At 49.1% G+C, this 140,535-nt stretch overlaps 4 protein-coding genes across 4 annotated transcripts; 2 read left to right on the top strand and 2 right to left on the bottom strand.

The window, feature by feature from the left end:
* Positions 1-44,274: 44,274 nt before the first annotated feature.
* On the bottom strand, positions 44,275-54,898 carry HIF1AN (hypoxia inducible factor 1 subunit alpha inhibitor). Its single transcript, XM_074154769.1, has 8 exons — positions 54,614-54,898; positions 53,267-53,517; positions 51,476-51,624; positions 50,103-50,248; positions 48,797-48,903; positions 48,330-48,393; positions 47,981-48,091; positions 44,275-46,749 (listed from the first exon to the last, which is right to left on the bottom strand). The coding sequence occupies exons 1-8, from the start codon at positions 54,896-54,898 to the stop codon at positions 46,705-46,707; spliced, it is 1,158 nt and encodes a 385-aa protein (XP_074010870.1). The 3' UTR covers positions 44,275-46,704.
* A 6,125-nt stretch (positions 54,899-61,023) lies between these two features.
* NDUFB8 (NADH:ubiquinone oxidoreductase subunit B8) lies at positions 61,024-66,175 on the top strand. Its single transcript, XM_074154856.1, has 5 exons — positions 61,024-61,151; positions 61,301-61,427; positions 62,012-62,111; positions 63,683-63,838; positions 64,538-66,175. The coding sequence occupies exons 1-5, from the start codon at positions 61,052-61,054 to the stop codon at positions 64,628-64,630; spliced, it is 576 nt and encodes a 191-aa protein (XP_074010957.1). The 5' UTR covers positions 61,024-61,051; the 3' UTR covers positions 64,631-66,175.
* A 5,516-nt stretch (positions 66,176-71,691) lies between these two features.
* Positions 71,692-104,084, top strand: SEC31B (SEC31 homolog B, COPII coat complex component). Its single transcript, XM_074155045.1, has 26 exons — positions 71,692-71,770; positions 73,328-73,451; positions 74,250-74,445; positions 75,578-75,673; positions 77,237-77,377; positions 77,871-78,013; positions 78,243-78,342; positions 80,879-81,040; positions 82,929-83,081; positions 83,830-84,060; positions 85,772-85,846; positions 86,449-86,532; positions 87,385-87,493; positions 87,891-88,069; positions 88,722-88,848; positions 90,186-90,331; positions 91,608-91,781; positions 92,393-92,581; positions 93,240-93,453; positions 94,091-94,417; positions 95,477-95,515; positions 98,316-98,371; positions 99,558-99,704; positions 100,123-100,239; positions 101,398-101,469; positions 102,212-104,084. Exons 1-26 carry the CDS (start codon positions 71,692-71,694, stop codon positions 102,389-102,391), a joined length of 3,660 nt encoding a protein of 1,219 aa, XP_074011146.1. The 3' UTR covers positions 102,392-104,084.
* Positions 104,085-109,487: 5,403 nt separating this feature from the next.
* On the bottom strand, positions 109,488-122,165 carry WNT8B (Wnt family member 8B). Its single transcript, XM_074154663.1, has 6 exons — positions 122,107-122,165; positions 115,644-115,677; positions 114,210-114,348; positions 112,615-112,740; positions 110,448-110,590; positions 109,488-110,045 (listed from the first exon to the last, which is right to left on the bottom strand). Exons 1-6 carry the CDS (start codon positions 122,163-122,165, stop codon positions 109,488-109,490), a joined length of 1,059 nt encoding a protein of 352 aa, XP_074010764.1.
* Positions 122,166-140,535: the final 18,370 nt, after the last annotated feature.

Raw genomic sequence — 140,535 nt, 5'->3', positions numbered from 1 at the left:
GGAAGCCGACAGCCAGTAAGTTAGGCAGAACTTTGGTTAATATGGCCCAATAGCACATGAGCTTTTCGCTCACTAAGTACCATTTAGTTGCACATGAGGTTCCCCACCCTGCCCCGAAGCCTGGGAAGCTCTGGCTGGTTGCAAGTCCATCTACTAAAGGCTGAGCCTTCACATCTCCCACTGCCACCACCTTGGGAAGCCAGTGCTCCTCGGGCACCACTGCTTTGCTTGCACCCCACACTGGAGCACTGTCATATAGCATCCATGGGAGCATGGCATCGCCTGCCTATAGCTCTGCAAGTGGTGGGTCCAGTCCCCAGGCCCACCCTGTGGCCAGCAGGTTCAGGGAGATGATTCTGCCCCTCTACTCTGCTCTTGTGAGACCCCAACTTGAATACTGCATCCAGTTCTGGAGTCCTCAGCGCAAGAAGGACGTGGACCTGTTGGAACGGGTCCACAGGAGGGCCACAAAGATGATCAGAGGGCTGGAGCACCTCTGCTGTGAGGGCAGGCTGAGAGAGTTGGGGGTGTTCAGTCTGGAGAAGAGAAGGTTCCAGGGAGACCTTAGAGCCCCTTCCAGTCCCTAAAGGGGCTACAGGAGAGATGGGGAGGGACTCTTGATCAGGAAGTGAAGCCATAGGATGAGGGGGAACAGTTTTCAACTGAAAGACGGGAGATTTAGATGAGATATTGAGGGTTGTGAGACATTGGAACAGGTTGCCCAGAGAACCCCATCCCTGGAGGTGTTCAAGACCAGGCTGGATGGGACTTTGAGCAACCTGGTCTAGTGGGAGGTGTCCCTGCCCATGACAGGGGGGTTGGAACTCGATTATCTTTAAGGTCCCTTCCAACCCAAACCATTCTATGATTCTCTGGTTCTCGGCATGGCCAGCACCAAGATGGTCTCCTCCAGCTCTCTGGGCACCTGCAGGGGAGCCATCCTCCTTGCAGAGTCACGCTCTGAGGCTCTGACATGGATCGATCCACAAGCCGCCCCTGATGTTCTCCACTTCTGATTGCTACATTTTTTGTGACAAATTGATAAACTGCATCTCCACTCAGTTAAAGATTTGATCTCGCTCTCTTAATCCGCTATCAATAAGATATTAATCGTGCACCCGACCCGTTCTGTTCCCCGTCTGCCTGCAAATCCAATAATCATTTCAGAATTCACAGCCGAGTGGGGCACTCCCTTCAAACAATTAATTTCAGGGGAGTCTCATTTATTTTCCCTGTAACCCTCTCCCCCCTCTGCTTGCCTGTCTGTCCTCTTCTCCCCCCCTCCAATCTACACGCTTCCCAGCTGAAACTCCTGCTCAGCAGAGACAGGAGGTGGGAGTGCAACTTACACTGGGAGCTGGAGAGGTCCCGCTGAACTCCCTTCCATTTGATGCTCCACACAATTGATTAACAGCTCCCCCCTCCCCCCGCCTTGCCCAGCCCCTAGACTTCTCTAAAGTTGGAGGCCAAATTCACCAAATTCTGCATGGAAAGGTGGTGAGTCTGTGCTCAACTACCCAGCCTGGGGCTAAGGCTTCGGGTGTAAACTGTGTGCTCAGTAGCCAGAACCCCGCCAGCAGGACACAGGCTTGAACCTCCAAACTCCCTGGTGGGCTCAGTCTTCAAGTGTCTCTGGTAAAGAAGCCACAGGAGAACTTGCTCCCTCTCAGGTCACGGCAATGTACCCACCACAAGGACAGGAGGGAGAGCTCCCATGGCATAGTTCTTGCTCCCTGAGTGTTGCTACCCATGCAAGAAATTGTTGGTGCTCACTCATTGGTGCTTGAGGGTGATGAGGCACTGGAACAGGTTGCCCAGAGAAGGTGTGGAGATCCCTGGAGGTGTTCAAGGCCAGGCTGGATGGGACTTTGAGCAACCTGGTCTAGTGGGAGGTGTCCCTGCCCAGGGCAGGGGGATTAAAACTCAATGATCTTTAAGGTCCCTTCCAACCCAAACCATTCTATGATTCTATGATTCTATGACTCACCAATCCCACAGAGATGGGAGGAAAAACAGCCCGTAAAATGGGATAATCCCCAGAGCTGCATAACCCCTTTACCATCTCCTCAGGCTTTGTCCTGCCAGTATCTCCAGGTTTTCGAGCGCTTCTTGATTTGGACTTTAGAGCTTTCACCTTCTCCCCATGGTCCAGGGGAGAACTAGGCTTCTTGGCCAGCTGTCCTCTCAGGCAAGGTCTCCCTGCACCATTCCTTCCCTGCCCAGCCTCTTCTAGCCTTGCATCTCAACAGCCAGCACATTTCAGGTGATGCTGGTAGGCAAAGTGGTCTGTGCAATAATTTCTAGCCCCAATATTTGTATGATGGCCAGATACACAAATTGGAGTACTTTGTGCCCCAAACTTGCTACCACAAGTGCTGGAGACCCAGCACAGAGCCCATGGGGAGGTAAAAGTTTGCAGAGAGAACCACAGAACATGCAAAGTCCTTCATTGTCCATGCAAGAAAATACTAGGCGAAAAGCCCAAGTCAGAGTGTCCCTCACTGTCAAAGGACTCTCTCTTGATGTGCTTCTTTTTGTGTCATCCTCTTTGGATGAATCATGGATGAAGGATGATCCCCCTTTACCTCAAAGCTCACAGGAGACAGAATCGCTATGACCAGAGATGGGAAGGGCTGGGAGAGCCAAGCCGTCTCTAGCAATAGCTGCTGTTGGCATCAGCAAGAAGGCCAGAGGAAAGAGCCTCTCTGCTCCTGTGCGGGGACAAGAGCAGGGCTCTGACAAGCTCTTTAAGCTCCCCAGGCTCCAGAAAATGCTGCGCAAAGTGTTTTAGCAACAAAAGTCTTGAGAAGAACAAACACTCTAATCCCTTAATGAGCCGGCTGATCCCCCATCTTGGCTCTGGCTTCTCTAAAGAGCCACACGCTCCCCTCCTCCCCGGTCCCCCCGGCCCCCTCCGGAGCAACCCGCCGCGGCCGCCTCAGAACCGATTCAAGGTGCTCTTCGGGATCCAATCCAATTACCCTGCGTCCTGCTGAGCGGCCCCACAGACCGACGGCTCTTTCAGGGCTGAGTCTTATGGCCTGTTAATCCTCCCCTCATTAAAAGACCTTGTTCCTCCCTCCTCAGAGACGAAAAAAAAAAAAAAAAAAAGAAAAAGAAAAAGAAACAAACCCACCAAAAAAAACCCCAACCCCACACCGGGAAAAGTTTATGCAAGAGAGCCCCAAAGCGGAGCACAAAAGCTGTGGGCTCTCCCCGCTCTCAGGGGTCACCTCTGCCTAATTCGGGGGTGTCTCTGCCTCCTGTTGCCCCCAGACCTGGCTCGCACTTGAAGAAGACGGGCAGGCAGCCGTCCCTCGCGCTGTTCTTGTGCTGTGGCTTTATTGGCTTCTCTTTAATGGGCCTGTCATTAAGCCAGGAGGAAGCCGGGTGGGAGGGTTCCCATAAAACTAAGGCCTCACAGCTAATGAACGCAGCACCCGGGGGGGAAAGGACACAGGAGCGGCAGTTGTAGTTCGTCACGCAGGGCTGAGCTGGCCTTCCACAGCCTCACAAGGACAGGGTCCCCTCCTCACTGGGAGAGGAAATGTCGGAGCAGCCCCTTGGCTGTCCACCCCTTTGGTCCCACACACGCAGGAGGGACTGAGGTCTCCAGCCCAGAGGGTGGCCGTTCCCACACCCCCGGGGACTTCCCAACACTCAGCTGGAGGGATGAGCCACAAGATCAGTCAGCTGGAACCACCTCCCAGCAAACATGCAATGCTGCCTCCCTTGGGGTGATTCTGCTCCTCTCCCTTCTTCTTCCTCCTGTCCTGAAGATGCAGTCGCAAACCCCAGCGTTTTTCCTCCATGGTAGCTAAAGTCTGACCAGCTCAGATTCAAATACACCAGTAGCTACTGGGGCTGGTACTCCTCAGCCCACTGATAGTGTGTGATGAAGAGCAGGACCGCTCCTCTTCTGAGGGAAAATCTGCACAAGCCAGTCCCTCCCTGGTGTCTTCAGCTCACAGGGCAATTAGGAAATATGGTAAAGCCGAGAAAATGCTTCATAGTCAGCATTTTCCAAAACAAATCATAATTCTGATGGCCACTGTCTGGTAAACTGGATTAACATCCCCACCAGCACATCACAGAGCAGGATTTCAGTCCCAGGTCCCAGGAGCGTTTAAAACTTTGCTAAAGAGGGAGACAAACCTGGGAAGTTTAGGTAGAAGATAATAACAAAACCAGGGTTAGGTACAATGGTAGGATAACAGCAGGGACTTCTCTCTAAAGATAAGGATTTAAAAATGAAGCAGAATAAAATTAAGGGAGAAACTTCCTGGCAGTGAAACCCACCGGGAATCTTTGCTATTTCAAGCTTTTGCAGATTGTACTGATGAAAAAGGTGACAGGGAATATTTTGGTGCCAGAAGAGCCTGAGCGGATGCTGTGGTACAACAGGTAGCACAGGGCCTGGGGAATCACAGTTTTGTTTGTGGCCCTGATACCAGCCTCATGGCAGATTAAATTCGGCACATGATCAGATGCTGCTCCCATCCCTCCTACTGTCTACATAGACTGGTCTTTTGCCAAATTTAGACCCGCCAATCAGGCTCTCAGTTAGAGGTAACCTAAGCATCATGACTTCTGGACCCAGGAGAGAGATAATAATTCCCCAAAGTCTCCTCAGAATTGCAGCAAGCTCACTAGAAAGCAACTACAGAGTTGGTCAGCCTCCCCCCAGAGCTGAAAGAGTTCCTGGCAGTCAGAACGTGTATGAAAAGAAGCCATGAGAATGAGACAACTCATTTTTGTGGGGCGACTGGCTTGTCCCAGCTTGGGCTAACCCAGGCAGGGGTGGGTCAGGCTCTGCTCTGGCCCTGGTCTCTCAGGAACATCTCTAAAAACACACCTGCGATGCTCGGATACAATAGGGCTCAGGATTACAGGTGACTGAGAACGATTTCAGAGATAACAGGAGGCACAACTCCTTCCCAAAATTTTGTCATAGCAGGAAATCGGAACATTGACTTACTGGGAATTTTCACAGTCGGTATCCGGATTATTTTTCTTGTGAGATAGTCAGCAAGGAGTGAACATATTAAGTTGAAAATGACATTTTTCAGTGGGGGTATTGTTTTGAGTGAAGTTTTTTGGGGAGAAGGAAAATAAAAAAAGTTTTTTCGAATTTCTGACAACTTCCTTTGTCCCTCCCCAGCAGAAAAATTCCTTACCAGCCTGTCACAGGCCCCAGGGAGGTGAACTGCATGATCTAATTGGGCATTATCTCAGTCTTCTCCAATTTCTCTCTTGTCACACAGTCTGCTTTTTGACCTATGCCAAGAGAAACAACGTTGGCATGCGTTCTTTTTGGCTTTGACAGAGCCTGCTTCTGCTCAGCTCTCTTCCACACATTCTTTCTGGTTATGCCATCTCATCCCTTCACTTTGCGCCCGCACATTTAACGCTGCAATTACAACACACAAGATTAGAAATCGGACTCACCTTTTCCCACCTAGGGCTGTTTGTTTCTTGTTCTTTGTACTCCCTCCAGTAGGACCAGTGAAACTCAGTCCGCTTAGCTTTTTGTTAATGATCAGGTTCATTTTTTTTTTATCCTTTCTTCTTGAACCCAGCCAGCTGCAGGGAACTACTTTTGCTCAAGAACTTGGTCTCTTTCTCTGCTCACTGGTTGTCTACCATCAGCTGGTAATTCCTCCCCATCTGTTGTTTGAAATTATTCTCTAGATCATTTCTGTGAATGATTCAAAGTACCTTGGTCAGCTTTGACTGGATGGAGTGGTCACGCACTCCATGTCTTTCCCTGCGGGTCCTCCGTTACTTTTAAAGTCAGGTCTCGGGTGGAATTTTTCAAACAAAGTAATTTTCCATTAGCTCCCCCTAAATTTTACTGACAAGTGCCTTGTTTCACAAATACTCTGGCTAGTAAACCTGTCTGCTAGAACACCATCAGAAAACACACATCTAAGAGAGAAATCCCAAGGAAATTTGTTTAAGTTGGTTTTTTTTTCGTTGGATAGTACGTTAATGGAAAATGCTTTCTGTGCGATGATTGAAATCATTATAGGCTGAGTTCAGCAACGCTGCTGCAAACGCAGACCTGGTCCTTTGACACCGCACAGAACGCCGAGAGCTCTGGACTCGATCCAGCAAAATATTTAAGCACATGAGCGGCTTAAGAAATGAAGTGCGTGGTTAAATATCTAGCTAGATCAGGGCCAAAACATTTGGCATCTCACAGGATAGCGCCATAAAAATGCTCTTAATTTAAAAAAAAAGGTCAATTTTTCATCAAAAAATATATTAGGAATGACCAGCTTCCTTTTTAGATGCAATTTAACGTGGTTATCTAACAATATCATGCCTTTAACCCTTCTCTCTGCAGGCAGTTATTTAGAAGATGAGTTCTTCTTATATGTTGTACCTTCATTACACCACAGAGCTCATTTCTTGCCAAAGTGTCAGCCTGGGAAGACCCCCCGCGGTTGTGACCAGTCTCAGCAGGTTCCAGCAGAGAAGGGAAGGTGGTCTGAAGGACCCAAATATGTGAAGACTCATAATTTGTCAGGTGTATGTTCCGAAACTGTGTTTGTAGCAGGACGTCAAGGGGCTGGCCCAGATGTGGAGGTCAGATACACATGCATAAGCCAGACTTTCTCTTTGTCAAGCAATTACTTGCCCTGTGGTTAGCACAGGAGACTGTGAGATAGAGATCAGAGCCCTCTGTGCTACCAGCGTGAACGCAGAGTTACCGTCCCACAGACCTTCTGGCGAAATAACCACAGCAAAGACTGGGAAGCGAAACCAAGCCTTTCCAACAGGCAGAGCCAAGAGCTTTCCCATCTCCCTGCCCAGAAGCAGTTACTGCAGCCTAGCGGTGGAGAAGACAATGAGACATTGGCAAGATGTCTCTTTCTTCCCGCTGAAAATACCACCTCACGGGTTAAATGGAGCTGGCACATGGCCCACCATGTTCTCCTCTGCCCACCACCACCTTCACCAGCTTATCCCTGTACCCAGCCACTGGGGAGACTGGAAGCCTGTGGAGGCAGGGAGGTACACCAGTTATCTCCCAGAAGGGACAGGTCAAGAGGAAGTCAAGTCAAGCTAGATGGCCTTTTACTGAATCCTCTCTCTTGGGGCCATAAATAGCTCTTTCCTCTGTGACCCTCGGCCTCCTGCAGCCCGTCCCCACCTCCGCCCCCACCCAGCACAGGCTGCTCCTTGCCCTCTGCAGATCATTGTCTCCCTGCTAATTGCCCTGTCTGGGAGGAACAGGTCAGCAGCTTCAGGTGAGAGCCAGAGCGAGCTGTTAATAAGTAAATGATAAAAAAAAAAAAGAAGTTACAGAATGAACTTGTTGCTTGCCAGGACTTGCCTTGCGATTTGGCAACCATGACTGTCCTGTTGCAAAAGGGCTCAGGCTCTTTTTCTCCCCTTGACCCAAAACTCTGACTATAATATGAAGCTCAGCTGTGGGGCCCCAACTCCAAAAAGCGTGTGTGTGTGTCTGTGCGTGCGGGTCTTGGCAGCTCAGAGGCTGCCCTGGTAGCCCCACTGCATGGTCATGTCTATGTCCCTGAAAGAAAGAAAAAGAAAAAGAAAAGGAAAAAAAAGAAGAAGAAAAAAAGGAAAAAAAAAAAAAAAGAAGGAAAAGAAGAAGAAAAAGAAAGCCTGGAAGAAATGTTCCTCCAGATCATCTGTACTGTTTATTTAGCTGTGGGCTCCCTGGCTGGGAAATGGCTCAGTCTCTCAGGCAGTGCTTGCCCATGGTATGTGCTACCAACCAGCCCCACTAGACAGCATGGACAAGACATCCAGGACCATGCCAGTGTGCCTTGGAACCTTGGACACCCTTGCATGCTGCACCTCAGGGCCCCATCACGCTCTGGAGTGGATGTTTCCTGAGATGTAGTGAGGAAGGGTGGCGCTTTGCCGTGGTGGCCTCCCTCGGCGTGAGCCAGGTGCCACGCAGGGGCCATGGTGCTGCAGAACCAGCCGTCACAGCCATCCGCTGCGGCCTTTCAGTGCTACAAAACATGGTGAGCTCATGGGAAGTCTCCTCTCAGAACCAAGCACAACATGAAAGAGAGACAAAACGTTTGGACTGCTTCCTAGCCAGAGGCCCCATCTCAGAGGAGACATTGCAGGAGACCTCAGAGAAGACCTGTTCCCAGCCCCAGAACCAAGCATGGGCCAGAGAGCCCAAATTTCCCCTGAAAACACCACCCTGGGCTCTCCGTGCCCTCTGGCTCATAGGAGATGCTGTGGCTCCTGTCCCTCTCCGGGGCACAGTCACCCCTGTAGCTGCCCCTTCCCAGGAGGAGGTGGTGCAGGGTGGTGGCCCGACTCCTCCGCTCCCTGCCTTTGTGAGCCTAACCCTGTGGGGTCTCCTATTCCTTTGAAACCCGAGTTGTGTTGATGGATATATTTGCTGGGTGCCTCCCGTCTCTCCTGGGCTCGGGCTGCCCTGTCTGGAGGTTCTGTGAGGGAGAGGGGTCTGGAGTTTAAGAGCGTTATTGTTACCGGAGGAAGGAATTTTTGGTCCTATAAATCAGAGGCAGGCAGCAGTAGGGCCAGCATACTTGGGCTGTGTGAACAAACTTCATTTCCTGGGAGACTGGCCTTCAATCACCCTCTGTCATACTCCACTGATCAGAGGTGGACATGAGAGGAGTTCATTAAGGTGGAAGAAAAATAATATAATAGGTCCTCCCCATGCATGCACTATTCCCGACCCCTGGGGGTGGCAAGACACCCCTTCCCTTGTGCTGAGATCCAAAACACACACACACAGAGTCACTCACCCTGAGTATGCTGGTATTCCTCTGCCTAAGCAAATTTCCTTCTAAAAATGGACACCTCGAACATAGCCCGAGGTTTTTTTTTTTTCTGGCTACTTTTCAGATGAACTCAGTTCCACTGTCTGTTGACTCGCTTTGTAATTCTTGGCTGCACTCTGCCGGAGAAGAATCAGGCCCAGCACTTGGTGCAAAAGGAATTGACAATTTTTCCGAGCAAAACAGAAAGCTCAAAGCTCTCCTTGTTGATTTTTGTTGATTTTTATTTCCTGGCTTTCTGAATGGATTTTTTTTTTTTTTTTTTTTTTTTTCCTGGGCGGGGGGAATAATCTCTCCAGTTTCTCTCTACCGTCCTTCAGCACCACTGATTTTGGATGTGATTGGAATTAGGGAAAGGGGAAAGAATAACAAATAGTCAAAAATTAGATACAGTGAATGAGAAAATATTTTGAGTAAAGGATATGGAAAAATATTCCAAAGGGGACAATTGTTTACAAAAAAAGTTTTGCGTTTTCAAGAACAAATCGTGAGCTGACTTGCTATATGGAAACACAGGAAAGAGCTCTGAGAAGGTCCAAGAGACTGAGCTGTTGTCTGCCATGGGCTGGTGCAGTGATGGTACCAAGGGGAATAAAAGCTCTTCAGACTTCTGAGCTCACTTGGGCTGGTGACATCCATTTGTTTGCTTTTCACAGAAAGCAGAAATGAAATAAAGACATAATTGATTGTTTTGACCACTTTGAAAACACTTTTCTTACCAGTTCTTATGTTTATAAGACACAAATACAAACCAGAGGGTTTGGACCCACAAGTTTCAGGCAACAGATACAAAACAAATTATGTTATTTTTGAGGTGCGAGGTTCTTGCAGGCAGTTTGAATTGATGCCTAATTATGCTGCTGGATGCAGTTCCTAGAGAAATTTGTGGTTCTGGCCAGGCAGGCAAGGGAGGACAGGAACTGCCACCCTTGGATCCAGTGTCTTCACCCTCCATCTGTGATGTCTAGAAACCTCAAATCCACCCAGGAGGAAGCAAGAGAAGGATTTTGCTTGAACTGATCCTGGGAGCAGACAATTCTGGAGCCTGGAGAGTGCACTGTGAAGCAGGAGCCTCTGATTTCACGTGGAAGGACCTCACCTTCCTCAGCTTTGCACAATTCAGCTGTTGATGTTTGTGCACACCTGCAGCAGAAGCATTCCTTCAGCCTCTGCTGGGCAAGGGAAAGCCCAGAGACCCACGTTTGGGGAAAAAAGCAGAAAGTTGGTGAACTGAAGGGGGCTGAGGGATACACTGATCCAGCGCATCCTTTGTAAAGATCGTACCAAGGAAATTCCTTTACTTATGATCTCTTTAGAGAGACATGGTCTCCAAGGAAGGCAGCAAGGTACCTCCACAAGCAGGTTAGTTATCCTAAGGAGCAGCAGACTGCTGTTGGTTTGAGAAGCAGCTTTTACATTGGTGGGCATAAAATGAGTTGTTTGTGCTTAATATCAAGAGGCTGAAGCCGGATGGCGAGGCAAAACAGAGTAGTATTTAATCATCCCAGAAAACATTGGAGGATATTCTCAGAAGGCTTCTTGTCGGGACACTTGCTGCATAGAAAACATAGAACTGTCTGGCACCAACATCTTCTCTAGAGAGCTTGATCAGACATTTCGGTGGCACTTGATGAATAGTCGGTGAAGGATTTCGCAGGCCTCCCAGATGAAAGAGGTTGTTGGAAAACAGGACTATGGGGTGACTTTTCCACCCTGGCTGTTCATCACCAGAAAGGCTGTTTGCAAACCTGCCTTTTTATTTACTGCGTGAAATCTTTCTGAACGGGCTTTTTACAGTAATATCTGAAAGGACAGCTGTGCTGTTGTTAATGGATATACATCTCTGTTGGCTTCAATGCCATTTAGCATATCTGCATTAAGGAAAAGTTCGCTGGGTTTGTTGAGAAGTGCTGGAGAATAAGGAGGAATTAAATCCAAGCTCTACTGGACTGAAAAGCAAAGGGAATAGAAAAACTGAGCTAAAAAGCTAAGGCCATCACTGCAGCGGAGGGGAGAGACCGGTGTGGAACACTGGTGATGGACTGGGGCACACTGGTGAGGTGAAGGGACTATGGCTGGAGATATCCAAGGATGCTGTCAGAAGAGAGAAAGTATATGATTGAGGTGTACCCTACACCCAAACACAGCTATGTGCCCCAGCCCACTCCCACTACATCAGAGCTCTGTTTGGGTCATTAGTGCTTGTTTTAATTTATTTAGCCAATTTTATCGCTGGAAACACATGGTGATTTACAACCTTTCCTGACTGCACCGATTAATAAGCCTTCTCCTCACTTCCCCTAGAGACAATTAGCACGTAGCCATGATGGGAAATGACTATGAGGAACACGCAGGCAATATTCTGAGAGCGCTAGAATTCTGCCTACAGATAAGGTCACTTGAAAGCCACCACCCGTGCTCAAATCCTCACTTGGAGAGTAAAACCACCCCCATTACTGGGCAGAAGGCACAACACCATGGGCTGAACAGCTCTGGGGGAACATCTGGCTGCAGGGTAGGGAGTTTGAATGCGGAGTCCTCTGGGGAGCTGGCATCTACTGGAGCTGGCCAGAAAGAGAGAGAGACCTCAGCCTCCTGCCTGTTATGCCACTGATTTTGAGTATGCCCTTGAAGCCCCTTCTCCTGCTTAGACTGCTCCTGCTCCTGGAGAGAAGAGTGACTTCTTACTGCGTCTGATTTGGGGGTTGACCCTGCTTTGGGCAGAGGCCAGTCTAGACACCTCCCAGGATCTCTTCCAACCTCAACTGTTCTGTGACTCTGAGACACTCTGCTCTCAACACAGCAGGACCCCAAGTCGTAAGTCCCTGCAAGTACTCTTCAAGACTTGGACTTTAAAACAAGTACCAAGTATTCAAACTCACTCTTTCAAAATCTAAGGGAAGAGAGATGGCAAAAATGTGCTGACAATTTTCTCACATTTCCACCTGTTCTTTTTTTTAGCTTACTGAAACTTTTTTTTCCTCCAGTTCTGAGAGATCAAAAATACTTTAGTTCTCCAAAACAGAAAAAGATTCAGATTTTGAGAGAGAAAATTTGAGAAAATTTTATCAAAAATTTTAGCAAACTTATGGTTGTTTTTATATCCACAGGTATTTTTAAAATTATCATAGAATCATAGCATGGTTCTGGTTGGAAAAGGCCTTAAAGATCATCTAGTTCCAACCCCCCCTGCCATGGACAGGGACACCTCCCACCAGACCAGGTTGCTCAAAACCCCATCCAGCCTGGCCTTGAAAACCTCCAGGGATGGAGCAGCCACAGCTTCTCTGGGCAACCTGAGCAAGTGTCTCACCACCCTCACAGCAAAGAATTTCTTCCTAATATCTAATCTAAATCTCCCCTCTTTCAGTTTAAAACCATTACTCCTTGTCTTATCACTACACTCCCTGATCAAGAGTCCCTCCCCATCTCTCCTGTAGCCTCCTTTAGGTATTGGAAGCTGCTCTAAGGTCTCCCTGGAGCCTTCTCTTCTCCAGGCTGAACACCTCCCAGGAGACGTGCTCCAGCCCTCTGAACATTTTCGTGGCCCTATGTGGCCCTGTGATTTTGCTCTCCCATTCATGTTCCTGTGTTGTGCTGGCATATTGTCCATGGAGCTCATTGCCATGGCAGGGCCCATAGGGATGTCTTTAAGGACAGTTTCTAGTGCTCACTTCAAGACCTCACTGAGGAATCCAATTTCTCTTCACTTGGGCAGAGCCTGTGCTCTCCCGGGAGGGTCTTGTCTCAACCAACAGCTCTTCCTTCTCATTGCTGGGGTTGCCCAGGCTTGCTTCCACCCCTGGTCTCCACAGATCTTCTCCCTTCCCAGAGCAGCAACGAGGTCGGAGACGGCAGCAGGACTACAGCATGTTTCTCCAACAGACGATGGGTTGGAGAGGTTAAGGGGAGCGGCTTTTCGGGTGTCACCGTGTTGACTGTGTTGCTTTTCCCTCCTCTCCGAAGCCAGCCCCGCTGATAGACATTAGTGGGTGGGAGGCTGGCTCACTCCAGAGAGCCTTTGACATAAAGGGAGTTTTCACCCCACCTCTCCATCAATCAAAACTTAAACTTATTTGTGCTTATGCGCTACTTCTTAAGTAGAGAAAATAAAAACTGGGTTTAGGAGAGTGCAAATATTTAACAATAAAAAAACCACATTAATTTACCCTTTTTCATTTCTACAGAAGAAACCTTAATGGAGTCACATGACTCTTATTCTAAGTGATAAACCACAGGTCATAAAGCACCACTTTATCACTCTGCACAAGCAGTATAAATAACAGCTATTACCCAACCTCACTCCATCTGATAAGCTCGGAGATTTTCTAATATACATTTCTGATTTTTTTAAATAATATTCATGATCATTTCCTCTTGAGCGTTATGAGTCTCTGGCTATGTGGCCCTTGAAACTGGGGCCTGCAAGCCCTTGTACCATCTCCCTGATTTATGGCCACGTTGGTCGGGACTGACGCCCTAATGAAATCTGTGACACTGCATTAATGGGGCTGTTTGTTACCACCGGAGTTCAGCGGCGGGCTGTGGTCTCAGAGCCGTGCTCGCGGAAGGCACACAGGGAGTCTATAAAACCCACCCGGTGGGGCAGCAAACCCACCCGTTACTCACACACACCATCCCGCCACCCCACGTAGAAGCTGCCCAGCGAGGTCTGTGAAGGCCACCGAGGGTGCAAGAGGGCAGGTGAGGGCTCTTGTCCTTGTCTGTGCAAGGAGCAGGTGACAAACTCAGGGTCTTCCCCAGGAACCACGGCTACACACACAGGCACACGTCTCTCAAGCGTGTAATTAATACCCAGCCCCCCTCTCTCCCCCTGCGTGCAGCCATTCAGTTGCACAAGCCCCGGTGAACGTGCACCATCAGATTGCCCGCCAACAAGTGCGTGTGTACGGAGTGTAACCGTCCCCTTCTACCTGCAGGAACCTCAACGCAACGTGGGGGCACACAAAGATCACCCCACACCTCTGGGGCTGGTTTCCCTCTGGCTCCAGATCAAAGCCACAGGACAAGCGCGCAAAAAACCCGCCTGGGCTCCACGTGTGCTGCCACAACATCGTTTCCCGATGGTTTCTACTCCTGTCGGCTGCGACACCCACGTCAAACAGCCAGTTCTCCTCCAAACTAATGGCAGTTTGGGTTTGGAGGACGATTCACTCCCTCAGGACAGAAAAACTGAGCCAGCCTGTGCATAACAAAGATCTCGTGTGCCCACCACACAATAAAACATAGTTATTTTAACACCAACATGCCCTATATAGACACACATTATCGTGAACTCAATCTTGAAGCTACCGTAATAAGCAGAGAGAACTCCAGCCTTCCTTAAGCAGGGTGGGTTGGTACCCCTCCTTGGACTAAGTAATTACCTATTTTAACATACCAACGTGCTTGAGTATCTGGACCCATTACCATAGAATCATAGAATGGTTTGGGTTGGAAGGGACCATAAAGATCACCGAGTTCCAACCCCCCTGCCATGGGCAGGGACACCTCCCACCAGACCAGGTTGCTCAAAGCCCCATCCAGCCTGGCCTTGAACCCCTCCAGGGATGGGGCAGCCACAGCTTCTCTGGGCAACCAGTTATAGGCTAGTTGAAGCTGTTAGTCCCTTTTTTTGCAATTAGCCACCATTACCACGCTCTTTCTCTTCAGTTTTATTTCTTCCTGTTGGTCTTTGTTTCATTTTTCCTTTTTAAAAACAGTTTAGGAAACAAGTGCAAAAATTCAGGCTCATGCAATGCAGACTCCTATTCAGCAGGAAATAAAAATGCCCAAAGTGAATATTTAGCCTTAATTCTGCCCTGGAGCAAAAATCTGCCAGCTGCTATAACCATATATTGCTTATAAAATAATGCAACGCAGTAGACACTTTCTCCCACCTCAGCTACATATAAGGAAGAATCTTCACTCCTGTGTGCTTCATTTTACAACTTTTAATGCAGACCTATTCATTGAACCGAAAGCCTTCTTCAGAAACATTTTGGTGTGAAAAGTGGCAACACCAAAGAACATTTTGTCGTGTCTATAAAAATCAGCGTCTTTTTTCAGGATGGCTTTCGTAGTGTTTTCAGTAGTCAAAATGGCTTACCAAGGAATCAGGGGTTTGACCGATTCACATCTGCTGGAATTATTAAATAATTACAAATAATAAAGCATTGAGCTTAAAAATGACAATTTAAAATCAGTAATATTGATACGGCCAAGTTTCATTTATCCTGGAAAGGAAACAGCTTTGACAAGACCATATTTTTTAATAAAATGAGTGTGGTATTTTTCTATCAGGTCTCTTTAATTCCAGCATCATAAAAATGTGGTATATCTTTATTGATAGACTTTAGCTGGTGAATTCTCTTCTCTACAGCATATGTATGTTAATGATTTTCTCAGCGCTGACATACAATATGTTTAACCAGACGATTTTTCCTTTCGCTCAGAGTTACTTCTCTGAGCAGTAATTTAGTGGGCAGTTCTCAAATGACAACTCTGAGAAATACACACACCACATCTTGTTAAGGGTGTGTTTTAATGACGGCTTGCTTGACCATGTTTCTTTTTTGTAGAATTGTAAATATTTCCTTCTCCTCTTTGTGATCTGTAGCTGGAGGGACATGAGACTGGAGGAGACTCACTGCGTGATCAAGTATTTGCAGTCACAGGTGACTTTGCAGCAGGTGTTTGGTCCAAAAGAGTCTATTTTCAGTGGTGCCCAGTGACAGGACAAGAGGTAATGGGCCCAAACCTGAACATAGGAAGTTCCACCTAAACATGAGGAGGAACTTCTTTATTTTGAGAGTGGCAGAGCCCTGGAACAGGCTGCCCAGGGAGGTGGTGGAGTCTCTGTCTCTGGAGACATTCCAAACCCACCTGGACACATTCCTGTGCATCTCTGGGTGACCCTGCTCTGGCAGGGGTTGGACTAGATGATCTCCAGAGGTCCCTTCCAACCCCATATCATTCTGTGATTCTGTGAAAAGAGTCATAGAATGGTTTGGGTTGGAAGGGACCTTAAAGATCATCGAGTTCCAACCCCCCTGCCATGGGCAGGGACACCTCCCATTAGACCAGGTTGCTCAAAGCCCCATCCAGCCTGGCCTTGAAACCTGAGTATCCCTCCCTATGCCACAAACCACAAATTTCCCCAAAATCCTGAACCAAACCTACTTGTGCTCAAAAGACCAAAAAAAAAAAAAAAAATCAACAAAAAAATCCCAACAAACCACCATAAAAAAAAAAAAAGTAATAACACATGACGGGAAAAGAGCAGAAGATACCTGGAGCCAGAGCATCACCCACTGCTGGAAGCCGCATGGGCGAGGAAGTGTGGCAAGTGAATAGTCACAGCTGATCTCAGCGCATTGCAAATGTAACTCTAGTCAGGCAGGAGATGTGCTCTCTTTAATGATATTACTGAACAGATTACATAAATGAGTGAGAATTTATGTACGGAATTTGCATGTGTTTGCAACTGATCTGAAACTTATAAATACGTTTCTGTATTTACACGCACAAGTAAATTAATATTGATTTCCAACCAGCAGCACCACCAAAATGGCATTCGAGTGCATGTTTGCAGGTGCGAAGTGTTTAGCTGGAGAGGAGAGCAAGTGAATTTGCAATGAGAACAGTGAAAAGTGGGGATGCAGTTCTGGGAAGGAGGATTTGCATCATCTGTGCGGCAGCAGTGCTGGGAGGCTGCGGGCATCGCGCGGGGCTCTCCGGTGGAAAAGAGCTTCTTCCCAGCACGGCATCACAGGTCTCATTCCCGAGAGGGTGCTCATTCCCTGCCCAAAGAGCTTTACTGTGGTGGGTGCACAGCTCAGCGAAATGGGTAGGCCATTAAAGATTTACAAGCCATTGACATCCGCTAGCTCAGGGACATTGTGGCTACTGGAAGCGCCATGCCTGCTCCTGCCTTGCTTCATTTCCAAACCCCTGCACTTCATTACCTCCCTGGATAGCTGCCATCTGCGCACACTCAGCACCCCTGCTCCCCAGCTTCCCACCACCACCCCCCGCAAGCCCTGAAATACCCACACATTCTCCAAAAAGGACTCTCTCCCCACCTACCCACATTCCGGAGCCTGTATCTGCTCCTTCCCTCACCTTCCTACACACCCTCTTACCTTTTCCAGAGCTGGACCACTACCCTGGGCACAGGTGCTGGGGTCCCAAGCCACCATCCCTCGCTGTCCTCCTGCTGCATCCCCAGTCCTGGAGCGTTTTGGGACAGTGCTGGAGAGGGCAGGGGGAAGAGGAACTGTGGGGGCTGTGTTCATCTAAATCTAACCCCCTCTCCTCTTCACTGGAGAAGGCAATTACTTTACCAAGGCTTTGGTTTTTAACCAAGGTTTTACAATCACATCTTTCTGGATTTGCTTTTTTTTTGGTTTTGTTTTTTTTTTTTTTTTTCTGCTCCTCTCCCTGAAACTCCTCCTGATGTTTGGTGCATTTTTCTTGGGTATGCTATGTTGGTTTTGGGTTGTTTTGTTGTTATCCTTGCTTGCAGCCACTGGAGAGTTCCCCTTCCTCTGGTTAATGGCCCATTAACTAGCTCTCTCCATGCAGGGGTAGAGCCTGGGAATTGCTGAGTTCTGGAAAACCCTCACCAGCCAGGATCCTTTCACCAGCAACAAAATCCTCTTTTCAGAGGAGGGCTCTGTAAAATGGGGCAACAAGGGTGGGGGACAGTCCTTGGGATGGGGAGAGAGCCCGCAGGAGCGTGGGGCACCAGCGTCGTTGCTTGTTTCTTGGAAAAAAAAAAAGGCGCTGGCTGTGGGGAAGAGGTGGCGGGGGGGAGAGGAGACAGGAGCCGGATTGTTAAAGGATTCAATGAGCTGTGCCCAATGTATTCGAAAGGTGCTTAAGACAGCCAAAGCTCCTCACCAAACACACACCGCTGCGAAACAGCGTGGAGAGGCTGCAGAGAGTCAGCCCAGCTCCCCCCCCCACCCCGACCCCAGCCCCATCCACATCACCACCCCCCCCGAGAAACCAGCAGCATCTCCTGGCACGGCACGGCCAAGGTGACAATGATCCCACCCAGGCACATACTTGGACCTCTGACCGCCCCAAAACCATCCCTGGTATGTCCAGGTGTGACCCCCACAATGGCACCCCACACCAAGGGCAAAGAGGGACCCAGCTTAGATGATTCCCCTCCCTCTCATCTCCTTCCTCCCAGCTGCCCCTCTCCAGGTAGAAAATGATTTGCAGGTTTATGTTGTCTCATTCAGGCAAACCCCATGGCTGGGCCAGAGAGGAGATGCAGGATTTTCCATAGACCTAAAAAGGAGAAGACAAAGCAAGTCTTGGGATCAGCAGAACTAGTGAAACCTGGTTTCTGGTGGCTTTGTGTCCTGATTCCTTTGCCCTCCTTCCATCACTGCTGCGAAAACTGCAGTGGACAATGTCTCTTCCTGTCCCTCAGCAGGACCCACAGCTTACGTGCTGTCACTGGCTCCAAGCCACGAGCTGGTGGGCCCTGGGAATGGTTTTGTTGGCTGGCCAGTAGAGAAGACAACCAGAATAGTCCCACGTTGGCCCTAATGTGAGCCTCTCTTCTTTACCCCATCATTAATTTTGACACATTTTGTGGGTGTAGAATGGTTTGGTGGACTCTGTCCTTGTGTCAAGTAGGGTTGACATCAACATGTAGGTTAAACATCGTGGTGAGGAAGGGGACAAATGAGAGACAGTGCCATTGCTTAGGCTGGGTTACCTCAGCTTAAATTTACAAAAAAGTGACAGTTTCAGTTTCATCACTGTCAAAATGTATCATAGAATGGTCCGGGTTTGAAGGGACCTTAAAGGTCATCAAGTTCCAACCCCCCTGCCATGGGCAGGGACACCTCCCACCAGACCAGGTTGCTCAAAGCCCCATCCAGCCTGGCCTTAAACACTTCCAGGGATGGGGCAGCCACAGCTTCTCTGGGCAGCCTGGAGAAAAGGAGGCTGAGGGGAGACCTTCTCGCTCTCTACAACTCCCTGAAAGGAGGGTGTAGCCAGGGGGGGCTGGTCTCTTCTCCCAAGGAACAGGCGATAGGACAAGAGGAAACGGCCTCAAGTTGCGCCAGGGGAGGTTCAGATTGGATATTAGGAAAAATTTTTACACTGAAAGGGTTATTAAGCCTTGGAATGGGCTGCCCATGGAAGTGGTGGAGTCACCATCCCTGGAGGTATTTAAAAGACAGGTAGATGTGGTGCTTAGACATATGGTTTAGTGATGGTTTTTTCAGTGTTGGGTTGATGGTTGGACTAGATGATTTGAAAGGTCCCCCAACCTGGGCAATTCTATGATTCCATGACTGATAAAAGCAACAGTTTCTTACCTTGCATTTTTCATACGTCTCAAGGTTCATCACCCAAATGAAGTAATCGTAATTACCCCCATTTGAAAGGCAGGGAAACTGAGGCACTGTGTGATGGGTGACCCAGTGTCTCCCAACAGACTGGTGGCAGGGACCAGAGACACCCAAGGTCCCTAAATTTCAATCCAGTGCACAGGAACTGGATTATCATGTGGAGGGTGTTCACAGTGTGATGCTCATGCTGGTCTCAGTGGTGGCTTATGGGGGGCCGGCTTTAGACCCAGGGTGGTCTAGGACTTGAGGGTGGCAGGGCGGGAAGGAGACATTCCTTGACAAGCTTTTGCCTCAGAGAAAGCCCTAAAAAAACGTGCCGCTCAAGGTCCTGGTGAAAAGGACGCCTGCAGGGCCACCCGTACCGTGCTCTGCTCGCTCCCAAGCGGTGAATTCATCCGGCTGCCGTTCTGGGGAAAGTGAAAAAAAAAAAAACCATATGTGGAGACAGAAACGAGCCCCACCGACCACTCGCGCTGTTTGACATTAAAAAGTGCTGACAGCAGAGAGGGAGGAAAGGGATGGACGAAGGGCCACTTTCATCTCATGACAGTCTCCTGCCAGCCCCAGCCACCGCGTCTCCCTCTCGGCCCCCCCCTCCCGGCCCCCTGCTTTCCTAGGCATTTATTAAATAGGGTCACAGCCCGCGTTACAGTCCCTCCCACGGCCCTGGCAAAATGAAAACACTCACCCATTCCCCGTGACCCCCCACCCTCCCAGATCTCCAGCTCCTTTGCCATTTCCCCCCCGGCCTCAACCCAACTCCAGAACCAAGAGCTCCCACCCCACTGCAACCTTGAAGTTTCACAGCCAAACATCAAGGCAAAGGGCTCCAGGGAGGAGGAAGGTCTCCCCCTTTTTTTTTTTTTTCCCCTCTTACATTAATTATCTCATTTAGTTGAAAGAAAAGTCCAAAAATGGAGCTTTCCCTTGGCAATTTATGATGTTGGAGCAGTAATTTATGGCTTGATACAACTTGGTTTTGCTCCTTCTTTACACACAGAGATACACACACACATACATACGCTTAAGGAGACACTAACCTGAATTTATCACGCTAAGTACCTGCCTGCTAAAAGTAAAGGACTGAACATAATTTACAAGGCAGGATGGGGAGGGATTCGCATGTGGGGGGGAAAACATTTAGAAGAGTTAATGTTTGAAAGTCGGTCTTTGAAGGCAGGAGGCTCCTCTGGACAGAAAGAGAAAACCTCACTAATTAAAACTGATGTATCAGTTTCAGAAGAAGTATGTGCTGGTAATGAAACTGTGCACTGGGCAAAAACAAGAGGCGGCTGGGACAGCTTCGACACTCGCCGGGGGAGAAGGTCCCCATCTCAGCATCAGACCAACGGGGTCTGAGATGTAATTCCCTGGGGCAGTAGGCAAAACCTCCTGCCCGAGTGGCTGGTCTGATTTGGGACACACAACGTGGGTGCAGAAGCAAATGTGGGTCATCGGTAGGGTTTGAATCATGGCCATGGCATGCCAGCAATGCGACCCGCTCCCGCTTGGGCTGGAGGAGGAGGGAGGGGACCTTGTTGCAGCAGATGTGCAGGCTCATCGTTTCAGTAGCAACCAAGCAGTGTGGATGGCTAAAGGAGAGGACTTGCCTGCCCCAAAATGCTGCTCAACAGGGCAGACAACAACAGGGAAGGAAGGAGCAGAGGGCACAGAGAGGGGTAAGTGACTGGTCCGAGGCCACCCCAGCTGCAGAGCCACAGTTACGGCCACCATTCCTGCCCTCCCTCCCGGGAGCCTCCTTGTGTCGTGCTGGGGAAGGGCTCGTGAGCAGAAAAACAGATCTTGACTTGGAATCCCACACATTATCCCACTCCACCAGGGAAACCATCAGCAGAAATAGTTCATCCCATCTCGTGCCATGAGATGCGTGGCTGGGCAAGGCATGGGCAAGGCATGGGCAAGGCATGGGCAAGGCATGGGCAAGTGGCTCAGCACGGCTGAGGCATGTTGGCCATCACAGGTGACATGAAAGAGAGTGTGTGGCGCACCTGTCTTGACGATGCCTGCAGATGTGAATTGAGGGGTGCCCACCTATGAATGAAGGCAGACCTTGCCCAGATCCTGCTCTGTCTGAAACATTCCATGTTGCCACACTCACGTCTTTCCAGGCTGTACCACCTGCAGAGAAAATGGAAAAGGGAGATCAGGTGGGAACATCCTGGCTTCCTCTCTGCATTTTCCAGTGTACCTTCCTGAATTGTCCTCTTCCTGTCTGCGGGGGCTCCCTGAGTGCCTTCCCCAGCCAGCCCTCTTCTCCAAACCTCTGTGACTGATGCCCAAGGGAGATAGATGTCCCTCCTCACTCTGTATCCAGGAACATGAAGGCAGTGAAGTCTGAGTAATTAAGTATACTGAGATGAGAATCATATGAGAAACATATGAAAAAAGTGCCAGTTGCATGTGAACTTCCCCAGCTTCTCAAGGCATTTCTATCTTCCAGCAAGGAACTGAACCATGGGACTCATCTAGGGTCTTGGACCTGGGTCACATAGCAAGAGCAAGGAAATAGCATTAGATCTGTCAGCTGAGTGCCAGGTAAGCCCCCTCTGATGGACCTGTGCTTGATTTGGTTGGGCACCAACTTTAACCCCTATTAGCCACAGCCTCTGTCTTTGTACAGGACCGTGTACATGGTTTCCTCTGTATCACTGAATCCTTTTACCCTTACAACGCCCAAAATCCTTAAAACCGTTAGGATGGGAGGTAAGTATGGGTATGGAGACAGGAGGCAAGGAATGACCTTTTGTTAAAAAATAAATAAAAAGGATTTGAGAAATGCCCTTTACCCTAATGCAAATTTTTCAAAACCGAGCCTTTCTAAAAACTGTGGCCAGAGCATCCCTTTAAAGCAGACGGGGCTCTGCGTCACCCAAAGCACAACAGACAATAGCCCCTGCTTCTCGATCCACCCAGCAAATTTCTCGAGCAAACCCACAAAAGGCCCCAGAAGGTGATTTATACATAAACGTGGAACACCCGCTCCCTTGGGTAGAGAAGCTGTTCTTTTTCTCGCCCCTTTCTCTGTAGACATCAGCTTGTTCACAAACCTTACAGCAACCCACAGCCGTGGCATTAAACAGGTGAGGAGAATAAGGGTGGTGGGTTTTTTTTTTTTTTTTCCTTATTGATTTAGGGACGGTTTCATTTGTAAGCGAAAGGGCAGCTGTCAATAGGCTGCAGGATCTAAGGCACCAATCCAGAGAAATCTTCAGCACGTGAGCGCTCGGGAGCAAGGATGGGATGGATCCGGGGCTGTTGAATCGGGGCCAGCAGCCGAAACCGGGCTTTATTTCACGTTGTATCGTGACGCTCTGGCTCCAAGGAGAGGGAAGCGCTGCTAAATGGGAGGCTGGAAGGGGAAGAAGAAGAAGAAATAAAAAACCATGTCTGTTTCTGATCCAATGATGTTAGTAATATATTTATAAAAAAAAAAAACGAAACAAGACTAATCTTCCTTCCCCTGTTCTTCTCAGGGAGCCCTGTCTACGTTGTCTGTTTTGTTTAGACTGCGCACTCTTCACAAGGGAGATTATCAGTATTTTGTGTCTTGTAAAGCACCGGGCGCTTTTATATAATGGCAATAATCTATAAAATACACAAATAAAAGGATCAGAGCAAGGAGGTGACCTTGCAGGGTTGCTTCCGCCTGAAAAGAGCAGCAAAAAATACAGTTAAAAATAGCAATGTTTGCTTTGATAATAAAATGTGTGTGTGTGCGTGCACATCTAGGTATATATATACATCTGTGCATGCAATAGGGAAAGAGAGTCAAGGAGGGAATAAGTCCATCAAATCTGTAAGTGCGCGGCACCTCGGCATCATGCAAAGTTCCCTGGGTGCAACCAAAGCCTTCCGACGCTCCGAGGGGCTCAGCGGGAGGGCGCAGGATATTAGGAGCAACAAGCCATCAGGGCTGCAGTATCGGACCGGGAGGGAAGGGAAACCGAAGCAGGGTGTCAGCTCCAATTGCCGTTATCCCCATTCAGGGAAAAAAAAACGGCATCGGGCAATGCAAAGCAGTGGCAGGAAGAAAGGAGGTCGGGGACATCTGGGGGCTAATCCCCCATCCCCCAGGGATGCTGCACCCATTCAGGACCTGGGACCCAGCCACCTCCTCGTCGCTGCTGGTCCTGGTTTTGTCATCTTCAACACGGGGGCGACCGTTCACCCCTGCTGCCGGGGCGGAGGAGCGAGGGGACGATGCAGCCCCACGGCCGGGGCAGGGTGTCGGGGCGGTGGGGGGCTTGGTGTGGGGCGGTGGGAGCGCACGGCGCTGGGCAGCACCGGGGGCAGAGGGGAGGAAGGGAGGGTGGGATGGGGAAGGCCTATAATCCCCTTGGTAAATCCACGCCTGAACTATAAAAGGATAATCCATGTGCAACCCTGGCCCCACTTATAGGATTTAGCTCTTAGTGTGGAATACTAATATTTGGCTGTTTGTTTACCCCTGTGAACTAATTTGGCAGATTCTTATGATTCTCACAGGGAGAATTTATTTCGATTTTGATATTACTCAAAGCCCTGGGTCCTGGAGTCATAGGATTATATGCAAAGCTCTGAGCAGACTTTTTTAATCCTTTTTTTCTTAGGAAATAACTATTTGTTGTGGATGCAGCAAAAAGCCTGAAAGCTGGCCTGCTGTTCCACAACACAATGGCATCAGAAAAGAAGCCACTTGCTAATTCTTTTTTTTTTTTCCTTTCTTTCTTTTTTTTTTCTTTTTTTTTTTTTTTTTTTTTAACAGGGTGATTTTTAAGCCAGTTTTGCAACTGTGAAAAAGGTGAATGGGGATCAAGCCCGTGTTTTCTGAAGAGTCGGCACGGTCCAGCCGGGCTCCGCCGGTGGAGTCCCGTTGGCTTGTGAGCTTCGGTGCCCGGTTGCCGGCTCCTACCCCAGTGGCATCGCCTTGGGAGAGCAGTGTCACAGGCGGAAACGAGATCCTCCTCAGCTAAAATAACGCGCGAACTTTGGGGAAGAAAGGAGCAGGGGAAGAAAAAAAAGGCACGTGTTAGGATCAGGAATTCAGCCTTCAATTAAAAAGTAACTTTCTAACCTTGGACAATGCAGGGAATGGCTTGAAAATGCGACACACGCACCCCCCCTTAAAAGAGAAAGCCAGTGCAAGAATCCCAGCTATGTTATTTTTATAATCTTGCTGGTTTGAGGGCTTGCTCTTTGATTTTTGAGCAGTTAAAGTTGTTAACACTAGGGAAGAGGTCTCCTTCTTTTAAATGCAAAAAGCAGCTTTCGTTGCAAAGCGTAAAGAAACGGAAGGGAAACGAAAGTTCTCTCTAAATGCATTTGCAGTTGCTCCTCTCCCAGTGTCCTGAAAGAAATTAAATGTTGTGGACGCAATGACAACCAGGAGAAGGGCAAGTCTGGGTATTGGGTGAAGATGGGACTCTCGATTTAGGAAAATACTTAATTTTAAATCTGTGCCCAAGACTATTTTTTTATCTGAGCGGATTTAAGCACACACCTGAAGTGGAAGAAGAGCTGCAGAAGGGCTGCACCAAATGAGGGCCTTGAGGAGAAAGCTGGCAGTAAAATAACAGAATTTATCATGATAAAAAAATTCTCTCCCTTAGTAAAAAACGGAAGCAATGCCTAAAAAAAAACAACAAACCTTCATAAATCAGGCAAACGAGACAGGCAGATGAGAATCGTATCAGACAGTGGAAATGAGGCAAAAATAATTTAAATTATTCACACATTTTGAAACTTCGCAGGACTTGAGAAGAGAGGGTAAAATTTTGATGAATAAATCAGGGACACGAGCAAAATTTGTGCCTCGGCAGTTTAAGCTGGAAATGCTGGGAACGAATCCTGCGAGTCCAGCAGCAGAAAGTTTTCAGAGGAGGTACCTGCTTTATTTTTCTGGCTCTGGGGCTGCCTCATCCCCTCTGCCGAGGGGAGAACAAACTCCCATCGGACTCGGCACGGCGGAGCGAGGGGGTGGGGGGGACGCTCGGGCACTCCACAACCCGTCCTCTAATTCCCCCCAGCACCCTGAAAAATCTTACGTGTGCTTAAACCCACGGACCTGGCATCATTTTTAGCCCTCACTGGAAATGCTGGCGGCCGGCTCCATCTCCATTACTAGCTGTTAATAATTAATCCGAAATGATGCGGAGATTGGGGAAAATATCTTTTCGGTGAGTGGTGTTTTCCCAATTTTGTTCCAAAGACAATGGGAAGGGAAACAATGTATTCCTAGAGACAAAGGGGAGGGAGGGTTTGGCTGTCTGATTTTCCAGGGATTTGGACTTATTTCTGTTTCCTCCTCTCTCCGTCTCAGCTTGTTTTCTGGTAACAGGATTGAAAAGCCAAATTGGGAGAATTCCCCCCCCCAAAAAAACTGGGGGGAAAACGTACTACACCAAGGATTTGAAGGGAGCCATTTGTTTAGTTTATTAAAAAGATCAAGAGGTGACTTGCTTCCCGCATATCAATTTCTTCTGAGGGAAGAAATATCAGGTACTAAAAAACTCTTTAATCTGCCAGAGAAAACCATAACAAGAGCCACTGGATAAACGCTGAAGCCAGACAAGTCCCAATTAAAAATAAAGCACCGGACCCTTTTTGATTTTGTTTTACTTTGTCCGAGGAAGTCGGGGTGATTAACCATCGGAGCAGGCTGTTACGGGAAGCGCTGGAGTCCTCCTTTCTCAACATCTTTGGATCAAGACTCGTATTCTTTTGGGAAAAAAAAAGTTATTGTATTCAATAAAGGGGTAACAGGGACAATCTCTGGCCCATGTTACACAGGGAATCTAATGAAATCATCTGAAAGTGTTTTGCGAGCTTAAACCTAATAAACAACTTTGCGTCCCTCGGTTTATTTTAAACATGAGCCTTTTTTAAAAAAAAAAAATCAGGAAAGTGAGAATAAAAATCCTCAACAACTGAACAAATATTCTTATTACAGAAAAAAAAAAAAAAAGAAAAAGGTGAAAAAAATTTGTAGCAGCAAGGAAGGGTCTGAAATGATCAAAACCGAGGCCGGGGTGGGGGACAGGGGGCTCGGGGCAGGTCGGGGCTCTCCCCCAGCGCCACCGGCCTTTGGGGAAGGAGCTGCTCAGGCTCCATGGAGAATCCTGCCTGGCTCGGTTTCCAGCTGAGCGGCTTTCCCCGCTCAATGGCCGTCCCCGCTGCTTTCACGCAGGGATGTACTCCAGCTCGGAAGAGAGCGGTTCTGTTTAGATAGCCCCCAATCCTAGCTTTACCTCATCCCTTCCAGCAGAGTCACTGTAATTAAGATTTGTTAAGGTTTGGAAGAAATCTCATTAATCAGATAAGATCTGAACTTTATTTTCTTTTTAAAGACCCAATTTGATCTCTCTTGCTTGTGATAATTGCTCTCCTCTTCTGACATGGAAATTCATTTTCCAGGCACATAAAACACAATAGATTTCCATTGTCAACAGCAGCAAGCCCAGGAGAGTTAAAAATATTCCTCCAAAGGCTAAAAAGAGTGTTGGGAGCAAATCCAGATGCGTGCAGGGAGCGGGCGCACGAGACAGGGTGCTGTCAGAGAGAGGTGGGGTGGGAGAAAGGGGTTTGTAGGGTCCCTGAAAGAGGCAGGGGGTGCACTAGGGGAAGGGAGGGCAGCAGGAGCCCCACTGCGACCCAAACGTGGGGCTGAGCTGGGAGTTCCCACCGAGGGACCCCGCGCAGAGAGGAGAAAAGTTGCTGCCACTCCTGGTCCCTGACCTGGGGGAGGAAAAAGCATCCTTCTCCCGAGTTTATCAGAACCCAGTACTTCAAAGAGCGATCAGAAAAAGCTCCTGGATGGCTGACATTTCACACGAGGCGGCAGCAGGATAAATGACACGGTGTGAAATATACTCCACCACATCAAATCCTATCCATCAGCAGGATTCCTGGTTTCTAAATGTCAGGTGTGGAACAGGAACTCCTCAGGAACATCTGAATCAGAGGGCAGTTCCCTTCCCCACTGCCCGCTACCCAGCTCTGGGGAGATCCCCGGTGGGCTCTGCCTCCCCATCTGACCCACCATCGCGGTACCACGCCGAGCCCTGGCAGCCAAACGTGGATGCCAGGCCAGGAGATGGCCATGGAAAAGCCATGCAGCTCTTGGACACAGCTGGGCATAGATGTAGCACCTCTTTTCCCAGGGACTGCAGCCCTCAGGAGGGACAGGACAGGAACGCATGGCATCCCCCTGCCCATCCTTCAGCCTCAGGCCACCAAGTAAGGCGCTGGGCTCACCATCTTCCCTCTGCCCGGAGCTCTCTGCCCTGCCACCCCGCTGGCACACTGGTCCCTCCGTCCTGTCCTTCCTCCTTACACCACCCGATCCCTGATTTCGGCCTGGACCAGGAGAGCCCAAGCCCCAGCCGCACTCAGAGGCCAGTGGCTACAAGCACCCCCCCCCGCTCTCCTGAGCTGTCACAGGGAGAATAAAGCCGAGCCGTGGTTTTCCAGCGCTTCCAGGGGGACACACAATCATGCGGTGGCGGCGGCAGCCTCTGTCACAGCTCAGCCCGGCCACCTTCCGGAGATGCGGAAACTTTAGGGGAGCAGAGAGAGATGGAAGTCACTGCTGGGCGTTTTGTAGCCGCCCAGAAATGGGCTCTTTGGGGTGGCTGGCCAGCGAGGCTGGCTGTGGGTGACCAGGGTGGCCAAAGCAGGGAGAGTCTCCCGTACCACTAGCCACGGGGAGGCAGAGACTGGCCACGGCTGGGGCACGCAGAAGGTGCTAATAGAGACCTAGGGCGAACGTCCCAGCCCTGCCTGCCTCTCTCCCTCTCTTTGCAGAGAGAATCTGCAAACATATTAATCTCATCTCACACACAAACCCTCCGTCCTGATCCCAGAATCCATATATTAGGAGATTTACATAAATTACCAGCTATCAATAGGGCACATGAGGTGCAGGGGCTGAAAGCCAGCACCCTTGCCAAGAAAACGGTACAAGAGGATTGGAAAGGAGGGGAAGGGAGGGGGTTGCGAGCACAGGTCTGGGATGGCAGTGGCTGGCTGTGGCTTCTGGGTCTCTGAGTCACTCGCCGCAGCCGCTGTACCCTGCTTTGTGGTAGCCAAGGCCTCCTCCTCTGCACGCACCGTGCTTTGCCATCTTCCCTCCACGTCTCCCCCCACGAAAGAAGGGCAAGCAGTCCTGCCTGCCCTCCACAGACCAGGTCCATAGCCTGGATGGGGTGGTGGGTACATAACTAGCGGGGAAAAAAAAAGGTCAGGAATGAGCTCTTCACACTACTTTATTTGGAGCTTTGCGTTTGCAAGTCCAGGTCAGAGCTTACCTTTGCCTCTGGCATCCCCAAGCCCCAGGAGCTCTGGGGTACCAGAACCATGTGGCTCCACCAGAGAGTTCAACAGATCCTTGACTACCTCTTGTTTCTCCTCGAGGAGCTTTGTCTCTGCTGGGGGAGCAGGAAGGTGCCAGCTCAGCCACTGACCCATCACCTGGCCAGAGGCAGGGTCCTCTGCACCTTGGGGGCACTGAAAAGAGCGTTCAAGCCCCTCTGAGCCATGAGGAACACAGGTGATGCTCGGTGAGAGGGTTGTGAGCCATGTAGGGAGGCTTGGTGTGCAGATGCGGAGAAAACTGCCCAAACAGGCACCCTTCCAGCGTGTTTCCCGGGACACTCTGGGAGGGGACTGGTGGCTGAGCATAAGGCAGAGCCAGAAGAGCTCCAACAGGCACCAGGGTGAGGCCACACCAGGGCCATCCCCTTGGCATCAGGGGCTACCTACTTCCCTGAGTCTCAGATGTACAAAATAGACCCTGGGCAAGCCTGGGGCAAGCCCTGGTCCCCAGAGGGGACGGAGATGGGTTCTTCCCGGGGCGGGCAGCGTGCCTGACCTCTCCCGCAGCATCTTCTGCGCCTCCCAGGCAGCAGCCCTGGAACCCCCAACACCCCGGTCTGTGAAGAGCCCCGACTCAGGGTCCCTTTTGTCACCAGCCCGTGGCCACCTCGGCGGAGATGCCGCTTCTCCCGCAGTGTTTTGCTGCCCTCGTGGGTCCAACCCGCACATTGCAGCCCCCGCACCCCGCACCGGGCCCCGCAGCACCCTCTCCCGCACCCTTCCCTGCAGAGACCCGAGGCTCAGGTTGTTCCTTCTCCTGCCGGGAAGGACGGACAAGGGGACAAAGGCAGGCAGCTCGCTGGTTTGGGGCTGGACCAGGGGACGAGGGGCAGAGAGCACTCAGAGGGGTCCCAGGGAGACATCAGGCAGGTCCCAGTCCCAACCCTGCCATGGTGGAAAAGAGGGTGGAGGACAAGAACCATTTTGCACCAGAGAGAGCACTCACAGGGGCTAGAGCATCATCTCCGCTTTGGAAGAGGCATCACAGGTCATCTGTCCTTCCTCCTTTCCTCTGGAGAGGCAGAGGTCACAGCTGAGCCCAGTGTGTCCACGGGCTGCTGGTGCTGCTCTATGGAGAGCTGTGGGTACAGCGAGGTCCTGAAAGCTTCTTCCAAGCCTGAAGTACATCCCAGTGTTATTTCTAGTGCTGGGAAAGACAGACAAGCAGCCAGCAGTGCAAAGAAACAAAGCAATACGAGCCATGGACTTGACATGGCCTGGACTTGATTTACCTGTTAGAGAAGCAGATTAAGCAGGGGATAATTTTTTTTCTTTTGTTTTATGGTGATGGGGAAAAAAAACCCCAACAAAACAACCCACTAAGGGAAATGTGAGTAGCCAACATTAGTACTCACAAGATCTCCTCCCAGTAGTGCAAGTAGAGTACACACAGACCTCAGCAGCACTGTGTTGGTATGAGAAAACGTACATGGCACAATGAAAATATGATTTGCATCATACACCTGTAATTGTACAGCACCTCACAGCAGTCGGCATCCATCCTGCAACACCAACGTCCAGGTGTAGGTACCTGTTCTTATGCACATCCCCAGCGCCTGTATGTATGGTCTGGAAGGGGCAAACCCAGCCCAGGTCTGGCGTCTGGGTTCCAAAGCTGAAGCTGGGTTCAGGTTCATGCCACACACCAGGACTCTGTGCCGGAGGAGAGGGATTTTTCATGGGAAAGCTGCTCCTGCCAGACCTCAGTTCAGCATTAGGTTTTCCACCCTCCCTGATAGCTCAAGCTTGAAACCCCTGCAGTGGCTTGGGCACCTCTGAAAGCCGAGAGCATCCCTTCCCCGGGGCTCTCAGTAGCCCCCAGTCCCCCGTGGGTCGCCCCCGTCCCCCGCGGGCAGCCCCGCCGGTCTCCGCACGGACCGCGGGCTCCACGCTGTGGCCAGAGCGCAGCAGCGCACGGCGGCTGCGGGACGGGGACCGCCACCCCCTGTCACCACCACCCCCTCCTACAGCTGCAGGGACCCCCCATCCCTTCTTTCTTACAAGGGAAGGTGGTGGTTTTGTCTGTCTTTGCCTTCCTCTTCGGAGGGTTTTCTCATTGCTCTCCCCCTCCGCCCTACCTCAGGCATCTTCACCTTCAACCACACTGGTGTCCCCAAACCTGGTCACAGCCCAGACGCCTCAAAACTCAGCCCCTTTGGGTCTCTCATGGACCCACAGGAGGGCTCACCATCTGTTCCCTCACCTTCTGGTTATTCATCTACCTTTAAGCACTTGAAAAGCGATAGCAACGAGCTACCGGATCTTGAGGCTTTCATATCCCCCCCCCCCGCAGCCACCAACTTTCATTGTAACCCTCACACAGGGTCGTACCATGGCCACTTGCCCACCCACCCTCGCTCTTTCGCTGTCTCAGTGTGCCTGAGCACTCGTAGACGCATCCTGTAGCTACGTCTGTCCCAGTGCCTGGAAACTGCTGGGCAGTGAGTGGCTGGCTGTGCCCAGGGTGCAAGACCAGTCTTTGATGGTGCCTTCCCAGGGCAACATCTAATAAACCAGCAACGACAAGACCAGCCTCTTGGATGCAGGAGGTAATACCGGCATCAGGAGGCACCGGCAGCATCTCTGCCCTGCTGGGGAAGGAGCGGGAGATGGTAAATGATGGCAAATCCTGACGTTGGCTGGGTCGGGCTGATCAGCAAGGCCCGGCTGCTCTTCAGCAAGGGTAGTTGCAGGCCAAATAAACCCTAAAAAATCAGCATCAGCACCCAGAGGTCAAAGGCAACTTGAGTTTTGGGGTCCAGGCGAGTGTCCCCATTTCCTGATCCTGACAGAGAAAGGGAAGAGCCTACAGTAAACCCAGACAAATTCCAGTGAAAAAATGAGATCCGGTACTGGGTTTTGTATGAAGTGATGGGAGCCTTTCACCTCTGGAGCAAATTCCTCAGAGCAGCAGTAGATTTTCTGTCCCAGTGCCTTCAAACCCTGACAGGAGGCCCTTTGGGAAGGAGGGGCTTAGACAAAAGAAACCAGGAGAATTCCCTCAGTTACCCACAAGCTTACACTGAGTGACTGAACAGCTGCTTCTTGACTTAAAATCTCTCCCTGGCTGTGCTTGAGCCGTACAGCTCTTTCAGGTGTGACAGGCAGACCTGCCCCCAGCACCACAGCCTCCACGTGGGTTGGGACAAGGGGACAGTGACTCAGGTGGCTTCATAATCTGTCACAGGAACAGCCAGCACATGCGCTCCATCAACCCCACCGTTTCTAGTTTGCCTATCTGAGCATCAAACCACCTGCTACAGCAAGCAAGAGGAGCACTTACCTGTTCTTGACCCGCAGAAAGAGCACCACCAGTTGCCTGTCTCAAAAGAGGACATGAGCCATGGTACCGGCAGAGGTGACTGTACCTACTCAAAGAGAGCCATCTTTTGGTTCACCAGCCATCTACAAAGCCTCTCACACAATTGCTCATGGTCTTTCTCCCCTCCTCTGGTCATAAGCCAGAAGGGAGATCCATACATGACCCTCCAGAGGACCTTCACCAGGGTGACAGCAGATGCAGTGTAACCCCCGAGCATAGAAGCAGCTGCCAATGCAGGTAGAACCTATTTGCACTTCAGGCCCAGGGGCAGATACCAATTGTCCACAGGGAACCATGAAGTCCCCCCTTTATTAGTCCTCCTCGAAGTCCCTCGCCCTCGTGAGGAGCTCAGCAAAGGCTCTCCCAGGTAAGACCACACTTTCCCAACAACTCCCTGAGGAAATTGGTACACAAGTTCACGAGTGCGGGGCCCTGCTTCAGCCCGTTGTTCACTCACTTATGGTGAAGAACACTATCATGACAGAGAGCTCATGTAGAAGCCTTCTATGATGCCAGACACTCCAGACCTCTAGCTAGGCAAACGCATGCCTCAGGCAAACACCCCATAATAAACACCTCCAGGAAAATCCAGCCATTGCATATTTAATTCCATTTTCACTTGAATCCCCTCAACCACAGCTCTGTTCCCTTCAGGCTTCCCACCTGCCAGCGATCCAACTCCAGCTCTAGGGCAGGATGGATGAAGTTACCTCTGACGTGTTTGAAATCCAGGGAACTTGATGCAAACGTGGATCACGGCAGAGAGCCTTGAGTGGTCCACAGGGCCCGAGGGTGAATTTTCCTGTAGCACCATGCACGTAAGGCTCACAAGAGGACTTAGAATCCCTGGAGGTGTTCAAGACCAGGCTGGATGGGGCTTTGAGCAACCTCGTCTGGTGGGAGGTGTCCCTGCCCAGAGCAGGGGGGTTGGAATGAGATGATCTTTAAGGTCTCTTCCAACTCTAACCATTCTACGATTAGGTGATGGACAGAGAGGAGGGCAGGTAATAGCTGAGACTGATGATACCAATGTAGTCAGAAATAGGAAGCCTTACTGTTCTGTAGTCCTGCATTTCCCTGTGGAAGTTGGGCATTACATCTCCACCCAGATGTCCAGCAGACACGATCCTCTCTCTCAGCTGGCAGGAGGTAAGAGCTGGTGTTCTCAGCAAAGAGCTGAGCTAGGAAGGTAAAGACGCTGCTGCTCTGGGCACCATATGACACCGTCTAGGAGACCTCTGCCTCCAGATCTGTGTACAGACTGATGAGATCAAGCAGGCAAAGGGCAAGGATTATTAATTATTAACCCCTTTCTTTCATGTGAGGAAGGGAGGCTCAACTCCCACTCCCCGCGGTTTAGTGCTGCAGCAGCATGGAAATAGCCAGGGAAAAGATGAATCTGGGAATAAGCTACAGTCCCTAAGGAATTGGCAGGGAACTAGTTTCAAGCAAAGGCAGAGCCCTTTGAAAGGGACAAGTCTCAAGGAGAACTTTGCATTTGGATTTGACCACAGCAGAATATTTTGTGGGTTTTTTGGGCGGTCCCTTGAGGGCTGGCTCCTTCTGCTCATAAAGACAGGGGAATTCTGTAGGTAAGCGTATCTGTGCTCGATAGAGGTAGACGTGCCTCTTCAGCTTGATTTGCTATTAGGACAATGGTTTCCCTATGGTACTTATGGATCAGCAAGAGCAAGAATGCTATAGAAGTAAACACCGTGAGTGCCTACACCAGCCCGTGACACAAGGCAAGAAATATAATCTTTCCTTCTAATATACCACGTTTAAGGAGATAAGATTAAAAGCAGGAATTTCTTAAATGGATAAAAACAGGTAATTAAAATAAACATAATTTAATAGCAATTCATTAAAAGCTTCTCCCACCATTATTCTCACAAATTCTCTCCAGAGTTGAATACACAAGCGTGGTGGGTACGTTGTCTTACCCAAGTCCAGCCTTAGGCTGTTTGCCAGATGAAGGCAGAGACATCATTGCCTGTAACCTCACTGAAGTTACACTTTACTAATGATCCAGGCACTTGGGTCTCAGTTTCCAGGATCACATCCAAGAAAAAGCATGTTCCCGTGGTTGTGTGTGAACCAGTGTGAAAATGAAAGGTCTGATGAAGAGAACCTACTGCTCTGCTCACGTCAGCTAAGGGCCCCACTGTGTTCCTTACATTCCTGGAAAGCAATCACTGATAGCCCAGAAACACTGATTTTGTTTATTTATATTTAATTTAGGCAGTTCTTACTGTCAGTGGTTAGTTTGGGAAGATTTCTCCCCAGAGAGGCTTGGAATCAGCCCGGCTTCACTGGTCCAAGCTGCCAATACCCTGGGGTTTCCCATTCGGTGCCCTCTTCTCTCCTTCAGAAGCTGTTCCCTCCTGAGCAAGTTTGGCCACCAGATCCAGGACCTCAGGGCAGTCAGTAGAGCCACCAAAGCTATATTCCTCCCAGTATTCAAGCTGCTTTCCCGACTCCCTGGGGAAAGGGACAGCCAGGTGACGCTGGCAAAGGTGCATTTCTCCTGCCACTCACTGGTAACCTTCTTCATGTTAGAAAAAGGGAAGTCAGTATATGGAAAGAGAAGAAAACCACCTTTCTGGGACTTCTGTCACTCAACAAAAATGACTTTCATACACAGGGCAGACATGCCTTTGTTCCCTGTAAGCAGCGGGATCAAAGCGAGAGGTTTGGAGACGGACAACTGGCTCTGGCAGTGAAGTCCCATGGTGTTAGACATGAAAGACCCAAGCGCAGTTCCAGCAGAGGACGGAGCTCCTTGGCTGGGGGCAAAACAGTTGCCCCCAGGGAGGATCTGGGCTGTGGTGGGCTCTGCAATAGCTGGGAAGGTGCTACCCCGGGCAGCAATAAGCAGATGGAGCTTGGAGGCCCAGGAGGTAAACAGGACCCAGCTCTCCCTTTCTGGGAGGTCAAAGCCAGCCGTTAACCTGCAGTGCCACCACGGCTCCCAACCCGAGCCAGGTCTGATCCACCTTTCCCATCAGTTCTGCCTCATTGACTGCAGGCAACCTCTTCCAAACGCTGCTCTAGACAGCAGGCTCTTGGAGGAGGCTGGAAGGTGGCACCAGTAAGGTTCACAGGCCACCTCCTGGCTCTCTACTCTCCAAGCACGGCCACCTTGCCACGCAAAGGAAGCCTTTGGCAGCTCTCTTGTGCCAGTAGACAGGGCTTGTTGAGCTTGGCTGAGTAATCCCAGCCGCTCCCGTCACTGCAGCCGCATGCATCCTCGTTCTCCCAACCCAAGGATCGCTGCCTCGCTGAATCACCCCATTAAATTGCTAATATCTTATTGTTCTTTAAGATTTCGAAACTTGCTGCGAAACGTTTACAGATAATTTTTTTTTTGCCTGCAGTCACTGTGCCTAATGCCCAGTCATTGAGTGCCATATGTGTTTATATGCACTGCAATTTTCCACTTGATTACATTTTACCACAAACACTTTCATCCACTCCGCAAAGACAGCAGCAACACATCCATAACGTTCAGAGCAGCCCAGACAGACAGAGCCCAGACACGAATGTCTCCGCTGGCCCGGGGCACCTCAAAATGTGAGATGCCTAAGTTCAACCAGGCCAGCCTCCAGTTCTGAAGTCCCCAAGGGCACAAGCACCTCTGTCACCTAAAGGAACATGCAAAGTTAACTTCATGCTCCACCTTTCCCATTAGGCACTGGATGCTTCTCATAAGTTTGGAAGAGCCACACAACATGGAGATGCTTCCAATAACCAAGGATATGTCAGATTTTCCAGGAGACAGGGGATGACCCGGGCCACTGTGAGGATGCTCAGCACCTGGACCTGAAGCTGCAGAAACCCACAGGGACCACAACACCACAGACCAGTTCTGAAGTTAGATCCCACACCCCCGGAAGCAGAGACAAGTTTTTGTCCTGGGCATAGTCCAGCTTGCCCACAGTGGGGATCACAGCTCCCAGTTGCAAGGCCTTCCTATTCACAACCAGGCAAGTCACCTTGTCACATATCACCCTGGCCAGAAGGTCAGCCCCTGCCTGAGGACAGGGCCCCCCATAACTCCAGCTGGCTCAGGGCCACCATGGCTCTGGAGTTTCAACACAGGAAGCACATGGACCTGTTGGAACGGGTCCAAAGGAGGACACAAAGATGATCAGAGGGCTGGAGAACATCTCCTATGAAGACAGGCCGAGAGAGTTGGGGTTATTCAACCTGGAGAAGAGAAGGCTCCGGAGAGACCTTAGAGCCCCTTCCAGTCCCTAAAGGGGCTACAGGAGAGATGGGGAGGGACTCTTGATCAGGGAGTGGAGCGATAGGATGAGGGGTAACGTTTTTAAACTGAAAGAGAGGAGATTTAGATGAGGTATTAGGAAGAAATTTTTCACTGTGAATGTGGTGAGACACTGGAACAGGTTGCCCAGAGAAGCTGTGGCGAACACCTCCAGGGATGGGGCAAAGGCCAGACTGGATGGGGCTTTGAGCAGCCTGGTCTAGTGGGAGGTGTCCCTGCCTGTGGCAGGGGGGTTGGAACTGGATGATCTTTAAGGTCCCTTCCAACCCAAACCATTCTATGATTCTATGGTCACTCATGTAACCAGGCCACAGCCTTCCAGGAGAGAACAGGCAACAGATGCATCCCACTAGACCAGGTTGCTCAAAGCCCCATCCAGCCCGGCCTTGAAGAATATATTCAAGAAAGAAAACTATTACTGGGTGTAAACCGTCCAGGGACAGGCCATTTTCTGCTGCTAATGAACGTATCCCATTCTTGACCAAACACAGGGGAGCAAACATAACTACCTCAAACTGGAGAAGACGCACTGAAGCCATTAGTGATCACCAGCCTGGAACCACAAAGACAGTGCTCCTCACCCTGGACACATGAGCACGAGAAGCCCGCAGAGAGCAAGCCAGACCCGTGAGTCTAGCTGCCAAGAAGGGCCACCACCATTCTGCCAAGCATTTATAGCTTCTCCTTCAACAACAGTGCTTAGCACCACCAGCACAAAATCAATATTTCCTTGAGAGAAATGCTAGCTTAGAGAAACTCAGCAGTGACCTTGGCAGAGGTCACTTCCAAGACATGGGGCAGCACGTCTGTCAGTGGGGGTCCACACTGCCTTTTCATCTGCTGGAAAGTGCCTGTTAACTCCTCTTTAGTTCAAGTCTTCCAGAGATCTCATGCAGAGTCAGCCCATAAGGGACAAAGGTGTTTATTCCAGGCGAGCTCCCTGGAGCTCCTGGACTTAGGCTGTATCAGCTTTTAGGTCTGTACACTCCCACCTGCCCTTCTTGAAGAATTGGGGCAGTCTTACTCTAGGGCCTTTCATCTAGGATGAACCTGTTCACTTTCTTCTAGTCTCAGCTCAGGGCTTATTTACTTGTTTAGTAGGAACAAGAGACTAGAGAGAACCCCTTGGGTCACTATAACCAGTCTCCTGCCTTACGACGCTTGACCACCTTACGCAAGATCATAGAATCATACTATGATTCTATGAATCATACTACTACTATAGAATCATAGAATTGCCTGGGTTGGAAGGGACCTTTCAGATCATGTAGTCCAACCATCAACCCAACACTGATAAAAACCATCACTAAAATATATCTCTAAGCAGCACGTCTACCTGTCTTTTAAATACTGCCAGGGATGGTGACTCCACCACTTCCATGGGCAGCCCATTCCAAGGCTTAATAACCCTTTCAGTGTAAAAATTTTTCCTAATATCCATCCTAAACCTCCCCTGGCGCAACTTGAGGCCGTTTCCTCTTGTCCTATCGCCCGTTCCTTGGGAGAAGAGACTGCCCCCCCCGGCTACACCCTCCTTTCAGGGAGTTGTAGAGAGCGAGAAGGTCTCCCCTCAGCCTCCTCTTCTCCAGGCTGAACACCCCCAGCTCCCTCAGCCACCCTTACATCCCTCATCCAGCTGCTTACATCACATTCCATCTGGCTTCTAGTGCAACATCTTCAACTTCTTTTCCTTCTTCACCATCTCTTCCACTTCAAGTGTTCGTTACAATCCACTCTTCTGCACAAAGGGTCTCTGGACATCCCCACAGGCCCCTGGTAGAACGGTTACGCCTGGGTCTCTCCTTCCCACCACGGAAAATAGTTATTTTCATGCTAAGAGGAGAAAGAATAACTCTAGAGGTATGGCAGCCCTGGGTCCCATGCCAAGGGGAAGGAGAATGCTGTAAAGCCTGATTAGAGCAGATAAAAAATTATCTTGGGATCATCACACACCCTGATCCACCCTGTTTTCATTCTGGTTAGGTGGCAGAGCATTTGCAATAGCACATACCATGGTCCAGGAGCTCTACCACCTGCAGGTCAATGGAAGGCATCCTCATGACAACAGGGCAAGTCCAGGAGAACCATGACCGAGGCTTGGAGGCACCTTCCTTCCTGCCCAAGACAAAGGGGAGTTTCCCAGGAAGGCCACATCCATTTCCCAGGTTCCCACATCCATCTGCAGGATCATCCCTGTTTCTTTTTGCCCTTAATGATCCCAACCTGCTCTTCGTTCTTCTCTGACAGCTTTTCCTCTGTTGGAGGCTGATATTTTTCCGAGCAGCCTGAGTTCTTCCTGGCTGCCTTCGCACCGAAACCAAGGTTTGCAGGGGAGCCTGGGGAGAGGGAAGGAAGGAGGGAGGGAGCAACATATGACACATTCAAGCTAGAGTAAAATGACATATTCATCACGGCTAACGGGGGGCCCACATGGCACCCCAACTGGGTGCTGCCCCACTGCCCGTTTCCCCAGCTGGCTCTGCTGGAGTTTCCCACCCCCCCCCCCTACGTTTCCAGTGGTGTCACTCCAAGCGAAGTGGCTGGTCTGATTGGCGAGAGAACACGAGGGGTGTCAGAGAAGGTGCTCGCAGACATTTCTTGGCCGCCTCAAGGAAATAAAGGCCATCGCCGAGCCTGTCAAAATGATTAATCGCTTACAGGGAACGAGGGGGAGGAGGGAGAGGGAGGGGAAAAGGAAGGGGAGGAAGGAGGAGAGAAAGACAGATGGGATGGGGAGAGCTATAAACAAACAGCAAAAGCAGGAGAGCCAGGATTGCCTCTGTGCTGGGGAGGGGGTGGAAGCGAGGGGCCCCAGGCCATGCTCGGAGTGAACTGGTGGCAAGTGAGTGGGTCCTTTAGAGCCCTGAACCCCACTTGGAGATTCCCCACCCCTGCTCACCCCCCACCACCCCCAAAGGGGGGCTCAGAGAGCACTAAGGTCTGCCCTGCCAGAGCCATGTCAGACCTGACAGCCCAAGTGACACGGCCCTGCGACTCCCCAGCTCCACAAATCTCTGCAGTTCACACGAACTGACAGACCAGAAGCTTATTACCTCAAATGCCAAGGTCTTACCGCCCCATACCCACCAGCTCCACAGCCTGTAGAGGCTGGTGTCTGACCTAAAAACCCACCCGCACCAGTAATTCTTTGCTGCCTGAAGCATTTTACCCCAGTGAAATACAGATGGATAGGAGCAGCTTCTGAGAGACCATCAAAGGTCCTGGGAGAGGAACTTGGAGCAGCCAAGCTCAGGCAGAACCAGTCCATTGCCTGTGGTCCTAAGCTCTCCCATAGAAGCTGTCTCCTTGGATGCTGTTATAACCCCTGTGCCCTCTCTGTGGCCATGGGGACTGTCCTTTTTTAGAAGGAAATGATTTGACCTCACTCCTTTAGCTGCTTTCAGCTCAGGCAGAGTCCTCACACAGCTCATTGCACGATGCCAGCGGTGCTTAAGCAGCTCAGGGAGCACAGGACACGCAGCAGGTCTTGTAACAACCTACCTACGTACAGGATAGCGTACATTCTCCTCCCTTCCTGGCTTCCCAAGGGGTTTCATAGAATCACATGGGGTTGGAAGGGACCTCTGGAGATCATCTACTCCAACCCCCTGCCAAAGCAGGTCCACCCAGAGCAGGTTGCACAGGAACGTGTCCAGGCGGGTTTGGAATGTCTCCAGAGACGGAGACTCCACCACCTCTCTGGGCAGCCTCTTCCAGGGCTCTGCCACCCTCACAGGAAAGAAGTTCCTCCTCATGTTTAGGTGGAACTTCTTACACTCAAGTAAGACTTCAAGTTTCAGATCACATCCAATGGCAAATCCTGACTATTCAGGAAAAAGCACAACTGAAACTCCGAGATGGAAGTCGTACTCGTGGCTCCTGCCACCCCAGCACAGTGACATTTCCCACAGCAAGGGCCATACCCTGCCGCGACAAAGTCTTCCTCAGGGTTTACAGCAATTTTGTGGGGTGAATTCCGACAGCGACCTCCCCATCACCACAGGCTGCTTTACCATCCACAAACTGCATGAGGTGCACTCCTCCAAATATAAACAGGCATTTAAAATAATAAGAATGCGGATAAGAAGCCGCCCTCCCCTCGCATGGTTAAGAGGGGATAAAAATCACTACCTGAGACATCTCCCCACCCCGAGAAATGGGACCAGTGATTCTCCCGACTTCTCTCCTGATGAACACTGGATGAAAAGCCCTGTTAGATCCTGTCCTGATATCCACTGTTTTATCTTTTGTTTTGATTTCCTGTGGTGAATACTGTTAGCCAAAGGAAGGGGCTGAAAATCCAAGGCGACATGGCTTCACTCTCCCCTTTGGAGGTATCTGCTTTGCTTTCCAGTCACAGAAAAAATAATCACACTGAGGGAGACCCCCACCACAAGTGAATGACCCAGTCTTGCAAATACAAGGAGCTGCCACTGAAATCAATGAATACAGTAAGCTCAGGTCTTGAGATGCACCAGCCAACCTTACATGGAATCACAGAATGGTTTGGGTTGGAAGGGACCTTAAAGATCATCCAGTTCCAACCCCCCTGCCCTGGGCAGGGACACCTCCCACTAGACCAGGTTGCTCAAAGCCCCATCCAGCCTGGTCTTGAACACCTCCAGGGATGGGCCATGCCCCACAAATGGTTCATCATCCCTCCTCCCAAGCTGTAACTGTTGATCTCATCGGAAACAGTGTAAACTACACCAAAATGTTTCACCTGAGAAGACTGAGTGACAGCTGGAGGAAAAACAGGTAACACAGATTTCATGTGTACTAGTAATTTCATCAAAAGCCCAACAAATGCCGATACTGGATCGTGCACGGCTGGATGATGAGCTAAAGCCGGCAAACGACAGACACAGAGAGGTCACAACTGCCTTCTTTTATTTACCTGTCACGCAGCCCATCACGTTCCTCTGAGCTCTTGTGGAAAATGACATTATCCGGAAAAGAGCCTGGACCTGCTTTCACATCGCTCCTCCTAATCTTTCTCCACAACAGTCAAGGCCCATGACAGCTCTCCTCCACACCAGAGGCTGCACACAAGGTGTGAGGAAAGGAGACCGCCATAATTTAAGTTGTTTCCGTGTTTTTAAAACAATTTAAGAAGTTGTTTGTGTGGGTTTTTCTTTTTTTTGGCTGGCAGTTTGCAGGCAGGCAGTGAGAAGGAAGGGCAAGGTGTTGATGGGGCAAGGAGAGGGCTCCAAGGTGAACTCTCTCCCTTACCAAGCAGGTCACTGAGGATCCCTGGAGAGGATGGGAAGGACTTTCCACTTTCCAACCACACCAAGACCATCACCCAGGCGGAGGGGACTCTGCAGAGCAACAGTAGCAATGGACCTTGGAGAAGAGAAGGCTCCGGGGAGACCTTAGAGCCCCTTCCAGTCCCTAAAGGGGCTACAGGAGAGATGGGGAGGGACTCTCGATCAGGGAGGGGAGCCACAGGATGAGGGGGAAAGGTTTTAAAGTGAAAGAGGGGAGATTTAGATGAGGTATCAGTAAGAAACTCTTTCCTGTGAGGGTGGTGAGACACTGGAACAGGTTGCCCAGAGAAGCTGTGGCTGCCCCATCCCTGGAGGGGTTCAAGGCCAGGCTGGATGGGCCTTTGAGCAACCTGGTCTGGTGGGAGGTGTCCCTGCCCATGGCAGGGGGTTTGGAACTGGATGATCTTTAAGGTCCCTTCCAACCCAAACTGTTCTATGATTCTATGGACTTGGCGGTGGCTCTAGTGGCTGCCTCCATTGTTTGCGGGATATTCCCCCCCTCCCTTTCCCTCCTTCTAACAAAGATTCTGATTAATGATCGCTCATTCCTAATTGTCAAATTTCTTTTCCTTCATCCTGTGTCTAATCACCAGTGACAGAAGCCATTACGCAAATGAGAGCAGACGACTTCCCACAACTGTTCTCGTTGGTAAAAGCCTTGTAATTTAAAGCTCTGATTTGTAGAGGAAAAGCTGCGTTTCCCCAAGGCGTCCGGGCATCTGTTCCACTTACACTCCAAGAGCCTCCACTTCCGCTCCCTCCCCCCCCCCGCCACAATTAGTCCTCCGCTCGCAACAAATATTTGACTTTGCAAGGCAGTAATTAGAACTTACTTCGCATGTGTTTGTCACGGTAACGGCGGCTCTTTCCCTTCCCTTCTGGGCAGCAGCGAGGCAGAAAAGCACCCAGGGAAGATGGTGACTTCAGGACTTTCCAGGAGACATTGATGGGAGGTGCTGTCTCCGAAAGATGAACGGAAGATGAAGAGCATAGACCAGAGCGCAAGGAAGCTCCCCACACATGTGGGGCAGAAGGGAGGCTTAGAGAAAAGCACTTTGAAAAAACACATCAAAGGCAGGACTCCCTGTTGCCATCGCTGCTCTGCTTCCATGGTTGGGACAGCAGCGTGGGTTGACCATCCATCAACACAGAGGCCTCCCAAGAAATTGTCAAGACCTTGAGTGCACCATCCCCGTTCTAGGACTTTAAAGAGCCATTGGCTGCATTCAAGGTCGGCTCGCTCATTGGGAGGAACTGCTGTAAAGAATCACAGAATGATATGGGGTTGGAAGGGATCTCTGGAGATCATCTAGTCCAACCCCTGGCAGAGCAGGGTCACCCAGAGCAGGTTGCACAGGAACATGTCCAGGTGGGGTCTGAATGCCTCCAGAGACAGAGACTCCACCACCTCTCTGGTCAGTCTGTTCCAGGGCTCTGCCACCCTCACAGGAAAGAAGTTCCTCCTCATGTTTAGATGGAACTTCCTACGTTCAAGTTTGTGCCTGTTCCCTCTAGTCCTGTCACTGGGCACCACTGAAAAAAGACTGGCCCCATCCTCCTGACACCCACCCTTTAAGTATTTATGGGTGTTGATCAGATCCCCCCTCGGTCTTCTCTTCCCCAGACTAAAAAGACCCAAGTCAGTAAGAAAAGCAGCAGCAGGCTCGGCCCAGGCCTGCCCCTCTTTCCCTGAAGAGCTGCCTTGATGCCGAGGGTCTCCTCCTTCACCCCCATCTGCATTGAGACAGCCCCTGCATCGCAGCTGTGTCTTGTATCTCCTCAACCCTGGTCCTCATCCCAACCCACTGGTGTCGCCTTGGACCTGCCTTATTGCTCCAAATTTCCTGAGCAATCACTGAGCCAAGCCTAATCTTGATCACCAAGGGGGTTAAACACCCCCTTTGCAAGTGTTTGTCACATCAGTCTAAAAATCCATGCTCTTCTCTTGCTACGGGAAAGATCCCGCAGCCATGATCTACAAGGATTAAGACAAAGGTCACTTCTTCAAAAAATTTCACTTTTCAAGGAACAGGGAAATGGGGGAAACAGAAGAAAGGTATTATGGAAGCTAAGGTAATAAAAGCAAAGATGAAAAAGACTAGAAGTACGAGTGAAAAATCTTGGGAGTCTGGTCTGGTTTTCAAATGACACAGTTCTCCTGCCTCAGTTTCCTCTGCTTCTCTGCATGACCCAAAATGTTTCTGAGCTTTGTGGTGCCTATCATGCACATTACCCAAAAGGCAACAGAAGGATCAGCCATAACAGACCACTGAGTTCCATAGAACAGAAGAAGTGTGTGTTCAGAGACGATGAGCCCAGCAGGGAAGGGTAAACACCTTTCATTATCCACCTCCTACTCCCTCCACATCCACCCTATCCCCCAAGGGCGTGAGGAGAGAATGCCAACCGTGGTACCCCAGGCTCAGACCACTGTGTCTCTCTCCCCTAACACCCCTAATCTCTATTCAACTCTTCCCCATTTCACTACACATCAGAAATTTGTTCGGATTTAGCCAATATTTCACCGATGGTTAGATGTCAAGAGTTAGTATCACCATAAAATAACCCGTGTCGTTATTAGGTAGAGAGGATTCCACCCCCCAAGCCTGCTAACATACAGCAGAGGAACACAGAGGAAGTCTCCCCCCAAAACCTCCTTGACAAAAGTATGAATCGGGTAAAGGACTAAACGGAAAACAAGATATCTGAAAGGATAATCAACTGTTAGAACTCATTAGACCTCACAGTGTAGTTTGCTCCGTTGTCCCATCGGTGACCAGAGCATGGGTGACAACCATTCAGGTCAGCCTCTGACAAAAGAAAAACCACACAGTTCCATTGTTCAACATTGGTTGTATTTTAAGAACTACACTTCAGAAGGTACCGTGTGTTTGTCACACCCCACCCCCTGCACACACACCCCCAGCAGAGAACACACACAGCTTCCCAATACCATGGCGAGGGGCATTTGAAAGCACAAGGTGAAAAGGGAAAAGGTGGGGGGGGGGGGAGAGGGGGGAGTCAGTCCATCAGTGCATTGTAAATGAGCTTTCACGAAGTCAAGTGCAGCAAAACCTGTTCAGACACTTTAAAAGTTAGACCTTTGGCAAATAAAGAAAAAAAACACAATAGGATCCTAAAGTTCTGCAAGTACCATTCTCTCTCCACACGGGACATGAACTCCCACCCTGAGCTTTCACGAGTTGATGGTATCTAACTGGTAGTACTGGAGACTACCGTGTGCTGAATAAATAGCACAGAGATGGGATTTCATTTGAGCATCTTTCAACCAAGGGCCTGCACCCACGATTCCTGGGAAGGCCTTGCTTTTGACCAGGGCCAGCAGCTCAGCCTTCTTCCCCATCAGCCCAAAGGCTGAGCATCGATAATTATCCAGCTGAGTGACCTTCGTCTGGATCTAACCCCAGCTCAGGAGAGTCTGCAACAAGTAGCACAGCAGCCAGACTATTCAGTGACACAGATTTCTTAAATGAGGACCCTGTGGCTGCCCATTACACTTCATTTGTTCTGACCTGTGAAGCAGCCAGAAGACTCGCCCCTGGGATGTCCCATTTGAGAAGCCTTTCACCTCTCTGCAAGACAAACTCACTGCGAGCGGTGCATCAGCCAACCCAGCAAAGGATGGGACCCGAGGCCAAAGATGGGGCGCTTCTTGAGTGGCACATTCTCAACGCTTTTCTCCAAATCCCACATCAAAACAAGCCCCGAAAAACAAGGAGGGGAAAACCCTGGGAAGCCTCAACAGGACAAATTCCCCACTATTCTCTGGGATGAGATACTTGGTCTATGAAACATTTTTTTTTTTCCACCTCTAGCTCTCGGGACCCTTTACAACTGCATTGAATATACAAGACCTTTGTGCCACCCCCTAAAACCAGGGACATCCGTGCAGCACACCTCAGGGAATCAAAAGCCAACCTCCATATGAGCCTTAATTAAGGCTTTCACGTGGAAGGGGAGGAAAGCAAAATGAATTTTCAGGCTGATCGCTGAGGACCCTTAAACAGAGGCTTGTCTGGTTCCTATGCCCTGGTCTTGTCGCTTCCCAACCTGCCACATCAAGTCCCGGAACACAAAAAAGATCAAGATAAAAACTTAATCACATTTAAACAGAAAGCCCTGACCTCTCTCACGTTGACTGTACAAGGAAAGGAACCACACACTGGCGTGGATTTCACTGATGGACAGGAGCCACACGACGTCACACAACCACGCGCACCGGCCTGCAGCCACACACACACTTGAGTTCTTGCAGTTTCGGTAAAAAGGGCACTTTCCCTGTGTTAGTCTGAAGAACCAGCACCCCTGGTGGGGAGAAGGGAGGCTCTGTACCTATCTGACACTGCGTTTTGACAGTCTAGCTCGGCACCCCTGGGGAATTTAATTTAAAAATGTGGCTTAATGATTGAAGACTTGGTGAGTGCCCTGGTATTTATGTATCTCCCTTCATAACACTACGTCCCCTTTTAACCACGCCGCAGCTTCGGAAGAGCAGGAGAGAAGCCTTCACTCCCTGAAGAAAGCTGTCAGGAAGGAGGTTTATCTAGACTCCTACAACACAGATGTTGTTTGGAGAGCACTGGATTTGGCGCTCACACGCTCGATGAATTCACTCTGATCTCTACCCTGTACTAAGTCCAAAGTGTAGATATTTTAAGTTGAAGAAACTGAATTATTTGTCCAAGTTGCTCATTATACACAGGCCATCTCACGTGTTTGTTTCCACTATATAAAAAGGTGTCAGAGTTGAGCATGGACCGGTCCTCTAACAACAGAGGACTGTAAAACCTATCACTTCCCATCTTATATCCAAGCAGGCACCGACAAATAAACCCAGCCAGGAAATCCAAACTCCATGAGGCTGAGGAAACAAGATTACTCCTGGTTCTCCTCCAAGCTCTTCTTCAAATGCCTGAAAATCCTGAAGCAACAAATCCGAGTGCCAGAAGCCATGCTCCTTGTCGTGGCAAACAGGGCAGAAGGAGAAAAAAACAAGTTAGCGAGCATGAATCCAGCTTCCAGTAAGTGCAGACTCTTTCTTGGGAGGTTCAGTTAGGTGAGAGTGGAGGATGAATGGGGTACTAACGGTTTTTGCAGTTCCAGTAGCCCCCTTTATTGTAGTGGGGCAGGGATGGGCCAGGAAACCCATCAGTCTGTTAAGTGCTGCGTGCAATACTAGCGCTCAGTATCTTCCATTGCTTGTGAACAAAGCAGCTCCAACATCAGTCACCCGGGCAGCCAGGCATTAGTCATACCGTCCCTTAATCATCATATTCAACAAGGGACCCACCTGTTCAAAGCAAAAAACCAGATTGTTAGCAGGGTACAGTGACACAGAAATGGCAGCCGCAGGGCCTGCTCGCTCTGCATCACACCACTTTACGAGCTGAGCAGCCCAGGGCAGAGGATCTCAGCGCAAAAACTGAGCCTAAGGTTACACCGAATCAGTTTTGAGGTATTTTCTAGATAAAACACTGGGGCACCCTTGAGCACATCCTCAAATACCCACCCAAAATTACAGGGTTCTCTGCCAACACCCAACTTTAGCTGTCACCAAATCATTGCAGCCACAGTATCTGTTTGAAACTTCATCACTTCGCACCCTACATTTGTGATTTCTCAGTAGATGCTACTAAAAGGAGCCAACAGTCATCAGAGGTGGCTTCTTGCAGGGCAGAGAAGGAACATTCTTCCTCATTGAATCCTCTCTGGTCCTTGGGGTCACTTGGAAGAAAGGCCAGTGATGATTTTGCTAAGGTTTTATTTTCAGTCAAGACCACCCCATTTCCACTTCAGGGAAGTTCAGCACGCGGTGGCAGTAAGATAATCATAGAATGGTTTGGGTTGGAAAGGACCTTAAAGATCATCTAGTTCCAAACCCAATAATCTCAGGGGAGAGGCACGACCCCACACGAGCGTGCTAAAGAGGAGCTCCTGCACAGCAGTTAAGGGTTACAGACCATGAAAACATTTGTATTCGTGTCCAGTAGTTCCACTTTCAGATCAGCAGGAGATCTCCAAGAGCGTACTCTTAGTGCTTCAATCTTTTTTTGAAATACCAGTTGGTTAAAGTTGCAAAGAATTCAGAAATGACCAAGACATGCATTAAGGGGAAACACATGATGTAATTGAAAAGATTTCTCTTATTTAAGAGATTTGGATTCAACAGGTAGAACAGTTTCATTTTTTTGGCAAATACGGGGTGGTGGTGTAGAGAAGACTAAGGAGAGTTTGGGAGCAATGCTTTCCTGGCAGTGCCCAAAGCCAAAGTACACCATCCTCCCAATTACACCATTGTTTGTAGTGGTCCTCTGCAGAACTGTAATTTAAAAAGCTTGCACTTTTGTAGCCAAAGGACCTCCTGAAGACAGCAGGAAGAACCATTCACAGCAAGAGAACAACCTGCTTTGTCCTACCCTCATTGTGACCTCTGCAGAGCATCACCAGAGAGCTGGCATCTCAAGTGTTGCATTAAGCCATAACGAGTTCAACAGCAGGGACTATATGGTTCTTTTTTGTACCTCTTGTGGATTTCCTAAGGCTTCTCCCAACATCTTCTCAATGTTCCTCATTATTGCGACTTTCTGATGAGCCTTTAATGGATATTCAATCCTCTTTGGGGTTGGGGCACCCTGAAAAATCAAAAATAGCTCATTGCATGCATCCTTAATCAGCAGATTATTCCACCTTCTCCTAGCCACGCAGTTCTTCACGTACCGCTCCAAAGGGAGAAAGCACCTTTCAGCTTTAACACAAAGGATTTAGTGCAATGAAGTTCTCAGATCAACAAGTGCTAATACCCATCTATCTGGAAAAAAATCCTCTGGGATAGAGCTATCCAAGCTGTGCGGGAAAGGTGGTTGTACTCACCTTGTACCAGAAGTTCACAGTGATGGTAATGCCCCCATTCAGGAGAGACTCGATGTGGTGCCACCTGCATGGAAACCACACAAAAAAAAAAAAAAAAAAAAGAAATTATCGCTGTAGCTTATAGCGAAATACCTTGGATGGATGAGTTCAGGCTGCACTAGACAAGCCTTGCTCTACACCTCCATCATCAAGACCTCAGAACTTCTGGAAAGCTCTCCTTATTTAAATACAGATCCTTTTCTCGCACAGGTTAGTGGAGTGCACGCACAATAGTGTAGTGTCTGGGAGAATTACCAATCCCATCCAACTGACAGGAAGCAGAAGAAGATTGGCCCAAGACATTACAGAAAATATCATACTTGCTGGTGAAGTCAAAAGAAATTCTCTGAAGAGCCAACCCAACGCTTTAAGAACACCTTTTAAACCTCTGTTTGCTGGTCAACATGCAGTCCCACCATCCTTCTTACCAGTACATAGGTATGTAGAGCACATCCCCTGGACCCACCACTGTCTCATAGCCAACCACGCTCCGGAAGTTTGGAAACTTCTCATAGTCAGGATTGTCAAAGTCCACCTAATGAAGAAAATATTAAGAAACTCAGAAGAACTTCCTGCAATGAGAGTCCTCATTATTGGCTCTCTGTACCAACTCTTCCTGGTCTTCCCTGTACAGCTTTTACGTTCCCATTCGTGTCTTAACTCCCCTGAGATGTCCTGCAGTGCCCCAAAAGTACCACCAACTTAGACAAGAGTCTTGCAATTTGTCTCTGAGCAAATTTATGTTTGACCAGGTGATCAATGAAACAGGACAGAGAAGGCAGTAACTGCAGCCCAGTTGCCCTATCAGGGAGGAGATGTCTGTAGCCCTAGCACTTGAAAGTCAGGACCAGAGACAAACAAAAACACCACCAGTCCCTAATGCATGGAGAGCAGTCCTGAGGAGAACGACTTAGGGGTGTTGGTGGATGAGAAGCTCAACATGAGCCATCTATGTGCGCTCACAGCCCAGAAAGCCAACCGCATCCTGGGCTGCGTCAAAAGCAGTGTGGCCAGCAGGGCGAGGGAGGGGATTCTGCCCCTCCGCTCCACTCTGGTGAGACCCCACCTGGAGCACTGTGTCCAGCTCTGGAGTCCTCAGCACAGGAAGGACATAGACCTGTTGGAACGGGTCCAGAGGAGGGCCACAAAGATGCTCAGAGGGCTGGAGCACCTCTGCTGTGAGGACAGGCTGAGAGAGTTGGGGTTTTTCAGCCTGGAGAAGAGAAGGCTCCAGGGAGACCTTAGAGCCCCTTCCAGTACCTAAAGGGGCTACAAGAGAGATGGGGAGGGACTCTTGATCAGGGAGTGGAGCCATAGGACAAAGGGTAACAGTTTTAAACTGAAAGAGGGGAGATTTAGATTAGATATTGGGAAGAAATTCTTTGCTGTGAGGGTGGTGAGACACTGGAACAGGCTGCCCAGAGAAGCTGTGGCTGCCCCATGCCTGGAGGTGTTCAAGGCCAGGCTGGATGGGGCTTTGAGCAACCTGGTCTGGTGGGAGGGGTTCCTGCCCAGGGCAGGGGGGTTGGAACTAGATGATCTTTAAGGTCCCTTCCAACCCAAACCATTCTATGATTCCATCTATTCTCAGTGTATTCAGCAGGCGACAGATCTGAACCCAGGTTTTGCAGAAGCTCAGCAAATGGTATGCAGTTAGTGAAGCTTCCTCCCAGCTCCCACCTTCACAAGTGCCCTTTCTTGGCCTGGAGCAGAGAACAGATCTGCTGCACTCACCTGGCTCTGTCTGTCACAGGGATGATGCACAGGGTAAGGGTAGAGGCATTCAAACTGATCGGGAGGGAACAGGATACATCTCTTGTAACCCTTAATCTGAGCAAAGAAGTTCTGCTGCTCATCGTAATGAGCTGGTGTCACATTCCCTACACAGAGAGAAAAAGCGATAATCAAGACATGCTCACGCACAGGTACGAAAGACGGAAGCAAGTTTTTTTCTTTGCTAAAGACAGTAAATACTCTCCCACATAATCAGAAAACTAAACAAGGAAATTGACCACCAGAACGTTACAAACTGATCACTGTATCAGTCAGCCTTTATTGAACAGTTGCTGTCCCACTTAATTTCCATTCTAAATCCATATTCAGCAACTTATGCTCTAAAGGATTAGGATTTCGAGCTTGTTTCCATGAACAGCAGATGGTGAATGCCAACGCAAAGCTTTTTCATAAAACACTGTTTTAGAAGACAAGTTGTGGAATGGACTTTCAAAAATGATTAGCCTGGAGAAAAGGAGTCTAACAGTCCGATTTTGAAAAAAGTCCTAGTTGTTTTTGCTCGAAAACAAGTAAACAAATCTCTTTGTCATTGGTGTTCCCAATAGCATCTCCTCAGTCTGCTTAACAGTAATGAAGCTTGACTGTCACCACTAGATCTTAAATTTAATCAAATATTTAAATAAAGTGGGTCATTTTGTACCCCTCACAACTACGATTTTCAGGCTGTTTGCCGATTCAGATAACACTCTTTTAGCTTGCTTTTTAGATGTATTTTTACTAAAGAGAATTAAGATAACAGTTAACCCCGTAACTTCATTAAATAGATCACATGCTCCTCTAAAGACACTAGCTTTTTCTATACATTGATTATAGGCCATCCCACTTCACAAAAACATGTACGTTCCTCGCCCAGTTACTGAGATTGCTTTCTACTAGAATGTTCTCCTTTTCAACAGCATAGTGGCACCTCTGTCTTCTAAGGCACCTGCCTATGAGTCAGTCTCCAGATGGATTTGGAATTCCACTCTACCCAGATATTTTTCAGATTTATCCATCTTCAGGTTCTCCACTGCCCTCTAACCTTCCAAGAAAAAATTCAGCTTTTAATTGAAAGAGAATTCGGCCCCACAGTGTACCAGCTCAAATAAGAACAAATGCTTCACGTAAGAATCAGCATTTCCTCCTGGGTAGACATTGGACATGGTAAGTAAAGTCCGGAAGACTAACTTTGCTCAACTTGCAAACCCTTTTGCATTTTAAATCTACGGCACCTGAAACATTCAAACGATAAACAGGTCTCAGAATATGATAGGCAATTACTGAAAGCACAGCCCTCCTCTCCCCTTCTCCTCCAGTCAGAGGAAACTACTTACCTTCCATGCCAATAAGAAGCAAGTTAGAAGTCAGTTGACCCCAGCCGCGTTTCCCTTGCTGCTTGTTAATCCAGTTCCAGTTGAAGCCAAGGAAATCCACCACAATCTTCCTTCCAACTGTATCATTCAGGGTTTGCTGCAGATATAGCCTGTATTTTCCCACAGACAAGGAGAAATCAAGTATTAAGCTTTGTTATGAACATGAAGACATGCTTACATTTAGATATAGAGGACCAGAAGAATCACAGAATGATATGGCGTTTGAAGGGACCTCTGGAGATCATCTACTCCAACCCCTGTCAGAGCAGGGTCACCTAGAGCGGGTTGCACAGGAACGTGTCCAAGCGGGTTTTAATGTCTCCAGAGACGGAGACTCCACCACCTCTCTGGGCAGCCTCTTCCAGGGTGCTGCCACCCTCAAAGGAAAGAAGTTCCTCTTCATGTTTAGATGTAGCTTCTTATGTTCAAGTTTGTGCCCATTCCCTCTTGTCCTGTCACTGGGCACCACTGAAAAAAGACTGGCCCCAAACATCTGTATGAATAATTGCAGTATTGCAGACTACTGTCTGCAATGCTGGAAGAAAAATGCATGTTTAAGTCCAAGGATTGCCTTCTCTCTTGGAAAAAGCATACTCAAAGCTTGAAAAAGAAGGAAAATGCACAGATGACAAGTGGACACAGGCACAGAGTTGCTTCCAATTAAGACAGAATTAAGCATCCATAAGTCCTTTTAGAGAGCTGATGACCAATAGAAGTAACTGAGGGGTTTTAAGTACAGTTTCTAATAGTGGTAGTCCATATAAACATGAAGCTCCTCTCAGTAACTTACAGCCCTGCTCGTGGTGCAGGCCATCACCACCAAAGTATATACTGTATGTAGGCAAAATTATCTTTCCAAAAGAGGGTTAGATACCTTGATATTCCGTAAAAAAACCTGAGTGCTACAGCCTGTACTTTTGTGCTTCTTTTGGCTGGGGTAGAGTTAATTTTCTTCACAGTAGCTAACGTGGGGCTATGTTTTGGATCTGTGCTGGAAACAGTGCTGATAATACAGGGATGTTTTAGTTACTGCTTAGCAGTGCTTACACAGCATCAAGACCTTTTCTGCTTCTCCCACCAGTGAGCAGGCTGGGGGTACACAACGAGTTGGGAGGGGACACAGCTGGGACAGCTGACCCCAAAGGGCTATTCCATACCATATGGTGTCACGCTCAGCGATAAGAAACTGGGGGAAGAAGGAAAGGGAAGGGCACGTTCAGAGTTATGGCATTTGTAAGTAACCATTACGCATGAGGGAGCCCTGCTTTCCTGGAGATGGCTGAACACCCGCCCGCCCATGGGAAGCAGTGAATGAATTCCTTGTTTTGCTTTGCTTGTGTGCAAAGCTTTTGCTTTACCTATTAAACTGTCTTTATCTCAACCCACAAGTTTTCTCCTTTTTACTCTTCCCATTCTCTCCAACCAGCTCTGTGGTGCTCACCTGTCAGCTGGTTAAACCACAACTTTTTAATTAGATAACTAAGCTCCTGTAACAATACGACAGTCTACCAAAAGAAAGTGAAGCTTAAGGCTTTCTCTATCCAAACCCTGCCTCAGACAGAGAAGAAAAAAAATGAAAAGTCTCTGCAGACAATATAAACAGTCGGATTAAAAAGTATGACTTTTTTTATCAGGTAACCAGCAGAAAAAGCAGGGCTATAAAAAAAAAAAAGTTTGAGAGAGATTTTAATCATCAACACTCACTGCAGAGAAACTAACCCCCTACTTGGACCTGCTTCTCATATCACTTACCTCTCAGCACTCCCTTTTTGTTGTATTTCTTTGAGTCTGTCTACAAACTCAGCAAACTTCATCTCTTCCCTGCTCGACTTGGGTTTGAAATTCTTAAAATTGGCCATCTTCTTCTCGTCGTAGTACAAAAACTTGTGTGTGCTGGCACTATACACTGAGAAGTCCCCATTGCCAATGTTTTCCTGGAGGTAGTCCAGGTCCCATTTCAGAGCAGGATAAACCAGATTTGTATCTGTCAGCACCACTGGCTCCTGGAGAGAAACAGGAAGTTTATTGATGCAAGGACCTCTTGAACTTGAGAACGAACACATTCATTATTGCAGCCACACAAACTCTCTTTGAAAAATAGGGAATTGGAAAAGGCATTTACAGTAATCAGACACCTTGATCTGTGGAGAAAAACAAGCATAACATGGTAGGAAGTTTTAAAACAGCTCCTCCAGCAAGCTCCTGGTAGCAATTCCACTATCTACTTAGCTAATCTCTAACACGTGAGGTTAGACAAACACTAGCTGGGAACAGTTTTAGGCCTACTTGATTCTGCCACGTAGCAAAGAGACACAGTAGATTCTGTCTGGTCACTTCCAGCCTCAGTTACGAAGGGGTAAATGCTGGCAGAAATATACCTCTGAATCCAGAAAGAAAAACAGCACTCATCTCTTTACTCAGAAGATGCAGATAACCTTCAGCTGCCAAAAAAACCAAGATTACCCCATCTCTTCTATACCAAGAAAAGAACCACTACAAAAAGAAGATAAAAGACATCACTTATCTCCTCGCCTATAAACAGTAAGGAACATAAACAAGAATGACAGCTGTTTTGTTTCCAAGCTGTGCGTGTACAACTTCTCTTCTTGCAGGCTTTCTATAAAAAACCCAAATAACTAGCAATCTTACCAGAACTAGATTGAGCTTGCCCAGAACTAATACAAGAACCGCTATTGCTCTCACTTAGAAAATAACAAACGTGTGCCCATGGCTTCTCACATTTCCACAACAACATTTCCGGACAACAAAGCAGTCAAAGCAAATTTTTCCTGCAAATTTCACAACTTAGCGCTGCGGCAACGTAAAGAACCGGCCACCACAACGGAGAGGAACGGGACAGCGGCAACCACCAAGCCCGCGAGGGGAAGAGGCAGGGCGGGCGCTCCGCGGCAGACAGGGCGGTAGCTTAGAGGGACAGACTCGGGACGGCAGCGGGAGCCGGGAGAGACCCGCACCCTGCGAGCCGCTGGGCTCTGCCCGGCCAGACAGGCAGAGCTGGCAGTCCCCTCGCCACGAAGCACAAGCCCCCCCCAGGGCAGGGCAGGCCGGGCCGGGCCGGGCCACCGCTGCCCACCGCACCTCGTTCTCAATGAGCTCCTCGGCGCGGGGGTCGCTGTGGCTGAGCCGCGGGATGGGCCGCGTCTCGAAAGAGTAACGACGGAACTGAGAGTCGCTCCAGCCGGGCCCTGCTCCTGCCGCTACCGCCGGGCCCTCCCGGCAGCCCGCGGCCGCCGCCGAGGAGGAGGCCGCCGCCATCGCCGCCTCCACCGGAGAACCCGGAACTAGAAAGCCGGAAGCGGAAGTTGCCCGCCCCTGGCAACGCCGGAAGCGAAGGGTGAAGACGAGGGGCGGGGGGAGCACCATCGAGAGGGCAGGAGAGAGCGGCAGCGGCGGCGAGCACCGCCCCCTTGCGGCGGGAGGGTGGAGGCGGCCTGTGCTCCCCTCCGCCTTTTGGCCCTTTCCGACTCTTAGAATCGTGGAACGACAGAATCGTTTTGGTTGGAAGAGACCTTTAAGATCATCGAGTCCAACCATTAACCCAGCACTTCCAAGTCCACCACTGAACCACGTCCCTCAGCACCATGTCTTTTACTCGTCTTTTAAATGCCTCCAGGGATGGTGACTCCACCACTGCCCTGGGCAGCCCGTTCCAAGGCTTAATAACCCTTTCAGTGTAAAAATTTTTCCTAATATCCATCCTAAACCTCCCCTGGGGCAACTTGAGGCCATTTCTTCTTGTCCCATCGCCTGTTCCTTGGGAGAAGAGACCGACCCCCCCTGGCTACACCCTCCTTTCAGGGAGTTGGAGAGAGCGAGAAGGTCTCCCCTCAGCCTCCTCTTCTCCAGGCTGAACACCCCCAGCTCCCTCAGCCGCTCCTCATAATGTCGCGACGGAGGGAAGACAGGGCCACTCAATATGAGTGATCAGCAAGCTTCGTTTATTGATTCACACAGTGCCCTTTTATGTTCTAACATAATTAGCTCATACATATTACAAAAGTTAAGCTCATGATTGGTTAGTTCTTAGAAAGATCAACTCCACCCTTGGTTCCTTCTTTACAGTTACTTTCATCCTCTTTTCCCATGCCTGAGCAGCTGCAACCTCTCTGTTATCTTACAACAATTATAGTCAAGGACGAGGTGTCTTTACCAGCCCAGTAGTTACGGGGGCTGAATCCGATGTTTCTCAAGCTTTTGCTCGGCCAGCTGGATCATGTCTACGTGACCCTTCTCAGCTAGCCATTCTCCCACAATTCCCCCGTTTTTATTTTGAATGACATAGGCTTGGTTAAACATCCGTAACACAAGGGTTTTCATACAAGACAACACACAACTCACACAAAGCAATGCTATTAGTACAATGATTAAGACTAGCAATCCTGTCTGTAAAAGGTTTCTCAGCCATCCGGACAGACCCAACCAGTCTCCAAGAGCACCCCTATAAGGCACGTAGTAAATGGGGAGCGGGGTGTTGCTAGGCTTGCACAAAAGCTGGTCATGTTGAGTGATCGAGCTAAAGTTATCCACACATTTTCTCGTGGGTCAAACATCTCGCTATATGGGATGGCTCTTATGCTTACAACTAAGGCAACTACTATAAAGCTTTCTATACCTAAATTAACCATTTTCTCTGTTTCAACTTCTAAGCAAATAGCATGCACATAATACCTAGGGGTTACAGACCCCACAGACTGTACAATTAATTTCTGTCTTTGCGACCTCGTGGTTCACACTCAGGCGCAGCGGTCTCAGTCCGTTGGTTTACGGTGATTAGTCGGGTCACCTTTAGCGGCGACTTCAGGGTGGTCGATGGTGGGTCTTACCCAACGGCTGGGAACCCAGACGGTACCTTGTCCCCTATGGTCCATCGTAGAAGGGGTGATTTGCGAGCAAGGGTCAATCCTCCTACTCCTGAGACCGTGGCGTTGCTCGCGTAGGTCGGCCATTGAGCCGGCCACTTATGCGTGCTGATTATGGAAATGTCAGCGCCAGTGTCTAGAAGAGCAACAAGTGATATAGTTAGGTTGGCGTATTGCACAGCAACCGGGCGTTGTGGCCTTTGGCGCAAGCCGACAGTTAGTAAGGCCATTTGTCCTGTAGATCCAAAGGCTCCTTGCCCTCGTGGCTGCTCTTGCAGCGGTGGAAGGGCTCCCGCAAGATGTGGTAGGGGAATTAATTGCGCCACCTTGGTGCCTTTAGCGATGAAGAGCGGTGGAAATAACGTGTGGGCCATGATCTGGATCTCACCGTGGTAATCTTTATCAATCAGTCCCACCAACACATTAAGTCCCAGCATGGTGGCCGATGAACGGCCTATAAGTAGTGCTCCGACAGCTTGTCCATTGATACAGATTGGTCCCTGTGTGCCGGTAGCAATGCTGACAGGCTTTGAGTCCAACAGGGTACAATCTACTGCTGTTGCCAGGTCCAAGCCGAGGCTTCCGCTTGTGGCTGGTCTGAGCTGAAGGGATTGAGTGCTGCCGGATATGCAGCCGCTTTTTGTGTCGGCGCGGGGCGGCTCTTCCCGCTGAATCGTCCGTTTCCCGGTTTGGAAGCGCGACATGCAGTCTCATTGTGGTTGTCCGACCGGCAGTTTCTGCACCATACTGAGCCGGCGTCGCAGTTCCGTCTGATGTGTCCAGCAGCGCCGCAACGGTAGCATCGTGGGCGAGGTGATCCAGTAGCATTTAATCGTTGAACGGAGGCTTGCAAAGGAGCAAGGGCTGCAAGAACTTGACTCTGCGTAGCCTGCGCGTGTTCCTTTAAACTATTCCCTAGTTCCTTTACTGCCTCAACTAACATTGCCTGTGGCCCTACCGGTACCTGAGCCATCCTTTCTAGTCCTTCCTCGATAGTCCATGTCCCTGGCAATGTAGCCAAGATGTTGCGTGTGGCCGGATTACTATTTTGTATAGCACACTGCTTTAGTATAGTGCCTCTGAGATAATCGGGCACCCCGGCCGCCTGTATGGCGTCTGCTACTCGATCTATAAATAGGCCAAATGGTTCCTCCCTTCCCTGCTTAATACCCATATATGAAGGCACACCTCCAGGTTCCTTAAGACGATCAAAAGCCTGTCTTGCCAATGTCATTGATTCTTTTACTTTATCCGGTCCCATAAGTGCCTGTGCTTCTGGCCGCAGATACAGTCCCACCCCCAATAGCTCATCAAGGGTGACTCCGTGTAACGGATCTCCCGGTTGCCTTACTGTGGCAACTGATTGCTGACAAGCAGCTTGCCAATGCGCATTAAACAACAGCTGCTGATGTTGTGTCAAAATCAACTTCATAATACTACGTACATCCCCCGGGAGTAATATATTGGTGCCCCAGATAAAGTCTAGCATTTGCCTTGTGGGCTCTCCTTTGATCCCTGAGTCACTCACCGTGGATCGCAACTGAGTTAATAACTTCCAATCTAGGTTCTGAATTGTGGCAGTTATTCGCCCTTGGTCATTTAGCTGGTAAGTTACCGGGAACGCCTCATGTACAATGCTCGAGGCAAATTCTCTATCTCCGGAGGCCATCGCCTCCTCTGCAATTTGCTGCCACATCCTCTGTCTTTCTGTGATAATACTCTGCCCCTCCGTGGAAGGGTTATGGCTCATTCCTTTCCCTGCATAACTTTCTTCTGACTTCTCTCCTTTTTCTGTTTCCATCGGGGGGGCCGATGGGTCCTCACTATCTCCAGGTGACTCGGGAGGAGATGGAACAAAGACCGAGTGCTCCCACGTTCCCGCTACCCCTTCAGGGACGACTATAGTGCGAACCGAGGGAGGCAACGGGCAACCCGAGGGAGGGGGAGCTGGCTTTTGTTGCGAGGCAGTTGCACCCGTCCCAGTTAATCCCCCTAACCTTTCAGACGCAGCAGCAGCAGCTCTCTGCTCTGCTTTATGCATCACCAGAGCGTTCGTAACTGCACGCCAAGGCTTCATCAGTTTCTTGGCTAACTTCTCATCATTTATTACTTCATCAAATATTTTATCCCCATATCTCCGCCACTCCTCTTCCTCAAAAACTGTATCGGGATTGGCAAAGAATCCTCTAGCTGCCCCATAAGCTAATAACTCTGGTAATTCCTTTTTACAATGTAAACCTTCTATGCTCCGCTTTTCTAAAAAGCATTTGAGCAGATCATACGCCGCTTGTCTATTCATACCTTCGTCAGCGCGCTGTTGCAGCCTTCCAGACTTCGGCGGCGCGTAGCCGGCAGGACACTCTCTATAGGTGCTCCAGGGCGCGGGGACCTTTTCCTTTAATCCCTTTCGCTCTCGGGCGCGGGGACCTTTTCCTTTAATCCCTTTCGCCTCCTGCGCTGCTTACAGGACCAGCACTGAGACTCCGTTGACCGTGGCTCGCAGGTTCAGCCCTCTGTAGGGTCCCTGTTCGGGCGCCATTTGTCGCGACGGAGGGAAGACAGGGCCACTCAATATGAGTGATCAGCAAGCTTCGTTTATTGATTCACACAGTGCCCTTTTATGTTCTAACATAATTAGCTCATACATATTACAAAAGTTAAGCTCATGATTGGTTAGTTCTTAGAAAGATCAACTCCACCCTTGGTTCCTTCTTTACAGTTACTTTCATCCTCTTTTCCCATGCCTGAGCAGCTGCAACCTCTCTGTTATCTTACAACAATTATAGTCAAGGACGAGGTGTCTTTACCAGCCCAGTAGTTACGGGGGCTGAATCCGATGTTTCTCAAGCTTTTGCTCGGCCAGCTGGATCATGTCTACGTGACCCTTCTCAGCTAGCCATTCTCCCACATCATAAGACTTACTCTCCAGACCCCTCACCAGCTCCGTTGCCCTTTTCTGGACATGCTCCAGCCCCTCAATGTCCTTCTTTTAGTGAGGGACCCAAAACTGGACACAGCCCTCGAGGTGGGGCCTCACCAGTGCCCAGTACAGGGGGACCATCACTTCCCCAGTCCTGCTGGCCACACTCTTCCTGACCCAGGCCAGGATGCTGTTGGCTTTCTTGGCCACTTGGGCACACTGCTGGCCCATATTCAGCCAGCTGTCGACCAACACCCCCAGGTCCTTCTCCACCAGGCAGCTCTGCAGCCACTCTTCCTCAAGTCTGAGGCGTTGTGTAGTGGCATGTGTGGGAGCTGGGAATCCACATGGGGAAAAACCCACCACAGAAAGCAGACAGGATCATCTGTGAAGGTGGGGACACCACCATCACAGCAAGAAGCATGTTTGCTCTCTCCCAAGAACAAGCACCACTTGAGGCACCAGCTCCAGAGAAAATTTTGGTCTCTGGCATTTAGTGTTTTTCATCCTGCAGTAGATGGATTTGCTGTTCCTCCTGTGTAGAGCTTTGCCTTCATGAGAACAACGCAGTCTATTTTCCCCTGTCCTTCCCAAATTTATTAATGTGCCTGGTTTCTAGGAAAATGAGTGTCCATGGAAAGCGTCAGCAGCCTCGGCGCTGGAGGGTTGAGCTCCAAGTTACTAACCTTATTAAATAACTAATTGACGGACTAATTTCACTGCACATCTGGTTGTAAAGGACTTGGCTGAATTAAGATGTCATCCCTAAAACCACACAACACCTTTCTTTGGGGTAAGTGAAAGGATCCTATTGTAGCCTGCGACAATGCCCCCACCTCAGGCATGCTGTAGCTCAGATATATGGCTGTGGTTCATCGCCATCTTCATTCAATTAGTAGGTTTACAATTAATGTTGTTATTAGAAGGAATGGCTTTAATGACAAATTGTCCCTGATAGTTTTTGAGCTGCAAAGGTTTATAATGTAGATCGTTATAGAGACATTACCCATTATGGCTGATGTGAATAACTGAAGGAAAATGAGTTCAACTACCACAGAGTTTACATAATGAAGTAAACTGCAAAATCCTTTAACGCTCACATCGATTTTATCTACAATAACACACCGCCTACGTTTGAAGAATAGCATCGCTAAATTAACAGGCGCCCTTTCAGCTGTTCGCATTTCCCCTGGCTCCACGGAGATAAGAGGATGGCATTCGGGTATCAGCTTTAATAATATCGATAGTGATACAAAGAAGGCGATTTGCATAAGGCGGCCAAGCCACCGCATCGATCCCACTGAGCATCGACCCGGCTGCTGCCTGGGAGGCTGCCCCGCCTCGCGGGGAAGGGGGGGAAGGGGGTGAGACCTGCCATAAATTCCCATTACCCGCCTTCAGACGGAGCGACATATCGCGTCGATGCCCCTTCTGCCTATTACCTCTTGTGTCAATATTATAATAACGGCGGCTGAATAATTAACGCCCTGCAGGGTGATCTGTAACCCGCGGCGCAGGCGGTGTCTGGGCTGGCCCCGCCCCCTCCATAACCACGCCCCTCCATAACCACGCCCTTAAGTCACGCCCCCAATTAACCACGCCCCCTCAGCAGGCAGCCGCGTTAATCATGTCCCTAAGCCCCGCCCCCCATCCTTGGCCCCGCCCCCGCGTTAGCCCCGCCTCCGAATCATTCTGTCCCTCCCGGCCACCGTCGGTCGCGCCTGCGCGGTGGAGGCGATGGCGGCGGCCGGGATCCGCGGTGTCCTCTGGCAGCGGGCGGCCGCCCGGCTGCGGGCGGTGCGAGCCGCCGCGGCGGTTCCCCCGGGGGCGCGGGCGGGTGAGCGGGGAGGAGGAAGCGGGGGGCTTGCGGGTGTCGGCAGGGCGGGTGTCCTTGTGGCGGTGGGCCGGTGACTGAGGGCGGCGCGACCTCCCAGGCCCGGCTGCGGCGGGGCCCGCGCCCACCCGGCCTTGTTGTTCTCCCGCCAGCCTCGGAGATGTCCAAGGACCTGTTGCCCGGGCCGTACCCCCGAACGCCCGAGGAACGGGCAGCCGCCGCGAAGAAGTACAACATGCGGGTGGAAGACTACGAACCCTACCCCGACGACGGCTTCGGGTGAGCTGGGGCGGTCCCGGCCCCCGTAGGCGGGGAGTAGGCCCGGGCCGGCACCTCCTGGCGTTGTGGGGAGGTGCTGCGGGGTGGGAGTCCCTCTTGAATGCCTGGAGATGCTCTGTTGGGAGCTTAGAGGGCCCTGCATCAGAGCTTTAAAACAGGAATAAGTGGGATGCGTTGGAGGCCTGTGTGAGTAAAATACTATATGAGGGACTTCATGTGGCATTGCAGTGCAAGGCTAAGAGGGATGGACTCAAAGCCGTCTCTGGAATAAAGATTTCAGGTGTTAAAATGTTGAGAAATGATGGTAGGCAACTAGGGTCCTATATCTCATTTAAGCTTGCATTTTCTTCCAGCTAGTGTAGCCCCAAAAGGCCACTTTTTGTTACAATGACTGTTATTAAGGTGATGATTGTTGTGCTATTTGCGTGTGTGCATTTGAAAAATGTATATATGTAGGAGCTATAAAAGCAAAGTAATGTTTAAGTCTTTCATTTACATAATCTTGTCCTATAGCATCTACAAAATGCATTTTAATTAATACAGATTTCTTCTTGTTGGTTTTTTTTTTTGTCTGTTTCTCACAGGTATGGTGACTATCCCAAGCTCCCTAATAAGTCTCTTCATGAGAGAGACCCCTGGTACCAGTGGGACCAGCCGGACATGAGGCATAACTGGGGACAGCCGGTAGGAATGCTTGTAGCTCTTTTCAGTGTGATTACAGTGCTCCTGTTACTAATTACTAACATGCACATCTTGTTAGTGCTTTCTGATTAATTATCTGTGTAATTGCATCCCCGAGTGCAGGTGTGTGTTGCCTGTGCAAGCAGGGGCAGTCAGTTGGAGGGAAACCTAGGCTGTCAGTATTTAGATAGATGTAAATATTTACATCAGGCTAAATATTTTGAAAGTGCTGAGGAATGTTAACATCTTATTACATGTGAGGAGGGAGATTTTTACAGGAACAGGAAAGTCTTACCTATTTTCTTTGCCTGCTCTGACTCGGTGTGAGAGCTTAGTTCAGAATCATTTAGCAAAGAAGCCACCATTTGAGTACAATGGCAGTAGCTGTTGCTGCTTTGTTGCTCCAGGGTTGTTTTGGGATGGAATACAAATAAGGAGGTTTTTCCTCTGGAGAAAGTTTGCAAGATATCCTTAAGAGAAATGGGTGAATAGAGCACCTACGTTAACTTTCAAAACCCAAGTTCCTCAAACTCCTTGTTGGGAGTAACTTTTCAGTTAGTTAATTAGTTTATTCACGTTCTTTCTGTGAATGACTGCAAAGTAACTGTGATTTCTGAGCTTGGTAATTGGCTTGAGCTCTCCTTACTCTCAAAGTAGAGGTTATGTAAATGTGTATGTAATATATCATAGTATAAGCATTCCAGAGCATCATAGCATGCGTAGCACGGTAGATGTATGTTGTAATGACTGTAGAAGCGCTTGAAAAAACCCCTGGAGATTCTGTGTTGTGGTGCTTGGTACAGGAAGGCTTGTATAGGTACCCCCTCAGTGGGGCTGGCAGCGGGGGGCCAAGTGGAATAGACTGGTGAATTCCAGGTGTATTCCAGGCGACTGAATTCTGCTCAGCCTGGCTCTCTGGGTTTGATAGCAAAGGGGAAGGCTGGGGAGCTAGAAGAGTACTTGAGCTGCAAATTAATGAGTTCTCTGCTTTCATTAATGTGAAAGGAGACTATAGGCAGAATGTACTTGAGACTTCCCTATGTGTACTTCAAGGCAGAAGCTTAAATGCCCTTCTGCTTCAATCAGGAAAGGCATTAGCTTGCTACCAGCCCTGCTCTTGTCATGGAGTAATAGCAGGAGGTGTTCTACCTCGTTCTGAGGAACTAGCTTCCAAGTGGCAGGTAGTTGCTGCTTTATTTGAAATAACATTGCTCCTTCTGTGGCTGAACTTCCATAAACGAGGGTACTGATTTGTATCATTCCTTTTCAACGGTGCTGAGGAAAAAAACTAAGGTGGAGTGATTATGTATTTAAATAAAAGCTGCTGCTATCCTGTAATTAAGCATATTGCCTGGTGTAAGCACAGGACGGAATTTGGAGTCCCGAGTTTTACTGTAGGTGACAACTTGCTGTGACTGTAGGTAAGTCACTTCTCTGTGGCTTTATCTCCACTTGCGAGCTGGAGATGAAACAGCTTCTGGCAGTTTTGTGAACGCCATAAAACACTTCTGCCCTTGATAAGAGCAACTTGAGCCCTGTTGGTAAACGTGCTGCGGTTTTCCTTTGTTCTTTAGATGCACTGGGACTTTGACATGTATATTCGGAACCGTGTCGATACGTCCCCCACCGCAGTTCCCTGGCACACCATGCGCAAGCACTTCCTTGTCTTTCTCAGCACCATGCTGATCATGTTTGCCGTTGGACAGATCTATCCCTCCTACAGGCCTGTGGTGAGTGACACCCTGGGGTAAAGAGAGGAAAAATAGCTGTGTGTCTTGTCACTGCTGACGCCCAGGAGAATGGTTTTGCCAAAGCTGAGTGATGGGTGTGAATGGAAAGCCCTGCTGCTGGCAGGGGATGGGCCGAGGGGTGTCCTGTGGCCTGTTCCAGCCTGAGTTGTTCTGTTGACTGGCTTTGCCCATCTCACAGATTGTTTTATAGCGAGCAGTTCCTGTTCACAGGGAGCTAATTTTAAGCTCTGCTTCTTACAGCATCGCTCCTTTGGTCTAGGTATTCATCTGCTCGAGGGAGATGCTTTGTCTCTTCCCTTGCCGTGTGTATTTAGTTATATCTCACGATCTGGATCATTTGGAATGTACTTTTGAAAAATACATCGGAATACACAAACAGCTTTTGCGATGTATTATCCCCGTGCTGTGCGATGAACTGTTCGTTGACATTCAGTGCAAGGCCACCTTGATGTTTCTGTTAAAGGACATGAGCTTATACAAAGAACTCTGTCTCTGAATTTACTTTCCTTGTGCTCTAATATTGCTGCTGAAGAGCTTAAGAAATAGAAATTTAAGTTGTAAATGAGGAGTCTTGATTTGGGCAGGGGTCGGATGGGATGAGACGAGACGTTTTTCCTCTTATCCCTTAATTTTCTTGGTGAATGCGGTGAATTTCCCACTCTTTTTCTCTCTTTGTAGGGACCGAAGCAATATCCCTTCAATGACCTGTATCTGGAGAGAGGAGGAGACCCCAATAAAGAGCCACCGGTGGTGACGCATTATGAAATCTGAAAGCTGTTGAAATGCCGTGTTTTTCCCGTCTCAGCTCTGCTGGAGATGGCACGTTCTCTAGAGTTCACTGTGGCGTATCTTAACGCTTGTTCTTCAACGTCCAACCCCTAACTGCAGTGAAATATATCCATGATACCTACCCTGCTGGGTGTCTTCTGTTGGTTTGAGAAGGCTGAACGGTAGGCAGTGAAACTTAAACGACCTTCGCCGTTTTTCTAAATGGGCTCGTATCTGTGGGGCAAAGTTCTGAGTGCAGGCCCTCGGACTGCTGCTAATTTATCTACCTGGTGCACAAACATCTCTTAGCAAAAGCCTCTTTATGTAGGAGATACTGCCCGTTACTGAGTGGCTTTACTGCAGGTGCTGCCTGGAGTTGACGTTGTGTCGCCATTTAATGGGAAATGACAGGCAGAACCGGACTGGCAAGTGCCAGTGCTCGGGAGGCTCGTGCCCTGAGAAGTAAATGTCCTCCCTTACTGGGGTTTGGCTTTGATCTCTTCCTGGTCTAGATGTCCTCTAAACTGGAGTTTCCACAACCAGTAGGGAGCACTGGTGAGGTGCAGACCTCTGCAGTGTATAGTGTTGACACCGACAGCAGTGGTATGAAAAGGCTAACGAGCGAGTCCAACCCTGGCCAGACCCGTTCTGCTGTGCCTGGGCTTTGGTCGAAGAGGACAGATGCCCGAGGTGCTCCTGGATGGCCCAAGCTCTTTCACCAGGGTTGAAATTGCGTCTGACCCATGGAGTTCTGCCCGTCTTGCTGCAAACCACTGATCTAGGGCCTCCTGTGGCTTCATCAGTGGTTTGCTCCTAGGTTTTTCCAGCTCCGCTCTTCCCTAATCACAAGTTTTTGGGGCTTTTTTTCCACTTGTCACTAGAGGAGATGGTACCCTCAGTCGTGTTGTACAGTGGAAATTGTCTCAGCTATGCCTTAGACCCACTCTTTGGCTGCAGGAGTGGGTGATCGCAGAAGATGAAGGGCTTGGGTTCTTCTGGGTGGTTCCTATAAACTAGTTCCTCTGCTCTCAACACCCTGCCATGACTCATAGTTTTGTGCTTGAAGAGAAGCAGGTATTTGATGGCAGCGATTCATGATTTTTCAACCTGTAAATAGATTTTTTTTTTTTTTTAACCCCGTGTTCTAAAGGACAGCTTGATCTCTGAGTAGGGGTTTCCATAAGGGTGTATGTTCAAGGGAAATGCAGAAATACACGTGTAAATAAAACTAACCTCCTTGGAGGTGCTGAACAATCAACATTCCTCATGGCTTTTGCAAGCTGTCACCTTCTCTTCTAGTTAGAGAAATGCTTACTTTTAAATTACAGATAATGATGTTTTACCCCCAGAAGGGTTTTTAAAGTATTTTTTTTGAGCTGTGGGAACCTTGAAACTGAATTCTTACGAAGTGTTATGAAGGGAAAAAAACCACTCCTCGGGGATACTTGAGTTAGAATTACTGTTCCGCAGCAGTTCTGTGACAACACCGTGAGACTTTTAAGAGTCTCCCAATAAAATAAAAATGATCAGAGCAGTAATAGGAGCCTTATCTTGGTGTGTATAAAATGCTCATGCAGCGGTTGCACGGGGGCAGGTTGGGGCTCATTCTACAGCATTGCCACAGCGGTGTCTGCTGTTGCGCTTCATCCAGGGAAGTTCACACCCAGTCCCCATCTAACCAGTAACTTACTGGTGTTTTTCTTCACGGGGGAAGGCAGAACGGGTTGGGCAGAGAACATCGGGGCTCAGAAATCCTTAAAAATGGGGTTTGTAGTGTAGGCAGATTTTCTCAAAATAGAAGAAGGGTGAGGGAAGAAGGTCTGGGCCCTTCTGCATTTGTTTGGGTGGTGGTTTTTTTTTTTTTCCTGGCAATTAAAATGCTTTTAGGAAAATGCATTCCTACACCGCGGGTGGTGCCCTCTCGGGAAGGCTTAAATCCGCAGCTGAAGCGGGGGAAGGGACACCCCGAAGCGGGTCAGGAGAGGCTGAAAACAGTCCCCCCCCCCCCCCCCCCCCCACTCTCGGGACACCCCCGAAGGGCATCAGCGGCTACACGCACACACACATACCCGGGGCCGGGGTCCCGCACCCCCTCCGGCGGCGACGACCCCCGCTCCCGCGGCGGCGAGCCCTGGGGCAGGCGACTGCGCAGGCGCGGCGGGGGCGGGGTGACGGGGGGGGCGGAGGCGGAGGCCCTTCGCGGGCGGCGGCTTTTCGGCTCCCGGCGGCCACCGTCGGCGGGGCTCAGCTGCGGGAGGCGTTCGGGCTCGGGGACGGCCAGAGAGCCGGTAAGGGCCGCCGCCCGCCTCTTCCTCCTCTCTCCCTCCTTCCCCGGGCCGTTGCGCCCCTCCGCCCCGCCACCGGAGGGGCAGGGGCTTGGGAGACGCCCCCGGGGCCGGCCCAACTCCGCCGCGCCCTGGGGCCGGGCCCCCCCTTCCCAAGGCAGGCCGGCCCCGGTGTGGCTGTGCCAGCTCCGGCCCCAGCTCCCGTGGCTCCGTCCCTTCCCCTCTGCCCCGGAGCTCCCTTCCCCTTGGCCTGGGGCGGGGGGGCGGCTTCTATGCCAGCGGCCGGGGCGGGGGGAGCCGGGCTGTTTGAGCTGGGCCTCCGGGGCGGCCGAGAGCTCGTTTTGTGACACTTGGTGGCCGAGGTCAGTGCTTTCTTCCTAGAGCTTTCCTCTTTTTCAGTGTCGCACAGCATAATGCTGCCGTGGGCAGCGAGGTGACTCGATCCGGGGACATTCAGACCCCGCCTGGACACGTTCCTGTGCGACCTGCTCTGTGTGACCCTGCTCTGGCAGGGGGGTTGGACTGGATGATCTCCAGAGGTCCCTTCCAACCCCATATCATTCTGGGATTCTGTGTGTGTCCCCCCCCCCCCCCACTACCATCTGCTCCCTGCGGTGGCACTTTGGGACGGCTTTTGAAAGTGCTGGGAGCCCGAGAAGTTTCTTTATATATTGGGGGGGGGGAAGCTTCCATGGAGGAATGTGCTGAGCCCTGCCCTGCCACCAGCCCCGCCTTGCCCACACCAAGGATTAGCCCAGATTAGCGTCTCCCTGCCTTCTGTAATCGGGGTTTTATCATAAGCATTTATGAGAACAGCCTGGCTGTAGGGTCGGGGGGGGGGGCTGCAAAAGGAGAGCGTCAGAGGGATGCGAAGCGAAGGGGCAGTACAGAGATTTTTAAATTGATGCTGGGATGTGGAGACTGTAGGACAACTTTTGTCTTAACCATTGTTTCACAGCTCAGAGCCTTTTTTTTTTTTTTTTTTTTTTTTTTTTTTTTGAGTTCTTAGGGTGGCTGCTCGTCGCATGGGTGACCTTGGGCAAGTCTTTTCTGTTCTGCCCAAGCTTCACCTTTAGCTGAGGGGGGGGGGGTCAGGCTATCGGCAACTCGCTGTGCCGTGCTGGGAGTCCAGGAACTGTTCAGAGAGGAATGGTTTGGAGCCCGGTGGCAGGAGGAGGATTGGGAAAGTCAGTAGGAGGGGATTTCTGATTGACACCGTTTGGGTGGCGCAAGAGAGAGAGAGAAAAGGCCTGACTAGAGCAATACCAGGGATCATTATCATTATCAACAACAGCCATGGTTCTTTTATGATGTACTCTAAAGCCAGGGGTATTTTGAGTTAGCGTAGGTGAGTGAGGAATTTGTGCCTCTACCAGCATTGTTCGCCTGGTCCATCAGGATTTGAGAAACGTGTTTGGTTTTTTTTTATTTTACCCTGTTCGGCTGGGTGCTCTCCGGTTCCCAGCGGTGGGGAGGGCTCTGACCCGCTGGGTTTTGCTTTTGTGGATGGTTGTTACCTTTTAAGGACACTTTGTGTGAAACCGCGGCTGGGGAAGGCGGTGGGGAAACGCTGCTTCTGTCCTGGGACTCCCATGGGGGCTGAGGCTCATTAATACATTAGATCTATAATCGGATGTCTACAGGAGGAGGACGAATTGTCATGATTAATTAATTAGAGGTCCTGAGAAATACATGAGCTTTCTCAGAAGTCTTAGGTGCTATTTTGGAAGATGACAGCAGGTGGCAATATCTCTCTAAAAATTCTCATGTGGAAGAGTCTGATGCTTGTGATTTTATTTTTTTTTCCTCAGGCAGCCACGAGAGGTTGCTAAAGAAGGATTTTTCCTGCTTTAAGGATCGCGAGTCCTGTCCTGGATACAGACATGCACAGTGTATAGAAAGACCGCTTTTTTTATATTAAGACTCTAATTAGGCTTTTTTTTTTTTTTTCCAAACTCGGATCCCACTGGAGGAGATGCTGCTGCATCCCTGCAACGCAGCTGGGGTGATAGGAGGTGCTTAAGAGGTGGTGGGATACTGTGATCTTGGCTTCTTACCCATCTCTTCTGGGCCTTCCCGAGTCTGGTGGCACTGCTGCTGCTTTGCCTTGAGGACCAGGGACGCGGTGTACCTGTTCCGTGCCTATGATCCACCACTTCTACAGGTGTTTTTATTGATATTGAGCTACTTTAAATGGTGCCTTTTTCACTTTCCTATGTCTGGGTGAGTTATCATGGGCAAGGCACTTTAACTTCACCTTCTGTCCTGACTTAAGTTTGTGAAAAGAGACCAGTAACGCTGACTTTCTTCTGCAAAATCTCTTCGGAAAGCTGGACGATTGATCAATACTGTTCTGCACTTTTTTTTTTGTGGCTTGTCTTTGTTAGTGTGTTAAATCCCAATTGTGCTGTCAGTCCAGCACGGAGGGGTAAGGAGTGGGGGCTTGTGCCGTTCACCTGGCCAAGTCTGTGATGGTTGTGCTCTTCACTGCTCCCTTACCAGTTAATTTATTAGAGGGAAGAGGTCTCTTGGCTGTTGTCTAATCGTGTTTGCAGGGGAGTTGTCCTCTCAGAAGTCAAGAAGCAGCAAGGTCTGCATGTACAGCCCCCTCCCATGACTGATGGGTTGTAACTGGAGGAGGAAGGGGCAAGAAAGGGACTGGTAAGGGACATACCAGCTCTCCTGTTTCTCCATGTCAGTGGTGCTTTGTACAGTAGGCTGTTGCTGGCAGGTTCATCTGACTCCTCCTGGCGATATTTTCATTGAAGAGAAGATACCCGGATGGTGTTCCCATGCTAGTAAGTGAGACAGATGAGTAGGCACTGGAACTTCTTGGCAGAAAGTGATGGAGCCCTAATGAGTACTCTGCAAAGCATGACCTGGAAGACACCATAGTAAGCTTTAGAGGTCTGTTATGATGATGAGGAGGAGATGACCTTCCCACCTCTCTATTTTCCTGCATGAGGAAATAGTTGCACTTGTCTTATTGAACAAGAGTTCTGGGCCTTGGCTAAGTTGGGGTAAGGTTAATGTGAGAATAGCAATAGGCATTTTGGGAGATATTACTGCAGACTAATGCTAAAAAGCATTAAATAAATGCTAATCAAACAGCATATCCTGATAATGCAGGGGGGAGAGAGAGGACGTCTTCATCTTCTGCCTGATGGTGGAGAAGAAACCCTAAAAAGAGTGTGGAGTTATCAGTCAGGAAGTGGAGGTGGTGGAGTCTCCTTCTCTGGAGATATTCAAAACCCGCCTGGATATGTTCCTGTGCAACCTGCTGTAGGTGGACCTGCTTTGGCAGGGGGGTTGGACTAGATGATCTCCAGAGGTCCCTTCCAACCCCATGTGATTCTGTGAAGTCCAAGCCCAAGAAGCAATTCTGACCAAATTTCCTTTCATGTGGGCCTGAGGAGGCCATAGCTTCGTATAAGCCACAAGATGACGTAAAGCTTTTTCAAAACTGGGTGGATTTGGGGTGGTTTTTTGGGGTGGTTTGGCCATCTGACCCTTGTAGCCCTGCATCTGAAGAGAGAGCCATGTGAGGACTCTGGTTTAACCGTCAGCCCGGTTACACAAACAGTGTTGGGGAACAGGAGAGGTTTAATCACAGTGAGCCGGTAAGATGCAGAGTGTTTTGCTTTATTTTGTGTTTATTTTTATTTTATTTTACTTTACTTTATTCAGCATGGTATTACCTGAGTGCATGGTTAGCAGTTCTGTTTAGCTCAAGTTAAAAGCCAAGCTTGAAAGGTTTAGGAGCCGCTCATGAGAGCGGCCCCGCTGGCCCGTGAACGATCCGTCCACACATCATTTATGTTACTGACACTTCTAGAAGGGCCTGGGCACGGACTGGGATGGAGAACTGCTGAGTGCTTTCTCCTCAGCAAAAACGGGATCCTGCACGGAACAGTAATTTGTATTTATATTAAATTTGGCAACCTCCTGGTCACCTGCTGTTGTTTGACTTTCAATTATCCCGCTACGTTATTGCCCAACTAATCTCTCTCCAGTGACACGGGGAAGTTGTGTTCCCGTTTTGCAGGTGTCGGTTGATCTATCCAGAGTAAATAAAAAGAATTGTTGTCAGAGCTGAGATTGAAACCCCGTAGTTACTTCTGGATCGCTTCTTCTCGCCTTCTACCGTTTACAAACTCAAGCAGAAAGTCAGATGAAATTTTTTCCTTTTGCTTCTCGGAGTAATGAGAACAAAGTACGTTAACTGAATTGGCGTGTGATAGCATTGCACTTTGTTTTTCTGTTGCCACGTCACTTTTCTGCTTGGAATTTAGCCTGTCCTGAGATTCCTTCTGCTCCCTTTTTGCCTATGTATATACCCACATCAGCTTGTTCAGAGAAAGCAACTGGTGCTTTGCAAACACATATTTTTTTTTTTTAAATTAATTTCTGCAGCTGATTTAAACCAGCCTGGACTGAAGAGCTGAGTATGTTGTTTAATTTAGATCCCCTTCTTTTTACTGAAACTCTCCTGTAATAGGAGTATATGAAAAAGAGAGCTATATATGAAAGAAAATCTGGGATCAGACAGATGGGATTGTTTAGGTTTTTATTTTCATGAATTCTAAAATACCCTAATTCATTCCTGTGAAACTACATTCACGGTCTCAGGGAGAAACAAGTAACTTCTGTCTGTGGAGAGCAACTTGTTTGCGTGGTACCTTCGTAAGAGGCATATTTTGCTGCTGGTGTGATTATTTTCATGTTGACTTTATCCCGCTGTTCTAACCGCCGTGTGAAATCTCTTCTAGAGCCTAGAAAATGAAGCTAAAGGAAATTGAGCGAACGGCTGTCCAGGCATGGAGTCCAGCAAACAACCACCCCATTTATCTAGCAACAGGTAAAAGTTCTTGACAATTTGTGAAAATTAAAGTATGAATCACAGAGGGATTTTATGTAGAGTTGTATTGCCTTTAACTTTCAACAATTCCCACCTTAATAATCTCTGGAAAACTTACAAGCAATATGCTGAAAATATTACAGCCCTAATTGTGTTTTAAAGGGAGCTGTAGAGGATTATTTGTATGCCCAGCTTTGACACCTTAAAGGCTGGTGATTTTTTTTCAAAGGGTGAATACATGACTTTTTCATTCTAATTTCTCATTAAGTCTGCATGAAATCCAGCACCTGCTCGCCATACAAATTAAACCAAATAAGATTGGTTACTTGGTATGTCTGGGGAAAAAAAAAAAGTTCATTTTAATCATGTTCATTTAAGTTCACTTTGACGGTGTTGGTCTTCAGACGTTATCACATGGTTTTACAATCAAAGAGTAGAAGTCTCTTCTCCCTAAAGTTATGTATTTTGGTTATTATTCAGTTTTCAATATTTCTGCAAAACCTTAAATTTGCGTTTTGTTGATATTATTCATTATTCACTATGGCTATAAAAATTCTATTTCCTGAAGCACAACTCTTCACTGAGTTGGCGATGGGCGAGTTTGGTGCCTGTGTAGGACTAAGAGCTTGGGTTGTCTTCCCAACATGAGAACAGCTCAGCTCTGTCTCCTGCCCGGGTTGTGCAGCGCTGCCATATTGTTTCATTGGGGTTTTTTGGGGGGGTTGAGTGCCAAAAGAAAGTGACAAAAGTTCAGCTGTTGCCTTAAAAGCAACATTACCATTTTTGGGGGTAGGTAGTCTTTTCTGCGTTTCTCCAATGAGGACAGATTTCTTTGGTTGGACCAAAGGTCTTGGCTTTGGTCTGCTTTAGAGCAGAAACTGCTTAGTTTCATAATTTTTACTGCTTTTTAGGAGTCTCTCGGGCACTTTCCATGCCATAGGCAGTTACAAAGCACCTCTGTGGTAACTGGGTGACTATTTGCCTGGCATTGTCCCATCAGGCAATGTTAAATCTATATTTAGCTTTTATTCTCTGAGCTAGGGAGAAGGAAGAAAGCCACCCCTGTGTGACTGGTAGCTCTCCGTGGGTCATTGGGGAGTGTTCAGTTGGCTAAGGTTGAAGAACTTTTGCTGTAGACCAGGTTTAGGAGGTTTGATTGAGACATGGTCACGGTTGAGGAGCAGCGTATAGAAGTTTGGGATCATATTGTAGCAGGTTTTCATGATGCAACTGCATTTGTAATTTAGATAAGGACTTAATATCACAAGCTGGGGCAGCTTGGAAGAGAGTATATGAATTATATTTATCCCAAGAAATAAAAGTATTTGTGCAACAGTGACCGTAGTGCCCAAAATTTCTTGAAGTTCTAATTTCTTCCAGAGTCTTTGTCATAATTGTTGGTTCCTCTTTCTGAGGTATCCAAACACGTCCTCTCCTTGAACAGTCACAACCAAGGTTGTGTTGACTATGAAGAACAGGTTTCCAGTGCCTTGCTCTTTTTCTATCTTGTGCTCTTGAAAAAAGCACCCACTTGTTTTGCCCTTGTACTTCTGCTAGGAACATCTGCCCAACAGCTGGATGCATCCTTCAGTACAAACGCCACCTTGGAGATATTCGAGGTTGACTTCAGGGATCCCTCCCTGGACATGAAACAGAAAGGAACGCTTCCTGCCTCAAACAGGTACTAGAGACTCATACTGACGTATCCATCAGTGGAACTCACAAGGGCATTTCTGGTACAAGAAAGGAGAGGAGGAGATCATGCTTTTGGGATATGAAACGATCTTTTGGATCAGTTGACCTCTGTCTTCAAGAATTGAATGTTTTTTGTTGACACAAATCATGTTGGATGTAAAAGTACAGCATCTGGACCATTGGAGATGTCTGAAGGAACTTACATGGTGGTCAGTCAGGAGAGTCATTCTGCTTCACGTGAATTTTCTGGGGCTAATGATTTGTAATAAAGAGACTAGAGGCAGAGTGAAACTGGTCTTTTTAAGACAAGGTGATTTTTTGGGCTCATCAGTGCAGGTGAAATTTGCACCCAGTGTAAAACCCAGCCTTGATTGGTAACCAGCAGCTTTTACAGTGGGTAAACATATTTTTCAGATAATAGCTCTAGAAAAGAATGCATATAGTCCTATAATCTAATTTTCTGTATAGTGTGGGTTAGAGGAGTTCACCCACCAAATCCCATATGAGGTCCTAAACGTTTTAAGGGGGTGGGAGGGAGAAAAGAAGAGACAGACTAGCTCTTCCTTTGTAAGTTCCCTGTAAAAGTCTTTGGAAGGAAACTAATTTACTTTTTTTCCATGTAAAAGCCACAGATATCTTCAAAGGGAAATGGTTATTTAAGATGCAGACTGATGGTTGTGTTTGATAGATCAGAACATGGATGTGGTTTTTAGTAATAAAGAGTTGTCTTGACTTCCACCACATACTGTGGCCTATGCCAGCTTTATTTTCTTCTTTTTTCTAGGTTTCATAAGCTGATCTGGGGTAACTTTGGAAACGGGTCCCCAGAGTCCTCCGGGGTGATTGTTGGTGGAGGAGATAATGGTGTACTGACAATGTACAGCGTGCACCATATCTTGACTTCGAAGAGCGAGCCCATAATTGGGCAGACAGAGAAGCACTCGGGTCCTGTTCGAGCTCTTGACTTCAACCCTTTCCAGGTATGCAACATTAAGAAGTGGAAGTTAACCTCCATATTCCAAAAAATATGGTTTTCCTTTCTGTATAGAGATTTATAAACTGAAGGGTCAGTTTTTAACCTGAAAGAGACGTGATAGTTGTGACACAAGACTGGTTGGGGACTCAGATTTGGGTTCTGTTCACAACTTTGCCACTGAATTCCCCTGTGACCTTGATCGTGTCTCTTACCTCTCTGGAAAAACATGTCTTTGAATAGTGTTAGGTGTTAGACCATTACCATTTGAAATCAGAACTATTTTTTAAAATTTTTTCAGTTGGTGTCTAATTTGGTTGGGCTCTGGTCACATTTGAAGGGACTGCAACATAAGCGAGTAGGGAAACAGAACATAAGTTCTCATAGTAGCCCAAAGGCAAATGGCAAGTTGCCTGCAGGCCCTTGTGGGAAGCCTTTATCTTCTCAGAAGCCATGTCCTTAGTGCCAGGATGCGGGGCAAAGGCTCAGCTGGCCAGACATGGCAGCTTCCAGGCCTGTGGTGGAGTTTCACAATGAGTAACACCAGGCACCTGCATGTGTAGCTCACTACATGAATTTTAAGCAGGTCCATACCATGGCACAGCTGAAGATGTAGAGGCCAGAAATGTGCTTGGTTTATAACCCGTTAAATATAGAATCATAGAGTCATAGAATTGCCGAGGTTGGAAGGAACCTTTAAGGTCATCTAGTCCAACCATCAACCTAACTCCTGATAAAAACCATCACTAAACCATGTCACAAGCACTACTCTACCCGTCTTTTAAATACCTCCAGGGATGGTGCCTCAGCCACTTCCCTGGGCAGCCCATTCCAATGTTTAATAACCCTTTCAGGGTAAAAATCTTTCCTAATATCCAGTCTGAACCTCCCCTGGCACAACTTGAGGCCATTTCCTCTTGTCCCATCGCCTGTGACTTGGGAGAAGAGACCGACCCCCCCTGGCTACACCCTCCTTTCAGAGAGTTGTAGAGAGCAATAAAAAGAGGTATCTTTCTGCTTACCAGTGGCAGCTCTCATCTGACTTCAGAAACTTTTGGGTTTTTTTACTTACATTTATTTTGAAAAAATCTGTCCTCTTTCCCTGTGAAACCCACCTAAGCTTTTCTTTTTTTCTACAGAGTAACCTCTTGGCTTCTGGAGCCAATGATTCTGAAATTTTCATCTGGGACTTGAATAACTTCAGCGTGCCTATGACTCCAGGGGCTAAATCACAGGTAAACGAGTTTTCCTCTGGATAACACCCCTGCAGTTTTATATCTCAGGAGGCAAAGCCCCGTGAATTCGTGGAATCATCCTGGTCTAGTCAGTCTATGAAGGTGGGGGGAATGATCTTGACGTCCATCAGGAGAAAGATGAATCAGAACTTACTGATCATCTTCCTTCTGGGGAGGTGGAAAGAGTGTTATCAGGGGAGGGGAGGTGGGCTGGCAAGCTCTGGAAGGATGCACTTTGCATGGATGGATAAGCTCTTTGTGGATTTGAATCCAGTAACTGACCAGCTTATCTTGTGATCCAGCTGGGGCATGTGTCGTGGATTAAAAAGGCTTATTGGACCTTCTCTGAGGAATGACTTTTCTTCAGGCTTCAGCTGAAGCTTTTCATATCTCATGAAAGTAATATCCCTAGCAGAGCCAGTGAGCCATTTAATGCATCTTGGCTATTACTCACGGATAATGTTTCCTGGGTTTGAAGAGGAAGAAGCTTTTGATGCCAATAATGTTATTCAGGGCAATCAACTCCTGAAAGTGAAAAAATCATAGTAAACTTGCCTAAAAGCAGGCCAAGTTTTTCCTCCAATAAGCCTGCCATTTGTCTCCTTGCCTATCTCCTGCATTGCAGTAGATACTGTAATGCCAATTAGCCTTGAAAGCTTCATCATTTTCCATCCCACTGCACTCCTGAGATGTTGCACAAGGTCATCTTTCCATATAAGTTCATCCCAGAAGTCAGGGTAGAAGCCTCGATGTTCTCTCAGCTGCAGTTCTCTCTGCGCTGATTTATGACACATTTGGCCAATGCAGAATCCAATTCCGCTCCCAAAATGCAAATGTGCTTTTCATAGCATAGCATAGACTCATAGAATGGTTTGGGTTGGAAGGGACCTTAAAGATCATGGAATTCAAACCCCCCTGCCCTGGGCAGGGACACTTCCCGCCAGACCAGGGTGCTCAGAGCCCCCTCCAGCCTGGTCTTGAACACCTCCAGGGATGGGGCAGCCACAGCTTCTCTGGGAAACCTGTTCCCATGTCGCACCACCCACACAGCAAAGAATTTCTTCCTAAGATCTAATCTAAATCTCCCCCTTTTCAGTTTAAAACTGTTCCCCCTCATCCTGTGGCTCCCCTCCCTGATCCAGAGTCCCTCCCCGTCTCTCCTGTAGCCCCTTTAGGGACTGGAAGGGGCTCTAAGGTCTCCCTGGAGCCTTCTCTTCTCCAGGCTGAACAACCCCAACTCTCCCGGCCTGTCCTCACAGCAGAGGTGCTCCAGCCCTCTGAGCATCATTTCATCATTTTTCAGGTGATAATACCCCATTACCATTTTCCAGGTGATTCCTAGAAAAATTCCCCACAGAAATTTGACTGTCCACTGTATGTAAAGGACTTTCCATGCTCTGCAGTCTTTCTGGTCAGTGCTGCTATTTCCAGGTAGTTGATCAATGATTGAAGAGAGGCATCTCTATATCCTCAAATCCCTTAGTTAAGCTACTGACGGAATCGCGTGGTTAGTGTTCCCTCAAGGTGGGAACGATGGAAATGTGGCTTTTCCTATCTTGGCAGCCTCATGAAGACATCAGTGCGGTCTCCTGGAATCGGCAGGTGCAGCACATCCTCTCCTCCGCTCACCCCAGCGGCAAGGCTGTGGTTTGGGACCTCAGGAAGAACGAGCCCATCATCAAAGTCAGCGACCACAGCAACAGAGTGAGTGGAGAGGAAAGACTCTGATTCGGACTAGCTCACGACATGCCACGTGGGACTGCAAAGCAGTGGCACAGGCTCTTGGGATCAAGTTTTAGTTTATTATGGGAGCTGTTGGGGCTGGTTCTCTTGAAGCTGTAGCATCAAAACACCTCTCTCTTTTTTTCCCCTAAGGAAATGGAGGCTTGTTCCTAAAAGTAGGACACCCTTGCGTTCAGTTTCTATGTTCACAGCTCATTTATGAGAATCCTCCTGCATTTTAATCCCAGCCATCTTCCTGGATCAACTTTGAACTAGTCCTTCGACTTCTGTATGGTTAGTGAGTTTTTTTGCTGTGTAGGGGAAGGTAGAAATACTTGTTTCCCACAGCAAAACATTGCCAGACTTGCTTTATGTCAAAAATTCCAGGCGAGTTAAGCGCAGAATGTTGTGGCGCTGGGCCATTTGTGCTGTTGCCAGCTTGCTTTGCTGAATTTTTCGCTATTTTTGTCCCTAGATGCATTGCTCAGGAATGGCCTGGCATCCAGAAGTTGCAACCCAGCTAGTCCTTTCCTCCGAGGATGACCGCTTGCCAGTGATCCAAATATGGGACTTACGTTTCGCTACCTCTCCTTTGAGCCAGCTGGAAGGGCACACGAGGTGAGGGCCTGCTCTTTGTGTTGCCTTTTCAAGCATCTCCATCTTTAAAAGGCCCACATCTGGGAGACTGGACTTAGCAAAAAAAATCATAGTTCTCCTAGGCCTGTTTTGTTTCACAGATGAATCTGGTTGAGGGTAGAGATGAGAACTAGCATTTCTGCTGCTTTCTTGGTGACAGGGTAGAAAATATGACTGATTTTTTTGGGTTTTTTTTTCTGATCTATTTTAGGGGAGTTCTTTCTGTCTCCTGGTGCCAGGCTGACCCTGAACTGCTGTTGAGTAGCGCCAAAGACAACAGGATCTTGTGTTGGAACCCAAGCACGGGGGAGGTACATAACCACAGCTATAAGTACACATGCTCTGCTTTATATAGAATTTTGTGCCGGCGTATGTGTCCCTTCTCTGTATCCTTGGGGAGTGCCAATGGGATTTCCTTCAGCATGTCTTCTGCACTCCTCCTTTCTGGAGTGAATGAGAGCGTTGTCCATAACCAGACTGAAAACAACAGAGACAGAGATTTTTTTTCTCTGATACGTCCACGTCTAGAGATCATAGAGGGAAGAAAGCTTTAACTAAGAGTTTCAGCTAATTAGGATTATTCCTGCTATGTTCACATATTTAGTGTTCTCAGTGTCCATTTCTTTCTTCTTCCTTCTCCTGGGGTAGGAAATTTTTAGGGGCGAAACTTGACAGAGAACGAGGAACATTTGTTAAGGTCGTTAAGAGGGGAATAATGTGATTAAATATGTGTGTAACCTTTATTCATAGTACAGTGGTTTCACATGTGTGTGCTTATCTAGTCATTTATCTCAAAATTCCCATCTTTGATATATTTTGGTATCATGTGAATTAAAATACACATTTTAGACTGTAGAAAATAGACTACAGTCATAGACTGTACAAAACCAATTTTTCTACACACCTACTTGTTCAATGCTGAATTTCTGGATAAAACTGAATTTTGAACTTTGAACAACTTTAATGCAGCTGATCTTGATGATAGCATGGGGAAAGTACTCTAACGATACTGAACAAAGTCCAGTACCTGGGAGCCCCAGGCTGGATTCATTTCATGGGACAATTTCACTTGCCTGACCAACTTGGCCTTGGAAATATGGAAAAAAAAATTAATCCATTTTCATAAAATGCCTGAAATGCTGCTATTGTGGGTTCATGGGATTTGATGCTCGCTCTGTACAGATGCCTAGTGGTTAGAAGAGAATTAGGCTTTGAAACATTCCTGAAGTCTAATTTTTACTAAGGTCTTTTCCCTGTGTTTTAGCAGAAAAAAAAAATAAAGAAACAATTTTAGTGCAGCTGGCTCATCTTTGTGCATGATGCTGTAGATTTGCAGAGTCTTTTTTTTTTTCACGTAAAAATTTAAAAATGTTAGAAAAATTGGGAAAGTTTTCAATAGTAAGGACAGTGCAGTTATACAGAATGGCTGATCTGGTGAGTTTGGGGCAAGGCTTGGTTTCTTTGGTTTTGGGGGATGTTTAGGGGTTTTTTTTTGGTCATTTGTGTTGGCTTTTTTGGTTTGGTTTAGGTTTTGCTTTTTTTTTTTTTTTTTTTTTTTTTTTTTTTTAAATTTAGCAATCCAGTTTTTAGTATAAATAAACACAAGGTTTTATACCTGGGAAGAGAAAACGCCCGTCGTGTTCCCACAGAGGAGGAAGCTGTGATTCTCTGTGCTTTGTGCCTGTCAGGCAGAAAGGAAATCTCTTCCTTTTACAAACTGGAGGGTCAAAGTCAAGGTTGTGTTTAGTGAGTTGCCCAACATCAGGCAGGAAGTCTGTGACTGGGCCATGAGCTGAACTTTGGATTTCTGAGTGCTGGACCAGAAACTTGTTGGCTGCGATATCCTTCATAGTTCATCTGCAGCAATTACAGTCCTCTTTTGTTGTTCTGCTTTTTCCTGTAGGCTTTTATTTTCCTCGTCAAATTTGTTATTCCAGACTATCCTTTCTGGTTACGTGTTCTTGCTCATGACACCTTGCCTTTTGGTTTTGTGGCGTTGTTTTGTGGTGTGTTTCCCCCTTGGTTAACTGCAGGTGTGACAGCACTGACTTGTTACTTTTGCATTTTGTTCTAAAATCAGAATCCTGTGGTACAACAGCTTTCTGCTGTTTGGGCTCAATGCGCAATAGCAGAGGGCTTCTACCTCCCTATTCCACTCTGGTGAGAACCCACCTGGAGCACTGTGTCCGGCTTTTTGGAGTCCTCAGCACAGGAAGGACATAGACCTGTTGGAACGGGTCCAGAGGAGGGCCACAAAGATGCTCAGAGGGCTGGAGCACCTCTGCTGTGAGGACAGGCTGAGAGAGTTGGGGTTGTCTAGCCTGGAGAAGAGAAGGCTTCAGGGAGACCTTAGAGGCCCTTCCAGTCCCTAAAGGGGCTACAGGAGAGATGGGGAGGGACTCTTGATCAGGGAGGGGAGCCATAGGATGAGGGGTAATGGTTTTAAACTGAAAGAGGGGAGATTTAGATTAGATACTGGGGAGAAATTCTTTGCTGTGAGGGTGGTGCGACATGGGAACAGGTTTCCCAGAGAAGCTGTGGCTGCCCCATCCCTGGAGGGGTTCAAGGCCAGGCTGGATGGGCCTTTGAGCAACCTGGTCTGGTGGGAGGTGTCCCTGCCCATGGCAGGGGGGTTGGAACTCGATGATCTTTGAGGTCCCTTCCAACCCAAACCATTCTATGATTCTGTAACTCGCTTGCAATGTGTCCTTCAAGAAGCAAAAGTAAGAGACTTGTGTACAATGGTGATAGGTAAATAAAGTGTGACACACTTGCTATGGGCAAGTAATTTGGGGAGAGCGAGGAACTATTCACGTCCTGCTTCTGCCTTCTCTCTTTCTGTGATAGGTCGTTTACGAGTTGCCCATCCGGAGCCAGTGGTGCTTTGATGTCCAGTGGTGTCCGAGGAATCCTTCAGTCTTCTCTGCTGCCACTTTCGATGGGTGGATCAACGTTTATTCTGTGATGGGGGGGAACTTAGAAGCTCAGCAGAAGACACAGGCCGACAAGGTAAAGTCCTGGGAACATGTTACAGCTCGACAGATTGGCAATTACTCACCTGACTTCTGAGAGCATTAGAACACATGTGTAACAGGGTGATTTTTAAGTGATGCAGTCTGTCCCACCCCCCCAGGGTGTTTAGCTGGATGGTGTGGGAACCAGAAGCTACCTGTGTGGGGACTTAATAGCCACCAAGTCCCAGAGGGACTACATTGCCTCTTGACAAAAGTGTCTTAGTATTTCTTGTTAAAAGTCATTAAAATGTGTGAAGAGAACCAACATCGAGTGCAGTTTTGGTGATACATGTATTTTAGGTTAGTACTACTAGACTACAAATAAAGTAGCACACCTGTTAGAGCAACAAGCTTGTCTGGTCATTAAGTTAAAATGAAATACATTGATATTGATTAATGCAACATGTTATTCTTCATTAGTTCAGAAAATAATTTTAAAGTGTTGCTTATAAGCCACTATTAGCAATTTTCCTCAAGTCAGTTGACTATAACTTGGCACATGTTTATGTTTTGATACTGAAACCCATTACTTGGCCAATGAATAGATGGGCAAACTCTGAACAGATTAAATGGCAGTAGTGTCTAAAATTCTAGTTTTAATATGGTGTCTAGTCTTTTAATTCCCTCCCTCTCTCCCAGCCTTACAATACAGGTTTTAAGAGAATACATATGAGCTGGCTTAAGTGTTATTTATATAGTCATTTACAGCTGACTGAGTTCAGTTTCATAGGATTTGCAAGAGAAAGAAAATAACTTTATCGAGCAACAGCTGTAGGAGATTAAGGATTTATTTAACCCAGGGAGAATTTTCTTCATGTGCATTCTTCGTGTGCATGCACCACACTTCCACTCTTCAAAACTGGAGAACGGTGGGGTAGAATGACTCCTAGATAAATAGAAGAAGAAGTAAGAACAAAAATAGGAGGAGATAATGACAATGATGGAGGTAGGGAGTTTGTGACCAAGAGGTCTCTTTCCTGTGGATTCCATGGACAGAAACTGTTGAAGACCTGATGGTTGATGTTACTGGTATCCTCGTAGCATGTGTTTATTTTTTTTGAAGGTTTAGGGTGATGGATCTGTTTTCCCCCAGGAAAGACTGGAAAGACAAAACATGTAGGTCTTGCCTGTGATTCTTTATTTGGCAACTTTAGCTTGATGAGCCTCGTGTTGCTTCTTTTCAGGTATGCTGTATTTTGGAGCTCTGCCCTATGGTCCAGTCAAACTTGAACAGGGTTATCTCTAAGCAGACAACACATCTATGCCAACGATGTTAAAAATTAAGAATGCTTGTGAACAGCACTGTGCGTGTGCCCGCACTGACTTCCTAAATGTCAGAAATCCAGATCAGGGGCCGCTTTTGACACACTCTTGTCTAAGCAAGAAAGTCTGGAGAGATTATTTCACCAGCCTTCTCTAAGCTATAAAAACTCGAGACAGCCCTTAAAACTGACCCCTTTGAAAGACTCCAGCGACAGAAAGGGAGTCAGCATTCCTTTGTGAGCACAACAAGGATTAAGTTGTACAACTTTCCACCATATGTTGTCACTGTCTTGCATAAAACGAGTTGTTTTGTAACTCTTGTGTTTATGAGCTGGGTGCTAGGCCAGGCAGTGTTTGTTGGGGAGTTTGCATCTTGCTAAGAGAAAATTACTTGAAAAAACTCTCAAGGTGAAGCTTTCTTGAGAAATAATTTCTGGAACTGTTTGGAAATGCCGTTTCTCTCGCATAGAGGCTTGGTGGTAGTCCAGGAAGAGGTGCTGTCATAGCCTTTTTCTTCATCAGCAGGAAAAGTAACTAATTAGTAAGCAATAGGGTTTTGTGCTTACTCTCTACAGAAAGCAATTGAATTATATCTTACTCGTTTCTCGGTCGGATTCTAGATCTCTTCCTCCTTCAACAACCTGGATCCCTTTGGCACCGGACAGATCCTTCCTCCTCTGCAGGTGCCAGAACAAGTAGCTCAGACCACCTTGATTCCACCATTGAAGAAGCCACCCAAGTGGATTCGCAGACCTGTGGGGGTTTCCTTTGCAGTAAGTGAATGGAGCTTCCTTAGCTTAAAATGCAACAGATGTGGCGTCTTGTGACACAGTCCTTTTCTTTGGCTAGAGAAACCTTTTTATCTCCCTGTTGGTAGTTGTTTTAATGCCTGTTTAAGGTGCGGTGTGATGTCCCATGGAGCGAAGCTCTTTTGCTCAACATTCAGATACATTTCCAACAGGAAAGTCTGTAGCAGAGGAGGGGAGGTTATAAGTAAGAGTTAACAAAGCTAAGGAAGACTCATAAAAGCTGTCCCTGTAGGCTGTGACACGCATTCCCATCCTCCTCTGTCTCTCCTTCCTATCCAGGTATTTAATTTTCTTCACCTCCATGCTTCTAAATCGAAAGGCTGAATTTTCTTTTAGCCTGTGGCTTGATTTGTTCTCTGTCTGTCTAGTGCCTGCCATTCATGTGATAGTTTTTATCACGGCAGCCTGCCTCTCCGTGTCTGAAAAGAACAGGGAGTTCCAAATGGTGCTTTTTCCTCTGTTCCTCTCTGGCATTTGCAGTCGGCGAGGCCTGGTAACTGTGACACTTATGTGCTATTAGCCTTCAGCTGAAGGACTTGTGACGTGAAGTCCCTCGTTGTCCCTACTATCCATACACATTAAACTGTTTGGGTTCCTCGTGACCACACCTGGAACTTGAGTCCACCTTACTGAATGAAGAGTGAAGTGAGTTGCTGTTACTTTGGTTTACAAGAGTGCTTACTGTCTTAATGTCTCCCTCTCTCTTTCTCAGTTTGGAGGAAAACTTATTTCCTTCGGTCTTACCAAAGCTCCTGGACAGCAAATGCAGCAGACTTACCCGCACCAGGTCTTCATCAGTCAAGTCACCACAGAAACTGAATTCCTGCTCCGATCCAGAGAACTGCAGATGGCCTTGCAGTCAGGGAACCTCCTGGATTACTGCCAGGGCAAGATCCAGACAGCCAAGTTGCCATTTGATGAGAACCTTTGGAACTTCTTGAAGGTAGGATGGCTGTGGTGAAACACAGAGGTCAGTTCTTTTATGGTCCTGGGGTGGAATGTGTTCATTATGGTCCTCCGTAGCCCTTCATATTCCTGTTCTTTAAGATATAAATTGGAACTGAATGGGCCAGTTAGTTATTTGCCTGAAGAAGAGGTTTTGCAGTTGAGGTCTTGGAGGTTGACTCATTTTTCAGTAGGGATGGCCTTTTCAGCGGACTCATTTGGACTTCCTATCAAGGAATTTCTCATCTCAACCCACTGCCAAGCTACCTGTGGAGCTCTACTGTTACTATTTCTCAAAGCAAAGTCCGAATGCGCGATGAGATTCCCCAGTAAAGTGGTGGTATGAGGACTGACTGCAGCACTACATGGGAAGGTGGTTTTGTTGACAGTTTGGTAGTATGAAGGAGTTGGGTAATGAGGAGTGGCCACCTTTCTGAAGGGCCAGGCTTAGCCTTGGTGGTGTTTCACAGATACTCACAGGCAGACTCTTTGTGTTTGGGATCTTGTTTGTATTATTAGAAAGTCCAGTGACAGGACAAGGGGCAACAGGCACAAACTCGAATATAGGAAGTTCCACCTAAACATGAGGAGGAACTTCTTTCCTTTGAGGGTGGCAGAGCCCTGGAACAGGCTGCCCGAAGTGGTGGTGCAGTCTCCGTCTCTAGAGACGTTCAAAACCCACCTGGACACGTTCCTGTGCAACCTGCTCCGGGTGACCCTGCTCTGGCAGGGGGTTGGAGTGGATGATCTCCAGAGGTCCCTTCCAACCCCATGTCATTCTGTGATTGGATTTGCATGGGGAATCATCTCTCTTGAACAGGATGCCCAGGTCTTGTCTAGGTGATGACAGGTCTCCATTGCAAGAGTCATTGCAGCAGTGTCTTCCGCTGCGTTGGATGAGTTATGCCAAACTGTCCTTCTAGTGAGTTTTCATAATCCAGCTGGCCCATGGTCCTGTGAGACCACTCCAGTGCATACAAGATCTGTTACTATTGATTATCTTGAACTACAAACCAAGCTTCTGTACAAAAGACAGTCCTGCACAACCACTTCTGCATCTGCAAGAGCAGTTTCTAATGACTGTTTACAAGTATCTTATCCACGTACAGTTTGATCAGTTCTGTCATAAGAACAGCCTGGGACTTCCTGAGACAGACAGATCCTCCTCGCAGAACGTTAATCATGATTAAAGCATACAAATAGCATCTGTCAATTAGGCAGTGTGGGAACCTCTGGGACTGTCTGAAATCCCCACCCAGGGAGTTTCTGTAGCAATTAGTTAACTAATTTTTGCGAAGCCAGCTAGGAGTTCAGGCAAACACCTCGTCTCCGTTTTGTCCGGACTCAAATCAGTTCATCTCTCTATGCAGAGATTAACTTGGCAATTCATAGACCATCCAGGAAATTAATGACCGAGTACACCAAGTATGTGTAGTCATAGCCCTGATACGCAGTTGTACCTCAGCTGTAACTATGTGACAGACTTGAATTTCACCCTTTTATCATGACTTTTATCACGACTTTAATCATGACTTAAATTCCATAGATTTTCCCACAGTAGTCACTAGGTGGAATTGTCATAGTTGAGCTCCTTATCTATAAACTGAGCTCTGAACTAAGCTTTGCAGAACCAGCCAACCGTTGGCAGAGTGTAGATGTCTAGGATTTTACATGTTTTCTTGTCTTTTTCAATATCCTTTGGGACTCAGGTGAATCTGGAGCAGGAGTCCAGGACTAAACTCCTCAAGCTGCTGGGCTACAATAAAGAGGATCTGCAAAAGAAGGTAAGGGGTCTTTCCGATAGACAGAAACCTTTACAGGACTAAAGCTCCTGTGGGAGAGTTGTAGGGTCCCTGCTGGAAACGAGTGAGTGATCTCACAGCACACAAAAGACCAAACTATGACATTTCAGCGAAGAGGCACCTCAAGTATCCCCCATTAAAAAGCAAATGCGGGCATTTTTTAAGGGTATAACTGTAGCTGTACTGCATGAAACCCAAAAGCTGGGTCTTGAGCCCAGTTATCTCGTTTCCAGTTGTTGGTGCTCTGGGAAGCGTATAACAACAGTGCAGTTGTGAGAGCTTCTTCCTAGCATCCAGCTCTCTGCATCTCAGGGGATTCCTCAGCCAGGAAGAAGGTAACAGATGAAGACAGTCTGGCCATAGCAGTGATGGAGCTGCAGGGGAGGAAACTCTTGCAGCAGCATGGACAATCCTCTGAGAAGGATAAATAACCTCTGATAGGCAGCCAACCAGGAATAGGGAGAGGTGTGGAACTTTTCCAAACAGGTGAAAGAGCTGGGGGAATTGTGTCTGGGGTTTGCCAGTCATTTGGTGGCTTGTAACTTTGAGAGAGGCTTCACTCTGAATGTCTGTTACTTTCCTAGATTGCTTCATGTCTGAGTAATGGAATACCAGATACACAGCCCCTTCCCGAGGCAGATGAGACAAATGCTGCGCAGACAGATCAGGTATGTCCTGAACATCCTGCCAATCTGGGAGAGCGGGGAGTGAACGGGAAGGTTTCATTCAGACCACAAGTCGTTGGGCTCAATGCAGGCATCGCAGAGGGCAGTTCACAGGCCTGTCAGACCCTGGCAGGGTCAGACTAAACGATCATACTGGTCCTTTCTGGCTTTAAAACAAATCAGCGAGTGACGAAGACGGACTCCTGGCTGTTAACACTGCGAGAAGGCTTGCTTCACCAGCGCTGATTTCTTCAGCAGTAGAATTAGCCTCACCCCAGCTTAACTTCATGCTACAGTTCTGGATTTGCTCTGTGAAGCTTCTGCTGTGGTATTTCTTTTGCATTTCTTTCCCTTTCACTTCTATCCTTTGAAATGTATTCTCACGTAATTTGGGGATGTCCCTCTTCGGATGCCTCCCAAGGACTGGTTCACCACGTGCTGTAAATTTTGCTCCTCTAAGGTATCTAAAACTGCTACACTCAAATTACTAATCTTCTTCACAAACCTTAAACACTCGCTGAGATATTCTAGGGATAGAAATTATGTCCTGCATTTCAGTAGAGCACTGAGAATGGCTGTGATCCCACCTGTTAATTCCAGATATCGCTTGTTGGGCTTGTCTCTGTTCCATCCATAATTGTTCAGCTTTGCTCAAGGGCTGGCAGTTGAGTTGATGAGTGCTGGCCACCGACGCTCTGGGCATTGCATGATGGATTTCCAAGTTGAAATCAGATTTATATAAGCATGCTCAACCCGATGGAGAGGAGCCCCATCCCACACTCTAGTCCATTAAACCGTTTTGAGCAGGATCTGTGTGTTCAATGAATTAATTGACTTCTTGCACTCTTTGCACAGCTTTTGGTAAATTCCAGTGATGATGTAGCTGCTGTTTCCTCCTCTTCAGCCTTTTTCGACAACCTCGTCCCACAGAACATGAGCACGTTGGAGATTCCTGTCACAGAAGGTATGTTGCATGAAATATGTTTCTGCCCTCTTAGGAGGAGAGAGAAGGGAAAAACAGAAAATCAGAGAGACTGGGAAGAATCTGGTCCACTCCAGCAGATAGATACTTCTAAAAGACGTGACCTCTTCCAGTGTCACACAGCATTTCTCAGCATCGTGCAAAGAAATACTCTTTGCAGATAAGACACCTGTTAAAAATATAGATGCGTTTTCTAGATGATGGAAGACTTCATGTCAAGTCAGAGGATTTTTTTAAAGTGCAAAACCTGATTTGACTTTCTAAATCTTCTTTTAGGTGGGCTTCCGTGGTTTTTTTTACTGCCTAGTTTTTAAAACGAGCAGGCTCCGTGCACCTGGGTGATGCCCCTGTGTGTTGACTCTGCTTCTCACCTCTGTAGATACGGATGGACTCATCAGCCAAGCCCTGTTGTTGGGGAATTTTGAGAGCGCGGTGGAGCTGTGCATGCGGGCAGAGCGCTTTGCCGATGCCATCATCTTAGCTATAGCTGGTGGGGAGAACCTCCTGAAGGAGACCCAGAAGCGCTACTTTGCCAAGCGTAAGACAAAGCTCTCCCTGGTAAGTGACAGTTTTGCGTACCCTCTGAGGAGGGGAAGGTGTGCAATATCTTGGCAGGTGTTTGTCTGAATGTGTGTGGAAATACTTCGGCAGGAAGTAGAGTGTTAGCAGAGTCTGTGCATCTCCTCTTGGCTAGACGTTTACTCTCATTTCTTGGTATTTTTATGACAACTTTGTATTGCCCACCTAGGATGCCTGTGTTTTCTATTCCTTTCTTTTAATCTTCTGCTTCAGCTCCCGATGCTTGTAACCTTTGATGCGTATTACCCTTTTACAGCTCAGCTCAGAAGGTCTTACCTTATTAATTAACAAATGAGGAAGTGTAACAGGGGTTGGGGTATCAACACTATATTCCCACTATATTAGCTGCTCTGAAGCAGGGTATGTGTTAGATCTTTAGTCTTGCCTAGTGTGGCTGTTCCCATATTCTTTTAAGTGCTTTGTTGGGCTTTTTTACTTTCTTTAGTGGAGTTTAGTTCCAATTACTGTTAATATTGGGATGCTGAGATTAAGGGACCTCGATGTACAGTGAGGTAATTGCTGCAGAGGGGGAAGTGTGCCTGAAAGTGAGCTCTCCCTATGGGTGCCCTTGCTTAAACACTCGGCTTATTTTTGTCTTCAGTGACCGACAGGCCTTCTCCTTCCCTTACAGCTGCTTTCCTCCATCGTGCAGCAGAACTGGCAAGACATTGTTTGTACGTGTGATCTACAGAGTTGGAAGGAGGCGCTGGCCATCTTGTTAACATACTCCAAGCACGAGGACTACACTCAGCTCTGTGGTATGCAGCCTACTACGTTCTGATACGTATGATTTGAGGGTAGATTTAGACTGGATATAAGGAAGAATTTTTTTACAATGAGGGTGATGAAACAGTGGAACAGGTTGCCCAGAGAGGTGGTAGATGCCCCATCCATGGAAACATTCAAGGTCAGGTTGGACGGGTGTCTGAGCAACCTGATCTAGTTGAAGACATCCCTGCTCATTGCAGGGACTTTTAAAGGTCCTTTTCAACTCAAACTATTCTATGATTGATATAGTTTCCCTTGGGGGAGGGCAACTTACAGACAGAAGTGGATGCTGTTGAGGAAGCAAAGCACTCCTTACTTGTTACAGCTAGCTGGAACTTAATTAATAAGTGTGATCTGTTGAGTTAGGAGAATGATACGTGCACACGCATCATGTAAAGTTATATATGCTGATATTTCCTGTGACCTCTATCAATAGCATAGAAAAAAACAGGATAGACACTAGACTTACACACTAAGAAGGGGATATTTATTATTTTACTCTGGGGAGAAAGGAATTTCCTTGGTAGTAAAAGGTCAGGTGGCTTCAGTCCATCTGAAAGAGTTTTACCATTTTGGCACATTCCCCTCCCTTTTAAGCTCAGAAACGGGGGTTAATGAATGTTTGATGGCTTCAGTAGTTTCCTCAGTCCTGTTAATAGTCCAGCGTGATTGTTATGAGAGTCAGAGTTAGCCAACAATCTAGTGACTGAATCTGCTGAAGTTACTCACATTCCTTAGCTGGGAACTAGTTCCTGGCTGATGGGAACAGCTACATGCTGTTGGAGAAATGTCAGCACTTTATACAAGTAAGGTGACACAACTTGAAATGCAAGAAAACATGACATCTTTCACAGACCACGTTGTAAGGGTGGAAAGTGGCAGTGGCAGCGGTGATAGTGAGACAGCTCCACCTCACCTTTATCTCCAAGCATTTGCTAAACATTGACAACTACCAGATTAATAGCTGCTCCTCATACTGGACACTACTGTTGCCTGGAGATTCCCACACCTCTTTGGGGAACAAAAGCGTGTTGGATGTTTATAATCTGTCACTTTTAAGGGGTTTTCTTTCTTTTATATGCCTGGGCAGACATAAAAAAAATTGTCAGGTATATATAAAAATTACTTCTTTTTTTCAACCAAGTTGGCTTTGGGATTCCTTAATGATGCCCATTTCTCTGTGTTATCCAAGAATTAGGTGCAGATCCAAAGCTGTCAACACCTTTTCATGCCAAGCCAGAGTAGGATTGCTAAGAGATGAGCACTGGGGTTAATGAGCTCCTCAAAATGAGTGTGTTAAATGTTGGCTGTATTTCTTCTTCTCTAGACATGCTGGGTGCCCGCCTGGAGTCGGAGGGAGATGCAGCCCTGTCCGATGATGCCTGCCTCTGCTATATCTCATCAGGCAACGTGGAGAGGTTGGTGGAGTGCTGGGTGAAAAACCACGAGACCTCGTCGCCCCTTGCCCTGCAGGTACATATGCTATAATGTTGGTTTGAACTTCTCTTTAGGCCAGGTTGGTAGCCCTGATCTGTTTGCATTATCCCATCAAACACAGTATCTGGCTTTCAGCAGACAGTGGAGACCTGTTTGTAGTCAGCAAACTGTCTCCTTCTAGCCTAGATTAGGGGCTAAAGGAGACTTGCACTCTTAAATGTTAAGGGTTTGTGTGTTTAGAGAGTACTTATTACATTGCACAGCCATGGACAGGAGTTACAGCCTACCTGCTTGTCGTTGTACACTTATGTCATCTCTGAGCTTCCTTTTAGTCACAGAAGTTTAGGCTTTACCTGTTTTCTTACTGGGAGTTGCCTGGGAGTGGATTTGCTGCTGTGCTTCTCATGTCTAACTGTAATGCTCTGGTTATCTGGCTGTACCTTATAGAGTAAGAATCTTCAGAACCGCCTCTGGCAAAATAAAATGAAGTCTAGACTGTATTATTGCCCCTGCAAGTAGAATGATTTCATATGGAAGCCACAGCTTGCAGGTAAATCAGGGCTTCTAAGTCAGTGTTGTTACCTTCCTGTTACGCTCAAACCAGTCCTGGCTAAGTCGCTAACCCCTGTTGATTTCTCCAGTCTCTAGAATGAACCAGACAGGTCTTCCACTTAGGTATCTGTAGATAGTGCCCTCTACTACAGAGTTCCCTGGTTTTGCAGCCCCACTAATGAGTAACAGCAGCAAAAAGGCATCTTCAGCATTCCTGGTTATGTTTGAAACTGGCTTCCTCCCAGATATCAGTTACCAGCCAAAGATGCATAAATCATTCTACAGATACAAGCATTGCTTTGATTTCTAGGAGTTGAAGGAGCTTTGAATAACTAAAAACCTTCTGGTCTGTTTGTCAGCAGTAGTAGTTTTTCCCTAGTGAATTTCTCCTGGTATAATTTTAATCCTTCCTCTTTCAAGCTGATATCTTAGAACTCCTGGAGTTAGTAACTTCCTAGTAAAAAGATCACAGTTGATTGGAATGTCCTTGTGGCTTCTTATTTTCTTTTTTTCCCTTACCGTAAAAGTAGCAGCATCAGGATTTGCTTCCTGGTTCCTGGTTTTTCTCCACAAAATGACCTAAGGAAATGGTAACCAGTGGTAGGATCTGTCGCAGAGTGGAGTAACTTCTCTTTGTACTGGACCTGATGTCAGTTGAAAGTGGGAAAAGCTGCCTGGTGTTGTCTCAGGGTGAGATGGACCAGCAAAGCAATTCAGATTCCGAAAGGTCTAATTTCTTCCCTCCTCCTGGTTTATTCAGGATCTCATAGAGAAGGTGATGGTGCTGAGCAGGTCCATCGAGATGCTCCGAGGCACAGCAGGACCGGCACCGGGCCCTGTCTTGGCAGAACGAATCACCCAATATGCCAGTCTCCTGGCGTCACAAGGATGCTTGGCAGCTGCCATGAATTACCTGCCCAGTAGCTCTAAAGAGGTGAGTGAGAAACGGGTGGTTGTGGGAAAGAGTAATGTATGGGGGAAAAAATGATACTTTGTACGAGAGAGCGCTTGGGTTTTGACATGCATCAGGACTTAAGGTTTCACCTTAATTATGGTGACTTGAGAGCAGAGGTGTGGGTGGGGTTTTTTTTCTAGGACACAGCTTTTATCTTCATTTGGTTTTTCTTTGTGTTGCATTTGATTCAGGGAAAAGGAAGGGAGCTATAGAACCGTGAAATGGTTCCTGGAGAATGACGCTGGGAAACTGCTTCTATTCCTAAAACTATCTGGTAGAGGAGGGGAACAGGGAGGTCACCTTGTAGTTTGAAACAATCTAGTGCCCAAATGTGGTCAGAGGCTGGGCAGGGGAAAGCCTAAAGATTGGGGGAAGGATCAGTGCAACTTCATTTGCCTGGGAGTGTGGCAGGTGACATCCCAGATTGTCACTAACAGTTATTTTGTTTTTTTCCTGGTGGCTGTTGGGGAATTGGTTAGTTTTAGAGGTTGATGCTCAGTGCTTTGGGTCAGGTTCTGCTTTGAGTGTCTCCCCGGCACCTTCTGTCTGAGGCTCTCAGGGCACTTCTCCTAAAGCCTGGTTTGTTTCAGCTCCTGATCGAACAGCTTCGAGACCGCCTTTTCCATGCTCAAGGAGAGAGTGTGGGTGATCAGCAGCCACCCCCTTTTCCCTACACTCGTGTCAACGTAGGTGTTGTTAAACACGCTTCTTCAGCAGCCAAGGGTGGTTCCACCCCTGAAGGAGCAGCCCACAAAACAGGTCCCAGACACCCAGAGAAGGTAGGTCTTAAACTCGGGTATTCATGGCTTGGGGAGGAAGGGTGCTGGGTTGTGGAAGGCATATGAAGTAACGTGAGATGATGCAGGTTGCAGGCATTGAGGAACCCTCAGTGATGTCCTTCACTGGAGCCAACACAAGCTCCGTGATAATCCAAAAGTAGGTTGTCTGGCATCTTTTCACAAAGCCCTGTCCCACCTGCAGTCACTGGAGGAGTCACTGTTACAAGTGATCCACTGAGATCTCACATACTGAGGAAAAAGCGGGGTATGGTTCACTCTCCTGTGCTCATCTCACCCTCGTATCTCAGTAAAATTAGTGTAGTGTGGCTTAATCTCTCAGTTCTTGCACAAGAAAACTCTTTAGGAAGTTTTGCTTCCACCCTATATTGTTCCTTTGTTATTTCCTCAGGAGTCACTGGCTCCTGAGGACTAATCCTCGTGAGAGCTGGAGAATATCCTGAAGAGTGTGGTGCCCAGCTTGTTGAGCAAGTGATGTGGTGGGAAAGGCCTTTAACCCGGTCCATCCAGGGCACTGAGAGCAGCAGCGTCTTTTCTTGCCTGAGAAGTGACAGGGATAGAAACAGCCTCTCCTTGTATGTGCGTGGACATGACTGTGTCAGCCATTTGCAAGTTCTTTTGGTTTCTTTTTTAATTGCAGCCCAACTATCAGTCATCATTCGCCCCTTCAGCACCTTCTCAGCCTTCAGTGCCTTCCTTCTTCCCACCTCAGCCAGTGCCAGCGATGTCCATGACCCCTCACCACGTTACCCCTCCCCAGGCCAGCACGGGTCCACAAACAAGCGTCTATTCCAGGGGGCCACCGTACCCGCCGTACAACCTGGGCTTGGTTCCAGCAACCATCTCAGGGCCAGGTGAGCATCGTCTGATGATCGTATCTGTTCTCCAGGTTTTCTTAGGCTAAAGCCTTCAGCATGGATAGCTGCTCTACTTTCTTCCTCACAGGCCTGTTGTACTTGCAAAGAGCAACTCAGCTGCCTGAAGGGCTTCTCAGTTTTTCTGGCACGTCTTGTTCTAGCAATTCTTGCTGTGCATTCACTGACATTAAGCTTATATAGGGGTAGAGAAGCCACAGCTAACTTTGTGGCAGAGTTTGACTCATGTAGCCGGGGTTACAGAAACACAAAATGATATGGGGTTGGAAGATCCTGGACCTCTGGAGATCATCTAGTCCAACCCCCTGCCAGAGCAGGGTCACCCAGAGCAGGTCGCACAGGAACATGTCCAGGGGGGTTTGGAATGTGGAATGTCTCCAGAGACAGAGACTCCACCACCTCTCTGGGCAGCCTGTTCCAGGGTTCTGCCACCCTCAAAGGAAAGAAGTTCCTCCTCATGTTTAGATGAAACTTCTTATGTTATGGAGGATACGCCTGGCATGGATATTCTAGGGTATGGCTTGGAGAAGGGCAGACTTACAAGCATGAAGGAGAGCATCAGGAGTAGTTTGCACAGAAACAAGTGATGCTGATGTGCTCTTTTTCTCATTTGTAGCTATGCCACAGCCTCAGCCATTTGGACCAGCGGGAATCAGACCTGTTGGTCCTGCTCCCTTTCCCAGCCAGCCTTCTCTGCCAGGACAGTCCATGCCCATGACATCTCCTGCTGTTCCACCACCCGGACCTTCCCTCTTCACTCCAGCCTCGGTCCCATCATCTCAGCTTCCTGCAGCTTGTCCTCTCCCTGTGGCAAGCCAGTCTCCTCTAGGTTTCTCATCAGCACCTTTCAACTCTCCCATGAACATGGGTTACCCTCAGGGAGGTCCTGGAGCTCCATCTACTAAGCCCCTGCCAGCAGTGAGCATTCCTCCTCCTCCCACAGGTGAGTACTGCGTGTGTGGCTTGTGTCTCCAGGACACTCCTGGATGGGGTTTGCAGTATGTGATGGACATGGACCTTCTGAGGTCTGGTCTGTCCCCATAAAGGCTGGATGTGGTGCTGAGGAACATTGTGCTGAGCCTTGCTGTAGTGGTGAAACACAGCAACGATGACAGTTTCATTCAGCCTGTCCAGCTGCTCTGTCCCCCAGGTTGTGGTTACAAGGTGCTGCATCTCTTCAGGTCCCCAGCACACCCTGAGAAGTCACCCACTCCAGAAGCATCTGCTCTGGGTCATCTGGTGGTGGTTCCCAGGGAATGCGTGGTGGAATCCTTGCTGATCTCGCCCCTGCTTATTGTAACTTAGACAAGAAATGTATTTGAAATGCTGGGAGAGCAGGATCCTGCTTCTCTGTCCATGAGATACCCCTTGCTTAGCTTCAGGATAAAATTCCTGTCTGCTGTGCTCTAGCTCTCCCCCTTTTTTCCTGTTGCCATAAAGTGCCTGCCAGGGAATCGCTTCTGGATTCCCTGTGTGCAGTGATCCGGACCTGGAGCCTTTCCCCTCTGGGTCTGTAGCTTGAATCCAGCCCAGCCTGTGAGTACTGTGGAGTCCTTAATAGCGTGATGAAGAAAAAGAGTGTTGTTGGACCTAGTTCCCAACAGATGGACATTCCTTCTTTCTATTTCCCATAACATCACCACATCTGGAGCTTGTTAATTCTTTATTTGCCAACTCAGGGGATGGGTTTAGCCAGGCTGTGGAGATCCCTAACAACAAGGCTGACAATCCTTAGATTTTTTTTTTTTTGAGCAGAAGCTTCTCCAGGCATATTCTGAGGGTGAAGGAACTGAGGCTTTGAGGTTTGCTTCCACCTGGAATCCTTTGCTGAGCTGTGTTTAACCAAGAATAGCAAATCCCACTGTGTGAAACCTGTGGGGACTACACGTACAAGCTCTAAGATAAGGCTGGACAAATTCCTTCTGAAAAGCTATGAGGGACGTTACTCACTGTGTAAAAGCTGTTGGTGATGATGACTCTCCCACCTTGCCTTGATTTTCAGGTTTCTTCCCTTGGCTAGATCCCCACGTGGATCATGCAGGTAGTACCCAGAGAAGCTTCCAGACCTGTGGGGCAGGCAATGTTGCTGCTTCCAGTGAAATGTGGGGTGTGTGTGCACGTTTTGCTGTGTGTGCATGTGTGCATGCTCATCGCTCTCTGTTGTTTCCTTGCACGCCTGGGGAGCTATATAGCTGGGGTAGGGGACATACTTGTCCTGAGAGGATGTTGGAAGTGAAATGAAAGCACTGATAACTTTTGGGTACAGAAATGCAGGGGATCCAGCTTCTTCCTTCTCTACTTTCTTCCAGTCCTGGAGGAATTAGAGCATTCTCAGTCTCTGTGTCCCTTCAGGCAGTTGCTGGGCCAACAGGGACAGGGAAGCAGCGCCTTTTCCTTTCTTGGTTCTCTAGGCAAGGAACAGGCCTGTGGTTGAAATTCATCTCTTATTTTCTCCCTGTTACACTCCCAGCCTTAAGCACGGCTTTACTTGTGATTTTGCTTTCCCCAGGTGGTTTGGAAGAGGTGGATCCCAGCATGGGAAGTGGTGAAGTAGAGCTTCCCGAGCAGACTTTGGGGAACTGGAAAGCCCTTTTGGCTTTAGTTAGAGGGCAAGGTTGGGCTTGGAATCCCAGTCCATCTCCTGGGGAGAACTCGGACTGTAGAGCTTTTCTGACTGATGCTTTGTACTGGTTTCTCCCCTTGGGATTCACTGATGATGGAGAGAAGGCTACGTTGTCAGTGGGGTGAGGCTCAATATCTTGAGGGCTGTCCCTGCATGGTGACTGCTGTTTGCACCAACGACCATCTCCCCAGGCACAAAACATTATCTAGGGAGTCTCACCTTTATTTAGAAAATCTGAGTACTCGGGAGCCACTTACACCACCAAGTAAACCTTGCTGTGTGGAGTGGGACTTTGGAAAGGGGCTTGTCCCTTCAGCAGAGAAACAAAAGATCCTGATGTTTCCCTGTTGAAAGATCCCTTGGAAGTTCCCTTCTCCTGGCAGCATTTACCCCAGTTTTAACGGCAGCGTAAGGCATGCCCAGGTCAGTGGTGCAAACTGGCTTCCTGGAGAGGACTTTCTTGCCTGCTATTATTGTTCTGGTTTTGCTGGGTGCTTTTCTTTAGCCTGGAAAGGGACTGTATAAGATCACTCAGTCTGGCCAAACTTGCTCACTTTGGAAATTCCCGACCATGATCCGAACAGCCCATGAACACATTTTCACTAGAGCAATGAAGAGAGACCTCCACTTGTAGAAGTCCCATGCTCCTGAGGAGTGTCAGGGACAGCGTGAAGGACAGCAACCTGTCCTGATCTCCTTTCTGGCTGGGATAATCCCTGGCTCCAGCCTGTGATGGTCTTAGTTTTTTCTAGGACAGGCATTGCTGGAGACTGCTGTCGTGGGGCACTCCTTTCAGGGGTGGTGAGAAATTCTCTTTCACGAGTAGCATAGGAAAAGAAAAATTCCAAGTTTCATCCCAGCAAAACGCAGCAGGGTCCTCTTGTCTCATGTCTGGTGATGAAGCGCCCGCCTTACAGACTAGCTGTTTCCTGCGAGGATTCCAAGTGCCACTGGGTTGGAAAAGTGCCAGGGACTGCTAGGCCACAGGCTCGGTGGGGGCCAGCGGAGTTCTAGGGCACAGAATCCCCAAGCTAGAAATAAGTGCCAACTTAATTAAACTGCTGATCCAAACTCATCAGAGAGCGAGTCTCAAAATCATGGGAAAAGGGAGGGCAAAAAGACGCTGCCAGAATTTTAATAATAAAGGTAATTAAAGTAATGAAGCACCTTTTGCGTCTTTCCCCTGTGATTTTTAAAGCTCAGTTCAGGATCAGTGGCTCATTAAGGGTGTCACTGAGCTCCAGCAATTCTGATATTGCTGCTTAGAATTATGCCACTTTCTCACAGATTATTCCTGTCTCACGGGTGCGAGGTTATTAATACTGGGGTGACAAAAGAAGCACAGTCTGAAGATGCAGGTACCCTACGGGACAGCAGCAGACAAGGTAGTTGGAATTTGACCTTTGTGGAATGAAGTGTGGTCGCAAGTCTTTTGATGTCATGTTGCCTGATGGATTTTTAATTACCTGGGGTGAGGTTAGAGGCCAGGTACCACAGAAGTGTCTACTGAGACACCCCTGTGCTCCCAAGGCATTTACTGGTTAAGTCTATTCCCTTCTAGTTGGGAAGCCAGCAAATTTTGCTAAGTTCTGGTTCTGAACGTGATTTTAAAAGGGGAAAATTTCAACCAACCCCTAAATTTCTGCCCCCCCCGCCCTTTATCACGGCAGCCTCCATTGCTGTGGCTGCCACCGTGAGGCACTCCTGCGAGCGCTGATGGGAAGCCCTTTCTCACCCGTAACAGAGCCCTCGCTGCGGTGCCCCAGCGCCAAATTCTCCATTTGGGGAACCCCAGGAGCTCCCTGAACCCTTCTGTGCACGCACACAAGCAGGTCCCAACCAAGGCTCATGCCTGACGCTGATTTCTGCAGCTTCTGCAGAATGTGAAAAGATTTGGGTAGTTGCAAAAAAGCTTTCTGCGTGGGAGTGGCTGTGCGGCAGCTCCAGCTGATCAGACATCACCTCGTGAAGGCTGTGCACGTACTGGGATGCTAAGAATGTAATTAAGAAACAGAAAGGGAAGCAAGAGCAGTTCTTGGGCCCTTGAGCCGGGCCTGAAATTCCTTGGTTGAAATGGTCTGAAGGTGCAACGATGGGGGAATTGGAGCCACGAGCCATTTCATTGAGGGAAGTTCCAAACCGTGCACGCAACCATGAATTGTTGCTGTGGCCACCTTCTCAGTGCCTGACATTTGTGTCTTGTTCTCTCTCCTGGCAGCTCAGGAATCCTGGACCGATCCCTCTGCTGTAAGAGGAGGCCATCAAAAGAAAAAGGTAAGCTTTCAGCCGCAGTGTGTGTTGGTTGTTTTTTAGTCAGGGAGCTCCATGCAACAGATATGTTCTTATAAATGCTCCCTGTCACACTCAGCAGGTCTCGGTCTGTCTACTTCGGCATTCCATATCTAACTAGGGCTGGAGTTTAAGTCATCTTGGCCCTTTGCCATCCAAACTCGCGTGCCGTTCTCCAGGGTGGCCGTTGCGTGACGCGTTTATCATCTGTGATGCTGCTTCCCAGGCTGACTGCAGTTCACTCATTGCTAGAAATAGGGATTTCATCTTATCCCCTTGCCCGCATGGTTTGTTTTTTTTTTTTTGGATAGAGGCTGGGGAGATCCTGCTCATCCACGCCTGACAGTTGGGGGCAGCATTTCCCCTCACCAGATGTTCACACCAGCTGATAAGGCACTTCTGCTGAAAGAAGCTGGGAAAGGTGTAGCTGTGAGCTGCCTGCCACGCAGAGGTTGCACTGGAGGACCTGCGAGCTGAGCATTTTTGCAACAAATGCTCTCAGTACCCCATTTCTATCACCGCTGCCCCCTGGCAGGTGTGACGAGAAGCTTCTTTGGCACCATTCCCACCCCCCTGCTCCTCTTCTTTTAGCTTGGAACAGACTTCTCGCCCTTTTTCTGGCAGCGTAGCTGGGAACCTGCTTCAGGCTGTGCTCACTACAACAGGATTAGCCTCTTGTTAAAGCCATCTCCTTTTGATCTAGCCCCGTCGGAGCGAATCTATCCTGACTCCCTGGCTTAGCAGGGGCACGGTGAAGTGTTTGCAAGAGGATTCTCCCCCCATGTCGTGGGATTTTCCCCAACACTTGCTCTGTTGGACACTTTACTGCTGCTAATCTCTACATTCAGGACTCGTGCCGTCGCAGAGCCAAGGCGGCTTTCTGAGGACCGGTGCTTTCAGGGGCAACGGATCTGTTTGATTGAACAATTCCCGAGGAGTTTTCTTGCTGTCTCTTTGACTGTTCATCTGGGATGCGAAAGGAAGGGCCCCATGTGGGTCAGGGGGCTGAAAGAACAGGGATGTGTTACACATCATCTTGAGAACTGGGCGTTCTGCAATTTAGAAAGGAAGTTGAATGTGACTGCGGAGAGTGTAACCAACTCTCTTTCCTTGGACTTGGCTTGCTTGATTATTTATTTACTTTTTTCCTTTTCTTTCTTTTTGCTGACAGCTGCCTGATAAATTTACTCCTCCAGCCCCTATCACAGCTCCAGTAATGAGCCTGCCCGCTGAACCGCAGGGGATCCATCCACAGCTGTCCAGGGTGCAGGAGTCTGGCCAGTCACCCCCAGGAGCACCCAAGGAAGGCACCCTGCAGGTACCCAGAGAAAATGGGGCGTTCCACAGCCACCACCTCCTTGTCAAGTAGAAAAACAGCTAAACTTTTGAGATTCTTATTACTTGGCAGCTGCAGGGCTTATGTTGCTCCCTAGCCCTTATAAGACATCTCTGCCTGAATGTTAGAGGAATTGCCAGGGTGGAAAATGATACCTGGGTACAGATGGGAGAGAGGGAGGGAGGCTGTCAGCCTGCTGGGAGCTGGGAATTCACAGAGACCTAAAGCTCTACCACAATGTGAAGGTGATAATCTAACTCTGTGCTTCCAGGTGTTCTCTGGGTTTGCCAAGGGGTGAAATTTCTTTCTGTTCATAGTTGCAGGAGGGGAATCAACCTGCTCCAGCCTTTCATGCCCCTGTTGCATTCATTCAGCTGCTTCTCTCTCTTCTTCTTCTCAGTATCAGCAGCTGCCTGTGGAGAAGGTTGAGAGGAAGGAGGTGCCCCCTGAGCACCAGGCTCTGAAGACCACATTTGAAGGGTTGGTGCAACGCTGCTCTGCTGTGGCCACTGATCCAGTAAGTCCTCCCTTCTCTGATCTTTGGCTTTTTTGCCCTCGTAGATGTTTGACTGGTGCTTCCTTCTTTTGGTTGGGAAAAGAGAGGAAGAGTCTCATCCCTATAACCAAGTTAATCTCCATCTGCCTCCTTCCCTTAGGCTTGTCCATCTCCTGGGAATTGAGATATATTCTCTAGCATTTATCCACTGCTTCATTGCCTCTCTGGAGCAATGGTTCTGTCCTCCTGGCTCTTTTCTCTGAGAAAAGTAGAAGAAATGACCCAACTAATTCAGCTTCCTTTTTCACTGCCTTGATCTGTAGATAGTTCCTGCAAAGCTGGTATTACCAGTATCCTCAGAGCTCAGAGGGGAAGGCTGAGATATCCTGACTGGAAGAGAAAGCCAGACAATCTTTCTGTCCAAGTCACTGTAATTCCTCCACCCTGGTCCCTAGAAAGCTGTTGCCATACATGTCACGTTGCCTGAATGTATCAGGCCAGACTGTCTGGAAGCGGAAGAGCAGTGCTTGCAGCATCATGTTAGGTTTTTAAGTCTTCCCGGAGCTTGGGGGCACCATGAAGCCTTCCAGAATACCTCTGCTTAGTGGTTGTTGGGATGAGCACTGAGCCCAAACTGCAGTCCCAGAGTCAGACAACTTGTGTGTAGCAGCAGCTCCCACCAGAGCTTCTGTACTCAGGCCCTCTCCTTGGCGGTTACCTAGAGTGGGAAGGATATTCTCCCTTTTCCTTAAGGAGACCAGGAAGAAGCTGTTGCTTGGGTCAGGCAGGGTGAAGCGGTCTGAATGCCCCATGGGTCAACTAGTGGATGTTTTTCAAGCTTTGGAGGTAGCACTCTGTCCTGTGGTTTTCAAGCACTGGCAGAAGGGAGGAACGCTTGGGCCAGGAGATGGGAAAAGGGGGTAAATCCAGCTTCTTGTCTTGGGGAGAGAACATATATGTAATGTTTGAGAACGTATATGTCATGTTCATGTATAAGTGCACAGTGAGGGCACGGTGGGCGGGTAGCACAGTCCCTGCCTGGCAGAGGCTGAGATGCAGCTGAATTGTCAGGTGCTGTGGGAAGAGCAGAGGAGGGGAGGGACTGAGCGAGAGCAACGTGGTTCTGGGAGAGGTGGCTTTGATGCTCTGGCAGAGCTAGCCATACCTGTTTCACTTCAGAAAACCCGACGGAAGCTGGAGGATGCACTGCAGCGGCTGGAGTGCTTGTATGAGAAGCTCCGGGAGCAGGCGGTAAGTAGATGCCACCGTTCCCTGTGGTCCAGCCAGGTTCCTGATCCCACCTTTGCACTGGGTTGTGGTCCCAGTGTTATCAACACATACCCTCTTGAGAAAGCTAGGGGAGGGCCAGGCTTTATAACCCACCTTGAATCCATCCAGCCTTATCTCATCTTCCTTAATCTTGGCCCAGACATAGTGTAAGGAAAAGCTGGGGAGGTGTTCGGGGGGGTCATTTTGCCCCCAAGAAGTATACTGGCCTATAGACAGGTTCCAGACTGGAATGGGCAATTGGGGGTAGTTTTAAAATGTGAATTTAGTGTAACCTCTGGCTTGGAAACCTCTGAAACGGCTGATGCCAATTGCTGGAGGGATAGCTATCAAGGGAAGAATCCTTTTAACACACACCTTTCTCCTGAGTGTCCGTATTAGGCCTGAACAGAGACAGGATTCTGTGCTAATGGACCTTTGACCTCCTCAAATACATCAGATATTCAATTAACGCTGAAATGTCATTATTTGGGATCTGCATTCACTGCAGTCCAGTCTGGGTATTAGATTAATGTTTGTTTTGGCCTGGGAAACAGAAGGAAGGAGCACGGTATCCTTCCTGCTGGTGCTTGACTGTGTAGGTGCAGTTTGGTGAGGATGAGGTGGATAAGAGGAACTGGAGAAGAGGAGGGAAGGGTTTGGAGGGAAGCGGGGGGCTGTGTTACAGTTCTGAGCACGCTGACTCATTTCTGCTCCCTCCCCACAGCTCTCTCCAGCCATCCTCATGGGTCTCCATGAAATTGCCCGCTGCATCGAGGCTAGGAACTACCAGCAGGGTCTCCTGGTTCACACCCAGGTGGTGAGCAGCAGCAGTTTCAGTGAGGTCTCTGGTTTCATGCCCATCCTGAAGGTCCTCATGACCATTGCTGGCAAGCTGAATGTGTAAAGTGTGGAGCAGCTGGAACAGTGCACAACGAGAACTGGTGGACTCCCTCACCTCTTGTTGTGCAGCAGGTTGTGGACTCTCCTTCTGATTCTGGAGAAGTAAGTCTGTGCCAGTGCCTGGAACTGTGCTGGCCCCATCCGCTCTCCAGATGACCAACTGGGGCCTGGGACTCCTTGGAGACTGTTCTTACTCTCTCTTCTTTTTTCACTAGTCTGAGGCTGCTTCCCAGCCCGGGGATCACAATTTCAGGCTGTCCAGGTTGCACAGAGATCCTCCCTCTTCCTTGTTTCCCTGGCACAAAGGGGGAATTCCTTCCTGCCGAGGCTGACGTTGCTTGTTTGGTTTTTTATTTTTAGAAGACAAACAGGGCTGTGGCACCTGCAGTGCCACCTGGCAGAAGAGCCTCAGGCTCCATTCCCTTCTGCAGTATAAACTGCCTGAGTGATGGCTGGGCTCCCTTGGGACCTAACGCTGGGGTGTCCCCGCTCCCTTGGGCTGCAGTGAGGATCTCTCCTCTGGTTCCTCCTTTCTCTTCATTCTCAGCCTTGGCTCATCCTCTCACCCCTCTGTACCCATATCCTGCTACAATTAGGGCTAATACCAGCTTGCTCTGGGCTAGCTGGGGTTCTCTCTCTCTTCTTCACCTGAGTCTCCCGTTTACCTTCTGTCTCCCCTCCCTTCTATCTTTTCCCCCCAGAAGCTGCAGGCTTGAGCCCTTTATGTTTCAGGCCCAGGGCTGGATCCCGCTTCTGTCTCCGGGCACTCTCCCATTCAGGAGTGCTCCCAGGTTGGACTGCTCTGTGCGCTCCAGAGCCCATCGCATTCTGGTTTTGGGCTAAAAGCCACCCTTGCTGGCTTCTGGCCTTTTTCTCTTCCTTTATGTTAGCACAGTTGGCCTTTTGCCCACTGGTGTTATCTAAAGGCTTCCTCCATCGGGCTTTTTGGACAGTCTAGGGGCTTTAAGAGCAGCAGGGATTTTTCAGGTCCCATAAAGAGTCCCCTCAAGCCACTCTGACCAGCCCGGGCTGGAGCAGGGGGAGACAGTTCAGTGCTCCGAGTGTGGTGCAATCGTTTTACCTACAAAGGTACACACAAAGGTGGTTCTCCAAGGCCCCTTGGCACTATGGTGGTAGGAATATGCTGCAGGAGGTGATGCCGTCAGGTCTCAAGGACATGGCTGCGCTGAGGTTTTTCATCACTGTGGAACTTCCTCTGGGGTAAAATAGATGAATGAAGCGTATCTGTCCTGGGGAAGAAGGCTGGGTGGGAAGGCAGGTAGGATTTTAGGGCACATCTCTGTGTGTGTGTGTATCTTTCCCTCTTTTCCTCTGTCCTTGCCTTCCTCTCCCTCTCACCCCCTTCTGTGCTAACTGGGCAGCGTAATGGTTGGGCCCCAGGTGGGAGCAAGGCTTCTTCCCAACATCTGGCTGCAGCCAGCCCCTGCTTCCTCCGCTTTCTGCTTGAGCGACAATGCCGTTGTGGGGCTGTGGCTCAGTGACTTACACAAATCAGGAGATTTGCTCCGCCAGGAGACCTAGGAGAGGAGAAGAATCCGAGAAGGGAGGGAGAGGACACGACTCATTCTCTCCTTTCCAGGTCAAAGTGCCTCCTTGTTGCTGCTGTGTTGTTTCTATTGCTGCGGTTTGATGCACTGAGAGATTACAGAACAGTAAAATAAAAGCTGTGTTTTGTGATGCTGCTGGCTTTTTTCATAGGTTTGTCACCTCTGTCTCCAGTGGACTTGCCCCAGTCTGCAGGGTCACCCACTGAGAGCTGAGTTCCCAGCTTTGGTGACGTGGCGGGGGATGACAGTTGAGAACTGTATGGGGCAAACCAGATCCTGAGCTCTGCTGGTGCGGGGCAGTAGCCATCCTGGTGCGGGGCAGTAGCCATCCTGGTGTGGGGCAGTAGCCATCCTGGTGTGGGGCAGTAGCCATCCTGGTGTGGTGAGACCTCAGACCTTACTCCATAAGGCTGCAGCGTTGGAGAGCCGATCTTCTCCAGATCGCCTGCCTCAGTTGTGACTCTTCATCTGCATCAGACACAAGAAGGTCCCTGGGATGGCTGAGGTTCTCCTGGGGAATCACAGCAGTGTTGGAGGTTTTACACTTGACTTCAGGAGCTGGAAGGATGTCAGTAAGTAAAACAGAGTGCCCTTGATGAGATCCTCTCCTGCTGTAAATCAACATTACACCACTGAAGCCATGCGATGCCACTTAAACTAGGATGAGAGAATTGGGATTATTAAGCCTGGAGAAGAGAAGGCTCCGGGGAGACCTTAGAGCCCCTTCCAGTCCCTAAAGGGGCTACAGGAGAGATGGGGAGGGGCTCTTGATCAGGGAGTGCAGCGACAGGACAAGGGGTAACGCTTTTAAACTGGAAGAGGGGAGATTTAGATGAGATATCAGGAAGAAATTCTTTCCTGTGAGGGTGGTGAGACACTGGAACAGGTTGCCCAGAGAAGCTGTGGCTGCCCCATCCCTGGAGGGGTTCAAGGCCAGGCTGGATGGGGCTTTGAGCAACCTGGTCTGGTGGGAGGTGTCCCTGCCCACGGCAGTGGGGTTGGATCTCGGTGGTCTTTAAGGTCCCTTCCACCTCTAACCATCCTATGATTCTATGAGGATCTGGCTTGTGTGAAAATCAGATTTATACCATTGGAATGTCAGTTCTTCCCATTAGTTAATAACATCTGAATCTTTTGACTGATTTCATTTAAGCTTTTAAGGCGGTAAGAAGGGCGAAGTGAAAACATCGATACTGAGATGAGGAGGGGAATCAAATCAGCTTCTGCAAAAAGGCTGATGTAATCTCAAAAAATTAGTGTTTTCTTTTTGCTGTCAGCTGTCTAGCTAGCGTGTCTGTACAGGCCAGTCTGTCAGCACGCGTGAAAATCTGAAATATGAAGGAATGTATTACCTGGCTTTGGTTGGAGGACTTGGGAGGAAGTAAAGATTGACAACGATGGTTGGGATGGGGAAGATTTGAAGGGCTGTTGCTGGGAAGGGACCAGGGTTTATTAGAGTTTTGGGGTGTTACTCTCACATCCCACACGTTTGGGGAAAACCAGCCTTTGTTAGTTCTGCTTCTGGCGGGGGCAAACACCGAGGGTAAGGGAGTCTTGCAGAGCTTTTGCAGCCCGGTCTAGGAGCAGTTGGCAACCAGTCTGGCCTCCCAGCTGTCCCCCATCAGGGAGGTGCAAGCTGATTTGCAGAGGCAGCGCTGGTGTGATGACCCCAGGTAGCCCCAGAGGCATAGATTTGCTTAACGAGTATATAAGGAAAGTCCTGGTTTTCCGAGATCTTTTAACAAGCCTGGTATTTCTTAGATTCTGCCTTTCTGGATCCAGTGATAGTACCCTGTGTGGGCTCTCTCTTTAACTCAGGCCACTTGCACCACTGAGAAATAAGCATGGATTCTCCATGAATTTCTTCTTGCCCATTTGTCCCGCCGTTGCTCAGTTTTCCTTTGGGTTTACCCCAGGGAGCATTATCCCTAAAACTCTTGGAAGGGAAATCTGGGGGGGAGCGAGGTGACCCGCTCCGAGGTCTTTGAGAGACTTGTGGAAGCCCCATCTCCATGGCCCTGGTGTGGGGAATGTCCTCGCGAGTCCTAGTGGAAGGTGCTCCTCCATTAAGAGCACTGTCTCTCCTGGCTGGCAACAATTTCTGCTCTACGGGCAAGCGGCTCCTCGGCGTTTCCTCCTCCCGTGTTGGGCACATGCAACCACAGCATCCCTGAGAGAGAGAGAGAAAGCCCTTTCTGTTGGGTGAGAAGGTCTTTGGGGTTGACAAAGAGTTGGAGGGGGGTGGAGGGAGGAGGTAGGAAAAGGATCCCTGGGCACAGAGAACAGAGCTCTAATCCTGTGGCAGATAACATCATGTCTGCAGGCTGAGGCTTGTGTGTGTGTTTGGGGGAGCTGGAGGGGCAGAGATTGTTAGGCAGTATTTGTTTGTAAAGCCACTTGCTCTGAAGATAATGCTTGCACTAACTTCTATTGAGGGAGCAGTGTGAGTCCCCACAAAGTCCTTTCCCAAAGTGTCTTTGAAGCCAAGAACCCATTGAAAGGAAGAAAGGCCCGGAGAGGGGATTAGTTTGTTCAGCAGCTGTGAATTTCAGTGGGAGGCTGATGAACTCCAAAGTCTTTGTTGAGATGGTTTTTGTAAGGAGCCCTGCTGGAGGGAGAGACCCACACGGGGGCCGCGGCCCTTAGACAAGAAGGAATCCGAAGCGGCGGGGAGCTGTAAACGGGCCACAAGGACTTTTCCCAAACACTTTTCGGAAAAAGGTGTTGTGAAGAGAGCGGAGGGGGATTAGCATGTGAAATGACACTTTCCATTGACTCCACAGAGGGGAGGGGAAAAAGGGCCGGCTGGCTGATTTATTAGCATTTTGTTCCCTTCTCTATTCTGCTCCCCTCCTCCCCGAGCCCTCTAAAGAGCTCTGGATTGGAAAAGGGAGCCGGGAAAAGAGGGGGGGATGTTGGGGGGGGGGGGGTGGAGGGGAACTGCCTGTTTGTGTGTCATCTGGGCGAAGGTGACCACCTGGGAAGCTGAATGTAAATATTTCTCCTCTGAGGAATGCGCCTTCATTAAACCCGAAATGAATACATGGAAGCATCCAATCCCCCCGCACAATGGCAGCCACTGCCTTTACAGCTCGGGGGGCTCCTTGTGCCGGGGAGGGGGGGACCCCTCCGGCCCCGACCTGCTGCTGAGGTCAGCACATTTTGCAGCTGCGATGTCGCCGGTTTTCTCCCAGGAAAAAAAAAAAAGCAGGCGGTGGCGGTGGGGCTGGGGGCTTGTAACGCTCCCCCCCACGTCCCCTTCACCAACAGGAGTCAGAACCCATGGCCTTCGTGGGGCAACAGTGTGGGGCAATAACAGCAGCAGGGGAGGGATGGGGTAGCACAGGCTGAGGAGGGGGAGGAAATGGGAAAGAGCTTCCATATCTTCTCCTTTCCTTAGGTTTCCAGCTGGCTGTGGAATGGGGGGCACCAGAGGGACAAGGGGGTACAAGGTGTCCTCTCTGCCCTGCGGTGGTCCTCATCCAGCCCATGATGGAGCTTTCCCTGCTGGTGGCTCTCGCCACCTCTTTGCTTTCCTGCGCAAGGGTGCGTTCCCACCACAGGGAGATGGAGGAACTGCTGATGGAGGTGCAGGGGAGACCGAGGGCAGGGTCACTGCAGGAATAAGAACCTTTGTGCAAACCGCTGCTGGTTTGTGTGTGAGGTGGAAGTGTTTCAGGTTTCCCCGAGAATGGGCCAATAATGTTTCTTGCCATTTTTGAAGGGCCAGCTTCTTGCTTGGTGTGAGCACTCTTCCCCTGGTGAGACCCCAGCTTGCCCTGGGTCCAAATTACCACCCCAACGGAGTAGTCCTTGGACCGTGGGGGTATTTGATAACTAAGGGACACATCCAGACTGCTGAGTCTCTTTAACGTATCATCTCTGAAGAGGGCACCTAGGCCCCCGTCTTCCCCCTTCCCACCCCCTTTCCTGCAGTTGGATGAAAGCTCGAGGAGCCCTCAGGCCCTTTCCCCTCCTGGTAGGGACCAAGGTTGTGCTGCATGGAGGGAACTGGTCAGCCCTCCTGCTCGACAGATGGGTAAGCGGCTGGGTTTTAGTCTCCAGAACTGCACCTACATCCATCCACCCACCCAACTGGATGACAAAACCCCCACCCAACTACTTAGACACAACAGCATTTTGCAAGCACTTGGCTACTGATTTATTGCATTGGCTATTGGTTTACAAATCTTGGCTACGAGGCGGGTCTAACGGCCAGTAACTTAGCTCTGCTGGCTTCTCGTCTGGCTAAAGGCCACTTCAAACACCGAAGGAAACCTCACAGCCCGGGGGGGAGGTCACCGTGGTGGCGCAGTGAACTTCCCCAGGTCCTGGAGCTGATGGCTTCTTTCCCCCCAACCCCTTACCCCAACCACAACGAGGGGACAGGGACGCATCGACCCGACCTTCCCGCTGCTTGCTTAGCCTATAGAATATATACAACAAGCGGGAGAGGACAAACTGTTTCTGTATACATCACAGTAACTGTGCAATAAATTAAACTTCAAAGTGCTTCACTTTCCTATTTACAACAGCATTAAATAGTAACTGACGTTGTTTTCTCAGGCTAGGAGGAAGTATTTAGTTAGTTAGCTGGCGGGGTAAGAGTGCTTGGCAAGGACACCGGGAGGTGGGGAACGGGCTCGGCTGGCACCTCCTCTCTGGGAGAGATTTGGGGGGAAAAAGGGACCAGAGAAGCATGAGGGCATATTTATAGCATCATTCAATCAGGGGCTTGGGCAGGGATGCTGGGGTGAGAAGGGAGACCGGACCTGGAGGCTTAGAAGATATGGAGAAAGGGTGTAAAAAGCAAGTGGTGGGACTTCTCTTTTGGGCAGTGGTTTAATGGGCAGGTCGAGCAGCAGCTTCAGTTTTGCTGCTGTTGTCTCCAATGCAAAGCAAAGCGCTTGGAGAGCTCAGCAAAGCTGTCAAAGGACGGGAAGCGGCGCTGCAGGCCTCCCGGAGCCTGGCTTGCTGCTGGAAGGAGTTGTGTGCCTTTCCTATTCCCTTAGAGTGTGGAGCTTAATAAAAGACAGTAACAACTTTATTTTAGTGCTTCTATTTCTTTTAGGGCACCAGAAGCCTCGTCTGTTTTAGGGATTACCGCTCTGGTGGTGCTATCTCAGCTTCCTTATGCTTTCCCAAGCGTTGATCTTGCTTTCTCAAAAGCCCAGAGCGGGTGATTTTTGGGGGAACAGACAAGCTGAAAAGGGGAGACCACCTGTGTCTTCGGCCATAAAAACCCACAGTCACTGGATAGAGTGACTCTGAGTGGAAGGGACCAAATCTCATCTTGCTTTTGTCAACGCTTGAGGGTCTTCCCAGAAGTCATCACTCACTGTGCTAATGGGAAATGCCCTGGGTGGCCAAGGCCGGGGGGCTCGTACAAGCTCTTTTGCCTTGCCCAAGCCCCACTGAGAGGGCATTGGGAACGAGACAAAACTGAGCCAAAGGGAGACGGTGCCAGGGGTGGACGGGGAAGGGCAGGAGAGGAGAAGGGCAGAGAGAGGACCGTGGAGGAAGGGAGGCGAGTTAGAGCTTTCTTTTGAGCTTGCGGTTGGCGCCGCCGCCCCCGCTCCTCTCCCGCTTCTCCTTGCGGACGCAGAAGTACTTGGTGACCCTTTTGCGGCACTGCTCGCACCGCACGGCGCAGCACCAGTGGAACTTGCAGTTGCAGCTGGACACCATCTCGGCTCGCCTCTCCTCCACCGCCAGCCCGCAGTCCCCGCACAGCCGCCGGCAGCTCCGCTTCTCCCACTTGCTGAGGGCCTTGCCCCTCTTCAGGCACTCCCTGCCCTCCGTCCCCAGCAGCCCCAGCGTCTTGTTCTCCAGGCAGTAGTCGGGAGAGTCTTCTAAATGCACCAGCTCCTTCTTGGAGATGGAGCTGAAGGTCTCGGCGATGGCGCCCCGGCTGGCAGCGCTGTTGCCTGCCCCCTGCAGCAAGTCCACCTTCAGGGCTTTGTGGTACCTCTCCTTGAGGTAGGTGCCCACCTCCCGAAACTCAGGCAGCTGCAGCCAGCAGGTCTGGGTGGTGCAGCTGCCCGACACGCCGTGGCATTTGCAAGTCCGCTTCATGGTCCCTTTCACTGCCTACAGGGTGAGGAGAGAGAGAGAAGGGGGTTCAGGAGAAGGTCCAGAGGGGTCATTTCTGTGCTGGAGATACGTGGCTCCAGACCTACGGAGGGGTTATCATCGACCCTCCCTCCATAGGAGTCCTGCCCAGGGGTTGTTGGCTTCTCTGTGGTACTCCCCTGCTCAAACTGGGAGAAAAGAGGACAGCAGGAAGCCGTTAACAGTGTAATCTCAGAAGGTTTGCTACCTTAGAACAACCACCACCCATCAGGTCAGTACTGCTGCCATCCCCTTCTCCTCAGCAAGGTAGTAATTTCTTCTGGACACGTGCTTTTAGCTACAAGTTGTTGCTCTCCCCAGCAAATGGCCGGAGCCGAACTGGTCTGTGCTGTCAGGTCTGGAGGGGAGAGAGGGGCTCACCTTTCTACCCGCCTCGTTGTTATGCAGGTTCATAGCAGCTCTGGCATCTTGTCCGGTCTCCAGGGCATCCACAAACTGCTTGGAAATGGCTTCCCCAAAGCCCACGTTGTCGCTGCAGCCTCCCCACAGCCAGCCTTGCCCCCCTAGGGAAGGAGATGAGACGTGTGCTGTCAAGGAACCAGCCTGGCTTGTGGCTCCGGTGACAAGAAAGGGTCTCAGAAGTGATGGGAGGGAACGGAGGTCGTGGGGCAAATCCAGCCTTTCACCTCGTGATACTCCCTGATTCCTTCCCCTTGGGCTCATGCCATGTCTACTGAGGCCTGGCTAGTAAGTGGCAGCAAAGGGGTAGGTCCTGTGTGACAAACCCAGGGATTTCCAGGCTTTCTATAGAGGAGGATTCAGCAGCTGTTAATTATCCTGCATTAGCAGCCATATAGATAAGGCTTTGGGTCTTTAATCACCTTCCTTCCAACCCTGACTTGAACTGGTTCAGTCTGACTCAGGGGACAGCATCTTGCTAACAAGGAAGACCCCATTTTTGGGGAAGACCCCAGAATCCTGAGATGATGTTTGCTCTAACAAGGAAGACCCCATTTTGGGGGAAGACCCCAGAATCCTGGGATGATGTTTGCTATCTCAGAAGGGTCTGATTTTCCAATTATCATGAGGAAACAAAGGACTCGGCACAGAACCGGGAAACTGCACGGCTCCTGCCACCCGCGTGGGAGCTCTGTAACTGAGCTGGGCCCACTAGAAACGCATCATGCGGTTTACTTCTTTTTCCTCCTAGAGAAAAATGCCAAATTCTGCGTGGAGGTTTGAAATCTGGAACATTCTGACACCAACATGCCTCGGCGACACGTCTTGGGAGTTGTTGTTTAATGGCCTTTGTGCCTCTCTCTCGAAAGGCTCAGCCCTTGACTTCCCCAGAGCATCGCGGTCCCCTCTCCCAGGGAAAGGCAGGGGGGGGTCTCGTGGGAGGTGAATAATTGCAGCGGGTGATGAAGAGATCTCTCTCCCAGATCAAGAGTCAGGACCGGAGGGAGAATGGAAACCTTTCACCAACTTGGATTCAGCGCAACGGCATTTAGGATTGAATCACGCTGTTTTGGACAAGCCCAAAAGTTTCCTTTGCCTTCCGTGGTTTTAAGTTCACGATGGAAAATTTTCATGAAAAACAGATACGTTTGGGGGAAAAGGAGCGTAGCATGACTAATGCAGCCTTCCAGAGAGGATAAAATTTGGTGTGTCATTGCCCAAAATTCTTGCTCTGCTAGAGGTGGGCTGTCCCACGCCTCTGACACCTAAGAAGCAATGTTTTAAAACTGTTTTAAAAACTATTAGCCAATAGTTTTAAAACCTATCAGCTGTTTTAAAAACTATTAGCCAATAAAACAAATTAGTAAATACTGGATGCTCCAGAGGGGCTTGTCATCAACTGACACGTACCGACTGCCCGGTGTGGTGGGGCGGGGTGGGGAACGGCTTTTAGAACATTTTGCCCATTTGAAATTTGAGCTTTTTCCTTTTGAAAGAAAAGAGGGGAATGTCAACGTTTTCTGTGAAAGCTGGAGGGGTGCGGCTTGGGGTTCCCCATCCTGGGGTGCTCAGCGGCTGTGGACCTAGGTACTGCCATGATGGGAAGGGGGTGAAGGCTGTGTGCTGCCACCCTGACAAATGCTGGAGGGGTCTATGAATACCCACCCTGCTTTCCTCTCCTGGTCATTCTGCTCTGGGGCCACCCTGGTCCTGCAGACCCTGGGAGCCCTAAGGTCCCTGATGAGCCCTGCTCTGACCAGACCTGCTGTTTCGATGCATGGCATCAGGTCCTCTCCTCTGCCCGTATGATACGGTCATTCCCTCCAGCAGCTAAAACAGAGTGGTTCTTGGTTTGAACCAGGGAAACTGCAAACCCTCTCCTACTTTCCTGCTCGTTTAGAAAGTAACGGGAAACATCAAGGGCTCGGCCTCAGCTGGTGTGAATTTGAGGTGGCCCCATTGGCTTCCACGGAGCTACTTTGGTTTTGAGCCAGGGAAAGCTCTGCTCGGGGCATTATTTCCAGGTGCGGGGATGGGGAGGAGGAGTTGCTTCTGCAGGGCTTCAGCGGAGGCGAGGAGAAGAGCTGTGGCCTGGGGTGTGAGGAGGGGGACGGCAGCTCGTCCTTACCCAACTGTCCGTTGCGGGAGTCGTCACAGCCACAGTTGTCAAAATCCCCCAGGCTGCAGTTGCGGGTCAGCGTGTACATGACGCCGGCGGAGCTGATGGCGTGGACAAAAGCGGTTTCTCGGTTTGCTGCCAAGTGGGAACACAAGGAGAGCAGACACGCTGAAGATTTCATGGCTACACCAGCGTTAGGAACAACTCCGGCCGTGCAGGAGACGGCGTAGGGAGAGATTTGCAATGGGCAGGGGCTTTGTGGGGTGGAGAGGAGGCCCCACGTGTCGGAGTAGCTTGGTTTTGGCTTGAACTGCACAAAGACAGAAGCTCCCAAATTCGATCCAGACCGACTCGTGCCATTTTCCAAAGGCGTAGATGAGTTTGGCCCTTGGCTGTCTTTGTGGGAGCTCAGCAGTGGGGACACAACACAGACAGCCAAGCGTCCCCCATGTCTCACTAATACACCCCAGAGGGGAAGGGACCTTCTCCAAGGATCAAAGAGCTCCTTCCCCACAGTCCTCTCAAGCCTTACCTTCTCCTGGACACTGCCAGGGCTCAGAGCAGCGACCGTATCTACCAACTAGGACCAGTGTGGTGACCATCAACTGACTCCACCAAGCCTGTGGCTTTCATTTAGTGCCAGCAAAGTCTGGATCTGAGCAGATAATCCTGATGGGAACAGTTCAGGGACCTGCTCCCAGTCCCAGAGTGTTACTTTGTGCTGCAATTACCTCCTCAAGGCCCCACTTTGAAACCTCTGCCCACCTCTGCCTGGGGACCTGGTCCCTCATCTGCTGCCAGTCCGACTAGAAGCCTGAGGTTGTCCTCCATACCCAGGTCCTGCCTCTACAGGGCAGACATGAGCTCAGCCCGGCAAAAGACTCCTGTCCTGTGCAAACTGGGGCTCAGCAGGTCTGGAGGTGATGCTGGCATTGCGAGGTTGCCTCGCGTTAAAGCTAGATGCCAGTGTGTGCCTGGGAGCTGGTGGGTGAAGGGGCCTCCTGGAAAGATCCCTCTGGGGCTTTCCTAGGAGAGACACATCCCAGGGGATGGGAAAGAAATTGTAAAATCATAGAATGGTTTGGGTTGGAAGGAACCTTAAAGATCATCGAGTTCCAACCCCCTGCCCTGGGCAGGGACACCTCCCACCAGACCAGGTTGCTCAAAGCCCCATCCAGCCTGGCCTTGAACCCCTCCAGGGATGGGGCAGCCACAGCTTCTCTGGGCAACCTGTTCCAGTGCCTCACCACCCTCACAGCAAAGAATTTCTTCCCAATATCTAATCTAAATCTCCCCTCTTCCAGTTTAAAACCGTTCCCCCTCGTCCTATGGCTCCCCTCCCTGATCAAGAGTCCCTCCCCATCTCTCCTGTAGCCCTTTAGAGACTGGAAGGGGCTCTAAGGTCTCCCCGGAGCCTTCTCTTCTCCAGGTTGAACAACCCCAACTCTCTCAGCCTGTCCTCACAGCAGAGGGGCTCCAGCCCTCTGAGCATCTTCTTGGCCCTCAAAGGAAAAGGAGGCTCTTGGGAAGAGCAGAGGAGCCCACTCCAGGGCTCTAACCGGGGGTGAGGGGGTCCCAGTAGCGGTATCCAATGCTTTCCTTACCGCTGCGTAGCCCGCCATGGCTGGAGAGCTGCAGGGCCCTCTCGGGGCAGTTCCAGCGGTCCCAGGCAAACTGGAACTTGCACTCCTCGATGCCGCTCTGGGCTCCGGCCGCCACGCTGCTGGAGTAGATGAGATAGGCCTAGGAGCAGAGCAGCAGGTCAGAGAGGGGGGCAAAACCGAGTCAGGATGTGTCAGCCAACAGGCAGGGACAGCCTCATGGGTGACAGGCTGGGAATGTCCCCAGGCTACTCCTGGGGTCCAGGAGAGTCACTCAGAAGCTCTAGTTTCCATCTCAAAGCTAACATAACCCCATCCACCTCCCATACAGCGGTGGGGCTGATGCAGGTGTAGCTTTCCTGCTCTGAGCTGCATATTGTGGGCCCTGCTGGATGGGGTCTAGGTGGATGGAGAAGTTCAGGGCAAAAACACAGAATCACAGAATGGTCGAGGTTGGAAGGGACCTTCTGAGATCATCTAGTCCAACCGCCCTGCAAAAGCAGGTAACACCAGGAAGCACATGGCCTCAGGCTCCCCAGGAGGCTGGTGTTCAACTGAAAATATCTTGCATGCCATCTTACAAGTTGTAGAGAGCTGAGGAGGTCTCTCAGGCTTGGCTCCCCTGGGGAGTGGAGCTCACCACCACCAGCAGCAGCAAATGCATTTTCTGCTGTGCTGGGTCAGAGCCGGAGCCTCCCAGGAGAAGGCGGCTGAGCTGTTGGCTGTTGGCCACGGTAGGAGATGTGCCAGCCAACCCCTTATGTCTCCAGCGTGAGAGAGGGCAGAGCCTTCTCCTCCGAGACCAGGGAGCTCCAGGCCAGCAGATGCCTCCTCCTTCACCGCAGCCCCAGGGGGGCAGCCAGTGCTTTGGGGCAAGGTCTCTCCACCTTACCATTGAGGGCTGTAGCAAGAGCTAGGCGGGCTTGGAGGTGTTCCTAGGGAACAAAAATCGGGTGAATTTTACAACTGGTCCCGGGTAGGAAATAAAAGCCTATGAAAGAGGGGTGCAAGGAAGAGAGAGGGGTGTCAAAAATACCGAACAAGGTCCTGGCAATTCCAGTTGTGCTTCTTGGGGAAGTATGTTCTGCAGAGCCTACAGAAAGTACCTTTCCAGCTCAATGAATGTGGATCCTGATGCTAACCTGATCATGGGGAAGCAACAGATGACAGCACCTTTGCTGGTGCCAGTGGACAAATCTCCAGCATAAGGTCCCAATCAGCTTTAAAAGACCCCAGGCCAGCTTTGCCCAGAGCTGACACAGCCCAAGGAGCTGCAGCTCGTAGCAAGTTGTTCCTGACCCTCCTTTGCCTCGTTGGATGAAACCTGGGGGTGAGGGGAGCTCTTGGCCAAGGCTGGATGGAGAGGAGTGGGAAGCCCCCCCTTTCCTCCCCGGGTTTAGTGGAATCAGGGACAGAGATCAAAGGGATTTCTCTTACCTTGGGGCCCGTCATCAGGAAATTATTCACTGACCTGGAAGACAGAGACAGTGTCAGCAGGGAGGGGGTGATGGCGGAGGGGCCTGGGGAATGCCAGGCATCCCAGGGCTCTCCTCTCACCCCCCGCAGCCTGCCTGGCTCCTGGCTGCAGGCACCTTTGGTCTTTCCCCCGCCTCCATCTCATCTCCCTGCTCCCTGCAAGCCAGGAGGGTGCCTTCTCCTTCCCCCCCACCATCCCACTCCCCCAACCAGGCTGTACCTGGGGGGCTGCAACCCCCTCACTGCTCTCTCCGTTTTGCTTTTCCCTGCACAGCTGCCCTTCATTCCAACCCCTCGTTTTTGTAGCTCTTTCCTCTTCCCCCAGCTTTGATTTTTTTTTTTTTGCTGCTCAGCTTAACTCAGGGTAGGGTTTCCCCCAGCCCCAGGAGCTGGACCACGTGCCAGCATCACCCTCCCCACAGGGACCACGCCGAGGGAAGGAGGTCACATCGCTGCTGCTTCACAGTGGGTGTCGTGACAGCATCACTCCAGATCACAGTCCCTTCTTTTCCCGTGGTGCCAGCTCCGGCTGCCCACGCTCCCCTCTTGGTGACATTGAGGTGATGGCTGAGCACAAACACGCTCGTCCTGCCTATCCTGGTGGGCACTGCGTGGGGAGGAGTGGGGACGCTTAAACTTTCTGCCGTTTTTCCCAGGGAAATATGAAAAAAAAAATGAGATGAGCTGTTTCCTAAGGTGCCCGCTTGCAAGTATTCCTGTGAAACACCTAATTCTGCTGCTCTTCATGGAGAAATGTTGTACTGAAAATGCCCAGGGCCTGGTTTTAGTAATCTTAAATTGCAGGTGCCCAAAACCTTCTGCTCTGGGAGTCTCATGATCCCCCTCTCTGTTCTGTAGGTCAGTAATTCCTACTTCTTGCACGGAAGGGGAAAAACTTAAAATGCGAGTCCTCTTCCTAAGGCTATTGCAAGGCAGATGAAAGGACCTCTACTGTTTGTTTGGTTTTGAATGTAAGATTTTCATAGCCAGTTTCACACTCTTCTGGCCCCTGGTTTTTCCTTGCCTGTGGCTTTCCATGGCATTAACCCATTCCTCCCACTTCCAGGTGGAAAAAATGAAATAGCAAACTCTGGGAATGCGCGGGGCAGGGGGAGCTGCTGAAGCAGAACCAAGGATTTTAGGAGGTCTCTAATGGATCACCAAAGAAGTCCTCAGCCTAATTGCTCCCTGGCCCAAGCTTAGCTGTGCCATCGCTTTAAAAAGACCCAAGAGCCAACCCAAACTGTCCCTAACCAGAAATGAAGCAAGAGGAGGGAGGTTTCTCCTAGAAACACCTCGTTCCAGTCTCTCCAGCTTTGCAAAAATAACCCTCATCACTATTTCTGGCGAGTCTCCAGGGCATCTTCCCTGCTGGGATCCCAGGACCCCAGAGAGATGGGTGAGTGCTGTTATCCCAAGGGAAGGATGCTGAGGCCAGAGAGGTGGCAGGAGTGGGTTGAGACCTTGCAGTGAGTGAGTGATTTGGGAAAAAGCTAGAGAGAAACTGGGCTTTTCAGCTTCTTCTCAAAAAAACGTTCTGCTTCAAATGCTGGATGTCTCCCGGTGGAGGATGCCTCCATTTTTCAGCTGCCCCTCACAGAGCCTTAACCCTCGCTCTGTCCCTCGCTCCACCCTGCAGCTGGGTTATCAGGCGTTCAGGGATACTTTCTGAATTTCTAGCTCCTCTCCACTCCCTGAAAATCCCAGTAGCGGGGTGGACCTTCGCTGGAGGTGGTGGGAGAAAGGTGTGGGTTTTGGTATGATTTTTCCTCCCTGTGTTTCCAAGTGATGCTGACTGGAGCCAGAGACGTCCCTGGTTAGGGAGAAACACAAATTCAGCTACAAATTCATCATGGGGGCATTCCTGGGTGGGCTCAAGCATGGCCAAAAGCAGGCATTGCCATCCCAAGCCGGGGGACACAGTGTGGCCCTGCCGTGGACACTGGGACAGACAGGGTATAGCTTGGTGGAAACCTCCGAACACCTGGGCTTTGCTATTACTCATGGTTTAGGAAGAGTTGAGAGAACTATTTTGCGAAGTTTCACTCTGGCAAGTCTAACTTTCCTCTTTTTTTTTTTTTGGTGGAAACGCATCCATATTGATGAATCTTGTGCTGGGAAAGATTTTCCCAGGTTAAAACTGGAGGGAAAGGGCTGTGCCAGGGCACTGTGAGAGCAGGAGATCCCTTCCCTTCCCTTTGTTCCAGGCCTGGGATTCCGACCCGGCTGCGCTCCAGCCCCCATGGGTACTTTAGCATGAAGTCGACGGCTGGTATTTTTTTTTTTTTTTTTTCAGAGGAATTTTCCTTTGGGAGCTGCTTCTGCATTGTACAGCTAATTAAATATTTCCTGAGACTTGGAGAGACGGCATCTGTAGCCGGGTGATTAGAGCATCGGATGACCTGAATCACACAGGGCCATGAACCTGGGGCTATTCAGCCTGTGTAAGCTCCATGGGTCCCCGTCCCAACGCAACTGGGTAGCGGCACGAACAAGTCATTTTTCCATCTGGTTTCCCTCCGGTCCTTTGCCTTGACCTGAAGCGCTTCTTTGCTTTGGGGACCACACTGGGGATGGCGTCGGTGTGAATCCGAGCCCCCTGGCAGCGGCCGTGAGAAAACGGGTAAAACCCCCCCCCGTGTAGGCAAGATCTAGAGAGTTTGCAAGCCCTCGCTTATCTTGCTTTTTTTTTTTTTTTTTTTCTTATTGTTGCTTCCCACCTGGGTGGGAAAAGCCAAATTCGCGGTGCGCGAGAAGGATTTGCCTCAAACCCTTGCTGAGGGGTTGCAGGGGTGGCTTGAGGAGGAAGAGAGTAATCCCCAAGCTTGGGGTTTTACAGCCCAACAGCCCGTTAGCAGGTGCCCGTGGCCATCACTGCATTGAAACAGAGGATTCCGCTCCTCCCGGGATAAACCTCAAAGTCCACAAAAAAGGCCGAGTTCAGGATATGCCAATTCACCATCTGCGGCCGAGCAAATGGTACAGTGGCAATTTCCCAGCGGGATATTCTAAACATTTTTATTAAGTCGGAGAGGCAGGAGGCGTTTTCCCTGAGCGGGCAACGCTGCTGGGCGGCTTTGGAGGACTTAGACAAGGAAAGGAGTCATTTAGATGGGTCCACTTGACGCCCCCCCCCCCCATTTAACTCTTGCAGCCATGAGTGGATTCAGGAGACGGGGAGATGGGACAGTTTGAATATCGGGGTGCTGCCTTGTGGCTGGAGGGTGGCTGGGATTTTTCTTATTTATGCTCTGAGGGAAATGGAGATAATAATGGAGACAAACTCTGTGCCTTCTGTCTTTGCCCATATGATCTAGCTAAGAAAAAAAAAAAAAAAGTGTCTCTATTCCGAATACAGTCTCCAGCAAGGACAGAGAGTAATTCAGCCGCTTGTTCCTCGGATGTAGTGACAAAGCTGCCACAGTCATCTCTGCGCTGCGAAGAGGAATCACTACGAAAACGAATCTCTCTTCGTTTTCGTCTCTGTAGTGTGATTTTTTATTAATTTATTTATTTTTACTAGTTTTCCATATTACTGTAAAGGAAAGCAGAATGCAACCCTAAACTATCCAGCTGCATCCACGATGGGTGTAAACCAGCCCAATTCCCACGACTTTGGTGTCAACCCCCACTCATTTAAAACTTTTCGAAATCACGCCCAGGAAAGGAAACCCTTGAAATTATTTCTCTTCTCCAACAAAGCTTACAGGGTTTTCTAGCTACTTAAGCCCCTTTCCCTCCACCTTCAAACTCCAGGAGGGTTTTACACGGACCAAAGCGGAGCAGAAAGAGACCTGTTGAGGGTCCTCCAGCCCCATCCCCAGCCCGTGGAAGGTCCAGGGCAGGACACGCTGCTCCCTCCCTGCGACTCTGTGCATCCAGGTAAAAAGCAAATCGAGGGCAAGTGGTTTCTCATTGCATCCGACATTAGGAAATTATCTCAAAGCTAATGAATACCTGTAGCAGGAATTCTCTACCCTAGTTTTATTGAATCCAAACCCAAATAACCCTGCCAAGCAGCTGTCCCGTTATATTTTACAGGTACCAAATACTAATAAACCTCTAATAATTTCTGTTCAGTTACAGCTATAACAAATAACAGCATCCCACTTCTCAGTTCAATAAGCTCCCAAAACCTTATCAAATCCCCCATTGAAGTACTTGTTTGATACCTTCTCACCCACTCATGCTATGGTGCTGCTGGTTCAGCTTTTTGGAAAATTAGAAAGCTATATTGACGTCTTTCCTGTCATTATTGTAAATACAGAAAATGGATACAAATTCACTTTGGATCTGAGTTCATTTTCAAGTACAAACTCCCCCAACTTTTTAGAAAAACAGTGACACTGGAAAGGAAAGGCAATCTCACAGCTGAAGGGTAGAAAAAAAAAAAAAACATTGAGAAACAAGCTGCTGCATTAGTGATTTTTACATTATTCCCACAGGATAAGAGACAGGGAGGAGACGGGGAGGCAACTCGTTAACATTTGGAGCTTTGCTTTTTTTTTTTTTTTTCCTTCTATTTTGCTACATTTATTTGTTTTTTTAGTTCCTGAATGCAACCCTGACATTTTGCTTATCTGGAAACACACTGACCAGAATCTAATCCACACTCAGAGAAGGGAAGTGGCCACATATATATATATTAAAAAAATACTTATTGTTGATCTATATTGCCCCCCACTCCCAATTCTCATGATTAAATCACAGAAAGGAAGAATCTTGTTGCATTTTAAGCTGTTGGATCAGATAAAGAAGACCAGCAAAAATTGCAATTGCCCGATTCCCACAAACATCGCTTTTTTTTTTTCTCCTCAAGAGTTAAGGGACAGGGTCTGTAGTGCGATTGTTTTGCAGAAAGTTTGCAATTTTCCTTTCTCTCGGGAAATTATGACCTATGAGCAATACATAGAGAGAAGCGAGGCTGTCTCGATCTCTAAAGTTTTCTTTTAGATAAAAACTTCTAAAAAGCAGATAGGGGGATTTAGACATCCAACTTCCATTGAAAACGCCTGGGATTTCTGTATTTAACTCTAATTTGTGCCCTGAAATTTCTCCCCTTTGAACTGTTTATTTAGAATATTGATTTTTTTTCCTTATCTTTTAATGTTTTCTAAACCTGTTTATATTGAGCAAAGTGAGAGACATATGCAGGAAGAGCAGAAAAAGAAAAATAAAATCAGCATGAGTTCTTCCCTAGCCTCTCTGCATAACATAAATATCCCCCGTGTTCCAGAAGGGAGATTTACCTTGAGTTTGCTACTGTATAATATCTAGACATACACAAGTTGTTGTACATTCTTTTAATGAAAGGAGTAGAAAAATCTCTGTGAGAACAAGAATTTCGCTCCCAGCCTAACAGGACTGAGTTCCCAATTACCTCGGAGTTTCTCTTTCTGGGATTTTGGGTTTCTCCATCCCTGGTAATAACCCCAGAGATCTGCTGTGGGGGAGGCAGGGGATTTTAGTCATTGAACGGGAAAAGACTCCTCGCTGTTAGAGATAAGTCTGTAACCCACCGTGCAGATTCCCTGGGGCATTACAGGAATGGAGAATAAAGTTGAGGTTTTCAGTAAAAATCACGTAGGAAAAAAAGCCCACGGAGCCAGGTCATTTGAGTCCATCTCCGTTTGAGCATGGGATAGACACACTCCACAAGGAATGATGCGGGATTTGATGCAAGTGTAATATCCTTCTGTGCACCCTTATAAAACATTTCTGGAAATCGATGTAAAACCACCCTCAGGACAGAGCAAAGAGGCCCCCCAGGAGACGACAGCACTGGGGGAACTGGTCTGATGGGACCCAGGTGGTTTGGAACCAACCAAGCCATAGCAATCTCCGTACCAAAAGCGTCTCCCCGGGAAATCCTAATACATGGATTTCAGACGTGTAATCCTGACCCTGCGCCTGCCAAGGAGTGCAGGGTCTCCGGCTGCTCATCCGGAGTGATGCTCCTGTGGATCTAATTCACCCCTGCTGGCTCTGAGCTCTTAATCAGGGACTGTCCTCTTCGGGAGCGCGGGAGAAGCCTCATTTGATTTGATTAACACAAGAGACAAGCGGACTGTGAGCCTTTGGAAAAAAACAGAAAGCCCTGGCTCTGCCATTGGGTTATCTTCCCAGTTGGAAATGAGGGGTTAGATCTTCCACTCTCTCTCCTCTATTTTTACCCCAGCTCAGGATTTGGCCCATGGAGTTACTGCTGGGAGGCGAGGGGGAAGAAGGGGAATTTCTCTGCTTGGATCTAACCTCTCTTGCCAATAAGTGTGTTGGGACTTAGTTAAATGTCTGGTCCCATTAAAGACCAGAACTAAGCTAAGTGGAAAAGAAGGGACATTTAGGAAGGCGAAGAGGAATTTCCTTAGGGTGTCCGGGAAGAGCACCTGCCTGAGACACAGACTGAGGTGCTCTCGATACTCACCAGGCACAGCAGGAATGGAAGAAGGGAGTGAGGAAGAAGATGCCCAGATAAGGGTCCATGTGAAACAAAATCCAAATAAAGAGAGAGAAAGGATATCCTAAAAAAAAAAAAAACCACCTTGGGTACCACCACGACCAGCGAAAAGAAAGAAAAAAAAAAAAAAAAGAAAAGAAAAGAAACCCAACAAAATTAGGGAAGGGATGGAGTTATTTTCCACCCGGCGCTCCTGGTGTGATGAAGAGGCGTATGCCCCCTGAATCCCAACTTCTGCGAAGGGTAACCAATCCCAAAGTAAGAGCTAAAGGGGGTTGGTGAAATGGAGCCGCAGAACTTCCTAAGAAGAGATTATCTACTTAATTAAAGATTTTTTTTTTCCCTAAGTCCTTCAGCCAATCAGGACTCAAGTGCCAGAGAGAGATTGAACTGATGAAAAGAACACCCCAGGTTCCTCGAAGACAAATGCACCACGAAAGGGATAAGAGGGAGGGAAAAGGGGAAAACAAAAAAAAAAAAAAAAAAAAAAAAAAAAGAGAGAGAGGGATAAAGAAAGAGACAGCAAATCCCTTAAAGTAATCACTAGGTTCAATCTCCACCAGCACTGCCTTGCCTCTCCATCCCCCGCCAAGGCAACTGGAAGGGCTGCTGTTGGTGTGCCCTCACCTTCTCTTGCCTTTGGAGACACCTCTGGGGCTGGGGTGCACTGGGTGCCCCGGGATGGGGGACTTGGGTTTGGGCCACCAGCCCCCGCTGTTTGGAGGCCACGGAGTGTGCTCCAGGGAGAAGGCTGGGAACCAGATCTGTGAACGTTGCTTCTGCCTCAGACCCCCCCAGGAGTTTAAGGGGAACTGGGGCCAGTTCCTACCTCCATCTGCTCCTCCTTCACCATGGTGACCTGCTCTTTCCTCCCACCTCCTCTTTGCCACATGCCACCCTCACCCCAGGAGAAAGGCCTCTGACTAAACCTTCCCTTTCCCCCTTAATTTTTTGGCTTTTGGGGTTTCCTACGAAGTCCAGAGGAGGGAGTCTTTGGTTTGGGAGGGTCAGCGGTCTCTCAGTGAGGGTTTATCCCAGAGCTGCTGGAGCTACTTAGAAATGCATCCAACCTGTGCCTCCTGGCCATGCGGGACATCCCAGTTACTGTCACACCGCACACCACAGCCACTCTGACCGGCCCCAGGTCAACAGGATCAGCCGTGCTGCCCTGTTCCAGAGCCCTAGGAGAAGCTTCTCCTCACTGCACAGCTCATTTTCATGCTGCTGTGGATATAATCAGCTAAAACACAGGCTGAGACCCATCCAACTCATTTCACCCAGGGTGCAGCTGCTGGGCAGAAGGGCTGGACCAGGGTGAGACCCTGCAGCTGGGCCTTCAGGAGGTTGAGCTTCTCTCAGGGCCACCTCAGGTGGATGAAATGCCCTTTCTGTGTCATGGAACCTCGAGGAGGGAAACCTGCCCAGCAGAGGTTTGCTCTCAGCTGGACTTTGGCCATGCCAAGACGGGCTCTGGCCAGGCAAAACTCCATGGTTGCCCCATGCGATGCCCACCCAGCTGGTGGGGGTGGCCAGGTGGATTGCAATCATCGAGGTGAGGAGAAAATGCAGCCACCATCAAGGGAACCCAGGGCCCAGCTGTGCCTCCCAGCTGCATCCTATTACAGCAAGGCTGAGGGCATTTGCACTAATTAAAACCCCAGCTCCTGGAGCCGTAAGCATTTTAAAAACTGAGGTGTTTAAAAACTGAGAAAAAAAAGCTCAAAAATTTATCTAGTAGAAGATAAACCCCAGGAACTCGAAGGTGAGGGAAATAAGCCTTTATTTATTTTAATTGTTCATTATATTGAAATAGAATTTTGATGCTGTGATATTTGGCACAATGTAATGGTTTTGGGGGCCAAATTCAAGTGTCGGGGGTGGATCTTCCCCCCCCTGCCAGAAGAGGCTGCCCCAGGGGTGCTGAGGGGTTGCGGGGGGCTCAGCCCCTGTTGGGGGGGCACTGGTGGGACGCAGGGGATGCTGCCACCCTGCACTTGGCATTCATTTCCCATGGCAGAAAGAAGAAGAAGAATTTCCAGTTGTTTCTTGTAAGTCTTCAAACGTCTGTTTCAGGACTCTTGAACTGGAATTTTCTCATTCCTCGGGCCCGGCAGCGACAGCGTTTTGAAATCCCGCAACGCTTCGGGCATGCCTTGACCAACTGGAAAGGAAGGGCACCACTGGGTGTTTGCTGGGGTGAGCTATTTTTGTTTACTCGGAGACAAATTAAGTAAGGGGATTGCAAAAAAATAAGGAAAAAAGATAATTGTAGACAGCGGATCCAAGATAAAGGGGAGGAATTTAATCTTTTGTTAGCTGTCACAAGGGGCAGCCAGGCCTTCCTCCAAGCTTGCAGAAGCACCAGCAGCACCAGGGCATTTCGGAGCCAGCAGCCTCCCCAGTCAACTTCTAATTTCAATTAAATGCAACAGTCGCTTTCCTGGAAGCAGGCGTGTTTTCCAAGCCAAAGAGGCTGGAGGCGAAGCCTACAACAAAACTGTCCCAAACACGTTTCAGAGCACTTAATTACAGCTCTCAAAGGCTGTTTAATAGACTCTATGAGGTACTCGCTAAAGAAATGGGATGCAAAATTGTTTTATAATGCCCTTCAAATTTTGTTATTGTTACTGACAAAAGCTCTATAAATTTTCTAAAATGGGCCCAGAGAGCATTAAAATACTTTTTTTTTTTTTTTTTTTATGGCCAGAAGGACTGGTAAATTATCCCATCTGACATGTTGGCCAATACAGCTCTCTTCTGATCTTTGCATTGAGTGCTGTAACGTGTGTTTGACTATTTGCTCATCTCCCAGAATGGCAGACAGGGTCTAAGGACAACAGGAGATAGGGAACCTACCATCACCTGTGGTAATTTGTTTAAAAAAAAAAAACCAACCAACCAAAAAAAAAAACAAAACACCCAAAATAAAACCCCAAAACCAAACCAAAACCCATGAATTGGGTTGAAATAAGACATTGGGGTTTAATTTCCAGAATACAGAGAAGATTTGAACTGTCCTTAAAGACCTTGTACAAGTAATCGCAGAAAGAGTAAAAAATAAAGCTTCTACCACTCTTGCTGCCTTTTACTCTGGTACCAACGCAACTGATGGACGTGAAAAATGAGGTTAAGAAGTGGGTGTAAAAATTCCAAGTCTGGCTCCCAGATATCTCAACAGTTTCTTGGTGTCAATGCAAAATGCTCAAAGGTTTTTTTTTAAAAAACAGAAAGACCATTAAAAAGGTCAAGAAGGAATTTAAAGTCTCTTATTTTAAAAGATATGCAAAAGGTATGAGATTAAAATAAAAAAGAAATTAATCTTGTCTAGGGAATACATAGAATTCAACCCTGAAAGAGCTGAAAAAGACTCAGGAAGGTCCGGCTTCCCAGTGCAGTAAGCAGATTTCAGCTGACTTGGCTGCAGCTTTGCCTTTTGCACCAGCTACGTACGGTTTCAGTAGTATTTAATGCCTGTTAAAACATCCCCCGGCACCCCCAAAGAGTGCAATCCCATACAGAACATGCCCTGTGTTATTCTGCTCCTCCAGTCAAGTGGTTCCAAAAACAGAGCCAGACAAAGGCTGGGGAAAAATAATAGCTTTTATTAGACCGACTGATAGGCATTGGGAAAAGTAAACAGGTTTTTAGAGCACTTTGGCTCGGAAAAGGCAGGAAAGGTGCTGGTGTGCCCAGAAGCCTGTCTGTTTATTTTTATTTTTACTTTTTTTTTAGCTCTATCCATCTGAGTTTGTGGCATTAGAGACGGTTTTGACACAGGGGGACACGCGAACGGCTGGGTGACCTCTTTGCTGTAGCTTTTGTGTTCCCTCGCGCTGCTCTGGGCATGGGTGACGCCGGCGGAGCAGCCTCCCGCGGGGTCTGATGTGCTTGAGCAGTGTGGAGCGTGTCCTCACGTTGTCAGGTTCTCCTCACGGTTCACGCAGGGACACCTCGGGAAATCCTGGCCTCTTGCAGACGGACGCATCCAGTCCACTATTTTGCCTCAGAAGGGGCAGAAATGTTGCAATGGCTGCAGAGGGTCGGTTCAAGGCAGGGACACCTCCGAAGCGTTTTCCAGCTGCAGGTCTCGAAGCGTCTCAGCGAAACAGCTCCCCTCACTCTGCCCATTTTACAGGAGGCAAAACTGAGGTCCGGAGGCGGGCAGTGGTTTGGGGGTAGATCCAGCCTCCTGTGCCCTAGGCTGGCCCCGGCCCCCATCTGACCAGCCTGATGTTCAAGGCAGCCAGTGTCAAGGGAAAGGCAAAGGTCTTGAGGGAAGCGTCCTCTTTGTGGTATGTAGAAGTTGCCTGTGCCCTGGAGCAAGTGAGCTTAGAGCACTGCAAAAGCTCCGGTTCATCCTTAGCTTGGGCTAGGATGATTCCTTTATCACACATTCTCAATTACAGAACTACAGGATATTCCCTTGGAACGGTCTCAACTTGCCATGGCAGTGACTTGCCCAGGCTCACGTTGTGTTGGCCAAAAGAGCGTTTCTTTTGAGAGTCCAGAAAGCAAGTACTGGTCCAGGGGCATCCTTTTCCAGGCGGCTGAGGGCTGGGAGAGGGAAAGGGACAGAAGTGCTGAGAGGTGGGGTATCCGGTGATGAAAATCAAAAGAAAGTGAGGAGGTGGTGTGGCATTAAATGACAAGCAGGAGAAAAGGGACCGTGAGGGTGGGAGGGGAATCATGCACAGCACTCCAGGAAGGTGTAATTAGGATGAGCAGGACTGAGCGAGTCGAAGCACATTCCTGGGTGGCTGGTGAGGAGGTGAGATAACCCTGGAGGTGAGAGGGCCCATGCTGAGCTCCCCAGGTCTAGCAACATACCCTGGCCGCTTGCCAGCCCCACCTCGCTCCTCCTGTCCCCAAGCACCTCGAAGGAACGACAGGCTCCCATGCGGAGTGGTGGCAGCTACAGCAGTCCCCAGCACGGCCCTTCAGGGACCAGGAGCCCAGGCCACACGCCACTGCTCATCCTGGGCACGGCCACCATCCTCCAGAGAGCCTTTCTTGGGCCACCACAGACAAGCTCAGGGGAGTAAATGTCACAGGCATCAATGCGGGTGGCTCTGCAAAAGGAGAGTCTCTTCAGCATCCACGAGGGCTTTGCCTCTCAAGGGGGAAACATGCTTGGCCCCTGCATGTAAAGATTTGAGGCATGGGGGGAAAAAAAAAAGGAAATAAAAAAAAAAAAAAAGGGGGGAGGGAAAAAAAAAAAGGGGGAGGAAAAAAAAGAAAAAGAAAAAAGAGAAGGGAAAAGGCAGGCAGAGATTTCCTTCTGTACTGACCAGAAGGATTAGTAGCTGGAGGAGGAAAGGGCTATGGGTTTGAGAGGTGCATGGAGCTCAGTGGAGCAGAGGGTGAGGCAGGTGAAGCAGGAGGATGGCTCAGCAGCACGGTGTAAATGCTTGCTAGTTTGGGTCTTTGGCAGACCTGAGAAACCCAAGAAAAACCTGCGTGGGAGCTGCTTAAATGGTTCCGCTGTTGCACCAGAGACATACATTTTGTTTCCCTTTCAGGCTCCGTGTTCCCCTCAGTATTATTATCAGGAATATTTGGAAAGAAAACCGCATTTCAAATTGAAGAAAATCAAGCCCTTTTATTAAGAAAACTGCCCCGTGACAGGCTTTGATCTTTTTTTAGCTGAAACTGTCTGTGAGCTCTGTGGGAGCTGTAAATAGCTCCAGCCCATTTACAACTGGAAATCCTTCACCCAAGCAATTTTTTGCCGGGCTCTAGCGTAGAGAGACGGATTAGTTTGGAGTCCCTTTTGTAACGTGGACAGGAGGAGGTTTAGCTGAGGGTCTTCTGCGATCCTGTGATGTTTTTTCATCTCTAATTTGCTAGGCGGTCTGGTGGCCGTGCAGTGGCATACGCAGCTCTGAATTACCCTGTAATTTATCCCTCCCGCTCGCTGTTCCGCAGCCGGCAGATGGTGCTCCCGGCTCAAGGCTCAGCGCTGATGCTGAAGAGCATCCTTGGACACAGACATGCAGGAAAACGCTCCTCTGCCATGTGCAGCATAGGCAACAGGCTCTGCAAGGTACCTGGACTTAAAAAAAATCTCCTCTCTTTCTCCATACCAAGCACCTTGGGCTGGTTTAGAGATGATCATGAATGGTTCAGTGTTCACAGCAGTGGTGCAGAGCCGCTGGTGGCCGTGCCCACAAGTGGAGGGCCAGCAGCGCCCTGATGTGAGCTCTCTGCCATAGAATCATAGAATGGTTTGGCTTGAAAGGGACCTTAAAGATCATCCAGTTCCAATCCCCTGCCCTGGGCAGAGACACCTCCCACCAGACCAGGTTGCTCAAAGCCCCATCCAGCCTGGCCTTGAACCCCTCCAGGGATGGGGCAGCCACAGCTTCTCTGGACAACCTGAGCAAGTGTCTCGTCATCCTTACAGGAAGGAATTTCTTTCCTAAGATCTAATCTAAATCTTCCCTCTTTCAGTTTAAAACTGTTACCCTTCATCCTATGGCTCCACTCCCTGATCAAGAGTCCCTCCCCATCTCTCCTGTAGCCCCTTTAGGGACTGGAAGGGACTATAAGGTCTCCCTGGAGCCTTCTCTTCTCCAGCCTGAACAGCCTTAACTCCCTCAGCCTGTCTTCATAGGGGAAGTGCTCCAGCCCTCTGATCATCTTCATGGCCTCCTCTGGACCTGTTCCAACAGGTCCATGTCCTTCCTGTGCTGAGGACTCCAGAGCTGGACACAGTGCTCCAGGTGGGGTCTCCCCAGAGCGGAGCAGAGGGGCAGAATCCCCTCCCTCGCCCTGCTGGCCACGCTGCTGGGGATGCAGCCCAGGATGGGGTTGGCTTTTCTGGGCTGCCAGCACATATTGCCAACTCATGTTGAGCATCTCATCCCCCCAACACCCCCAAATCCTTCTCCTCAGGGCTGCTCTCAATTCATTCTCTGCCCAATCTGTATTTGTGCTTGGGATTGCTGTAACCCAGGTGCAGGACCTTGCACTTGGGCTGGTTGAACTTCATGAGGTTTGCACGGGCCCACCAGAACACAGAACAGCACGGTGCAGCCGACACTTGTGTGCTGCAGAACATTTTCCCATGGCCCAGCTGCCGTAGCAGCCAATGAGTCTTCTACCAACACCCAGCCTTAGCTCGGGAAGGATCAGGTGCTCATCAGCCCTCAGTGGGGAGATGGATGTAAAGCCATCAGCCGTGTCCACAGAAGATCTGCATCCATGCTTTTTCGCTGCTGTGCCCCCTAACATCTCCGAGGACAAACCCCAAGCTCAGGAACCTGCAAATCTGGCTCAGTTCTTTGCCCGAAAACAGTGGTAAAAACTGCGCTGGCGCGAGTCCAGCGAGGCCCTTCCTCTTTGCCTACGGATGACTAACATGACTAACCCTCGGCATTTACCCGGAGTGAGTCAGGCCTGCAAAAATCATGAGACCAGCTTGAAAATAATACACAGTGGGAGCTATTTGTGTCCAAGCCTTTAAGGTACTCTTGGGGCTTGTTTCCTCTGGAATCGGCAGGGCTGGGAACATGCTGTTCTCTCGCATGAAAGGCAAGCTGCGAGCCTTGGGCTGCGGGCGGTGGGGCTTTCCTATCAGCACTGAATGTCAGGAGGCTGGCCATAAATCACAGGAGGTGGCGAGGCTGAGAAGGCACGTAGCACCTCTCTGCGTTGCCCAAAAAGCTTGCTGAGCGTGGGTCCTGGCTGTTTGCCTGAAAGATCTCGCGCGTTTGGTGTTGGTACTTCAAAAATACCAGATCTTCTATGCTCTGTCCTTGGCCAAGAACTTCTCTTGGCCTTCAGTGTGTTACTTGTTGCTACTCTTCACCTTGGGAGTGGCTGCATTTCAGTGGCGAGCATCAATCAGATCAGCCCACGGGGTGCTCTTGCTCCCAGTGGAGCTGTAAGGAAAGCTGAATCATTTCCCAATAAAACCCAGGGCTCAGGATCTGGCTCCAGCTCCAATGTTCCCCAGTGTCATCTGCACTGGCTGGGACCATCTCTTCTGCCAAAACAGTCAGTCATTCCCAATAAATGGTGATGATGAGGAGCCTGGAGGCTGAATCAGACAGCCAAGATGAAGAAACAGCTTTAACATGGTCAGGGTAAGCTGGCACCACAAAATCTCTCACCAGTCCTTTGCAAACGCCATCACTGACAGAGCCAGAATCCAGCTTCCTGCCAAAATCTTAAGCATGAGGCACTTTTATTAGTGGTTGTTGGAAAAATGTTGTGGATGCTCTGCTGTTGGACGACCCTGACCTCTTTTATAGAAGTATCCCAAGAAACAGGCTGCTGCATAAATAGTAAAGCAGCACTTTTGTTGGCCTGTTGGGGACAAGCCCCTTGGCTTTCCTGCTGTGAATCTGGACAAGGCTTCACCACCGATGAGGCCCACCACAAAGAGGTGCTTTATTGAAGCATAACACTCTCTGAAGGAGGTGTTTCTCTAAAGGGACCAGACATTTTCCTTGCAGGCTAAGAGCATGCACTGTGGCCTGATCAAGATTTTTCACTGGGCCTTAAAAAATAGAGACCCAGAGAGTGAAGGAAAGAGCCTCCATCAGTGCAGCATCCCAGGACACGGTCTCCTGCAACCTCTCAGTACACTTATGAAGCGGCAGCCGTTGACTAATAATGATTTGCCCAGACTCAGGCAGTGAGATGGTTTATTGTATGATACATCCAAGCCGAAAACACGCCAGAGCATGGCCTGCTACTGGGGAGAGGAAGAGGGGGCTTAGGGTACCCCTACGACATGTCAATGCTGAGAAGGAGGGTACCCGACCGAAGGAGATGCAAGAACATCTCAGCTTCTGGCCAGATGTTGCTGTGGGGCTGAGACCCCGGTGCACTGGGATGGCACCACATCAGGAGCAGATGAGGATCCCATGTAACGTCAGCTCTTCCCGATCTCCAGGGTTTGTATGGTGACCTGCGTCTGGTCTCAGGATGAAAATCAACAGTGATGTTTGCAGTGGTTTTGCATTAACACATGCAAAGCAGGAGTGAGCCCTGTGTTTAGAGGGCAAAGCGCTTATTGCCACGCCAAGCGAGAAGGCGGCAAAAAAACCCTGACTGCCACCACATTAGAAGAAACTAACGTTCATTTTAATCCATCACTGGGTGGTACCTTCTGGAATGATGTGCTTTAGGTAGTTTTGCCCTCACCCGTTGCCGCTGAGAAAGATGCACCAACTCCCAGGCTTTCCGCTGTCAGATTCCATCATGGTGCCTCTTTGGAGGCAGAGTCCCACCCTCCCTCACCTCAGTTTTCAGAAATACGGCAACGTGAATCAGACCTCATGCCATCAGGGTGAGCAAAGAGGGATACGTAACACACGACAGCGCCGAGGGCACCAATGTTGGCGGTGTTTTTCCCTGCAGTTCCCTCTCCAGCTCGGGGATGGCGATGCTGCCTCGGCTCTTACTTCAGCCAATAAGGCACACTGTGCTCTCTGTGAAAGGCTTTTTTCTTTTTTTTTTTTTTTTTCTTTTTATGAGCACCACAGGGTGTGCTGATAGATGATGGCATATGACAGGAGTCATTCTCACAGCCCCGGTCCGCCTGCTGTTGATACGGCCCAAGCCTTGCATGCAGCTGCTGGAACAGCCCTTTATCCCGCCCATGGTTTGTAACCAGAGAAAGAACAAAATGTCCTCGGGAATTAAGTGTGGCTTGTTTCTGGGAGGCTTTTTATTATGAGTATTTATGACTATATCAGTCATTGGTAGGTGGTGATGCTAAGAGGAGATAGCAGATGGGGCTCGGGACACAGGGGCTTCTAACTCCAGCTCAGCCTTTGACTATGGATTAATTATTCCTCTTTCACGTGCCTCAGTTTCCCTCCCCATTCAAGTGTCTACTTAGACTGTAAGCTTTTGGAGACAGTGGGTATCTGCCGGCATGGGTTTGTACAGCACAATGGAGACCTTGATCTTGATGGCAGCCATCACTCATTATCTTAATAGAATCATCAAAGTCTTTATCTGAATTAATTTGCCTGAACAATCCTTTGGCCATACTAGCTCCAGATCACACGTGTGATAAGAGGTGACACAGGAAAGTGTGTGTGTGTACACAAAACCACTGTCTGGGTTTGGAGCGACTGAAGGTGTAACCTCTGGGCTGTGAGTGGAGGTGAAGACTGCCCTCCAAGTGGCAGCACTGCACCTCAGACGTGATACGTTGCCTGCTAGAAGCTTTCTTCTGCATGGGAAAAAGAAGTCAACTCCTGCTCTTGGATCCCAGAGTGCAATTTTTGGGTGGTTCTCTGCAGAGAGCAACTCATCAGAGAGCAGGGCTAACAGCACTTTACCACTGGAGAATGAGCTGGTGCCTTCATTACAAAGGGATGCCCTTGACCCGTCTGAAGAGGGAGCAAAACCCAAAGGTTTGAGGAGACTGGACCTTCCTTTCCCTTTTCCACGTTTAACCACCCACTGGAAACACCACAGGAGGTAGGAGGTATCAGTTCATAAGGGAAATTCCCTTTGGACTAAAAGAAGACTGACAAACGTAATTTTAAATAGGAATTTTTGTCCTTTTTTTCCATAAATAATGTGAGGACCAACAGTCATTAAGAGAGTGAGCTTCCCATCTTGCGTGGTAGAAGAGCGGACCCCACAGTGCACCTCACCTCCAATGGTAAGTCGTCCAGCTTTGCTGGCTGCAAGGAGCAGATCTCTGTGCAGTCTGTAACAGAGAGAGCCTGTTTCATTGATGTTCTACCTGTCTTGACCAAGAAGATATCAGTCAGTCACCCAAAAGACCTGGTGGTGTTTTCTACTGTGCTTCCTCAGGCCACTCTAGTGTCTCCCGTGTCTCCTTTGCCCCAGCTTAGCAGATCCCCATCAACACCGTGCAGGCTTTTTCTGGTGACACGAGGCATCTTGAAGCAACAGGGAACCTCTGTTCCTCATCTGCCAGCCGGTTTCTAATCCAAGCCTTGCTATTTTTATCCCGTTAGGATTTCTTCACACCCTTAATAAATATATAATGTGGCACTCTATCAAATGTCTGGCCAAAGGCGGTTTGCAATCGTTTCTGGCCACACCGGCCCAGAAAACAACAGACTAATCAAATGGCATCTTGTTTGCTGAGCCCAACAGCAAATGCTCCTCTCCGATAGTGAAGCCTCCTCTCAGAGGAAGGATCTGGATATCAGGACTCTCATCAGCATTTCCACCAAACTAGGGGTCTCTCCTCCTCCTCTCCCAAAGCAACTGCATTAATGATGTAGAAGAGGACAGTTCAGCAGCGTCCTACCAAGGCCACCATCTTCCCCACACTTCATGTCACAAGGAAGGTTGTAGGACCTTCAATAAAGTCACCCACTCCCTTGAGATTTCTGCCCTCAGTGTCCCAACAAATGGGAGCAGTGAATGGGACACTGCCATGTCCTCTCATAACCTCAGCTCCAGCATGACCTTCATGTGCTATCTCTCATGCAGAGCTGACTCTTCTGTTTGGACCCACAGCAGACGTCGCTGGGGCTTCACCTGAGCTGAGTCAAAGCAACACACGTTCAACATGTGATAAGCCCTATAAAAACAGGGAGAAGTTTCGCCCCAAATATGTCGTTTGTAGCATCAGCTACATGATAATCTGGAGCTGTTCTCCCTCTCCATTTGCTGGATAAAAGACAAAATTCCCAAGGAACTAGTGATTACTAGTGAGTTTCTAAGAGCAGAACTCAGAAACATCTAAGGAAAAAAAACCCAATCGTAAAACCCTCTTGAACCCTGATTTCCAGAAAAAAATAGAGCCCCTGCCCTCTAGAAACTGGGCACTTTGCAGTATCTTTGGCAGGATTTCGAAAATCACCTTCTCCGTATGTAAACCTTGGGCTGGATGTCCTCTGTGCAAGCCTAAGAGGTGGATCATTCCCTTATGCTCACCCAAATAACCGTAATACATTTCTTTCAGGCATAGTTAGAGGTTATTTGGGGGGTAAGAGTATGTAGGATGTTGCTGATCGTCTGTGCTAGGGAAACGATGGGCTGCAGCGAAACTCTTAGTGCAAGTTTAGAGCTTAAGCTTCAGAAATTCTGGCTGTGGTTTAGGCAGTTGTTTAAGGCCAGTAAAGCAGCTGCTAGAGAAAAGGGGAAGCAGATGTATTTGGAAATTACCTATTACATCTGGTACCGTCTAGGGGAAGGGGAGCAAAGCCACGCATGGTCTGCTCTCAGGAGAGAAAGCATGTTTTGTTGAGTGCAGAGTTATCTTTTTGCAGTTCTCCCTTGTTTCCATGTTTCTTCTGGGATTGGGCATGCTCTGGGTAGTGTGACAGAGTAGCTTTTAGGCTCTGGTATCAGGAACCTGAAGCAACCATGATGCTCCAGAGCTTGTGTTTCCAGAAGTCTAGAGTCCCCTGTCCTTGATGAAATCAGGGCCTTTGTGTCCCTGGCCTTATGTGCAATCAAGGCTTCTAAAAGTCTCTTTTCTGATGATGATGTGGCAGTCTGACCTCCTTTGTGGCATTTCTCTCCTTGTTGCTGGGATATCATTAGGGTCTGGAAGCTTATGAATTAGTTCTGGGGACACAGTGCCTTTGTGTCCTCTCCCAGGGGCACAGAAGAGCTTTGTTTCTCAGGTCTCTGAACAACTTAGTAGTGGATCTGCAGGCTCTTCCCTCTGCCAGAGGGGTCTCTTTGGCCAAACCAGGACTATTCTCACCTGATGGCCTCACAGATGCTGGGGTGGAGAGACACGGCTCAGGAAGTGTCATCTGAGGAGCTGGAGGCTGAGGCCACCCTTCGGTGAGGTCTGTCCCTGAGCTGCTATCTTGGTTGGGTGATTTCATCCCGTAGTGAGCGTTTGTGTGCCCGATCAAGTCATTTCACTTAAGTGACCCCTTGCTCCTCCCATGTTGGAGACCGTGGAGCGCGCATCAGTTAGCTGGTTTCCTCGTTGCCCTGGCATCAGTCTTATCACCCATGAAGTTTACTGTTCTCGGGTTTCTGTGGTCAGCCAAAGATGCAGCAACTCTCCGGTGCTTGCAGACAAACAGAAAATCTGGCACTTTTCTCAGTGTGACCATGTCCCTGCGGTGGTTGGCAGGATGTCCCGTCTGAGGGAAAATTACAGATGTTTGATCTTCAAACAGCATCCATAGGGAATGTTACTGGATCTGAACAGCTATCATATCTCCTCTGACCTCTGAAGAGCAGATATCTTAGCTGAGAGGTTTCCAGTGGCTATATTTCTCTGCTGTTTCATCACTAAGCAAATAAACCTTTATATTATTTAACTATGTCAAATTTTTAAAAGCATTTTGTTCTGAAATTGACTTTTTTTTTTCCCCTCCATCTGCAAAAAGATCTTAGGCAAAAATGAATAACCAAATAGGTAGGCCATGGGATGGTTCAGAAGAAACTGATTTGCCAAGCCTCTGACCATCTAGGATGGGTCCAATTAATCCTTTAACGGGTGCAGGAGTATCACGTAAGCTGCAGCAGTGTGTTGTACAAGGGTCAGCGAGGTGGGGACCATTCCTTCTCCTGAAGAAGGACCAAGAGGGTATGGCCAAGATTGCTCAGCCGATCAGTGGCAGAGCGGGAATGACCATCCAAACTTCTTGAGCCCCAGTCCAGTTCATGTTTCATGCACCAGATGGAAAAAAAACCCCACCAAAAGACCACATTTTTATCCCTATGAGAATGAGGGAGGGAAAGGGGAGTCAGGAATTTCTATCCTGTTGGTGGAGGAGCTGGTATGTTCACCTTCTTGCATATAGGCCCAGACTGGAGACACTTCTCTGAGCGGATGTCACTGGGGTTTAACTTGAGTAGGTGTTCTGCTTAATTACTTCATACAGGTTCCCTCGCCCACTCCATCTGCACTTTAATTAATTTAACTACCGAAGTGATGGGATTTAATCTTAAGGTTCTTGCTGGCTCCTCTCTAGCAAGTCTGGTGATACAGCCCCGGAGAACTCTCACTTGATACCCCTGGGGCTTTCTAAATGCCACCCCACCAGACAAAGGTGGCATCTGCTCGGGTTGCTGGCAGCAGTGGTTTGGAAGCTTTAGAGGGCACTGGAGCCATGCCATCAGCTACCCAGGGGGAAGTAGAGGGAAAAGCACGTTCCTTTCTGAAGTAGGAAGGCTTCTGCTTGATGCATGGGGATTTGACAGTGTTTTGGCATTGGCAGAGAGGATTGGAAAGGAGTTCCTCTAGCTTTATATACAGCTGCTGACACCCCACAGGCTTTCCTTGATGTCTGAGGTGGAGGTGCAAGTATCAAAGCTAAGCAAAGTTTTCAGGATTGTCTCAGCAGGGTTGACATCACCTGTGTTTCACACAGATTAAAGAGATAAGAGGGGAAAAAAAGGAAAGCAAGCTTTGGGAACGTTGAGTGAGTAAAAATTCATGACTACTATTATTAAAAGCAGAGCTGAGCCAACACACTTTCCCCCTGTTCTTCGATCACACCCAATTTACCTTCTTTTACGTGGGCATTAAATGAATCTAAGAATCTAGGCAATGTGTGGACTTGGGAAGTCCCATGGGCTGAGGGATCTTCTTTTGCCCTGGGATCGAGGTACTGGGCATAAAAGCGAAGGGCTTCATTGTCTACCCGAGCTGGCAGGTAACAGTGGCAGGTAACAGGCAGGCAAGTTCACTGACGATACCAAACTGGGGGGGCTGCCTGATGCTCCAGAGGGCTGTGCCGCCATCCAGCGTGACCTAGACAGGCTGGAGAGCTGCGCAGAGAGGAACCTAATGAGGTTCAACAAGGGCAAGTGTAGGGTCCTGCACCTGGGGAGGAAGAACGCCAGGCACCAGTATAGGTTAGGGGTGGACCTGCTGGAAAGCACTACTGAGGAGAAGGAGCTGGGGGTCCTGGTGGATAGTAAACTATCCATGGGCCAGCAATGTGCCCTTGTGGCCAAGAGGGCCAATGGAATCCTGGGCTGCGTAGGGAAGAGTGTGTCCAGTAGGTTGAGGGAGGTCATTCTCCCCCTCTACTCTGCACTGGTGAGGCCACAACTGGAATACTGCATCCAGTTCTGGGCTCCCCAGTTCAAGAGAGACAGGGAACTACTGGAGAGAGTCCAGCGTAGGGCAACAAAGTTGATTGAGGGACTGGAGCATCTCCCTTATGACGAAAGGCTGAGAGAGCTGGGACTCTTTAGCCTGGAGAAGAGAAGGCTGAGGGAAGACCTTATTAATGCTTACAAGTATCTAAAGGGTGTGTTGAAGGAGGATGGAGCTGGACTCTTTTCAGTGATTCCTGGTGACAGGACGAGGGGCAACGGGCACAAGCTGGAGCATAGGAAGTTCCAGTCAAATATGAGGAAGAACTTCTTTAGGGTGAGGGTGACAGAGCCCTGGAACAGGCTGCCCAGGGAGGTTGTGGAGTCCCCTTCTCTGGAGATCTTCAAGACCTGCCTGGATGCAGTCCTGAGTGATGTGCTCTGGGCAACCCTGCTTTAGCAGGGGAGTTGGACTAGATGATCTCTAGACGTCCCTTCCAACTCTGACAATTCCATGATCCCGTGACAATGGTGTGGTGGTGGGGGGAACACACACCCCCCCCCCCGCCCTGGAAAAAAACACTGCTCCGTATCACGATAAATCATGATGTTGCTGAGATGAGTGCACTGGGACTGAAGGAGTTACTGGAGACAAGAGGAAATACGCTCACCAAGCAGAAAGTTTTGCTTGAGCGGCGTTTCGGCTGGGCGTGTGTTAGCAGGGCGCTCGCCGAAGTCGGGTGCCTGGGTGAAATTTCAGTCCTCGAGGCTGGGACGTAGCCAGAAAAATCTGGAAGGAAGTTCCACCTGTCAAAGCCTTTGCTTCTTCAGTTTAATAATTTCCATCGTGTTTTGGGCAGATGGTTTCTGACGGTGTCAAGAGGCTGTGTTTGATTCTCAGCTTTGCCACGGATGCTTTGGGCTGCCTTTTGGGTTACAAACTCTTTCTAGGGTAGGAGCTGCTTTTATGGGCAAGGTCTGGTCCAAGCCTTTCAGCACTTATGTGGAGGAAACGCTTTGCAGAAGACAAGGCTGTTGGTAGTTATTAAAAATAAAGGTCCAGATATAATCTGACCGTTCTTCCATAGACCTCTGAGCATCTGCTGCTGGCTGTGGTTAGTCAGAGGGTACTTTTGGTCTGACTCAATGAGGCTAGTTTTGTTGCAATAGTTATTCAAATAACCTCACGTTCTTTTTATAGATGGAGAAATCTGTCTGTTCCTTAAGCGGAGGTACAGACTTGGCAGCCCTGGAGAGATAGGAATGCAGGTTACCTGGAGGCAGGTTGAGGGGGAGGCTTACGAGATAAAATGTGGTAGGTCTCGTGTTTTTGCGGCGGTGTGACTTGCAACACATGCTGTGTTTCCGCGTTCGAAGTGCCGAGTCTGCATAGTTTCTCTGGTCACCGGTGGCAGCTGTGAGGCATCACCTGCGGAGATGCTTTGGAAAAATAGCAGACTCAAAGAACAACCTGTGTCTGTGGAGTGACAGAGTTGGGTCTGCCAGTTCGCGGTCCCCAGCCATGCATTGAAGCGTGGAGAGAAGACAACGTGTGGGTGATGGGACCTTCTCCCTTTGAACACGTCTAGCCCTTGCAAATGCTCACGTGGTTCCTTGTCAAGTCCCTCCGCAGGGCTGGATTTGGCTGAATTTCCTATAGGGTATTTCAGGAGGAGGAACGTATTTCCCACAGCCACCAATTCCCTCTGGCAGGCAGTGGCAAGGATTTCACTGGGATTTCAACAAACCACTTCATGGCTAGTGGCTTGTTTGGTCAAAGAAGCTGTGCTAACACTGTCTGTCCCAGCTGGGTGTGCAGGTCCAACCGTGAGGAGGCACAAGTGCCACACTGTCCTTAGTATCCTTCTCCCAAACAGGTGGTATAAATTCCTTTCTCCTTGATAGGGGATCGTGTTGGGGGAAAACACAGATTGCAACCGCTATTTCTTAAAACATCTTCTATTCATTAGCTGCTGTTGTTGATAGAATCGAGGTGTTGCTAGTAATAGCAGGTAACTATTCACACAACACACCGCTCATTCAGGTTCACTTATTCGCTGGAGCAACCTTTGGGAGGTCAACCCCAAGTGTGCACTCAGAAGCAGAAGGTCATCCTGACGCACTGGTGGCTTCTAGGTAGGTCTTTAGAGATTCCTTCAGCGGGCACTTTGTTTCCCTAGCTGTATACATAACTCCGTAGCCTTCATCTGCGTATAAGCAGCCACCGCCCTCCTGGGTGTGATCCAAGTTATACAACCTGTTGGAGATGCTAATGTGTGCTGGCAGCCTCCTGCAGCATGAGACTCTGGTGGCCTAAGTTCATCAGTTCTTGCCAATTCATCAGGATTACCTGTCTCCAAAGCTTATCAGTCCTTGAGAAACTTTCACATAATAATATCCTCTTCACATTTATCTTTCCTGCCTGTGGCCTGTGATGTTTTCTGGTAGCTATCTCTCCATCCAAATCTGTAAAAACATGTAGAACTTCAACACAAAAACTTATACAAAGGGGGCTTTTATGATACCAGGAGGCAGTGCTTTACTGGGGTGGTGGAAGATGTATGTCCTTGGCAGAACACATGATGTTGTGGCATGAGGTGGGCTCAAATTCATGGGGAATGAGCTGGATCAGTAGGTGGATAGATCAGTATTTGGGCATACCGACACCATGACCTTTACAAGGATGGAGCTGACATTTATCTGTTCCAACTGGTCTCGGAGCCTGTACATGACACCTCCTGACTCAAAGAAAAGGCTCCCTGACACAGCTCTCCTTCGTGTTTTGCAGATTGTTTGAGGTGTCCCCCCTGCTTTGCTGTTCCCTGGATCTCTCCATCCATGGGGATGTAATTCCTTTCCCATTTTAAAGCCTGTGCTTGGACTTGTGACCAGCCCTATGACCAATCTTCCTGTCTCCCCTTTTGACGAAAACTCTTAAGTTATACCCTTTAGAGATACAAGTTCAGGTAGACCAGTTCTGGTTCCTGATTTTTAATAGTGTCTGTGAACTTTTGTCCTGTGCCAGCATTTCTGTCTTCGGATCGCTCCTTCTAACACTTGATGGATTTGAATATGGACATGCAGAGGTTTTTCCTGGTGGTCCATCTGTCTCATACATGGAGTGATGACCTTCTCCTGCCCAGCCTGACTGGTGGTGAAGAACAGAGTTCTTCGCAGACTCAAGAAGGGTTAAGAGGAGCCCTGTAGCTGTGTGGCACCCGGCAGCCAGCAAATTACATCTCTGCCGTATGTGGGAACGTAGCAGAGCAGGATGGCCCAAGTTTTCACACCAGGAGAGAGCTCTCTGGGATCTTAGCCATATGGCAATGTTCTGCTAGTTACTCGTGAACAGGTTCGCTTGGGGCTTTCCTATACATGTGGTTAATGAGATAGTCTGCTCCCTCAACAGGTCTCAATTAGTCTGGCTCCTTT

Source organism: Numenius arquata, chromosome 10 (assembly GCF_964106895.1).
Source record: "Numenius arquata chromosome 10, bNumArq3.hap1.1, whole genome shotgun sequence".
Taxonomy (NCBI): Eukaryota; Metazoa; Chordata; class Aves; order Charadriiformes; family Scolopacidae; genus Numenius; species Numenius arquata.
The sequence above is the reverse complement of the archived record's forward strand: the minus strand, read 5'-3'. Positions and strand labels throughout refer to the sequence as shown.

Coding starts and splice junctions, on each gene's coding strand:
- HIF1AN (XM_074154769.1), bottom strand. CDS start 54,898: ATGGTGCTCCCCCCGCCCCTCGTCTTCACCCTTCGCTTCCGGCGTTGC. Junction 53,518..54,613: donor AGGAGCTCATTGAGAACGAG/GTGCGGTGGGCA, acceptor GTTTCTCTCCAG/GAGCCAGTGGTGCTGACAGA. Junction 50,249..51,475: donor GCTTCTTATTGGCATGGAAG/GTAAGTAGTTTC, acceptor CTCTCTGTGTAG/GGAATGTGACACCAGCTCAT.
- NDUFB8 (XM_074154856.1), top strand. CDS start 61,052: ATGGCGGCGGCCGGGATCCGCGGTGTCCTCTGGCAGCGGGCGGCCGCC. Junction 61,152..61,300: donor TCCCCCGGGGGCGCGGGCGG/GTGAGCGGGGAG, acceptor TTCTCCCGCCAG/CCTCGGAGATGTCCAAGGAC. Junction 63,839..64,537: donor ATCCCTCCTACAGGCCTGTG/GTGAGTGACACC, acceptor CTCTCTTTGTAG/GGACCGAAGCAATATCCCTT.
- SEC31B (XM_074155045.1), top strand. CDS start 71,692: ATGAAGCTAAAGGAAATTGAGCGAACGGCTGTCCAGGCATGGAGTCCA. Junction 73,452..74,249: donor ACGCTTCCTGCCTCAAACAG/GTACTAGAGACT, acceptor TCTTTTTTCTAG/GTTTCATAAGCTGATCTGGG. Junction 91,782..92,392: donor TGCCCAGTAGCTCTAAAGAG/GTGAGTGAGAAA, acceptor GGTTTGTTTCAG/CTCCTGATCGAACAGCTTCG.
- WNT8B (XM_074154663.1), bottom strand. CDS start 122,165: ATGGACCCTTATCTGGGCATCTTCTTCCTCACTCCCTTCTTCCATTCC. Junction 112,741..114,209: donor CCATGGCGGGCTACGCAGCG/GTAAGGAAAGCA, acceptor CCCACTTGGCAG/CAAACCGAGAAACCGCTTTT. Junction 110,046..110,447: donor ACAACGAGGCGGGTAGAAAG/GTGAGCCCCTCT, acceptor CTCACCCTGTAG/GCAGTGAAAGGGACCATGAA.